This window comes from Bolinopsis microptera, chromosome 7 (genome assembly GCF_026151205.1).
Source record: "Bolinopsis microptera isolate Bmic1 chromosome 7, MBARI_Bmic_1.0, whole genome shotgun sequence".
Classification (NCBI taxonomy): Eukaryota; Metazoa; Ctenophora; class Tentaculata; order Lobata; family Bolinopsidae; genus Bolinopsis; species Bolinopsis microptera.
In genome coordinates this window covers 3,537,233-3,655,271 of record NC_087078.1, presented here as the reverse complement: position 1 = coordinate 3,655,271, position 118,039 = coordinate 3,537,233, and the positions used below count along the sequence as shown (strand labels likewise).

Sequence of the window (118,039 nt, the reverse complement as noted above, 5' to 3'; positions counted from 1 at the left end):
TAACAGGAAACTTAGCCCTCTTGATAAGCTAAACAAATTAAATTTTTATGGTAAAAGAGGGGGTGTTAAATCAATCATAATGGGTTTGTTAAAATCAAAAGTAGACTTTTGAGTCGTTCTGCTGTTAACCTTTCCGACTAGTTCATAGACATCAGGACTCATTGCTAATTACTGACCGGAAAACAAGGATGAGGATAATTAGGTTGGGTTTGAAAAATCCAAAAGTCGAATTTTCTGCTACTGCGACGACCATTAACATAATATATAATATGCACGTGTATAATTGTGTAACTATGAATATCAAACTGATGGGATTCACAGTGCACACAAAAACATTATAAGCTTCCCGCTTAAGCAAGATCGTGACTAAAACAGTAAAACAGTCCGCAATAGCGAATAGACAAAACTGAATTTAAACTATTTAGAACTAAAATTTGAAACTCCTTGTTATATTTTTATATATAGCTTGAAGTTGAGAATAATCACAATTTAAAATTGTCTCAATGTCGATTAAAATGCAACAAAACAATTAAAGGTAAGACGTTCATTACAATAGTTTATGAGTACTTAGTACAATTTGTAATGGGGTTCATGTTCTGAGTTGGGACCTTGAAGCTGTCCTGAGGGGTTTTCTGGAAATCACTGCAAGAATAGTACATCCAATTTGATCCGATTAACACCAGTGTTCAAGAAGTTGAAGCTACAACCCCTCATGTCAGATTACATACATTAGAATATCACATATGACTTGTACCATGGATATCAACGTGATCTGTTTTATTGCGATATAACATGGTTTATTACGGTTTTATTTGTTTAACTACAGTGATGATAAAGGTTTCAAAAATCAGTAAATCAAAAAAATGATCGAATTTGACTAGTTCTGCTCTCAAAACCACAATAAATTTCAGTTTAACCTACCATTTTACACTAAGTAAAACCTTGTACTTTTTATAAGCGTCTGATACTATTCAACTAAGGCTACTGTTAAATTGCTGAGGCGTTCGGACTACTGTAGAAAATGTGTGCAGTTATTTAACTCTGGCTAGTTTCGTCACGTACTTTCAACTTTAATATAAGATGAACAGAAAATAAAACAGAGAGAATTCTCTCTTTTAGTAATCCCTTTTGTATGTCTCCTATACAGACCCATAACGATCGTTACAAGGAGCTGCTCAGAGATAGCCCAACAACGTCGGGTACCATCACTAATCTAAAGTTCCTTTTATACCTCCACAGTTTCTAAAATAATTCCTTGGAGGTTTTCCCAGCTTGGATTGAACCAATCATGTTGCAGATAATGCCCAATTTATGATTAAGATGAAAATTCAGATTTAGTTTCGGGCGAAACAGACAAAATTCGGAGAATTGAGTCCGCAATAGCCAATCAACGATTAAAACGCGCACAGCAGTCGATGAGCCTTATAAAGTTCTCAGAATCTTTAATTGGTAGATTAGAGAGTAAGAATAGAAGACCACGTATATAATAGAGGGCATCACGTACAAAATCTGAGCCGTGACCGTAACAAGACAGCTTCAAGGAGCCGTCCTATCCAAGGGCAAGGATGAATGAATCTGCGTAATGTACAGACTTTTAATTTGGGAGAAATTGTTCGAGTATTCAGGGCTGAAACATGGACGGAGGCTTACCTACATTGGGGTAAATTCTTTTGCCAACTCAGCTCACGAGCCCATTATAAACTCAATCCTAGCATGTGCTGCAAGTGCAAGTTATGACGGTGACATCAACGAAAACTTCAGAAGTGAGTTTGGCGCAATAAAGTGACAGAATGTGGAAACTTTAGGCACCTGAAATTTTGATTTGTAATGGATTGTTAAGATTAAATAAAACAGTTATCGAGTTTCATAATGTTTGTTACAGGTTGAAATAAAAATTGAACGAGTAGCTTACCAAAAGCTAAAATCCCCCAAGTTCCCCTCACTGCGAGGCTGTTCGATTTTAATTTACAGGAGTGGACCCTACCAATTTGAACCTTGAGCGTGATCTGGGATCAAGTTGAACGTGATCAGGGTCTTCGTGCACTCAAAGAAGAGTTCTCGGAAACGCAATGCCCCTGAGGATAGCTACCTAATTGTGACTTAATTAGAAGCACATGTCCATGTCCACATCGCACCTGAGGTTTTGTAGTAACTACCTCCGCCCTCGACTTCGAGCTCCTTTTGTTTCAGCTGAGGTGGACTATTATTTTAAACAGCACTATAATAAACTTTTTATACCGTGACACTTGCACTCTCACCCGCCTGTGTACTAAATGCACTCCGATTTTGTTCCTTTGTGCTCTGGCCAACGAATTTTGATATGTTTTAGCTTTTTTTCGCCCCGTATATTTGTTTTGTAACTCGATAGTCGAGGTGGGATGGGTAACCCATCTTTACGATCTAGATACGAACTTTAGTTTTTAAACTAAGTTCTAGACATTCGCCATTCTGTAACTCACTCGACATCATTCTTCCTTTGCTATAAATTGATTTATATTCAGCTTTTTCTTTCCTTATTTTTGTACGATTTTCAGATTTACGAGAACACCTTTTCTGCAGAAAACCTCTACCCTCAGAATTCGACTGCCCAGTTCACCATGAAGCTAACGAGTGGAATACCACCAGTGACGTCTACTCTATTTTAGATATAATATAATACAAAAACTTACCCTGGCAGATATAGATTACTCATTAATTTCCACAAGAAGACTGTCGATTGAATTATCTTTTGTATTTCTATTAAAAGTTGTCTTTGCAGTGTCTTTCTAAGTTTTTAAACAACAACTCTTAAATTAGTTTAATGCGTTTCAGACGTACTCATAACGTGAAAAATAAGTTTAATAGTAATACTGTAATATTATTTAAAACAATATTTGGGAACATGCAAACAGGGAGAAGCAAAATCACTAATATTTCTTCTACATTTCACTGTATTTTGGCAGTATTTTATGTAATTTCTAAAGAGTTTTTATACAGATAAAAATGTATCTTATCTAGATAAACAGATAAGTACATTTATTAACAAATCGTCGGTTACGATTATTAGAGTGGATAGCCTATAATTTATATCGTGTTTTGTTATAATTTATTAGATTTAATTGATGATTTGATTAAACTTCGATGGGTTGTATAATCATTATGATAATGATTATGACTTATGTTAATTGACGAGTTTTGTTTGCTTTTAGGTTAGATATCATGGTCATGGTCGCATTCATTATTTTTTGAATGATTGAAATATCTGTTGTATAAAAAACAGATGTTGATTTAAGATATCGTACAATTAGTACATGCTTTACAAATACAATGAAGAGTACCGGTACTCGGTACTAGTACGTAGTCTCCAATTTAAGATATGTCGTGACCAGCGTGCTGGTGCAGACTGTTATTTAGCAAACAATGCCAAGTGAAATACTGCTAATCCTTTCATTATATTCTTTAAACAATTTCATGAAGAAATGCTTCCATGAATTGTCGTTATCTCTTTTTTTAAATATCGAAAGTAGTCGCGTAGAGAAAAATGCATACATTTTATTTTACATTGTCAGTATACTGGAGAATTTTCAAAATGTCAGTGCACAGTGGCAAGTACGTCTTTGCTAGTAGTAGTACGTACCTTTCCATTTACCGTACTATCGCGTACTTTAGACTGTACTTCTCAATTCTCATCATAGATGTTGATAGTAAACTTAGCAGTTTGCATAATCTTCAGATTATTTGAAGTTTATTTGAATTGTTTCAAAACTACTAGTACTACACATTAGTAAACATTTTTGATGTATTTATCTTACTAGAGACTTTTACTTCGTGTACCTTCTCAAAATGATATCACATTATCAGGGATAACTGATAAATATAATGACATATTGATGATCCTGCACAATATGCACATTCGATACATATTACTATTGCTATCCATAGCTCATTAAATTCTATAAAAATTTGATCCTTTTTTATTTGTTAATTTATCTGAAGAATTAAACGTCGACAGCTAATAGTAATTGTTGTAGAATGATATTTTCAGCCTAAAGTATCGAACGATTCTCCTGTTTGCGCACTGATTCTTCACTGATTCAACCTATTAGTATTACTATTAGTATTAAGGAACGTGAAATTATGTAAAATACAGTTTCTAACTTTAAAAGTGCCTGTATGCTGTAATATTAAGGGTATTTTGGTTTATTTTTGCTTAGTTATCATAAGTTCGTGATCATTAGTTTGTAGCCAAAATTCTTTTATTTGTCTTGCGCTTACTTCGATTTAACCTCCAAATGGCACAATCGTATCCAAGATTTGTTGAAATTTCCGTTCTTTTGCGAGTTGTGATATTTCCCATTCTCTTCAAAAGCATTGTCACATGTCCTTTGTGCATGCAGGCCATTGATATGCTTAAGTGATCATAATTATAGGATCTGCGAATGAGCTTAGTTTCGAGATTGTCATGTTTCATTAAAGGTTCATCACGCCCTAAAATAACCTACCCTCATATTTTAATATGTTGTTGTTAGTGACAAATAATTAAGATTAGTCAAAACCGGACCTTTCTAAATAGGGGAACTACGGGTCAAATGAACCTCTTTGACAAATGGTACACCAGTCATATCAAAGAGAGGGAAGGGCAGAATGATTTAATTTCTTATTTGATGATTGATAAAAATGATAACAATGCCTTGTAATGCCCGCTCAACATTCCAACGTAATCAAATTTTGTGATACTGCCACTCTCACTTTCATTTCATAATAATTAGGATGTGGATTACACTCACCACGTTCTTCTTGCCTCTCGTGTAGTCCTGTTTCGCTAAAATTTTTATCCTTCGTGTTTATGATGATTTTCTATTGCATTATTAGTCAATTTCATTAGTGTACTATTCACCATTTGTGAGGTACCTATTTCCTACCCCGATATATACAGAGGTCTAATAATTATAGATATAGCGGGATCTAATCATACTTGGTTAAAATAACACTACTCCTACAGCTATTATAAGGTGTCGTTTGTGTGTGTGTGTGCTCGTTTGTTTAGTGACATTTTTATTTAACATCCACAAGATAGTCTAGAGAAACGAATTTAACTATTTGTTTGTTTGCACTTATGATGTCATGTTTTAGGCTGAATTCAAGAAGTTACATGGACATATGTAGTAATAAGCAAGTGAGCCGAGTGGGTCGTTAATGACCCGAATTCTCTATTTTTAAAAAGTTAGAGTCACACAGTATTGACCATATATTTTTAACTTATGCTACAGTTTTTATTTTATCCTAACGTCTTTGTTTCAGAAGTTAAAGCCGAAAAACCGTGATGGGTCGTTTGCGATTCGGACGAGTGGGTCGTATGCGACCATAGCTGTATCTTTTAAAGAAAACGAGATACAGATTAGCTTTTTTGGATATCTCATTTTTGCTGTAAAGTGACCTAGTGTATTAAACGGCATCAAAATCGGCAAACTTTAAAACTTGTCGTCCCTAATGGGTTAAAATAACACTGCTCCTACAGCTATTATAAGGTGTCGTTTGTGTGTGTGTGTGCTCGTTTGTTTAGTGACATTTTTATTTAACATCCACAAGATAGTCTAGAGAAACGAATTTAACTATTTGTTTGTTTTAATTGATAATAAGATAATACAATGGTTAAATCATGCAATGGAGGCAATACATTAATATTATACAGACGTTCATATTTAGGACATTCTGGTGAGCTGTGTTGCTCAACTATTTTCCCTTCTCTCCATCGTTGATGTATCATTAAATCAATTATTCAAAATCAATGAAAATGTCTGATTGAAAATAATCCCAGCTGTGCACCATGTCGAGTGTTCTACTATTGGGAGATATCCTTGTTGACAGGAACTACATTGGAAAGTCGACCAATCTCACACCAGAAGCACCTGTACCGACTGTAAAGGTGGAAACAATAACGTCAACCCTAGGCGGTATTCCATGCCCCAGCCCCCTCCAATGCAAGCAAATCGATCCCAGCAATGTACCAGTCCCATGAAAATGAGAAAAAACGGTGTTACAATGCAAGGGTCCTGGAAGTAGAGAAAGGAAGCTTCACGCCGTTAGTTTTCTCAACGTCTGGTGGAATGGGTGGTGAAGCTGAAAGACTAGTAAAGAAGCTGGCTAGTAAGACTAAGATGGAATACCACACAGGGCAGAGGTACTCAGATGCTTTGGGATACATTAGGAAGCGCCTTCGTTTCGAAATCTTAAGAACGACGGTAATTTCTCTCCGGGGGGACAGAGGGGCGAGAAAGAACTTTGTCAATATAGACAGTTTAGATTTGAACTTGGAGCCGCAAGGCCAAGGGTGATTTTCAAAATATTGAATTTTTGAAGGGTTATTTTTATATAGGGTCATTGTGACATTATGTGTATACTGTCTGAAACAATTTATTTTTTTAAACCCTAGGCGGTATAGGAAATGTTGCCAGATCGCTGACGGACTTCTTCCAGAAAGTTCATTTCATTTCAAGTTTTCATGAGGCTGACGCGAAGATGGTCCAGGAACTATTCGGAGAAAAGGTTTGCTACACCAACTTCGAGCAAGAAGACCGCAGGATGGTCGTTATCAACAGAGTTATGGTTGGAAACCAGTTGATGTCAAGGTTCGATTATCCGTGCGACAGAAAGGAGTTGAGTGAGGAATATGAGAATGAGATTGTTAACCACATCAGAGTCAATCTACTGGATGAGTTGCAAGTTGTAATATTGTCTGATTACAATAGGGGGTTTCTTACTAGGGGCTTGTGTACCAGGGTAATACAAATGTGTAAGGAATCAGGGGTTACAGTTTTAGTTGATCCCATCTTACCTGATTGGACCAAGTTTGAAGGAGCAACTCTCATAAAGCCTAACCGGGAAGAAGCAAACAGATTCATCGAGTATGAGAAAATGAATTCTAATGAATTTGCCAAGACGACCTTGAAAAAACACGGATTTTCTTATATACTCAGCACATTAAAACAGTTGCTAGCGTCGAAACTGTTTTAACCCTGCCTTAGTCAGTTGAAAGTCTGATAGCATATGTTCCGTTTGATTTGACCAAACTAATGCCTTTCATTGCTTTATTAGACAAAGAGGGCATGGTCCTGTACTACAAAAACGAAGCCGAGGAAATATCTCAGATCAGGAGGGGGTGTGCTGAGAACCTGAAAATAGTGGATGTTAACGGGTGCGGTGATGCTTTAATCACGGCAACTGCAGTCTTCCTCCAGCAACATGGGTCACTCAAAAACCACAAACAGGACCTGGTAAACATATTGACACAAATTGGTAAAATAGCAGTGGGAACCTCCGGTTGCTACATCCTAAACTCTGTAGACTTTGAGAGGCTCCTCAAACCTCGGAGGGTTATATTTACAAACGGATGTTTTGACATGATCCATGTTGGTCACCTGAAGTTATTGAACTATTGTCGGGGATTAGGGGATCACCTTGTAATCGGAATAAACTCGGACAACAGTATCAAATTAAACAAAGGTGGAAGCAGACCGATAAACAATCTCGACTCTAGAATTAATTTCTTGAAAGAGCTGAACATAGCAGACGAGATTATACCATTTGAGATAAAACTCCAATTGAATTAATAAAAGCAATACGACCAGACGTTCTAGTAAAAGGAGGTGATTACACTATAGATGATATTGTGGGCAGAGAAATTTCTGGGAGTACAGTTCTTTTCCAACAGCACTCTCAACAGATTCTGTTGACTCGAAGACAACATCTTCGAAACAACTCCCTCGTTGTGGTAGCTGATAGACAGAAACACGAACAGAGGCATGTTGAAGATGATGTAGATAACGGTTACCACCAGTATTGTCAGTTTAGCGTGTAGCTTCAGGGACGTGATCACGTGATTGTTTTGAGTAACTGCCACTGATCTCCTGATCTGATAAGAGGAGATAACACAACTGCCACACACTGGGATTACCGGGATAAAGAGAAAGAGGGAGATAAGCTTGAAGTAGAGATCCATGTTAACCTCCTCGCCTACCCTCATGCTACAATACCCATAATTCTTGTTAAACGTGTAGTTTATATGAGGGTACCAAAGTGGAACTGAACAAATCCCAACCACCAAAACCAGCGCGTATCCTAGCGACAGGAGTGTCACAACACGTGGGGTTACCTCACACGTGGGTCTGAGGAGAGTGAGGGAGCGGGAAGTGGAGAGGACAGCCACCAGGAACATGGAAAGAAGTGTGGTGAGGTTGTTGAGGAAGGCCCAGGCGGAACAGAGGAAGGGGTAGTGGAATACCACATCTGATTTGTTGGTACAGTATGTTATCAGGACTAGCAATACCTGCAGGAAGAGAGGAAGAGTTAATTTAATCTATGAAACTGTAAGATTAAATTTATTTGTCGAATTTGTTGGGAATAGATTTGGAAACGGGAGAACTGAGATCCAGCTTGCCTGAAAACATGTCATCAGATCTACGGAGCTTATCACCCTGAATCAGTGGCGTAACGTTGTCTGTTGGCGCCCCCCTGCCGAAAAAAGCGCCCCCTTGTTGGCGCCCCCTCCCCTTTTGGTGCCCCTCCCTAAAATTGAACAAATTAGGTGATTTTAAAGAATACGCCGGAAAAATCTCTAAAAAAGTGTGTATCTAGAGCAAAACGCGCAGTTTTGCTAGTACTTTAGTTAAGTTTTCGAAATTGTCCCACATTCAAACGACGATTTGGCGCCCCCCTAAGACGGCGCCCCCCTGCACAGCGGGGTCAGCAGGGCCTTTCGTTACGCCACTGCCCTGAATATAACACTAGTGGTGGTAGCTGGGCGCTGGTTTAGGAAGAAGTGCAGCGAAAAAGCGTTGGCCAATCCCCCAAACAGCAGAATTCCGGACATGATTGCAGACAAAACACAATTGCTGAGAGATAGTGCTTTCGTTGATGACATCACGAGATTTTCCGGTGAACTCATGCGATTATCTTTCTCTTTTGCATACTGATAAAAGTATAGTTTTTATCAATTTGATGAAAACTGATAAAATTTAAAAGTAGAAACTCCAAAAATTGAACAGACCCCATGCGATCGCCTTACTAATAGTATATGGTGCGTCGCATTACAAATATTATAATATTTGAAATGCCACGCATTGCGTCAGGTCGGTAAGATTACTAGTACGACAACAATACAGTCAGTACTGAATGTTGATCAATGGAATCTACACTGATAATTACCGGGCAGCTGCATGTGATTGTTACAGTGACTACTGACTACAGATCATCAGCCGAACACCAACAACTCTATCACTATCAGACTGATAATCGCAGTGTCATGACTTAAGGTATCACGGATTTTGCAAGAAATTTACCTCCCAAACGTCACCCTTATAATATGATGGTGAGGTTGTTTTAGTTCTAACAAAAGTGGTGAAAATTTCGAGTTGCCCCAGCCCCAATGTTATAAAATGTGGAAATGGCAGTAATGAAGATGTAGGACAGATGTAGGATAGATGCCGTATAGAATATGTAGGATAGAAATTATGTGCATCTTTATTGGCATTCCCATAATATGGTCGGTAAAAAACTATCCAAACATAATAAATACATCATCAGAAACATTACTGTAAAATTAATAAGCATTCAAGTATAAAAACTGACAAAGATGGTCGTGATATTCTCGAAAGTTCTGTAACAGGTGTAAAAACGTTTGAAGTTTTATAAGTGGCTTTTAAATCGGTTAACTTCAGACTCAAGACTTGAAGTCATTTAGCAGCTGTGCTGTAGGAATCATCATGCGAGATGATGATTGATGCAGGTACCATTAGTTAATTGCGAGAATGTTCCTCATTCAAGTTTCAGAACTTAAACTTGAAGAAGAGTACGGCAGAAACAGGTGTTTATCATCGGTAACCATTTTCAAACTCACTGATAAATGGTATTTAGCTTATACCTGTCTTCTTAATAAGCATTAAGCATCAGTATTCGAAATACTCTCAAGATTGTAACGATTATACAATTAAATCACAGAAGAATCACTGACTGTTCTAAAAGGACTGATGGTGGGGGTATTCGGCACTTGAATTAAGACTGGAACAGCGAGAAACGATTACGGATGAGTTGTACAGGAGATAAAATACCCTCATAACTTGGAATGGAGTTTCGTGTATATTTGGAATTATGTTACCGTGAAATCGGAAATGATTAAAATCTTGTTAGGTAGTAAATAAATCTATTAACTATGCTCCTTTTCTGTTCAAACATCACATGTTAAAATAGAAATCTTGGTTGAATATGAGCAAAAATAAGTAAATTATTAATTATGTTTGGTCAGAGAGTCTTGGAGAGTTGGAGACGCTCCAATGCTCCTCTAGTAGTGATGTCTCTGAACTATAACTGTTATCCGTCTCGTATTGCACCACACTCTAATTTGCGTGATCCTAATCTTACACGACTCTAGTTAACATTCATTATGACCGATAACTTCTAACATCATATTAAGGACATAGTCCAATCTGAAGTGTACAATAATTCTGCCTCAATTCTCATATGTACGATCTTCATTGAAGTAGTCAGTAAAACAAGGACATGATACTATGTGTGGGGACTACGGACCCCATCAACGCTTCTTGAAGACGGAAGCGTTAGAAGACAAGGATAAGTTGATCAGGCTGCAGGGCCAGCTGCTTGTGCAGAAGGACAAAGAACTACAGTTGTTTAAGACGTCGGTTAAGGAGACAGTGCAAAGAACGGTGGAGTCAGGGATTAAGAGCTACAGTGCAGCTGTACAACAGAACAGTGCAAGTGGTACGGTCTGCAACAGTAACATCCTGAAGAAGGTGATGAAGAGTGTGGCTGCAGAGGAGGACAGGAGCAAGAAACTGATTGTGTTTGGGTTGAAAGAAGAAGAGGGAGAACAGCTTCCAGCGCTAGTAACCGCAGTTCTGGAGGAGATTTGGGAGAAACCTCACTTCGAAGCGACTAGAGTCGGCAGGAAGAGGCCAGGTAGTACGACTATCCGACCAGTAAAGATCACTGTCCCAAGCTCAACAGCGGTTCAACAGATTCTGATGAAAACAGGAAGACTGAGGCTAGTTGATACCCACAAAAATGTATGGATCTGTCCAGATAGATCTAGCGAAGAACGAGCAACGAGGAAACATCTGGTTACCGACCTGAAGAAGAAGAGGGCTGAACAGACTCATCTCGACCACTATATCCGGTACGGGAAAGTCTGTAGCCGTGATAAGAAACCACCATGAAGCAATTCATGTCTCTCGGACACTGATCAGTATTTGAATGAGTATTGTGTATCTTAATAGTTTTCGGACGTTATCTGTATTTGAGAGACAATTTTATAATTTATATACGAGCTATTTCTTGATTGTTTCACACATCATATTTCATAATTTGTTTCACACTTCATATTTCATAATTTGTTTCACACTTCATATTTCATAATTTTATTACTAGGTGGAGGTGACGTTATTGAGACTTTGGGCGGCCATAAACCTCGTGTTTTAAAAGTTGTTCTCTGTACTTGTTTCACTGACCCACGCTTTATAGCATTTATACATTTCGGCCCATTTTATATGTTTGTTAGATTTGCTGTACATTTGTATATTTGCTATTTTGTAAAAGTTTCAAATCAAATCATATGAGATGACGTGCTATAATCCAAATTGAAATAACGAGCTATTTAACGTTGCCAGCACCTGAAACTACTTTTGTTCATGTTTCATGCTACTCTGATCATTATCAACCATAATCATTTGGAAACCCCCTCCCCCTTCGGCTGATTGCGTAATATGTGAACGACCCTAATCCCAAACTTAACCCCTCAAGAACTAACCAGACTTATTTTCTAGTTACCAGACGGTAGGCTGACTTATTGTTAGTTATTGTTAGTTATTCAATTCTAAGATCATTAGCTTACACTACCCTATGGAAACAATAAGTTACACTAACACCGTCATGTCTTCCTAGAAATATTTCCTTTAACCTCATGAGCTGTTGTCCAAATTTCATGATTCGATGTCACTTAACAAATTAACCCCCAACTAACCTTATGAGCTGATTATTATTTTATTTCCTCATCTTTGCCTTTGTTCATCTTCACGTACAATTTCTTAAGTGGGGTAAGTCATCGTCATGCGAATGTTTGCAGTTTTCCAGATATTGATTGGGGTATCTCTAATTGGTCAAATTTATGTCTAGTGGTCAAGTTTTATATTTATAGTGGCCAAGTTTATGTCTATTGGTCAAGTTTATGTCTAGTGGTCAAGTTTTAGGGACATTTTTGGCTAACAATGTTACGTCAGCAGACGAGTGGGTAAAGAAATGCCAGTGAAAGTGGGTTCCTGAAAACCCATCGTATCGAGAATTACTCGGACCGAAAATACTCGGAAGTCGAATTTGTTTCAAAGTTTTTTCGGAAACTACATGTTTCATGCTACCCTGAATAATTATGAGCCTAATATATTTTGTTCGATTTTCTAAAGTTCGTACCTAGTAGTAGTACCTACCTCTCGATATACGATTTTTGGAAGTCCTGACACTACTTTTGATCATGTTTCATGCTACTCTGATAATTATCAACCATAATCATTTGGGAACCCCCTCCCCCTTCGGCTGATTGCGTAATATGTGAACGACCCTAATCCCAAACTTAACCCCTCAAGAACTAACCAGACTTATTTTCTAGTTACCAGATTTTTATTTATTCAATTCTAAGATCATTAGCTTACACTACTCTATGGAAACAATAGTGGATTTCTGGAAACCAATTTTTCCACGGTTCATGCTACCATGATCATTATGAGCCTAAAATATTTTGTTCGGTTTTCTGAAGTTCGTACCTATTAATAGTACCTACCTGATTGCGTAATATGTGAACAACCCTAATCCCGAACTTAACCCCTCAAGAACTTACCAGACTTATTTTCTAGTTACCAAACGGTAGGCTGACTCATGACTCATGAGTAGCATGTTCTTATTGTTATTTTACTCGATTCTAAGATCATTAGCCTACAACACCCTATGGAAACAATAAGTTACACTAACACCGTCTTGTCATCGTAGAAATATTTCCTTTACCCTCATGAGATGTTGTCCGTATTGAGTTCGCCATAAGGTTTGTTATAAAGTTATATTATAGATTAATTGATAATATATTTTTTTGAGAACAAAATAGTTGCGGGCAACAATTTCCTTGAGACAAATGAAAAGCCCGTGATAATCAAATGTTCACAAACAGAGCTAGACGCTGTTTACTAACTGCGGTCGCATACGACCCACTCGTCCGGGTCGCAAACGACCCATCACGGTTTTTCGGCTTTAACTTCTGAAACAAAGACGTTAGGATAAAATTAAAACTGTAGCATAAGTTAAAAACATATGATCAATACTGTGTGACTCTAACTTTTTAGAAATAAAGAATTTGGGTCATTAACGACCCACTCGGCTTACTTGCTTATTACTGCATATGTCCATGTAACTTCTTGAATTCAGACTAAAACATGACATCATAAGTGCAAACTCGCCTCTCAGCAAGTGATTATCATCATAAACTGCGAAAAATCGGTTAAATGGGTCATTAGCGACCCACTAGGACCACAAAATTGATAAATTAAATACAATGTTGTCAAACTTTTACAAATATTAGTTTAAAAACATGCTTTATCTTGGTCATTACTCCTGTACGTTGATTTAACTTCTTAAATCGACTAACTGGGTCATAAACGACCCACTCGGAAGTTGAACCACGTCATTAATTATCATGCTGTTCCACCATCAAGAAAGACACTCGTAGGTCTTAATTCCACACAAACCACGGTGGCTGACAACTAGCCCTCCTGAGATCCAGGGCCAACTGAAGGGCAGTCATCACTCATCAAAAAGCTGCGAGAATAACACGACTGCATATGCCTGGAGTTGCGTCCTGACTATGGTGCGTGAAAATCTGTACCGAAAGGACCGTGGCCGTGTCGCAAAAGAAAAGGAGATCGGCCCTCGTTCCTAACTTGCTAGGTAATAGCCATACTGTTGTTGTTGCTTATTAGGTTCTGTTACCTTTTTCGTCAATTTCGAATCTTGGTAAACGACCTGCTACAACTGCTTGAGACCCAGGGTCCCACGGTGATCAGATCATGTCACTCAAGAAAAATACCCTGAACGAAGTATACGAGATATCCTGTAACCTTGGGTAAATACTGAAAGAAGAGCGGTCAAATTGCATATTCTAATCCAACATGCCAATCTGTTTGACATTCCTAGAAAGTACGAGAATAACTAAACAACTGCTGCATTCAGATGGCTACATCTACAGCTCTGTGAAGAAGGACAAGGAAAAAGCACCCCCCCCCCCCATCTGGCTGGCGGTGCTGCAACCTGCAATCTCTCAGACAACTACTTCGTTTTGGGTAACAACCCCGCAACAACGAGGCAGCTTTCAAAACGAAACCAAGTATAACGTAATTGGCCGAGAGGGAGGGGGATTTCCAAATGATTACGCTAGTGTAATTTTAACATAATAGCTATGTGGTGCGGTGGGACGGGGGGTAAAAATTGTCCAATAAGTGATTACGTAATATTTGAACGGCCCCTAAGAAGTAAAGAAAGGAGGCTGCGAAATGAGTAGATGCAGCCATCTGAAATCTGAATCCAGCAGTTGTATAGTTCTTCTTGGACTTTTTAGGAATCGGGAAAAGATAGGCACGTTGTTTGTTGTCTCACGACATTACGGTCGTGTACTAACAGCTGATAAACTCACCTACCTATCAATCCAATTCTGCTCATTATTCGTCAGTGATTGGGTGACGTGATCTGCAGATCACCTTGAGACTCCAGATCTCAGGAGAGCTAGTGAGCTAGTGATCATCCACCCGTGGTTTGCGTGGAATTAAGACCTACAAGTGTCTTTCTTGATGGTGGAACAGCATGATACTGATAATTAATGACGTGGTTCAACTTCCGAGTGGGTCGTTATTGACCCAGTTGATCGATTTAAGAAGTTAAATCAACGTACAGGAGTAATGACCAAGATATAACATGTTTTTATACTAATATTAATTGTAAAAGTTTGACAACATTATATTTAATTAATCAATTTTGTGATCCTAGTGGGTCGCTAATGACCCATTTAACTGATTTTTCGCAGTTTATGATGATAATCACTTGCTGAGAGGCGAGTTTGCACTTATGATGTCATGTTTTAGGCTGAATTCAAGAAGTTACATGGACATATGTAGTAATAAGCAAGTGAGCCGAGTGGGTCGTTAATGACCCGAATTCTCTATTTTTAAAAAGTTAGAGTCACACAGTATTGACCATATGTTTTTAACTTATGCTACAGTTTTTATTTTATCCTAACGTCTTTGTTTCAGAAGTTAAAGCCGAAAAACCGTGATGGGTCGTTTGCGACCCGGACGAGTGGGTCGTATGCGACCATAGCTGTATCTTTTAAAGTAAACGAGATACAGATTAGCTTTTTTGGATATCTCATTTTTGCTGTAAAGTGACCTAGTGTATTAAACGGCATCAAAATCGGCAAACTAATGGGTTAAAATAACACTACTCCTACAGCTATTATAAGGTGTCGTTTGTGTGCGTGTGCTCGTTTGTTTAGTGACATTTTTATTTAACATCCACAGGATAGTCTAGAGAAACGAATTTAACTATTTGTTTGTTTTAATTGATAATAAGATAATACAATGGTTAAATCATGCAATGGAGGCAATACATTAATATTATACAGACGTTCATGTTAAGGACATTCTGGTGAGCTGTGTTGCTCAACTATTTTCCCTTTTCTCCATCGTTGATGTATCATTAAATCAATTATTCAAAATCAATGAAAATGTCTGATTGAAAATAATCCCAGCTGTGCACCATGTCGAGTGTTCTACTATTGGGAGATATCCTTGTTGACAGGAACTACATTGGAAAGTCGACCAATCTCACACCAGAAGCACCTGTACCGACTGTAAAGGTGGAAACAATAACGTCAACCCTAGGCGGTATAGGAAATGTTGCCAGATCGCTGACGGACTTCTTCCAGAAAGTACATTTTATTTCAAGTTTTCATGAGGCTGACGCGAAAATGGTCCAGGAACTATTTGGAGAAAAGGTTTGCTACACCAACTTCGAGCAAGAAGACCGCAGGATGGTCGTTATCAACAGAGTTATGGTTGGAAACCAGTTGATGTCAAGGTTCGATTATCCGTGCGACAGAAAGGAGTTGAGTGAGGAATATGAGAATGAGATTGTTAACCACATTAAAGTCAATTTACTGGATGAGTTGCAAGTTGTTATATTGTCTGATTACGATAGGGGGTTTCTTACTAGGGGCTTGTGTACCAGGGTAATACAAATGTGTAAGGAATCAGGGGTTACAGTTTTAGTTGATCCCATCTTACCTGATTGGACCAAGTTTGAAGGAGCAACTCTCATAAAGCCTAACCGGGAAGAAGCGAACAGATTCATCGAGTATGAGAAAATGAATTCTGATGAATTTGCCGAGACGACCTTGAAAAAACACGGATTTTCTTATATACTCAGCACATTAGACAAAGAGGGCATGGTCCTGTACTACAAAAACGAAGCCGAGGAAATATCTCAGATCAGGAGGGGGTGTGCAGAGAACCTGAAAATAGTGGATGTTAACGGGTGCGGTGATGCTTTAATCACGGCAACTGCAGTCTTCCTCCAACAACATGGGTCACTCAAAAACCACGAACAGGACCTGGTAAACATATTGACACAAGTTGGTAAAATAGCAGCGGGAACCTCCGGTTGCTACATCCTAAACTCTGTAGACTTTGAGAGGCTCCTCAAACCTCGGAGGGTTATATTTACAAACGGATGTTTTGACATTATCCATGTTGGTCACCTGAAGTTATTGAACTATTGTCGGGGATTAGGGGATCACCTCGTCATCGGAATAAACTCGGATAACAGTATCAAATTAAACAAAGGTGGAAGCAGACCGATAAACAATCTCGACTCTAGAATTAATTTCTTAAAAGAGCTGAACATAGCAGACGAGATTATACCATTTGAGGATAAAACTCCAATTGAATTAATAAAAGCAATACGACCAGACGTTCTAGTAAAAGGAGGTGATTACACTATAGATGATATTGTGGGCAGAGAAATATCTGGGAGTACAGTTCTTTTCCCTTTGGAGGTTGGAGTGAGTTCAACAGCCATCATCAAGAGGATAACCAGCATTTACCAAAACGATCTTCAAAATTAAAACTGTAAATACACTGTAAACGATGATTATCATACTGAACCATTATGAGTATAACTTTTTAACCATGTCTCATTCAGTGTCAGTCAATAACAAACTTTGCATTTTTCATAATTTGAATAAGTTCGCAAGTACTGATGTTATTTTCAATCAGCCACATTTCTTTGTTAACATGTTTGCTTTTATCACGTTTGTTATTTCAAGGGAAACATTTTAAAATAATGTATATTGTGCCTGCTCAAACTTGTCTATGCTCAAGCTTTGCAGGTGTGTCAATTCCAACAGAGGGGAAGTTGTCTTTAAAGTTTAATTATAATTGATAAGAAATTGACTGTAAAAATAAAACCTAAAGAGTTGAAGTAGTTTTGTGCTGTTAATACTTCTTTCATAAAAAATGCGTTTAGCTTTAACTTTAGTCAAATGATTTTATTTTATCGTCTATGAACAGATACTCCTCCTCAAAGCAGTTCTAAAATTATTCATAGTACAGAAATAAACCACCGGATTAACGGCTGCGTTGAGTCCAACACAAACAATATCCAACAGCACTCTCAACAGATTCTGTTGACTCGGAGACAACATCTTCGAAACAACTCCCTCGTTGTGGTAGCTGATAGACAGAAACACGAACAGAGGCATGTTGAAGATGATGTAGATAACGGTTACCACCAGTATTGTCAGTTTAGCATGTAGCTTCAGGGACGTGATCACGTGATTGTTTTGAGTAACTGCCACTGATCTCCTGATCTGATAAGAGGAGATAACACAACTGCCACACACTGGGATTACCGGGATGAAGAGAAAGAGGGAGATAAGCTTGAAGTAGAGATCCATGTTAACCTCCTCGCCTACCCTCATGCTACAATACCCATAATTCTTGTTAAACGTGTAGTTTATATGAGGGTACCAAAGTGGAACTGAACAAATCCCAACCACCAAAACCAGCGCGTATCCTAGCGACAGGAGTGTCACAACACGTGGGGTTACCTCACACGTGGGTCTGAGGAGAGTGAGGGAGCGGGAAGTGGAGAGGACTGCCACCAGGAACATGGAAAGAAGTGTGGTGAGGTTGTTGAGGAAGGCCCAGGTGGAACAGAGGAAGGGGTAGCGGAATACCACATCTGATTTGTTGGTACAGTATGTTATCAGGACTGGTAATACCTGCAGGAAGAGAGGAAGAGTTAATTTAATCTATGAAACTGTAAGATTAAATTTATTTGTCGAATTTGTTGGGAATAGATTTGGAAACGGGAGAACTGAGATCCAGCTTGCCTGAAAACATGTCATCAGATCTACGGAGCTTATCATCCTGAATATAACACTAGTGATGGTAGCTGGGCGCTGGTTTAGGAAGAAGTGCAGCGAAAAAGCGTTGGCCAATCCCCCAAACAGCAGAATTCCGGACATGATTGCAGACAAAACACAATTGCTGAGAGATAGTGCTGTCGTTGATGACATCACGAGATTTTCCGGTGAACTCATGCGATTATCTTTCTCTTTTGCATACTGATAAAAATATAGTTTTTATCAATTTAATGAAAACTGATAAAATTTAAAAGTAGAAACTCCAAAAATTGAACAGACCCCATGCGATCGCCTTACTTACACTTATAGTATATGGTGCGTCGCATTACAAATATTATAATATTTGAAATGCCACGCATTGCGTCAGGTCGGTAAGATTACTAGTACGACAACAATACAGTCAGTACTGAATGTTGATCAATAGAGTCTACACTAATATTACCGGGCAGCTGCATGTGATTGTTACAGTGACTACTGACTACAGATCATCAGCCGAACACCAACAACTCTATCAGTATCACTATCAAACTGATAATCGCAGTGTCATGACTTATGGTATCACGGATTTTGCAAGAAATTTACCTCCCAAACGTCACCCTTATAATATGAGGGTGAGGTTGTTTTAGTTCTAACAAAAGTGGTGAAAATTTCGAGTTGCCCCAGCCCCAATGTTGTCAAATGTGGAAATGGCAGTAATGAAGATGTAGGACAGATGTAGGATAGATGCCGTATAGATGTAGGATAGAAATTATGTGCATATTTTTGGCATTCCCATAATATGGTCGGTAAAAAACTATCCAAACATAATAAATACATCATCAGAAACATTACAGTAAAATTAATAAGCATTCAAGTATAAAAACTGACAAAGATGGTCGTGATATTCTCGAAAGTTCTGTAACAGGTGTAAAAACGTTTGAAGTTTTATAAGTGGCTTTTAAATCGGTTAACTTCAGACTCAAGACTTGAAGTCATTTAGCAGCTGTGCTGTAGGAATCATCATGCGAGATGGTGATTGATGCAGGTACCATTAGTTAATTGCAAGAATGTTCCTCATTCAAGTTTCAGAACTTAAACTTGAAGAAGAGTACGGCAGAAACAGGTGTTTATCATCAGTAACCATTTTCAGACTAACTGATAAATGGTATTTAGCTTATACCTGTCTTCTTAATAAGCATCAGTATTCGAAATACTCTCAAGATTGTAACGATTATACAATTACATCGCAGAAGAATCACTGACTGTTTTAAAAGGACTGATTGTGATGGTGTTCGGCACTAATTGAATTAAGACTTGAACAGCGAGAAACGATTACGGATGAGTTGTACAGGAGATAAAATACCCTCATAACTTGGAATGGAGTACCGTGTATATTTGGAATTATGTTACCGTGAAATCGGAAATGATTAAAATCTTGTTAGGTAGTAAATAAATCTACTAACTATGCTCCTTTTCTGTTCAAACTTTCAAACATCACATGTTAAAATAGAAATCTTCCAAATTTGTTGGTTGAATACGAGCACAGATAAGTAAATTATTAATTATGTTTGGTCAGGGAGCCTTGGAGACGCTCGAATGCTCCTCAAGCTCTAGTAGTGATGTCTCTGAACTATATCCGTCTCGTATTGCACCACACTCTAATTTGTGTTATCCTAATCTTACACGACTCTAGTCAACATTCATCATGACCGATAACTTCTAACATCATATTAAGGAAATAGTCCAATTTGAAGTGTACAATAATTCTGCCTCAATTCTCATATGAGATGACGTACTATGATCCAAGTTAAAATAACGAGCTAAGTAACGTTGCCAGCACATTGGGCAACGTGATGAGCTGACACACATACAATTGGGAACTTAACAGTCACGTGGTTGCCATAACCATGTCACGTGGTCACCATGGAGATAACACGTAATGGTTAATCACTGAACCACTGTAAACAATGATCCAATTAATCTGAGGTAACCAGGCTTCGCTCGAGGCTCCAATGCGTAACAAGGTCATTTCAAGTTGCTTGTTTATCTTAATAGTCAATCAGCTGGTTAGTAAGTGTAAGTTTATTTTCTCTTGTCAGTATAGTCAGTACCGACCATCAATCAAGTAGTATACGGTTATAAAGTTATAAGTATACTCTTCATTCACTCTTATCTGGTGCACAACTTTTTGTAGCAACCTATCATGCAATGCAAAAGCCTGAAAAGTTTTTGAAGATTAGTTTGACTTTTGCAAGATTTATGATAACCTTTATCTTGACTCATCAAAATTAATTTTCAGAAAGTTTCTCCGAAAAGGAAGAAAGTAACTACATGAACATTTACGTGTCTTTACAGCAGAGTAATTATAGTACATCAGGTAATAATTTGTCTTACAACACTTTAGTTTCAATATCAGTTAAATCAAATTCGTTCGACTTCAAAAGAGAGGCTCGAACTATCAAACGTTTACTCTACTGAGGGCTGAAATTGACTCGTTGCGGCGGTAAGACCGCTGGTGCTTTAAGTTTAAAATATCTTAAAATACACAGTATTTCAGCATTCCAGCATCACAATTATTTCATCTCTTGACCCTCCCTTACACAGGACCATGACAAGCAGTAGTAACGACAGCAGCAGTAGCAGTAGCTACGACTCCAGCTCCGAGGAAGAAATAATAGAGGAGACAGTAACCGTAGTACAGGCTAAACCCCGATACTCCTTCAGCAACTTTCAGCTATCTAACGAGTACGATGCAGACGTGACTGTTCAGACAGCAGAAGCAGAGGTAATTCAACCCCCGCCCCCCAGCAGTGAGTCAGAGGTTGAAGAGGTGGTTGTAGTTGAGGAGGTAGTTGTTGTTCCTGCTAAGGAATTTATCAGGACACCAGCCAAGAAACTGGATCCTAAACCTGCTCCTAAACGCAAGGTAACCAAACCAAAATTAAAACAAATGCCAGCCTGGAACAATAACTTCGCTGGAGTTGAAGACTTCGATGCGGAACAAGTGATAAGTGGAGGGTTCCAAAGCGCTCCGGTCCAAGAGGAAGAGAAATGCTTCGTAGCTTGTTCGGCTGATAACTGCAAGGAGAGTCACACAGCCTCCCCAGGAGAAGGAGATCTAGTTCTGTGTGGTCTGGAGGGACCTGGCAGTGAGAGCTCAGGAGATGGGAAGTGTCAGACCTGTGATTCCTGCATTTCTCCATGTGCCGCCAATCATCAGCCTCATCAACACGAGGACTTGTTCGGGGTGTCCTTTTGTCCTCAGCACTCTCAGAAGGATGGAACCACTTACGATGGAGATTTTGTTCCAGGAAAGGGAGAGCGGTGGGAGTATGATAATCGGAATAAGGATGATAATGTTTGGGGAATGCGGGATCCAACGAGGGCTGACTGGGACACCACTAATAGAGAGGACTTTGTTGAGAACGGTGTGAGCTTTGAGAGAGATCGCCCCAATTACAAGGACAAGAACACCAAAGATTCGGTGGTTCTAGGTGCAGAACATTATAAACCTCAAACTTCCTATGATTCCGAGTTTGTAGGTCAAGAGGGAGATCGGGACAAAACAGATTACAAGAAGAAAAACAACGTGGATCATCTTAAAGGAGCTTATGATGGGCCCATGGAACGAAGAAAATCTGATTATGGGTGCTGGGAAATTGTCAATGATCCCAGGGCAAGAGATGCGAATAAGTTTAAGGCAGAGAGAACAAAAGTTAAGTTGGGTGCTGATTCTGATGCTCCGCATCGTAAGTCTGAGTACGGTAACTTTGACCACAGAGCCCCTGACAGGGTAGGTAAATGGAAGAACGAATCTAATGTTGTATTGGGATGTGAAGATGATGGCATGAAACGACCCTGGCGTTACGGTGGACCAAATGACGATGACCAGGCTCGCAGAAACAGAGAAGAAGCAGAAAGAAACAAAGCTAGATCGAAAGGCAAAACAGTATTAGGAGGGGACCCAACTAAATACGGTACATCTTATGTAAAAGATTATCCCGAGAAAGAACTGCCAGCCAAAAAGAAATGCAGCTGCTCCAACTGCCCCGGGTGTCACGCGCAGAAAAAGCGAGTCTGTCCATCATGCCCTGACAAACTTAAAGCCGATCTTGAGAAGGACAAAGGCAACAAACATTACCACATGAGACAAGTACCCAGAGAACACAAAGCTAAAATCATGTCCTCAAAAGGGTGCGATGGCAAGAAGGTTGGACCCCACTATCACTTTGTCACGGGATCAGATCTCAGAGCTGGAAATGTCAAAGTCATGGCCGTCAACAGTGGTGATGAATCTGCAATGAGGGGAGGAATGGATGGTGGAATAAAATTTAAGGGAGGAGTTAAAGGAAGAATGAACGGAGGAATGAACACTCCTGCTCGCTTCGAGGTGGATGCAGGACAAAACAGAGATAGAGCCATGTCTACCAATTGGTCGTTCGTTGATGAGAATCCAGAAAATCGAGCCTATCAGAGGTCTCCTAGAGGAGATGCGGGGAAGAATGGAAACAGGGCTATGTCAACAAACTGGTCCCTTGTGAATAACAACTCAGAGGAGAAGGGATCTTCTGGGGAGGAATCAGGACAGAGTAAGAACTTTTCTACAAATTGGTCATTTGTTGGCGAAAGTCCAGCCGAGAGGGTCGGAAAACAAAGGTCATTCGGAAATAATGGTGGGCGCAATAGGAACATGTCTTCCAACTGGTCTTTCGGAGGTGAGCGTCCAAATGGAGCAGCTCGTCAACATTCTTCTGGAGAAGAGGCTGGGAAAAACAGAAATAGAGCTATGTCCGCAAACTGGTCCAAAATAGCTGATAGTCCAACTGACGTGAGCGGTCAGACGTCATTCGGGGATGATGCTTGGCGGAATAGAAGCAGATCAATGTCCACAAATTGGTCTTTTGGAGGAATTATGTCTAATGATGATGAGCTGCAGTTTAAACCTGATCATCGGCCTAAGAACATGAGATCTAGACATCACACTTCAAGTCAAGTTGTTTTCTAGATAAGGTATAGGGGCACTTCTCGATAGGAACTTTTCGTGTGACCTTTTGAACATGTTCAAAAGGTCGCACGAAAAGTTGCAATTGGTGTAAAAAATTGATTTAAGATTGCTGTGTTCTCATTTGAAAAAGAGGTTAGAGAATATTTTTAAATAAAAATATTTTGATAAATATAAAGAAATATTTCTAATTCTAGCAAGTTGACTGGGAGTTTGAGGCATACATTATTATCATGTGATATCGAAAGTCATTTTTTAATAAAGATTTATTATGTAAAAAGCCCTAGCTTTATTTTTAGTAATCGGATAATCAATGCCCTAAATAAATTATCAGTTTGGTAATAATTCTAAAATTTGTAAGTTGCTTGAAACTTAAATATGCGTAAATGCATTGTGTAGGATGTTAAAATACCCGCTCGAAAATGGCCAACTGTTGCATTCACTCATAAGGTTGATGAATTGATGAAAATTTCCTTTTCTAAAGAAAAAGTCTTGAACTACGAACATTACGTTTTGTCTAAAGTCACTTAGGGAATCGGGGAAGGGGCAAGGGCCCGCAAAGTCAAAATGGTGTAATGTTCGCTTATAGTTATACGTATGCGTGATTTTACAAAAATCGTTATATGACTCAAGGCACTATTTTGGTTATATATTTCTCTAATACGAGCATTCCTCAATCGAAAACATATGTATTTTGAAACTTTCATCGTTTGCTGATATTTTGTACAACATTTTGCATAAATTCATTGCTCCACTAACAATGTTAGTAACATTTTGAGAGCAAGTTTGCACTCCAATGAGTATCGAAATGAAATATTCATTTAATTGCTCAATGGCGTCCCTGATCAAATATATTGGTGTTTTGACCTTTACCGCATTTATAGCTCTCTTAAAGGATGGCTATTTTATTATTTATCGCTTTACTACTTAAAAATGAAAGCGACATAGCATTACGCAATTATTGCATAATGCAATATTTGATCGAAAAGCCTTTTGGATATCGGTCTGGATGCAATAAAGGCACTTAATCTGACGGTAACGCACTACTGAATATTCAAATTTTTCTCCTGTTAAATTCTGCTCTAAAATTACATTTTTAGAGAATATATATAAGATTTCTCGGCTTGAATCCCCACATAGTTGAAATTTACGTTTAGTGTTTCGCAAACTATGCACTGGATCGTTTACCTCTTATAAAGTTATAACACTAGCCAATGTTTGAAACCTCTCTCCCTTTCCACCTAGCCATTGTGTAAGATTACAATTAGCCTCTCGAACCCCCTCTCCCCTAGGCTGGTCCCGGTCTGAAGCTCTGAAGTTGTATCGTCATCGCCGAACGGCACCCCATTTCTACCAATATTACCTCACTTGACTGGAGATTTAGCAAATGGTTACTAACCGCCATTCCCGATTATGCTCACTTATAATATCAGCTCATGGTATAAACAGGTCAGGTGACTCGCTAACAGTCATTTGGTAATAGCCCCTAGTAGAAGTCACGTGATAATATTCACCGCCAGCACCTGGTTCCCTACCTGGAGATAGGAGGAGGGAACAGCCGTTTTACCTCTCATATTAATAACTCTTGTAACGATTAACATAGACGTGCGTAACGTCACCGCTCTGGATTGAAATTGGCACCTCTGCTGCCTTATCCCTTACGTAACATTCAACGGTTTCACGTGGTTTTTGAGGGGGTTATCCACGGTTCAATGGTTTTTAATTTGATCCCAACTCCACGTATCAGTAAAGAGTAATTAAACGATATATTTATAATTTAAGTTAGGGAGGGGTGTTTCTACCTCCACGACGTGAACTGGCTGTTATGTGAGCTTAGTCTGTTTACTATATCACCACACAGCAGCAACACCCTACACAACTCTTCAAAAGTTGCACAATACTGAACCACCACATTTGTAACTCCCTCCTAAACTAGCATCTCTCCTGGAGTATGTGTGCCAATGAGTTCCCGTCTTTAGTTGTGAATCGTGTGAACTGTTTGTGTTGCCGCGCCAGGTGTTTTCTAGAGTATTTAGTCGTTAACCGTGGTTATAGGTAACCAGTTGTGTGTAGGCTGTAGCGCTTTAGGATCTGTCACTCCCTGCTCAAAGTTAACTGTATGTATGTTTGTAAATATTAGAAGTAATTACCTGATGTTGGTGCTCTTAGTATCGCCGTAAAATACGTACTTTTCGGCGTAAAGTACGTAGTGCGTATTTATAACGGTTCATTTTCATCGTAACCATGGTTACGTATGTTTTCTCTGAAAACTAGATTGTCAGATTTACACAGAACTAAATTAAGTGAAACTTTATGAAAGATTCTTTGCAGAGCAAGCTCTTATTTTCAGATGCTTCCTTTTTACCCCGGGCAACTGTTTCTAACATTGAATTGTTGCGGACGTTTGTCCGTTAATAATTATAATTAACACTCTTAACAGCCGCTGCCATATGTCAAATGAGCTCCTGGATAATAAGTGCTAACATAATTTCAAATGCCAAATTGTTAATGAAAGTGACCAGTAGGTCTATAGGTCTATTATATAGGTCTATTATATAGGTCTATTATATAGGTTTTACATAAGGTCCTCTCCGATATTTGAATTGACATGTTCAGTTTTTATTGATAACTTTGACTGGAGACCCGTCCTTGGGATTAGACGGTAAATATCATACCGCAACATCTCCTTACCATACGTTTTCCTTTAGTATATATCAGAATTGTTGTGGCATTACATTTAGGTAGCAGTTCACCACAGATACAATATCAATATTTTAAAAGCTGCGTGGTCTTATGATTGGTGCTTGTTTCGGAGCTCATGTTTGTTCGTGAATTATTGTACATTATATAATATACATTAATCAGATATTTATTTAATTATTATACATTTGTCACATACCGTATGATGCTGTATAGTATTCTATTCGGATCTTTTACTTGGAGTAGACACCGAATAGTCACATACTGAGGACTATAATCTTTACCCATGAGGTTAACAATAACTGACCTCAGTAGTCAGTGTCCATGTTTGTTACACACACGTGAATAGTTAGAATACTGAGTAATAATAGAAAGAGGAATGTACAGGTACTAGATCATATTAAAATCACACCAGAGTTTAGAAGTGGTTCTTTGTTAAGTCTACACAGCTGTCCATAATATTATCAGTGATCCATCTTCATTTCAGGACGAATTATACGTTTTCTGATACACCACCTTAATATGAGGTGGTACCCATTATCTCCTGAAATCTGTGTTAACTCCTGTATTAATCTGTCTCCACAAAACACACAGTACTGTTGCCACAAACTCCTGTTAGTTGCAACAGTACAGGACCCTGGATCAGCGGAGAAGCGTCTCCCTCATGAGATCCCAGCAGCTGTGTATAGAACACATTGTGTGGTGTAATACTCTGTACTCAGTTTCCTCTCCTTCTCTTCCGCGTCCTGCATATAATATAACTCTCGTATAGATAATATAACTAGTATCTCTCTCTCTGTAGACTATATAAGCGAACCTTACATTTATTTCTGCAGACAGTAACTTGATCGGAGTTTTTATAATAGTGGTCTCGTAGATCTGTTAGTCGAGGTTATTATCAAGATCTAGATACAGTTCTCCATGAGGAAGGAGCTAGACTGTGCCTCTTTTTTACAATTCCATGGAAACATTTTATCGGATAACTTGCTACTCAAATCACACTCTCTGTTAAGTATAAGGTAGCTTTAATTGCTATTTTTAATTAAGGACAGCCGGGGTTTCTTATGGTTTCTTTTAATGAGCCACAACTACAAGACAGGTGCGTGCCGGGTCCCACACTTTCAGGGCGGCAGATGATCTTTGTTGTTCCTTTCTTTTAGTTATACTTCTTCCAAACTATTCACTGTTCTCAGAATCTTTTCGGTTTTTTATTTCATTAATAAAATTAAATTTAATGTTGAACGTTTAATTGCTACTCAATATTGCAGAATTTGGATTTAAAGTAGAATATCCGTGTATCGTCTAATAAATATTACGTAGTCATGATTTATGACTTATGAGTCATCCTACTCAGAACTGAAGTTTCGAAATTTGATTTTATTCTGTCTACTTTCTACTTTCTAGTAGACAAGATAAATAACTGTTCGGATTATGCTATTACAATTTCGTTCGATGTTTAAGTTTTCTTGTTCATCTAAGCTTGGAGTTATTTATAAATTAGTATCAAATTCGTTTTTAAATTTGTATAAACCTTCAAGGTTCAGGAGCGTAGGGCTGTAGGCTGAATTGTTGGATAAATAGACCAAATATCCGAACACTTACGGTGCTGACCCCAAACACTGCAGCAGCGCGAAACTTCTGTTTAGTTTCATGTTAGACATGATAACTCCATTTTGAAAGCCGAATGCAGTTCGTACAAATATAAACGAGGCCCAATATTTCATTATCGCAAGGCCAGGTTTTGGATATTAAGCTGTAATAGAATTATCAACATTTTAAAATATCCGCGCGTTCGATTTTTATTACACTGATATTTTTCATGCAGCATTTGAATGTTTTTATTATTTGTTGTACAAACTGAAGATCCTGTCAAAATAATTAAACATCGTTAATAGCAATGCCATTTCCTCAATCTTTCATACTTGATTTATTTTAATCACCGTATAATTTAAAATTAAAGTATTATATGGGCTTTTATAACCGCGACCGGCTATTCATTATCCAACCAGCTCCCGAAAACACCCACTGTAGTCCCCTAACTGACGCAGTAGAAGGGATAACTGGTTTAGCAAGCAACGTCCCCGCCCCTGAACAACTTCATTGTGAGGGTGACAACGGAAGTCTGCCCGACTCACAAGATAAACAAGACGACACCACCATTGTTGAAAAACAACTGCGATTTTTCTCGAGAGATACCTGCGACAAGATTCTTAACAGTGCCTCGTCTAAGAATCTCAACAAGTGGATAGACCTTTGTGGCCTAACCAGTCAGAAAACAAACGAGCGAAGTCAAACTGCAATTAAAGCGTTTTTTAACCTTGTGATTGACAACAAATACAGCACGTACCCGTCAGCACCTCTCATAACTAGTCTGGTCGAGAAAATGGCAGTTGATTCGCTAGATCGAGAACTCAAAAGGTTTGAAATAAACTTCAACCCGCAAACTCCTGTTGACAATAAAAAGAAACTGCTGCGTGACCACGTCAACACTATTGGGCGCGAAGCTAGAAAGGCAAATCCTCCAGATCTCATTAACTCTGAGACTGACTCTGAGTCAATATCTTCTGAACTCAGCAATGCCTCTAGCAGAAAGGGCTACAAAAGCTGTAACTCGAACAACAGCTCCAGTAACAGTGCACAGGGCAAGACGCAGAATACAGAAAAGAAAGTAAAGGTCAAAGTTAAGAAGACGAGGAAAGCAAGACAGATCTTAACCCCCGGAAAAATTAAGGTCCCTTGCAGCACTCACGAATCGATAGAAAACTCGATACGACTCCTTGAGCAGAACTTACTAGAATTCCAAGAAAAGCTAGCAAACCAAGATTCAGTCCTGTCCTCCTTAGCCAGTCAACTCAACTCCAGCGCCCCACTAACCAGCTCGAAATCTCTAGCCACGCTGGTCAACAAAAACAAAACAATATTTGATACCCTAAATATTCAGCAAAACTCTATTGACAATATCATGGACAGAATGATAGAAGGAGAAAAAGAACGGAAACGTATCCAAGACCAAGCTCACAGAGCAACGGCAGAAAAGGTTTTTCGATCCAAGACCCTTGAACTTGAAAAACAGATAGCTGATTCAGCCAAGGAGGTTAACTACTTAAAAAGCGAGCTCGCAAGAATGAAAAACAACGAGCCGAACCAATCCAATGAGATACGCATAATACAGGCTAGACACAGCGAAGAACTCAGCAAACTCAAATCCGATATCATGGGGATGAAGAGTGTACCCGGAAGTCATTCGAACGGGGTCAATTATCCCAACCAATATGATGGAGTCGACGAAAAATGTGCGATCCTAAGTCATTTGGAAAGTTTCAATAGACGCGCTATGAATAATTTAGGAGACAAGATTCTCCAAGGACAACGGAAAGGGTTTGAACTTATCAGCCGAGAGATTACAGCGTGTTTCAAAGATCTGCCTAAAATCAACACAGCAGGTCAAGAAGGTAACATCCAGTCTGCTAACAAACCTCGCGCTAATAGTTTTGAACCGAAACACCAAAACGATGCCGCCAACAAAACCCCCGAGGACCCCCTTACAAGACCAAACGACAAAAAACGCACGGCACCACACAAAGGAAAGAAAGAGAATATGCCGAGTCAAAAGGCTGAAGACCCAGTCACCTTTTTGCCCGAGGGAACCACTAAAAGCACGACAACTGCTGGTGCCAATAAACAAAGCAAAAATAACAGTGATGGCACCCCTGTTAACCGTGAAACGTACCGTCGTGACAACTTCAATCCTCAACATTGGCACACCCGGAAATGTGTAGTCATTCACGACGCACACTTCAATACCTTCGACGAATCAAGATTCACGAAACGTTTTGATGTCAAGAGGATAGAATATGATACTGCCGTATCAGCTAGCAGGGACCAAAACTTAGTCAAAAAAGTCTCAGAAATCAACCCTGAAGCCATTTATATCCATCTAGGGCAACTTGATGTTCTGATGAATACGCCAGGAAACACGATACTAGATGGTATGAAGAAAATCTTGGATGACCTAACAAAAGCAACCTCAGCAAAGATATGTGTTTCGCAGATTATTCCACTCCCCGGCTATCCACAAGGCAGCAGTACCATAAGACAGATAAACTCTGAACTAAGCGAATACGTCAAATCCAAGAATAATGCTAGCCTAGACATAAAAATATGCACGCAAAACAATGACAATCTCGGAGGATTCATCCAGCGCAGCGTAGGACCACATGGAGTCTTGTTGGGTCTCGATGAACGAGGGGCTCGGAAATTGTGGCTTCATCTCCGTGACGGACTATTTAGATCTCTCGACATTGAGCTCTCAAGAGGGACTAAAAACTCAATCAAACCTCAACAGAAGAAAAACCATAATGGATAGTCCCAAAACAACTGATGTCCTGATCAGATTGCCTTCCCACAACAGGGAGACATTGAAAATCCTTTCGTGGAACATACACGATGCTTCAAACGGGAAAGAAGGCAGGAAAATTGATGATACTGAATTTGCTGCCATTGTCACTTCTTGTCCCATTTTCTGTCTTCAGGAAACCAAGAGTAAAATATTTGTTCCAGACTACAAATGTTTTAATGCTAACAGACCAAACAGTCGCTCAGGAGGACTTTGCATTGGTGTCCACAGGTCTATTGCCAAGGATATCAAAGAAATAACATCCAATTGTAGTGACATCCAATCAGTAAGGATAAAACTAGGAAGTGAGAGTGCTGTCGATGAACTAGTTATCATCAACTTATACGACTCCCCTGAGCACTCTTCCTACAAGAAGAGATTGAAATCAAGCAAAAGTACATCCGATGACGATGCTTCAACTCTAGACAACTTACTTGACTTCACCATGAATAGTATTCAAAACGGTAGGAAGGTGATACTAGCAGGTGATTTCAATGCAAGGACCGCAACCTTGAACAACACCATCGAGGAAGATACTGAAGCATTATCTGCTGCAAACCCATTTAGCCAACGCAGCCACCCCTGTCTCAATGATCGTTCTAGCAAGGACCAGATGGTTAATCCTAGAGGAAAGTTACTCCTTGACTTTCTGGCCTGTGCAAATCTAACCATCCTAAACGGCAGCGTACTTGGCGATTCCTTAGGGGAATTCACATCGGTGAATTATGGCGGAGCTAGCGTTGTAGACTATGTTGCTGTAGGAGCTGACATAAAAGCGATCGTTAAGAGTTTTAGAGTCCTAGATTTGAACAAATTCTCCGATCACAAACCCTCTGTCACAACACTTAGCCTGAGACACAACATAACCCTTTCAGAAGAAATAAGGATAATGCTGAGCTCAAATTCTTGCTAGCTATGGGTGACCCTAGTATAAAGGAAAAGACGGAAACTCTAGCTACAAGTTCATGCAAAACCCCTCAAGACGTTCTTAACCTTAACAACCAAATTGTTGAGCTGTATCATCAGGTTGCTGAACAAGTGATGCCCCGAAAAAACGCCTCAAGTCGTCAGAAAGGGCCGAGACATAATAAATATGGTAGCACCAAAAAGAAGAGTCGAATGAAGCCAAAAATGGCATGGTTTGACAGTGAATGTATCCGTCTTAAGAGGACACTCAACATTCTAGCAAAAAAGTATGGAAGATCCCCATTGGACAAGCTCCTCAGGGACTCTTATTACGACACTCGGCGACAATATAGAAAGATGATCAGACATAAGCGATCAGAATTCTTTGAGAAGCTTTGCAAGGACATAGAAACAGGGAACAACATCTGCTGGAAATCCTTCAAAGCTCTTAAAAATACAAAATCGCCTGCAACCAGTCTTGATGCCTTCGATATGATCAACTTTTGCAAGTTCTTCAGTGAACTTTACGGCAAAAAGAACATCAAAGACTCTAAGATCGCAGAGCTACAGTCAAAGATGCAGAAAAACAACATTTGTGACGACCTGACCAAGCTTTTGGATCAAGATATAAAGATGGAAGAGCTGTGTGCTTGCATTAAGGCCACTAAAAAAGGAAAGGCAGTTTCCGAAGATCTAATTTCTAATGAATTCTTCAAAGCCTCAACACGATCCATGCTCAAAGCAGTCCTCAACCTCTTCAACCACTGCCTAAGCCTATCAATTTACCCATGGACTTCATCAGTAGTTACACCACTACACAAAAAAGGTGATATCTATGATCCAAACAACTACAGAGCCATCGCTGTAGCGAGCAATCTCGGAAAGCTCTTTGCAAGCATATTGCTGAAAAGATTGATATCATTCCGTGATCAATGTGATCCTGATACAGCCAACCAACTAGGTTTCTGTAAAGACGCACAGACAGCAGACCACATTTTCACACTTTCAACCTGCGTGGAAAAGTATGTCACCAAGAAACGCCAAAGGCTATACACATGCTTTGTCGATTATGCCAAAGCGTTTGATTCCATCTGTCGTGAGGCACTCCTATACAAGTTGTGGAAAATGGGTATTCAAGGGAGATTCTTTGAGTGCATTAAGTTCATGTACTCAAACTCCTCAGCCAAAGTGAAGCTACTAGACAAGCTGTCACAGAAGATCGACATATTATGTGGTACCGAGCAAGGACACCCCATGTCCCCTGAACTGTTTAAATGCTTTGTCCACCAGCTTTCACATGATCTCAACAACATCGAAGGAGTGAAAGTCCCTGTCCTAAATGATACAGATATAACTCATCTGCTATGGGCAGACGACCTTGTCCTTCTAGCCCTCAACAAACACAGTCTTCAACAAATGCTTGATGTCCTAAACAATTACTGCTCAGAATGGGGCCTGACAGTAAACATTGGAAAAACTTCAGTCCTTGTGTTTAACCCAACAGGAAGGCATCTGAAGGAAAGTCATGAGTTCAAACTGGGAGAACAACAGATCCCCTCCGGGAGAGAGTACTGTTACCTTGGCATTACATTTACTCTGAGCGGATCACTTAAGCTAACACAACAAAAGCTGAGGCAAAAAGCATTAAGAAGTTATTTCTCCTTGAAAAGCTACATTGATACCCGCCACATCAGGAAATCTATACTGTTCAAGCTATATGATACACTTATTGTACCTGTGGTGTCGTATGGTTGCCAAGTGTGGCTGCCAAGCACAGCTCTGTTCCGCAACTTCCCCACAAACACGAGTACCACACCAGAAACAGGAAACGTGTGTACACTCATTGCCAGGGACCCTCTAGAGAACTTTCATCTGTCTCTTTTGAAATGGACCTTAGGGGTGAGGAAGTCAACATCCAATGCTGCGATATGGGGTGACACAGGCAGGCATCCACTAGGCATCACGCTATCAAAGCAAGTGTTTAACTACAAAGAAAGACTTGAACAAATGGTTGTAGACGGTCGTGACTGCTTTGCTAGACACGCTTTCGAAGAGCAGGCGACCCTAAACCTGAGCTGGTTCTCCACTCTCGAGCAGATGCAAGAAACCATCGAGGCATCAGAGAGAAACCAAGGATTAAGACCAAGCCAGATTAGAAAGAGTTTACAAAAGTGGTTTATAAACTCATGGGAAACAGAAAGGACATCTAACAGAAAACTATCATTCTACAACTTAGTGAAGAGAAAGTTTGCTCAAGAGACGTATCTAGCCCTTGATCTTAAACCTAACTGCTCAAAGAAGATCGCGCAATTCAGAAGCAGCTCCCACCGCTTTAACGTTGAAACTGGTCGCTACGGCAAAAAGCGGTTTAACATAAAACATCGGGCCTGCAGACATTGCTGCTCAAGTGACGATGACTTGTTAGATCTTCTCTATGAGCTACCAGGGGCCTATCCAGTGATAGAAGATGAGCATCACATCCTCTACGAATGCCCCCTATATGAAGACCTACGCAAAAACCTGCATCAACGAACGAGGGACCTGTTAGTAATGAGAGAAGAACCGGGAGAAATCTTCGACGACTCAACAACTATTAGAGACATTGGACGGTTTTTAAATAAGGTCGATGAACGGAGGTTCCCGAAGAAAAATACTGAATGAATGTCGTGTTTTGTATATTTTGATAAGTGTGTGGACATTGTATGATACTTTCTTTGTCATTGTTGAGTGCTCTTGGCTGAGTTTTTTCTGCATACGACTGTGCTATCTGTGCTATATTATTTTACATGGCTATCTACTTTTACCACCTTGTTTGGTTATTTGTTACATTGGGGTAGTTTTGAATATTAAACCTTCTATTCCTATATTGGTCAGACACGGCATCTGCCGTTTGACCCAATTTTGTTTAATTCCTGTTTAATTCCTGTTTAATTCCTGTTTATTAAAATATTTTGGTATCCTCATTTTCCTAAGGTGTGGTAAGTGCTATGACAGAGATTCAGACACCAGTTATTTGAAGCTTATCTGATTAAGGTGATCTTATATATATATATATTATATATATATATATAATATATATTATAACTGTTTCAATATTCAACTCCTTTGCTTGAACTATGATATCGAACCACTTTACTAATTACTTACTCGACTATAATTTAATTAATTACGATTTTTCTTATAAAGACAGTTTTTGTAACCGGTGGTTCAGTACTTATAGTAGGTCAGATGTAACGCTGCTGATATAATGATAAATGATCAATACTCATAGGATATATGTAAAGTTCATTTGTCATAATATAACAGCATCTTTATGTTTTATAATTGTTCGTTAAGTCATAAGTGCCTTAACCGTGCGTCAACTTTGCGTCAACCTTCCATCAACTGATAACTTAGTCGCCAATATCTGCTAGCTTTACGTAACACATACCTTTTATTTTGTATAGATGCACCATTCGACAGTGATAGTTAACTTAAAATACCTTTTTATCCTCAAAATTTATATACATATTGTATATTTGTATATTAAGACGCAGTGAAACTACCGGACTATATATGATATAGATGACTCAAGAAATTGGACCTCTCGACAGTGCATGATAGGTAACTTAAATCGTTCAGTTCCATTCGAACACTCAGCAACATCTTCAAAGCTAGTGCTGCTTAGCATCTGCTTCGAGAAAAAAGACTCCTAAGTTTATTTCCAGTCCATGTAAGGGATACATTATTGTTTTGAAAGATGCAAGATTATAATCACGTTCATACTTGGGTTTGAGTCGATTTTTAAATGTAATTTAAGATTAAGGGGAGAATTCCGGGGCATGAAGTGCTATAATAGCAGACTGTTCTGGAGCTGCAAGCCATTACACAAGGAGACCCTGCGTCACGATGCTCACGTGTCTCTGATATCTATGTATTTAAATCATAACAATTGATTGTGACACAGTGCATTGTCAGTATCACAGTGTACACCCAGTATAATGTCACTCTTTTGTTGCTCGCACAATTGAACAAAACCCTGCAGTATTACTGTTTTGTTGGAGAAGAAGGAAATACTCTTCTCACTTTCTTTATCCTGACTATGTACTGTTCTTGAAACGCCCTGTAGTGATCTGATTTTTGCACAATCAATTGCACCATCTGATCATTGAACACGTGTAGTCTTACGAGCATATTGTGTTAAGTCGTGGTATGATAATGTACACACACACACACACACACACACACACACACACACACACACACACACACACACACACACACACACACACACACACACACACACACACACACACACACACACACACACACACACACACACACACACACACACACACACACACACACACACACACACACACACACACACACACACACACACACACACACACACATACCCACACACACACATACTCAAACAGAACGTTTCTTCTTTGTTATAGCTCTATTGTAGAACTCTTTTGTTCGTACCTCCTTACCTCATGTATATACCGGTCGTACTGTTGTGTAATGATGTACTATTTCTTGAATGCTCCCCGGTTCTTGGAGAATCTGACCACTCAATTTGGTATAAACATATAGCTGCCAATTATTTGATGAAATTGATAAGGCTTTTATAATTTATTCGTCTGCTCACGAATAATGTTTTATGTGGGATTAGCAGTTTGTTGTTTTTGGACATCTATTTTAAGCTTATTATCTTCTAATTGTATACTTTTCAAGATTAAATTTCAAAGCGAAAACGATTTCCAAGCCAAAACATTTCATTCAATTATCTATCTACTTTCAAGTTTTTTTTTTCTGAGCTGAAAGTGATACAAACTTCACCAACTATTCCATATATAGACACTCTCTGATTTTCTAAGGTCGAACTCGTCATTGTACAATGAAATGTACTCAGCAAAAGTTCAATAAGCTTTTTAATAGAGATCCAACCAGTAAGTACCCGTTCTGGAAAAAATCAATGGGCCAAATGGACAGGGTTTTGAATCTTGATGGAAGGTTGCTCTGAAATTTTTACACAGATTTTGGGGCATCGTAACACATCATGACTTGAGTAGTTTCAAGTCGTAAAGCCAAATCTGAGGCGTGTTATTTTTAATAGTCACTTGGGTGCTTTCTTTGGGACACCCTGTATATGAACAATGTACACATAGGATTATATGATCAATGCACTGAGTACTCATAGGATAGCTGATATTATATTTATACGATGGACTCTGGAAAACAACTTAATACTTTAATATACATATTGATATCCTTTCACAGTTAGCTTTTATAGGTGTTTCATTTTACGAGTACGATCCGACACAATGATTATTGTATGGCCTTTTTAATTCGAATTTTTGAGATTTCTAATCGACAATAAGAAAATATTTCACACAGAGCTGTGCATTTTATATTTTAATAGTTATACTTTTTACAGTCATCCTTATCGTTCTTAAAGTGTCTTTCAATTTTATTTATTTGTCACGTCAACGACGCAGGATTAAACGTCGACGGCGCATGTCTCAAATCTAAACCAAGCATATTACTTTAAATTTCGTTTATAAGCCACTCACGAGGTCCCACAATTTACAAGTTTAAGTAATAATGGCGAGAAAAGATATTAAATCAGATGGTAGCATCCAAACCGCCACGATTCGCCAAAATCTCCTCCCTGCAGACCAAAAATCTTGCTAATCTTATAATCCAATCAGTATTCAGTATTCAGTATAATATTACGAGAGATAATAGCTACAAACCCAACGTGACCAGCTTTAATGTACCAGATATTGTCATGATCCTTTTATCCTGGTATAATCACGTGACGTCGGACCTCACCCCGTGATAGTGATATGAGCATATCTCAGCCTATTTAACTGCGATAGGTGCTTGTAGGAGTAAGCTGAACCAACCCGAATCTTTATTATTTAATCTCGAATTTATGATAGCAGCTGACAAAACTTCCGAGTTCTGAGGGGCAAGAATTACTTGCTCAAAAAATAGATGTTTGCGTACCTTTATTGTTATGAATGGTACCAGTTTTTTGACTTTTTGGTAAAGGGATATCTTTGGAAAAAAGGCTGAGTCATAAAGCGAATTATAGGTTTCAGTGGTCAGGAATGGAGTGGAGTTCAGCGTTTTTATACGGTACTAATAGCAATTAAAATATTTAGTTCTATCATTATATGCATATTTCGAGCACTATAAACAGGAATTAAACATGAATTAAACATGAAATATACACATCTTTGTGTTGAATGCATTAATAATATCTTAATAATTCACCCTATTCTACCATCATCCATACAGTTGACCTTTAACACAAAAGAGAGTAGAAGGTACCAAGCTAAGGAATGACGGAGCTTTCATTTATTAAGCTAACTTTGCTGTTGAGTAATAATGACACACTTGCCTTGATGAATATTTGATATTGTCTCTACTTCTGCCGTAGCTATTACTTTTTTTTTTTCTTTGTCTGTCCTTCCAAAAGGACTAAGTTCGGTAGTTCCAGATTAGCCGTTTCGATATTACACTGATTTGCATAATGGTGGACGGTGGATCTACAACCAATACTAGAGTGAGTAGTAAGTCACTCAGTAAGGCAGTACCAAATAGTATCACGTGACTAAATCCATTGGATTTCATCCAATATCATACCTGCTCCATTAAATCCTATTCAATAAAAGTCCGGTCACTGAAGAACTGCAGCATCCATTTCGCCAGAAATTGTATTTTCTATAGATATTCTAGAAAGTGGAGTCGTGTTCCTACTATACTAGTACTATGGTGTAGTGGAAGTTGGAACGATTTAGAATTGGTTGTTGAGATCTCTGATAATGAAAATAGACAGCCCCACCCGGTATTTCTACTCGAAACACTTGGAACATTGAACATACCTTGCTAAACGTATGTTAGACTGTACAATCGATTAAAATTTAAAGAGGTCCAGTTATGATTGGATTGATTTTTATATGTATTTTGATCGGCTGACCTAACCAAAAATGTCTAAAAACCACCAATTCTAAATTGGTACACTAGAGTACTAATAGTTTTTATACGCCCGACCGTTTCTACTGGTGAATCTTTACATCATGGACCTCTCCGCTACAGGCCGAATGACGACTACAGCATTGTTCGGAGAGGTCCGAAGAAAGACCCAACTTAGGTCACAACTCACGTAATCCAAGCACATAATATATTTGCAGTATAAATAAAGCAGGTTATTCATTAATATCCGTTCCAGGGCGGCCTTGCTTCAATTTTATGGAACCTTTATAAGCTCTTCACAACCCAGCTTTCCTATCCCTGACTTAAAGAATGCAGGTGATGAACTTCGTGTTAACAATCGGTTAGAACAATAATACCCTCCAATTATAATCTTATTAACAAATTACAATGGATACTCCACAATGACTTACTCCAGCAACAGGATGTTGCCACATGTTGTTGCCACCCCGTGTCACCACACCTATCCACCCTGCATTTCTCTGCAGATATTTCACGTCATGACGTCATTTTATTGCCGTTTAATCGTGATGTCACCACTAAATACCACGGTCCTAACCCCACACGATATCGTCAACTTGTGTATTAAGCAATCTGGCAGGTAGTTTATTGAGTGTCTTCAAGCTTTGTTCTTACCCCACCTAGGTCTGAACAGCGTCATTGTTAAATTTAACAAGTTCTATCTCCATTGTTCTGAAGAAAAAAGCTGTTTTAAAAAGGAACAAAATCATCCTAGTACTCGGTCTCTCTCATTAAACAGTTAAAATATACATTATTTCACGTGTTCATTAGATTTGGTCCAGCTGGCGAAAATTTTTAGCAGAAAGCCGCTCAGGTGGATTTGAAATTCAGAGACACGATGTTGTCGGCATATATTATCCGTTGTCACATGTAACAATGCGTGTTGTCACATGTAACAATGCGTTCTGACCATGTTTTTATATTGCTTAGATCTGTTCTTGGTTGTACGTTCTATGTGGTCATCACGTTACTTAATTACTTGCTAGGCTTGTGATCTTTCCATTAATCGATATCATAATAATCTCTTCGTTAACTACACAACTATTTTGTTCCTTTCGTCATCATCATTGTATGGTATTTTCCCCCAGTGATCAATGACCTGACCGAGAAGAAGGGTAGTGGCATTTGCAACGTTTTGTAAATAACGACATAACCCAACACTGATTCTACTTTTTGTTTTACCCAAATTGGTTCGCTTCGTAATATATAATAATACGTTTAGTAATTTTACCGTCTTAGTCAGCACTACAATAACTCTTGATTAACCAATTAATTAGCAGTAATTAGCTGATTAGAAAGTTTGCAGCTCAAGCTCCAAAAACAGCACCGTTCCTTCCGGATGCTGTCATTGGCAACTTCAAATTTTAGGAATTTTGTCAGCTTTGGTTCAAATAGGGTGCCATGACATGATTTAACAAACTTGATGTCGTCATAACACCTTAATTATAAAATTATAATATCAGCACCGCATCTCATTACAAATAGTCATTCCCGTGCTTCAACTAATATTCCTCTTGGATAGACAGATCCCTCGATAGTGTAATATCTTTTTGTTTCGTGGTCTAATTACAACATTTAAATACCGTTTGACACTGCTGTCCCATTGCTCCCACAGTGCATGATTGTCACCGCAATATTTAATACTTCAAAGCCTCTGAATACGCTTGTGCAATAATTCAAATTGTGGAGGAGACGAGAGAATTGTGGTGCTTGTGGTAATTGTTGCTTTCTTTCTTCTTTTAATGTGATCCCAACTCCACGTGGATCTGAGAGCTCATTTCAATGTGCTGACCCACCCTAATTTCCTCTGTTTTATACAACACTCCTCCTCCTCCTCCTCTCTCTCACTACAATTGTGAACTAACCCCGTTACTTCCTGCCTCCAGTATGCGATACAATGGTCTGAGTGTCGTGTTAACTCTTTTGTTATCTGTGATAAAAGGAGGAGAAGGTCGTGTGGTAGAGCCACAGTCACCAGACCGTACGGGGTTCCAGGTGTTGAGGCTGCAGGCAAGTGACAGTGACCTGGTGGACACAGCACTGCGACTAGCTGACGAATATGAGGTTAGTCGGTTCTCTTGGTAGAGTCCAAAAGTTTAAAATGTGTTAGTCAGCAGTTATGAAGGCAGTCCTATAAAGCCATAAGTATATTCTCCTTAATCCTTACGTTCTTCAGCGTATCTTAAATCAATTTGTTTGCTAAGTATAACAGTGATTTCCGCAGTTAAACGAATGGGCCGAATTAAACCGTCCTGATGGCTATGTGGACGTGATGGTGAATCTAGAGAAGAAGGAGAGGTTCACCAGAGCAATAGAAGATGCGGGCATCGTGTCCAGCGTCATGATAGAGGATGTGGAGGAGAGAATTAAACGTCATGTGACCATGAAGAAGAGGAGTGCAAATGGTTTGTTACTCTTTTTAGCCTCCTTTGGTGTACACCGTACATTTATTTATTCAGATAGAAAACGTTTCAACTCAAAACATTTTCAACCCAAGCATCATATAAGTTTAGAATTGGGTCAAAATTGGACTGTAGTAGAATAAGACAGGTTTTTAACGTTTTTGGGCTGCTACAGCCTACGGCGCTAGAATTCTCCATGAAAGCGTCAATTTATCAGATTTTCCACAGATAATTACGACTATGATAGCTTTAACGTTTTCGAAGACATAGAGAAAGAACTGAAGAAAATCAACAACACATATAGTGACATTGCCAGACTCGATATAATCGGTAAGTTTTACTATTATTTAGTGTTTTTAAATCGTTTCGTATTAGTGTTTCGTAAAAGTTCTACGAACACCATATTCTGAGCATCAAAATTTTAAATTTGTAATGCATCTACATGCCAAGTAACTGGTTATATGTAGTTACAAATATCTACAGGTGAAACATTTGAGAAGCGCAACATGTACGTATTGCGAGTAAGTAAAGACATCGGACCAGCTCCAACCAAACCAATAATCCTTATTGACGCAGGCATCCATGCTAGAGAGTGGGTCTCCATCTCCACCATCATGTACATCATCAACCAGGTCAGCTTTTAATATGGTATCTAGATTTGTATTATTCAACCAGGTTCGCTTTTAACTTTTTAATATGGTATCTAGATTTTAATGATTCAACCTCTCAAGTATGTCAATGGTGACAGTTTAAATGATTATTTCGTTATTAAGACTGATAGTAATACTTCTTATTCCGAACATACCTTTCTGTCTGATCCAAATGAGATACTTTTGTTTGATAAATCATCTCACAGGTCGTCAGGAACCCCAGTGATGACCTTTACATCAAGGCATTCCTTGACTCTTATGAGTTCGTTTTCATGCCCGTTCTCAATCCAGATGGTAAGTCTTTCTACACCGGTGACTGGTTGATATTCCGATTAGTATTATGTTTATAAAATAGTAAAATGTAAGAAAGGTTAGGTTTAGCTTTAAAACTAAAGTACAGTACACTTCACTCTAATCAACTACCCATATTTTAACGTCCACACTCCTAAGGGTACGCGTACACACAGGTAGATAGACTGTGGAGGAAGAACAGAGTCTATAACGATAAATCCTCGTGTAGAGGGGTAGATCTGAACAGAAACTGGGACTACAAGTGGGGAGGTAAGTGTAGAGGGGTAGATCTTAACAGGAACTGGGACTACAAGTGGGGAGGTAAGTGTTGGGGTAGATGTGAACAGGAACTGGGACTACAAGTGGGGAGGTAAGTGTTGGGGGTAGATGTGAACAGTGTTGGGGGTAGATGTGAACAGGAACTGGGACTACAAGTGGGGAGGTAAGTGTAGAGGGGTAGATCTTAACAGGAACTGGGACTACAAGTGGGGAGGTAAGTGTAGAGGGGTAGATCTTAACAGAAACTGGGACTACAAGTGGGGAGGTAAGTGTAGAGGGGTAGATCTTAACAGGAACTGGGACTACAAGTGGGGAGGTAAGTGTTGGGGGTAGATGTGAACAGGAACTGGGACTACAAGTGGGGAGGTAAGTGTTGGGGGTAGATCTTAACAGGAACTTGGACTACAAGTGGGGAGGTAAGTGTAGAGGGGTAGATCTTAACAGGAACTGGGACTACAAGTGGGGAGGTAAGTGTTGGGGGTAGATGTGAACAGGAACTGGGACTACAAGTGGGGAGGTAAGTGTTGGGGGTAGATCTTAACAGGAACTGGGACTACAAGTGGGGAGGTAAGTGTAGAGGGGTAGATCTTAACAGGAACTGGGACTACAAGTGGGGAGGTAAGTGTTGGGGGTAGATGTGAACAGGAACTGGGACTACAAGTGGGGAGGTAAGTGTAGAGGGGTAGATCTTAACAGGAACTGGGACTACAAGTGGGGAGGTAAGTGTTGGGGGTAGATGTGAACAGGAACTGGGACTACAAGTGGGGAGGTAAGTGTTGGGGGTAGATGTGAACAGGAACTGGGACTACAAGTGGGGAGGTAAGTGTTGGGGGTAGATGTGAACAGGAACTGGGACTACAAGTGGGGAGGTAAGTGTTGGGGGTAGATGTGAACAGGAACTGGGACTACAAGTGGGGAGGTAAGTGTTGGGGGTAGATGTGAACAGGAACTGGGACTACAAGTGGGGAGGTAAGTGTTGGGGGTAGATGTGAACAGGAACTGGGACTACAAGTGGGGAGGTAAGTGTTGGGGGTAGATGTGAACAGGAACTGGGACTACAAGTGGGGAGGTAAGTGTTGGGGGTAGATGTGAACAGGAACTGGGACTACAAGTGGGGAGGTAAGTGTTGGGGGTAGATGTGAACAGGAACTGGGACTACAAGTGGGGAGGTAAGTGTTGGGGGTAGATGTGAACAGGAACTGGGACTACAAGTGGGGAGGTAAGTGTTGGGGGTAGATGTGAACAGGAACTGGGACTACAAGTGGGGAGGTAAGTGTTGGGGGTAGATGTGAACAGGAACTGGGACTACAAGTGGGGAGGTAAGTGTTGGGGGTAGATGTGAACAGGAACTGGGACTACAAGTGGGGAGGTAAGTGTTGTGACTTTTGGGGTAGATCTTAACAGAAACTGGGACTACAAGTGGGGAGGTAAGTGTTGGGGGTAGATCTTAACAGGAACTGGGACTACAAGTGGGGAGGTAAGTGTTGGGGGTAGATGTGAACAGGAACTGGGACTACAAGTGGGGAGGTAAGTGTAGAGGGGTAGATCTTAACAGGAACTGGGACTACAAATGGGGAGGTAAGTGTTGGGGGTAGATGTGAAAAGGAACTGGGACTACAAGTGGGGAGGTAAGTGTTGGGGGTAGATCTTAACAGGAACTGGGACTACAAGTGGGGAGGTAAGTGTTGGGGGTAGATCTTAACAGGAACTGGGACTACAAGTGGGGAGGTAAGTGTTGGGGTCGGGAGGTTCAAAGATTGGGCCTTGGGGTCATATGACTCTGTCCGAAAAATAATGTCTTATACATGTGTTATACTATACCTCTTTCATAAATGATATTCGATTTGAATTGAAAGAATGCGATACGATTCATTGATGATATTTTAGTCACTTCTTCGTTGAGGTACACTCTAATAACTTAATAACATTACTTTATTTATAGGTCTAGGAACTAGTGGACGTCCCTGTCAAATAGATTACCGAGGTCCCGCAGCGTTTAGCGAGTTAGAAACCAAAGCCGTACAGAAGTGGGTAGAAGCATATAAATCAAAAATCCTACTCTACATTAATTTCCACGCTTACGGTCAGTTGTGGATGACTCCATATGGTTACAGCACGGATACGCCCAGCAATGAGGTGGAGATGGTAAGGATATTGAAGTTTAAACTTCTCTTCGATAAATTTTTAGTAATGCGTCGCGTATACGCGGATTAAACGGATTAAACGGATTAAACGATTCAAAAGTCAAATTACATGGTTATGTCTGACCTATGATTATGCCATTAGATATCGGTATTGCCATCGTTTTATTCATTTCAAACAATGTCCAACATAGATGGCATAATTTCACACCACTACGGCAATACTACGATCTGATCAAATATTGACCATTTGGCTAAACGCGGGTCTAACTAACAACAGTTACTGTGTAATAAACAAATCAATGGCTTGTGAGAAATTTCCCTACATCACTTTTAATTAGACGGTGTGCACAAAGGTACATTGTTTCAATGGGTAATTCTTTCAAAGGAGCAAATGACCAGAAAGTTACTTTCTCAGCCAGGCAGTTTTTTCATTGCCCAATGCCCACTGAAACACCTTTTCTTATGTTAGATTATGAATCCAGTAGAAATTGTATTTTATAAACTTTATAAACTTTATAGTTTATTTTACATACAAAAACCAAAATTCAAAACTACTCAAACTTAAATTTGAAGCTGAAGAAAAAAATCTGTCGTATATAAGCTGTAGTTCAACCTTATAATAACGTAACTCTATTTATTTCAGCTTAAATACAGCAAGATTGCTGTCAAAGCTATTAAGAAGTCACGGGGTACTGAATATAGATATGGTCCTGTCTACACGACAATCTGTAAGTATTGCAAAGCCGAAACTTCCTCATCCTTTATAATCTCACTACCATAAAGGTTATGAATATTTAAAAACATACGCCCAAATTTTCAAATGAAAAAAAATTAAGAACCAGAGATTCGATAAAGTAGCACGTGTTTCAGACGTGTTTAACATTTTATTCTTCAATCAGATCCAGCAAGCAGTATCAGTGTAGACTGGGTCCGAGGAGCAGAAGATGTCCCCCTCGCTTACACTGTCGAACTTCCAGATAAAGGGTTTGTTCTTAGCGACACTTCATGTTAAAATCAGGTGTCTTATTTATAAAACAGTGTTGAACTTTATGAACAAGCTCGAAGGAAGCGATTTGCTTCTGCTGGCTTGCGTTTTAATATTCATTTAATTTGGTATCCGTAAACTGATCTAAACTTCATCCTTAGAGATCACGGTTTTCTCACGCCACCATCAGAGATACCACTGATCGGCAAGGAAACATGGGAAGGGATCAGGGCGCTCCTGATAACACTTGCTGATGACAAGGGTTTACTGAAGACAGCGGAGATTATCATTGTTTAGATGATGATCAGATCCTTGTTTTGCTGTCGATGTGATACTGGCCTCGGAAGCAAATACATCAGTTCTTACAGCGGACTTCCTTAGTGCTTTAGAACTTAGCTTAGCTTGTAAGGTCTTCCTTTAAAATATTATAGCAGTGGTAGTTTTAGCTCGGTTCCATACAGAATCGCTGATTCTTTTGAATGTGTACTTTATCCTATAGATGTTCCTGATAATTTCACTTATAATTGTAGGTTATACTCAGATTTAGATTTAGAAGGGTATTAATCATGACTAAACTCTCTATATCAAAGCTTCTTTAGGATGTAAATAGCTGTAAATGTAGAACTGGAAATTACCAATTTAGTTTTAACTAATTACCTAAATAATTTGACATAAGGACTGAACCCTGATTGATTCAGTGTTCGTGAAAAGTTTTAAAACTCATTTTATTCGTTTAAAAATTATCGTGACAAGAAGCTTTTAGAATTAAATGTTTGGCCATATTCGGCTTCTCGGAAATCAGCCACTAAGTGGTTACTTAATTTATTCTGTTTTATTTGTGATTTCTGTTGATTTGATTAAACAATTCTTTTATCTTCTTTTGGCGACCCTGTGTTTTTTTGTAGTTTGTAATGAATGCCCCTAAAGCATAACAAAATTGCTTTATTTCAAAATTCAAATCTGCCAGCAATTTCTTAATTTTAATAAAACTGTTGATCTTAAAGATCTTACAATAACTATCGTGCATAAAGACAATTAAAATTAAAAGGGCGTACAAATTCATTAACAAGGAAATCATATCGATTATACGAAAAAAGTTTATAGTCCGTGGTTTTGGTGTGGTCCGTTCAACTTCAACTACGTTCTGAAAATCATCTGGAAATACAAATAAAATTCGAAATAAATGTCCACACAAAACGATCATCCGCCAAAAACTTAATTAATTATATTTATTGACCTGATAGCGGCAAAGTCGCGTTTTCTTCTTGTTGGTAGTTTCGATAAAAGTACCAATTCCTCATTTGCCTGGGAATCTAAGGCTAAAGTTTAAAAAAGAAGATTTAAGATATAGTGGGGTAGGCTAGCGCCGTCCAGTTAGTTCTTCATATTATATATTCATCCCGCTGTGAGCAGAGTGCTAAGTGGTGTTAATGTTAATGATTTAAAGGGTTCCCAGTGGTTAAGTTAGAAGTAATCCTCTTTTTGAAAAATATGCAACTTCGTTTGTGGTTATACTTATAGCTTTATTGAATTATTTGCAGTTCATGGTATTTCAAATGAAGGTTTTAAAAATGTAATTCGTCCTCACTGAATCCGGTGATCCGTATTCAGAAATTTTCAAAAAGCAGTAATACGATCGAGTGCTTTCGTTCATATCAAATACTTTAATAGTTTAATAGCGGTTAAAATTCGGAGTCATCATTTATACTTTTATCTTTTTATATAATTGTGCATGAAAAAAAAATATGAAATTTAGCTAATTTTAAAATAAATGATCTTTATCATATACATGCACCAAAATATTTCACATGGAGGTCTAGAAGTGCTAAAAATACATACATGAGCTACATGACACATGAAGACATGAAGAGGTCTCCTCCTATCCATAGTTTGGTTTCCAATCCAGTAAGAAATTGGGAGACCGTGTCTCTGGCATTCTGACAACATGTCCGTACCACCTTAGTCTAGCCGAACCGATAAAAGTTTCAATAGACTTAATTCCAGCACGCATGATAACTTTTTCATTGGACACATGGAAGAACCACTTTATCTTCAAGATTCTTCTCAGGGAGGTCAGATGAAAGACCTCAAACCGTTTCATCTGCTTCTTTATTGAGTTCCAGACTTCAGCTCCATATAACAGAATAGTAATAACAGCAGCCTTGTAGCTTTGTAGATACGGATCTTGGCGGGCGTTCTTATAGTTCGGCTGTTCCATATCTTCCAAAGCTGATGGAACGCACCATTAGCACGCTGGATCCTGATGTCAAGATCTCGGTCAATGGTACCATCCCCACTGATGTTGGCTATAAGATAAACAAAGTTACTGACCTGTTCTACAGGTTCTCCCTCCACTGTTTATAGCTTTATACTGTCTCTTTCGGTGTAAGGCCGCTGGGACGCACACTTGCTGATCGCCATGCATTGTGTCTTTTTAGCGTTGATCTTTAACACTTTAACACAGCATAAGAGGTGTAATAAGCGATAAGATCAGTGGACTTTTGCAGCCCTTCTTCAGTATTGTTCATCACTGCCAGATCATGATCAGCGTAGTCACTATCCATGATAACTTTTTAATCTGCACTCTTCAGTTCCTTTTGCAGTACAGCACCATGACTGATTGCCTTGTGAACCTCGGCCAAAAAGATTCCAAAGTTCAGACAAAAATTAAATACAGGAGGGCCCTGGATATCACCTTGTCCAGTGCCTGAATTAACAGAGAACCAATCAGAAATTTCACCATTAACCCTGACAGCACTCATGGTTCCGTTGAAAAATACCTGAAAGATTCTAACAAATTTCTCAGGAAGTCCTTATGTGTCTCATGCTTGACCAAATAAACTTTCTTCTGATGGAATCAAACGCTGCCTTAAAATCAATGAAATTAACATAAAGAGATAAAGTGTAATGTTAAACTCAATACAGTTATGAATAATGGTGCGGATGAATAAATCTAAGCTAATAACAAATTAAATACCAAATATGATGGGCTAACATATAATAACATATAACCTGTAATACTATTTTGTATATATTTAATTTCGTTTTCCAAAAAAAAATATGATGGGCTACTTTGGCTCGTGTAGCGATCGAATGAATTTCTTTCAGCATTTAAACGCACGTGCGCCGCGCAGTGTATCCATGACAACTCGCGTGCCTTCAGGCCTAGGCCCAAAATTTTACACATCGTTATTTGATCTTTGTATTCTACTTACTATTTCGATAGATATTGCCAAAATCTATAAAAGGGATTGACCTAAGAAGAATTTCAAAATGGTGGCAAAAGCTGCCACAAAGTCCATAACAGTGTTTAAAAAGGTTCAGCCGAGTAATGACATCCAACGTATTGGATTGTTTAGCGAGGTGGGGTACATAACTATCGGAGATCCCTATAAGTCAATCAGGGACCGACCTTTCAATGATAAGGCAGGAAAAGGCAAACAGATGATGTCCTGCTGCACCAAATCCAAGACTGGTCTGTGTGATGGGTATTTCCATTCTAATTTTGGGAGAATTTTTGAAAGAGAGGGATACTCGGATCAAAGTAGACTTGCACGGATTGAGCGAATCAATGAGGCTAAGAAGAATACTGACAGCAAGCCGTTTTTACCCAGCAACGCTACAAAGAAACCGTCGGGACTTGGTAGCCATTATGGAACTTTTAATGGCAAGGTTCCTTATTTTAAGGGGACTGCTCGGCCTAAAGAACGCTACAAGTCTCCAGGTAAAGTTTCAGAATATGGATGTTCAGTCCAGTTTTGCTTGCTATTCATTGTGCAGCAAGGCTTCAAAATAACAGTTTTATGTTTGTCTGTTTAGCTAGCAGTTTTCTTAGTTTTCGTGGATGCCCATTAAACTATTAAAGACTCATATTTGCTATTTTAATTTAGCCATACTGTGTCTCATTATTCAAATCCTGAACAGCCTTCACAATACGGTTTTCTTCAGGTAAGAATTTCCTAACGAACCCTACCAAGAAGGGATCGGGTTACGGATACAACTCTCTCACCATCGGAAACGATCTCCAGTACAGTGGGGAGTCCATCAGCCTCGGTGATGAGATTAGGAACCATGAACGCAAGGTAAGTTCCCTTAAAAGCTTAAATTAGACCAAATAATATTTGTCCAAATAATAGGTTCATAAGTTATCAGTTCATATTACTAGATTACTGATCTTCAGCGAGAAATCAAATTTTCCAGAGGCATGAATAAACGTTTTATGATTATCAAATGAGCTCTTATCATCCAAGTCATCACATATTAACAGGAACACAATAAGAAGATGATCTCGAAACCGTTCAAGCTGAAACTCCACAACAACTCCTTATTCGACCCCAACATATTCAAGTCCAACCAACCTCTTCCCCCCGCCCAAAGGAGATCCCCCACTCCTCCACCTAAACGAGCCAACCCACCCTTCAAGCAGAGTTCCCCCGCCAAAGATATCGGGAACTGCAAAGCAGGCACCTTCACCCCCTACCCACAACACCCAGTTGACGGGTACGATCTGAGAGGACAGAAACCACCCGGTCCTAAATATGGTATGTTCAGTCCGAGCGCGGGAAACAAGTCCCGACCAACTGGTTCCATCATCAATATGAAGGTCACCAAGACGATGAACGTCACCAACTTTAGGTCTATTAAGTGTTGAATAATCACAGAGTTGGACTCTAGATTATACTAATTGATTTATTTTGCTAATTAAACTTAACCCAGTTCTATTCGATGAAATTGTTTGTGTCTTTGTAATCACTATTAGTTTTGATCTCTTCAAATACACATTCAAACAACCGCAAATGACTTTGTGATCTTATTTTAAACTAAACTGGAAACTTTAATTTCATAGCCACGTTCTGGGCGAGGCACCTGGTGCAATTTTAAACTTTGAAATCGATTAAACTAAGTAAAAGCCCCTCGCAGTGGTGCCTAAAATACGCAGTAATTCTTACAGTACAGTGTCAGACTGAGGCCCCCAATCCAAACAACAGATCTGTCCCACGTGACTAACCACAGTTATTTGACCGTCAAATTTATTTCTGAAAGCTCATATGAGATTAATGGTTACAGGCCGATTGAAAAACGAAAGGTTCTCAACCGGTGGAACAGTGGATAAGGCCTTCAAATTGCAGCTATGCTCACGTGATGAAAATTACATCATATTAAAAATTGATGAAAACAGAGAGTGGTACTGTTGTGTTCTGAACGTTTCTAATTCTAGAGCCTTCAAGGAATATCAGGATCACTAAATCTTCTGAATTTGATAGGGGCTGTACAGTTTGCACTGTTTAACTTTAATTCTCGTTTAAGTCACGTGGTCTGCTGTAACTCTCTTTTCCTCTTCTCATTGGTTGCCTAGCAACAAACTCTCTCCCCGGATTGGATGGCTCAAAGTAGTCCCGGGATTGATTGGATGCGCGTGGATGGTGCGATAAACAGAAAACATAGTTCAGTCTTCTAAACAGTTTACAGCAGAATCTGCAGGCCAACCCTCTGCTGGAGAAATTTGTTGATACAATTTCACATGTTGTGTTTGTACTTTGTAGTGGTTTCGTTATTATTTTGCGGAGATTTGAGACAGTTATAGCTTTATAGTTCCACTTGAGACAGCAGGACTGGATCTGATGTTGGACCAGGTTCTAGTTTCTGACTCAGACGAGGAGATTGATTCGATTGATCAGTTGTCCCCAGACTCTGCCTCTATCACCTCTGAGAGCCCTTCTTCTGCTACCCTACTTGATTCCATATTACTTGAAACTACTGCGATCAGTGCAGTGAGTGTGAGTACAGAGCTCCAAGATGAGGACAAGGACTCTCCTGAACCAGTGTCCTCTGTGTCTTCCAGTTCGTCCCGTGGTTCGAAAGACTTCATCGTAATCTCTCATCATCCCAAACCACCTTCAGTCGTCATACAATGTGAGTTTCCAGCGAAAAAAAAAATAGAACATTGGACAATGCGTAACGGCATGACCTATCCTTCTTTTGTTACGTCAAGAAATGAGGTAACTTTCGCAACAAATTATAAATTTATCACACCTGAGTGAATGCTATTTCACTTTCAGACGGGACCCCCCGAGAAACGTGCAGCTGTATGGATCCCACAACACCAGAGTCTACCACCACCACTTCCACCTCTTCTTCGTACATGGTTAGTTATGTTAAACTTTGTGCCTTCTTACACATGTAAATGGTTCCATTCCATGATGTTTATTCGTACTGAGAGATTGGTCTGCCGTGATATAATAGACAGTCGGTACAGACGTTTCATTAGTGCACTGTATTTGCTAATTAGTTGACCACTTCGCTCTTTTTTCTCATAATTATAGAATAATTTTTGGAAGGTGGAGTTTTGTGTAGTAGTTTATGTTTAGATTACTACTTTTTTCATGAGCTCAAAATATTTTTTTAGTGTATTTATAATTACATTATCTGATCTCTAAACCGCTTGGAAGTTTTACATTTTACTAAAACCGACCCGATATTTGCCCAACCCTCCTAGTCTATAGTGGTCTCCGTTAACTTCGTTCGTCTAAATTTCTCTGGTGCACTTTTATTACATTTTAAAGGTTCACTGGTAGATTTTTAGTATACTACTAGTAAAAACACAAGACAAATGTCTGTGACGTCACAAATTGAAAGTGACGCACGATCAATGAGGGATGCGTGACCTCACAGATTCCAGAGCCACTTTTGGGATCAAGGCTAACGACCCTCTTATAAAGTTGTAGAGAATAATTAGACTATGATCCCAGAGCTCCGCTCGTGTTACCTAACATGATCTCTCATTGGTTCAACAGAGGGACAGCGCTCTCTGATTGGTTTTTAGGACCAGCTGGAGAGGGCATGGTGATCCAGATGGGGGCTCTCTGATTGGCTGTTGAGAGTCACGGGACACAATGGATGCCCTGTGATTGGTGGGTGTGACCAGAGCATTAATCTGGACTCAGCCACACTGCTGTAGTTGCACTATATAACGATTACTGCTGCCTGATGGCTTGTTACTTGCCAGTAGCTTTAAAGTGTTCTAGTTTACATGTAGATGGCTCTCAGCCACACCTTTTTGTTTGTCTAAATCTTTCTATGGTACCTCCGCAGTCATTTTAAACTTACAGTTACAGCTGCTGTACATGGGCTACATCACCGGGGGGGCAGGGGGGGCAGCTGCCCCCCCTGGGATTTGGGGGACAAGTTTACAAAAACATGTATGTATAGTAAAGTGTAGTACTAATGTGTAGTTAAAAGAGATTGTGAAGTATGTACTGTCAATAAATTCGGACTACTTACATTAATTTGCTTTTTCTTTTAGTTGCTGCTAACGTAAATTCGTGTCCCTCAAGTACTGGAAAATGCGTCAAAATTGTCTAATTTCCTTAAAAATTTTCCGGGGGGCTTCGCCCCCCTATCCCCCCGACAAGGGGCTCCGCCCCTTGACCCCACTGGGAGCTGCGCCCCCAGACTCCTGCTATTGGGGGGGCTTCGCCCCCCTACCCCCCCACCAGGGGCTCCGCCTCTGGACCCAGCAGGGGGCTTCGCCCCCTTGCCCCCCCTGGGTTGAAGACGTGATGTAGCCCCTGCTGTAGGCTTTCCTTCAAATTCTGTCCCAAGGACAAACACTTTTTATATCAAATGCTTCATTGATTTTCCATTTCATACAGTCTCATTGGGTCACCACTCTGGTGGCGTAACCACTCCGGTGGGGTCACCACTTTGGTGGTCATGTAATCACTCTGGTGGTGTAACCACTCTGGTGGGGTCACCACTTTGGTGGTCATCATGCAACCACTCTGGTGGTGTGCCTTATTTGGTGGTGTAACTACTTTGTTAGGGTAACTGTATGTGATTGTGTAGATATTCATATAGGTCCTGTGTGTACCGGCGTTACATGTGTTATACTTATACCTATTCAATATAATCGTGTTATGCGTATCAAAGTAGTTTTTTCAAATATCGTTTGTTTTGTTGTTATTTTGTTATTTTGCTATTATATTATATTATGTTGATACTTGTTTTGATTTATTATTATTTGTTTTTTTGTTGTATCTTTGCATTAGTAATATAATTTTGGTGTTCAGTATAAATGTTCTAAAATGTTTAGTTAATTTTGTTTTCGTAACTATATTTATTCAGGACGTTACAGAAGGTATTAATTTAATGTAGTTGGAGCAGTCCTAACTCTCCTCACGTCCGAAAATGGCGTTTCTCTTGTATCAAATATAAACAAAAGTTAAAATAAAGTTGTATGATGTTGACAGTTTATTTGTGGTTCTTTATTTAGGACGGTGTTCGGTTCCGCCCTCGTGCCCACTGTCCATTTGAAAGCTTTAAAGTTAGCATCATGAGATCCGTCCTCGTGTCCACCTTTCAGGAAAGTACCGCCCTTGTGTCTTCCGTCCTTGCGTCCTCCGCCCTTGTGTCCTCCGCCCTTGTGTCCTCCGCCCTTGTGTCTTCCGCCCTTGTGTCCGGTTCCCAGGGTGGTGTGCCTTATTTGGTGGTGTAACCACTCTGGTGGTGGTGTAACCACTCTGGTGGTGGTGTAACCACTCTGGTGGTGGTGTAACCACTCTGGTGGTGGTGTAACCACTCTGGTGGTGGTGTAACCACTCTGGTGGTGGTGTAACCACTCTGGTGGTGGTGTAACCACTCTGGTGGTGGTGTAACCACTCTGGTGGTGGTGTAACCACTCTGGTGGTGGTGTAACCACTCTGGTGGTGGTGTAACCACTCTGGTGGTGGTGTAACCACTCTGGTGGTGGTGTAACCACTCTGGTGGTGGTGTAACCACTCTGGTGGTGGTGTAACCACTCTGGTGGTGGTGTAACCACTCTGGTGGTGGTGTAACCACTCTGGTGGTGGTGTAACCACTCTGGTGGTGGTGTAACCACTCTGGTGGTGGTGTAACCACTCTGGTGGTGGTGTAACCACTCTGGTGGTGGTGTAACCACTCTGGTGGTGGTGTAACCACTCTGGTGGTGGTGTAACCACTCTGGTGGTGGTGTAACCACTCTGGTGGTGGTGTAACCACTCTGGTGGTGGTGTAACCACTCTGGTGGCGGTGTAACCGCTCTGGCGGTGTAACCGCTCTGGCGGTGTAACCGCTCTGGCGGTGTAACCACTCTGGCGGTGTAACCACTCTGGCGGTGTAACCACTCTGGCGGTGTAACCACTCTGGCGGTGTAACCACTCTGGCGGTGTAACCACTCTGGCGGTGTAACCACTCTGGCGGTGTAACCACTCTGGCGGTGTAACCACTCTGGCGGTGTAACCACTCTGGCGGTGTAACCACTCTGGCGGTGTAACCACTCTGGCGGTGTAACCACTCTGGCGGTGTAACCACTCTGGCGGTGTAACCAGTCTGGCGGTGTAACCACTCTGGCGGTGTAACCACTCTGGCGGTGTAACCACTCTGGCGGTGTAACCACTCTGGCGGTGTAACCACTCTGGCGGTGTAACCACTCTGGCGGTGTAACCACTCTGGCGGTGTAACCACTCTGGCGGTGTAACCACTCTGGCGGTGTAACCACTCTGGCGGTGTAACCACTCTGGCGGTGTAACCACTCTGGCGGTGTAACCACTCTGGCGGTGTAACCACTCTGGCGGTGTAACCACTCTGGCGGTGTAACCACTCTGGCGGTGTAACCATTCTGGTGGTGTAACCACTTTGGTGGTTTAACAACTCTGGTGGTGTATATTATAATTTGGTGGCTTTCAGCTTAGTAATTACTAATTTAGTCGCGTTTTCTACCGTCAAGAGCTTAAACCGGTCCTTAGCAGTTAGTAGTTAACAGGTGTGTAGTAGTATAGTAGAGTAATAAAAATTAAAGTACGCGTACGCGTGTTTTGAAGCAGAAGCTAATAACTTGTGTTCACAATTATACGAGCGTGTTAAATTACCCACAGCCGATCTTCGAGATTCTTCTATAAGGGCCCCCGATAGTTTAAACCAACTCGAATCGATGTATCTTCGGACGCTGATTCCGAATCACCTCTCATGACATAGGGTTAAAATGCTCCCCTAGCGAATTGTTGGCGAAAATTGTCTTGATCACTTGATATGACCGTATAAGGAAGTTGGTCTAATTTCTCGTTTATAGGGTAAGGGTTTCAGTTTATGCTTTTGTTAGGGATTGGGTTAGGGTCAGGGTTTATATCCGATTGGAGGGTTAGGGGTACGAATAGTCGTTCAGGGCCAGCTAGAGAACATGTTGAAAAAGTCATGTGCCAGTCGAGTATAGAGTGATTCATCATTATCCACAATTGTAAGCATTACTCACAGAACGTTGGAGTTTTATACCGACTGTTAATGTTATTCCGAAAACTTCTTAATTCTTATATACGCCTTTCTTTACCTTGTGTTGCATCGTTCCGCTGTTCGTTACGGTTTATAATTCGTCTTTGTCGGTCGAATTAAAGTTGTCTACCTTGTTAGATCGATACTAATACGCGTTAGTTTACTTTTAAAGGGATTATTCGAGTGGAAGAGAGAATCGTCAAATTGTATACGGTATTGATTATTTGTCTTTCAACCGACCTTTCAACCGACCGATGAAGACACACGTACAGTGCGCCATCAGCTTTCATAATAATACAATATGTAATAAAATATAATACAAATTGGTGTCAGAAGTTTCTTGATAACTGGATGACTTGGTGTAAGGGTTGTGTGTAACTGGGTGACTTGGTGTTAGGGTGGTGTGTAACCGGTTGACTTGGTGTAAGGGTTGTGTGTAACTGGTTGACTTGGTGTTAGGGTGGTGTGTAACCGGTTGACTTGGTGTAAGGGTTGTGTGTAACTGGGTGACTTGGTGTAAGGGTTGTGTGTAACTGGGTGACTTGGTGTAAGGGTTTTGTGTAACTGGGTGACTTGGTGTTAGGGTTGTGTGTAACTGGGTGACTTGGTGTTACGACTTAGGGTTGTTTGATGCGACAAGGTTCTAAGATTTATTTGGTGACAGAAAAACGTGGAACATGCTCTTATCTTAAAGTCACAACTGCTTGGTAATTGAGTCTGAACGATAATGATGATTGAAATGTATAAGCAAGTTTTTTTTGTTTGTCTATAGGTCCCGACCCTCACCTCGTATTGTAAAATACTGAGTGTGAATACAGTTGGTACCTGCAAGGGTAATTATGGGTATTCATTAAGCATTAAGAGTTAGAAGAAATTGTTTATAACAATAGTGGAATGTGGATGTTGGCTTCGTCCACCAATAACTCATCGATTATTGTTGTGGAGTTTCATCCGAACTGTCAGGTCGAATAACTCGTACGCTTACATTCAGTCCTCTGTACTTGGAACAATGGAAAATATTTATCTATGGGAACAATAATTATAACCATATGAACGGCGAAATTTAACTACACCTAGACAATTAACAATCATACCAATCAGTTGCTGATTGGTCTGACAAGTATTAATCAATCATAAATCAACTAGAATTGCAGACAATAAGGCCCCTCGGTTATCATATCCAGTACAGCTATCTGAAGATGGCGTCTGTCACTCGGCATGGACACTGTTGATTGTTGACTGTGATTAAAGAATTAATGATGTCTAACTTCCGGTCCCCCACCAACGTTCAATGAGATCAATCCAACTATAACAGGGCGTGTCGATCTATAGTTCAATGAAACTTGTCTCAACATACAACTATGATCGCTCTACTTACAATTCGGAATAAAGCTCAACAGGAAAATTTTAGTCACCCTTTGTCACATAAGTTAATGTTGTCTGTAATTGTTAGAGTTATAAACGATATTGTTTTAAGGAATGTTGGTGTTGCTTTTGTGAGATTGGGCTGGTTAGAAAGAATGCTTTGTAGTTAGCAGCTAATTAACAGTTAACAGCAATATTGCGACATGGTTTATACAGGAAACTGATTGATATGGTTGCGTGCAGGTCACTTGGTAACTGGGTGAATTGATTTGTGAGTTGCATGGTTACCATGGTTATCATAGTAACAATTGTTACCATAGTTACTGCATGGTTACCATGCAACTAATACTTGACTGGAGCGTGAATTGGTGCCATACTTGGTCGTTCATCTTGAGTAAAGCAATAAGTTGACGCTAAGATAAAGTGATGTTTGAGTTTTTAACGAAATGAAGGTTGGTAACTTGGTTACCTATATGCGTGTAACTAATAGAGACTTTGTCAACTAGTAACCAAGTGGTAGCCCAGAAACTCGTTACCTAAACAACCTGTACTTACCCGAGTATTGAGTAACCTAGTAACCTACTAGTAACCTACTAGTAACCCTAGTAATCTAAATTGGTAACCTGTTGGTAACCCTAGTAACCTATTAGTAACCTATTAGTAACATTTTAGTAATCTATTAGTAACCTATTAGTAAACTATTATTAACCCGACAATGTCAGCTACCAACATCAGCACCGGAGCTTGGAACTACAGGTGTTGTGAGGCGGCGTTGTCAGCCGCCTGCTATTCATAGTTCTCAGTCACGTGACACTGAGTTCACGAGTATTGCGTTACACTGCAACTGGTATGGGCCTCATACTAATTAATATTAATCCACTTCATTTGCATAAGAGCTGGAACTGGTCATTATATAGAAATAAGTCGTGTGGAGTTTCTGATGAGGTTGTGTATCGTTTTTAATTTGTTCCATAATGTATTACTTTATTGCTACTGCACTGGTAATTGGTATCCCTGGAGCGCTGCACTGCCCTGCGTTGCCCAATGCCCATGAGTTTTTGTTTGTAAATTGCGAAAAGTGTTACCACTCTGCAGTAGTACTACTCTTGTCTGCGAGGAGTAGCCGTTTGTTAAGCCGGTCGTTTAACCTCATCCAACTCAAACCTTTAAGTCAAGAGGTAGTGCAAATGGTACCATTTACATATCTTTCATCTTGGACATTTTTCAGTATGTAATTAGATTGTAAAATAATTTGGAACTGGGTTCGGAGTCTTGAAATCATTTCCAACCTTTTCCAAACCTTGGCCTGTGGCCTGGCCCAATCGAACATTGATGCGGTAACCACATTTGTTCAAGATACACATTTTCACGGTTTAAGCTAAATAAAGAACCCGCAGTTTCAGGGACAATACCACCACATTGACAGCTGTAAACCAATCAATCTAAGTAGTGCCAAACCACACAGACTACACGCGTGCCATGTACTACACAGTACACTCTACACATAGTGTCCTGTACTACATTTTCCTTGCCCCCCTGTACTACATTTCCCTTGCTCCCATATTGTGGCACTTAGTGAGGGGCTTTTGTTCGCAGTCAGGAATCTCCCCTTGTTGTCAATATAGCTTAGAAGCTATTAGCTACTGCGTATTGCTTAATACTGATACTATAGCACTATAATATAGGTATATCTTTCAAACAACTAGTTCGATTATATCAGCGTCGATAGTCTTGCCCTTTTTCTGATTCCCCATTCATGTTTCATAGCACCGGTCGGAACGCTGTGCTTGTTGGGAACAGACAATTAATCTCCCAGGGTGCTGAAAGAATCTTATGTGGAGCCCATTGTCCTTTTCACTAGCTATAACGCGAACGGCAATTTCAAGACACTAACCATCATACAGTTGCAGTTGCTAGTTATATACCCCGGGCCGTTAACAACTATTGTGAGCCGGGAGTTGTTTCACACGACTTCCAATTCTCCTGAACTCTGACATGGGCGTCAATGCCTATTTACTTGTTCATAATATTACATTTGTAGTTGCATATGCTCATGGATTACCATCATTTGTTGCTATTTTCAGTTTCCGTGGTTGTCTTCTTACGTTGTGTACTCGTTGTCGTACGTGTTATTTGTTGATATATATGTCTAAGGTGTCCCAGGACTTAGGGGGATTCAAAGTCACATCATATACGATGTAAATGTAATGGTACTTTTCTGTATTTTATTTGAACGGACATTAATTAGACGCTAGAGGCCCTTAGTGTTCCTTTTAATGTCCGGTCACAATTCACATTTGTGCGGATGTCCTAAGTAGATGGCCCCTTGAGCGTTCATTCTGATGTCCGTTCAGGATTATGTCCGTTCACGGAATAAACGGTCAAATAACTTCCAATAAAGTATATGATGTGACTTTGAACGTATCTGTTCTTTTTGTAGTCTTTTGCAATTTTCTACTTATGCTCTCAATACCAAAGGTCGAGGAACAAAAACCACATTTTGCAACAGAAAAAACAAGTCCCCCGATAAACTCTCTCAACATTATACCGTCAGTCATAGTCTGTAGTTTGGGCAGTGGCGATACGTGACGCACCTCCCACCTATGTGCCGCCCCTGCTAAATTGCTGCCCCGTACAGCTTTTTTGTACCCTAATTTTTGTTTTCGTGTCGACAGAATGTTCGAGTGGACGGGATTATAGTTATAAACAAATCAGATACCCGGAGTTTTTGATCACCATTGAAAAAGTATTTTAAAATTCTGGTTTCGATTGAGATGTCAATAGTAGGTGCTGATCTCAGAACACATTGCCACAACGTTTGGAAAACTTGATTGTTGGGAAATTCATTTAATACTATAATAGCTTTTCGGCCCTAATTTAATGATTCTTGCGGCCCTACTTTGGCCAGTCAAGAAGTCTCTCCGGCCTTAAGTATGGCCAGAGGAGCCGAATTTCCGAAGAGGCACCATAGTCCATAAACTATTGTTTGTGGCCAGTTTGGTCAAAGCAAAACATAAAATATTAAAATATATCATCACAGGCCATCAAACCTCCTCAAAGAAGTCTTTGATGTTTTAATTCCTCTCACATTGCGAATCCTGACATTGCCTTAATTCTAGGTCATACCTTACTCATAACAATAGCTACAATTCTGTCGAAGTTCTGTCGATATTCTGTAGAAGCTATAATTCAGACTCCGCTTATAGTCAGTCCTATAGACACTCGCCACGTGCCATTTTCTTCTCAGCCGCATTAGATAACAAGCTCAATATATCTGTTTGTGATGCCACGTTTCATCAGAGCAGCACAATAAAGCAATATAAAGTTAAACCACTTCTCCCTGAAGTTCAGACAAAGACCTCCCCACATAGGAACAGATAACTGGTAATCAAAAGGGTTATTACAGCTACCCTGGTAATGTTTCAGCAAACAATGCCAGGGTAGCTACCCTGGTAAAACCAGGGTCATATTGTTAGATTTATCTTTTTGTTGTATCTTTTTTCGAGGGAATCAAGCAGGTTCAATTTTGTCCGACAGCGATTGTTGTCCTAATCAGCTGTGACCGAAAAAACGACTTTTGTCTGAATTTGAAATCTGATCCTAATATAACAAACGTCGAATTGGAAATATGATCTGGATTGTTACTTGCTAAATGCTACTTTTCTATAACACAGGATTGCAAAGGATCTAAGAGTAAGTTAATATTCCTGATCAGTTCCTAGTTGTGTGTGATTATACAGGTGTTACGCGGTCAATATAAAATACGCCGTACTCTATAAAACGGAGTACGAGTTACGGGGGGCGCCATAAAGTGGCCTCTCGTGTCTCTCCATATAGTGTCCGATTGTGCTTACAATGGTGCCTGAGATCGGCTTAGCACAAACTTGTATCGTCGTAGCGATCAATTGTTTCAATCGGATTCCATTAAGATTACATGAGTATAGTTGAACAGCATGATATACTTGGATTTCAGGGTATTATAATAGCAGAGCTATTTCCGGTCCGGCAGCCATACCCCAGACCGGTCAGTTTCTACTTAATACTCCCTCCTCTCTCCTTTTCATCTCTCTCGGTCCCTCGGTCCCCTCCTCCCTCAAATATACCGTACCTACTCAAATACCTATGACTATAAAACAGACTACGAGGGTCGAGGCGCCACGATAGCCTCGGTAATCCTGTGTAATCCTGTGTAATCCTGTGTAATCCTGTGTAATCCTGTGTAATCCTGTGTAATCCTGTGTAATCCTGTGTAATCCTGTGTAATCCTGTGTGATCCTGTGTAATCCTGTCTAGTCCTGTGTAACCCTGTGTAAACTGTAATCCTGTGTAATCCTGTGTAATCCTGTGTAATCCTGTGTAATCCTGTGTAATCCTGTGTAATCCTGTGTAATCCTGTGTAATCCTATGTAATCCTGTGTAATCCTGTGTAATCCTATGTAATCCTGTGTAATCCTGTGTAATCCTGTGTAATCCTGTGTAATCCAGGCAGTCTTTCACTTTGATTCTACCTAGACGGCTGACGTGACGTAACGTTTAACACGATTGAAAACATTGTATGTGATTCTCTCGCATTCACCTGCTTTCAAGGCACACACAAGAAAACAATCTCTTGTGTTATTATAAGAGCCTCACACGTGTTAAGTCATATTCATTGCCAAATAGTTGATAAAATATTAATCACATAATCACATAGTAGCAGAAGCTGTAATTCAGACTCCGCTTTCCGCTTATAGTCAGTCCTAGACACTCGCCACGTGCCATTTTCTTCTCAGCCGCATTAGATGACAAGCTAAATATATCTGCATATATGAATTTATTCTATACAAGCTTCTGCATTGTGGCCTGTGGGGTTAGTTTTCTCGGAATCTCGAGCCGCTTCAGCCGGGCAGACGGCACAAAGTTTCTGATCTTTATAATTTTAGACATGGACATTGGACAATGCTTCATGGCGGATGTAACTTTAATTAACTAAGAGGTTCATATTTTTGATGTTGTGCACATTTTGTGTTGATAGTGCTTATTTTACGCTTACAATCATATACTGCGCTCAGGATGCAAAGTTGGCCGTTTTCAAGTCTGGAATGGCTGATGTTATGTTAACAACCTTGTAACCTTGTAACCTTGTAACCTTGTAACCTTGCAACCTTGTTAGGCGGAGGTCTGTATGAGAGGTAATTATGGAAAGTTGCAACCGGCCCAGTTCAACCAGCAATCCTTCCACAGACTTCAGGTAATTGTCTCTTTTGTATTACTACTTTCCAAAAGTGGATTAATACTTGTTCACATATTACAAGTGACAAATAACAGTTCTTTGGGATACAAATTGTATCTCAATTGTATTACAATTGAGATAGAAAAGGGTTCGGAAACCTTTAACGTATCATAATGTAAAGGAGCTCTCGGGTTAGACGCTGACTTATGCTCTTATGCAACCGCGAATCAACTTCAAGTAAAAAAACTATACAAATATCCTGGCTTTAGAACACACAATCACATAACGCCGTCACGCACAGGGATTATATTTGCTAAGTGCTAATTAGTTTTAATATTTACCTTTCATTCTAGATATATCTGATCAGTATAGGAAATATGAAATGGAATTGGGACGTATATTATATAACTACTAGATAAATAAAACTAATTAGGTACTATGACAGTTGAAATTTGCGTTCTATTTATACATAGTTCCTCAGTCCGAACGTTTAATGAATATAGCATGAATAAGGGGCGTCGAGTTAAGCCTGGCAAGCGAAAAAAGGTGGAGTTGATATCGTGTCATGAAGTTCATCAAAGTATACGACTATAATACATGGCTCATATCAAACAGTGCACTCGCTACGACAAAATTTACCGACTAATGTAATTACCGTCAAGACAAATTCTGGAACTGGTCCAGAATAATGGAAGTAATGGAAGAGTCTAAGTAATACAAGCAGTGTGCTGGATCTTTGCCACCGCCTGCAATTCAATTCATACGTAGATCAAGTATATTTGTACGTATATATATATGTTATAGTTCTTACGTTAAGTCATAGGTCACGTGACATTTTTGACCAATGCGCGTCGTAGTAGTTAGTCACGTTATATATGCGTCATCAAAACACGTGACAGTGCGCGGATGAAATTCTCATGGTTGATATTAAAAGAAACCAAATCTGAAATCTAGTTGAGCCAAATTAGCGGGACGGGATTGTAGAAATTAAGTGCCGGGGTTATTTATAAAGCGGGAAAAAACTAACAGTGGGAGCCGGGATTATCAGAATTGATTATTCTATCCCGGCTGATTATTCTATCCCGGAGGTGTTTATATGTATAGTTATAGATGCCTGATTTTTTTCTCTTTAATAATGCTCAAATTTCCCACCATTAACTGAGTTTATTACAAGAGACAATTTGACGAGCCTTGAAGGCTTTGAAGGCTTTGTTCAAATGCTTAGCGGTAAAACTTAACTTAGTCAACATGGAACCAATAGTAACTGATGTACTAAGGACTATTATATGTATATAAACAATAATATCACAATGATAATGTATATACATATATATATATATATATATATACCTTACGAGACATGACTTAAATGATTTGGGAACGAAAATATGGAAATTTTTCCGAAAACCGCCACATTTCGTACCCCAAATTAAATTTAATTTGGGGTACGAAATGTGGTATTTATCAAATACCATGATTAATCATGGTATTTGGGGATTTTTTAAAAACTCCTTATAATATAATCCTTATTTTAGCATTTGTTATCTTTCACTACTCCCGAAATGTCACCGCCGTGACCAACATAGTAGTGACAGAGCTTGCTTATTTTTAATGGAACGTGCCCAAAATCATTTTTAAAGCAATTTATCATCGAATATACTAGTGTTCATCAATTGTTTGATGAACCATATTTATAACTTACTATATTGATAAGTTGAGAGTGAATCGATAAAGTCATATTTAAGGAAAATACATGAAAAATAATTTGGGGAAAATAATGATGGTGACCTAAATTTTAGTCCGAAAATATGGTGTATTTTCGAAAAACCACTGACTTTCGTACCATTTAAATATGTCTCGTAAGGTATATACATTATTATTATTATATGGTAATATTTTTATATATTGTGTAATAATATACAATATATATAACCCTACACAGTTATTTATATATATATATAAAATATATATATATATTTTATATATATATATATCTTATATATATATATATCTTATATATATATATCTTAAAGCAATAATATATTATTGCTTTAAGAAAGAAAGAAAACGACTCACTGAGTCGTAACAACATGAGAGTATGTTTAATTCGTATTCTATTGTTGATATTCTACTGCGGGGGGGGGGGGGGGGACAATGGATATTTTTTTGTGAAACTTGATTTCGAGATAGCAGTTGACCAACAAACTAGGACCAGTGACCGAACTTTTGAGGGGGTCCCGGACCCTAACCGCCAAACGGTGCTCGCGGGGCAGCCACGCCCATATTTGGTCCAAATTAGGCCCAATTTAGCCAAATACCCTGAACATGCCCAAAACCCAGATTTTAGGTGCTCTACTTGTAGCTAGTGGTCTCTTGAACTCGTATATGAAATTTCATCAAGATTGGACAAAAAATGACTGAGTTATGGGCCAAAAACCATATGCCCATATTTGGGCATACGCACCAAATTTGGTAGATTTCGTCCCATAAATTGGACAAATATCAATATTTTTGAATGAAACTTACTTTATAAGAAAGGTAAGCCTAAACTACATATTCTCTGTAAGTTATAGCTTTATATCTGTTTAAATGTGGATACTAAGGCGAAAAATCCACAAAAAATGTACTAAATTGCCCGTATCTTGGTTCGCGATATTCGCGGAATTGATCTCATTAAAATTGTAACAACTCAATCAGTTTTCAAAATTTTTGCATGAAATTTTCGGAATCGACTCGAAATCGCATTTCCACCTTATTTTGAGAACAGATTTGTGAATTAGGCCTCCAAAAAAATTTGGCGGCCAAATTCTGAATTTTTCCGGGAAAATTTTGGAATTTGGCCGCCAAATTTTTTTGGAGGCCTAAATAAAAAATCTGTTCTCAAAATAAGGTGGAAATGCGATTTCGAGTCGATTCCGAAAATTTCATGCAAAAAGTTTGAAAACTGATTGAGTTGTTACAATTTTAATGAGATCAATTCCGCGAATATCGCGAACCAAGATACGGGCAATTTAGTACATTTTTTGTGGTTTTTTCGCCTTAGTATCCACATTTAAACAGATATAAAGCTATAACTTACAGAGAATATGTAGTTTAGGCTTACCTTTCTTATAAAGTAAGTTTCATTCAAAAATATTGATATTTGTCCAATTTATGGGACGAAATCTACCAAATTTGGTGCGTATGCCCAAATATGGGCATATGGTTTTTGGCCCATAACTCAGTCATTTTTTGTCCAATCTTGATGAAATTTCATATACGAGTTCAAGAGACCACTAGCTACAAGTAGAGCACCTAAAATCTGGGTTTTGGGCATGTTCAGGGTATTTGGCTAAATTGGGCCTAATTTGGACCAAATATGGGCGTGGCTGCCCCGCGGGCACCGTTTGGTGGTTAGGGTCTGGGACCCCCTCAAAAGTTCGGTCACTGGTCCTAGTTTGTTGGTCAACTGCTATCTCGAAATCAAGTTTCACAAAAAAATATCCATTGTCCCCCCCCCCCCCCCTTAAAGGTAAACTTATGTCGTTACGACTCAGTTCTTTTTGTTTGTTGCCGATAGCTCAAGGACAGATTGTTTGTCGATAGACTAATAATTAGGGGATTTCGCTAGATCTCGTACACCGGGTATAGGACACGAGGGCAGAGGACACAATAGTGCCTTAGGGTGGTGGACACAAGAGCGGGGGACCCATAGGATTCTTCTTCTTAGTAGGGGGCTCATAGGATTACACGGGTTTTCAAACAACGGTATGTGATTGTGAGGACATACATGCATCCATGTAACTACACCAAGTTACGAGTTTGTTGCTGGTTCTTTATTTATAAGTATAACGGTGTTTGGTTCCGCCCCCGCGTTCACTGTCCATGTTAAAATGTATATCACCGGAAAGTAACCGCCCTCGTGTCCTCCGTTCTTGTGTCCGGTTCCCCGTACACCATTTTGCCCTCAGAGAACTTTAAATCTCAAGTTTTTTGCACTATCGTAAATAATCAGCAGAATTCTTCTATACCATTATTTTCATAGTGTTAAAATATATGTTTCATTTTTCATTTGAAAGTTGTTCACAAAAATGAAAAATGCATAACATAAGTCTCTGATAATCGAGCCGTTTTTCATGCTGACGATTTTTTAGTTCCAATCATGCCGAGGTCGGCTCCGATCAGAAGGATTCGGTCCTTCTTGGCCATGATCTGATATTTTTTACTCTAATATGCTCCACACCTGGTCTGCCGGTGGTTGTCCAGGTGCGATTAATATAGATGTATAAAGATTATTTTATAAAGAACTATAATATTAGGAGCGGGTTTTTAGTTACGGGCTTTCAGCAATACTCGTATTATAGTAACGGCAGGTCAAGGGGTCTTGATTCGGCGAAATATTGATCGTTTTTAAAAGACTTTTGAGAACCAAATTCACATTATATCATGCATCAAGTTTTTCAATATCGCGTGGGAGACAAATCTTTTATCAGTGTAATTAAATTTCATTTAAAAGAATTAATAAATAAAATGCCGTGAGCTTTAGTTTTATGATTTGCTTCATTATAATTAAAGTATAAATTTTAAACCAAATTACTGAACTCTTAACATAGCGTTCTCATCAGGGTTCGCTAGGCCCAGTGGGACCAGCAATGAATGGTCAGGTATACTTTGGAGACCCCTACCAGTACAAACAGTACCTAGAACTGAGACATGCAGTGAGTCCCTTCCCTGGCCTCGCCCCACGACTCATTGCTCCTCAGGTTTGTTCAATTTAAACTGGCTTTAGGTATTTGAAGCACCATGCAATTGATTACCATTGATCATGTATAGATAACGTTGGTTATTTATAATTACAGCTTTATAGAGTTGCATTATATAATTGCAAAGTTTTAAGCAATTCAGCATCTCTCAGTCAGACTTAATAATCAGAGCCTCTTTAAGACACTTGTCTTCCAGCCGTCAGCATACTGCAACAAATAAATCTTGTCAACTTATAGTTTATGTTGATGCATTCACCTGAATTAGTGAAATATTGGCCTTCAACAGAGTTTACAGTCCAATGCTTGCTTAAAGCACTCAGAACAAATGACTTCTTAGCAAGTATGTCAGCAATGCGAGCAAGCTTTGTCTATACTCATCTTGTTAACTTATCGTTGTACTGTGCAGCCAATCAATGCACCATTACAGACTTTACTGCAAAATGATCACCATGACATCATACCACTAACTATATAGAAGATCACATCAGATGCCGTGTTCACGCACAATCACATTTAGTCGAATTATCATGTCGTCAATATAGTGACGCCACCCACGATCATACACATCCATGTAACTACACCATTGTGGGAAGATATTGTTAGCAGCCATGTGTGGAGATTGTGCCATAGGCAGGGAGGGTATGACGTTAGGGAGCGGTAATAGTTAGGTATGTCACATAAACCTGACACGTAGCAGTAAAACCGTTCTATGAGGTTATCCCTGTGGGGAACCGCAAAATTGAACCGAAAAATTGACCGAACTGCTCGTCAGATGACAAAGATCTTCCCTCGGAAATCCAATAAAGATTACTAGGTTAATACGCCAGTAATCAGTGTCGAAAAAAGATTGCTTGAGCCTGGGGAGCGACAAAAAATTAATCGCACATACTTTTTTGATTTGCTGAATTGCAGTGATTAAAATTCAAAAGAAAAATTTTCAAATTTTGCGCTGCGTCCTTCATCTGCGTGATGATTTCGGGTGAAATCGAATACCCGCTACTACTCGGATACCCGCTACTACTCGGATACCCGCTACTACTCGGATACCCGCTACTACTCGGATACCCGCTACTACTCGGATACCCGCTACTACTCGGATACCCGATACTACTCGGATACCCGATACTACTCGGATACCCGCTACTACTCGGATACCCGCTACTACTCGGATACCCGCTACTACTCGAATACCCGCTACTACTCGGATACCCGCTACTACTCGGATACCGCTACTACTCGGATACCCGCTACTACTCGGATACCCGCTACTACTCGGATACCCGCTACTACTCGGATACCCGCTACTACTCGGATACCCGCTACTACTCGGATACCCGCTACTACTCGGATACCCGCTACTACTCGGATACCCGCTACTACTCGGATACCCGCTACTACTCGGATACCCGCTACTACTCGGATACCCGCTACTACTCGGATACCCGATACTACTCGGATACCCGCTACTACTCGGATACCCGATACTACTCGGATACCCGCTACTACTCGGATACCCGCTACTACTCGGATACTGAACTATTAGTAGTAAACCACATACACATTACACAATCCACATATCAGTAGTCAATGACTAGACAGGGTTATTGAAAATTACAAAGAATAAAATGGCGTCTGGACTTGGGACCAGCTCATAGTGGAACCAGCTATAGCATATATAGTTTTATAGAACTATGACATGAGGTCGTTAGCTCACCCTTACACTATACATAATAGTCCAGTCATTTATAGAGAAACGCAGAAACTTTAGAACGCGAACGATCAGGTCGTTGGTTCATCGGGCTCCACAGGGCACAGGGCAAGCTCCACAAAATAAAACTAACATAATAGAGCGATGAGATCCTTCAGTCACTTTTCATTGACGTCATCACAGTTCAACTATCAGTTTCACCACTGGTCAACTATATGGTGGCTCTATTTCCCCCATTAATTTCTGTTCATTTTATGAGTATGATAGTGCAGTGATAACCATTTGTCAACTTGTCAACCCTAATTAACCCTAATGGAAACTGTACTCATTTGCTGAAACTATAAAACAACGTACAGTTCACCCCGCACTGAGACAGGCAAGTTTTCTGATGATGCGGCGTTTTTCCTCTATGCTCTAGTTTACACAATAATGTTGTGAGCCACTCAGCGCGCTGTAGTCCCCATGAGGGCGCTGCCACAGCTGCACTTAGGGCTTAGCCTTAGAGTGTACATTACACCTGTGTTATTCGTTAATGTTCTTTGCAGGCTCCTTCCTACGATGTGTACAGTGCCGCCAGACCAGACAGGCTGATCTTACCTGGTAACCCTGGTAATCCTGGTAACCCTGGTAACAGGCTGACCTTACCCAGCAGTCTTCATCCCGGAATGGGTGCCAATACTTGTGTCCCCAATCTTAATGGGTAAGAAATGCTGTAATTAATCGTAAGATGCCATGTGGTCCGGTCATTGTTTTTTGATAATTATACTGGCTCAAATTTCAATTGTATTTGTTACAAACTGTTATTTCTGGATTAGATTAAGATGAAATTGAGAGCACTAATTAGTGAACAGTAGTATAATTGCATTTATTTGCAACAAACTTTGGTTAAGTTTTTGTCTTGTGATTTGAACTCTTTCGCTTACTGGGATTTCTTGTGCTAGGTACAAAGCAACCTCCCTCCCCGGATGCAGTATTATACCCGGCTGTGGCCCAATAACGATGGCAAACTGTGGCCCGTTCACCAGCTGTGGCCAGGTCGTCACCGGCTCTCCTGTCTACACCACCGGGCCGGTGATGACGAGTGCTCCTGTAGCGACACCCGCTTCTCTCACCATGGCAACACCTGCCCCTGTGACCACGTGTAGTAGTGACCATGATGAGCTGAACCGTGTTGGACAGGTGTTATCACCTACACTCCTCAACAGTGCTCTCAATCTCACCCCTCCTACTTCCAATCCTACCTCGGTAAGATATTAGTGAAGCTTTTTATAGTTAATTTCAATAACCAGGAATTATCTTTATAACAAAAACACAGCAAAATCCCGATTTAAGGACTTTTCCCGTCTTGCAAAAGTGTTTTACTTCGCTTCGGAGTGATGTAGACGTGTGACTTGTCAGCTGTGGATCCATGTTTGAGTAATAAGTACATTAGTTTCAACGATCCAACACAATTCATTAGTCCAATTGCTATCAATTAAATGAAAAACATTAGCTTGTGTTTCAAATATGATCATCATAATATAGTTTTTTGTGATTGGCAGCTAAAAATAAAATGATCGAAGTGAAATAAGATAGTTAAAAATCTTAAACTGTTGAGTTTTGAGGTCCGTCTGGCGTTTATCATTAATGATTGATGGTTCCCTAAATTTTTCAAAAGTCAAGCAGCCTGATACGGGACTCGAACCCGTGACCCTCAGATTAAAAGTCTGATGCTCTACCGACTGAGCTAACCAGGCTTGTGCCGTGATCGAAAATATGACATATTTTATCTTTACAGCATAATTGCTACATAATGCTATAATGTGCTCGCCAAGAATATTCAATATGCCACACAACACGTACGCATAACACGTACAGTTTCCAGAACTTTTAAATGAAAAACTGTAAGCTGATCATGGTGAATTGCCTTGATCAAATTATTTCATTTGTATGCTATTATGTTACTAAGTATCGGTGAGAACATTATACTGATGATAGAATTAAGAACAGGGTGGGCCTGCAATGACGTCTCGTCAAAGACTGTCGTCTGTACTCGGTGCCCCAAGGTGTTGGTGTGCTCACCACTAATTTCATCACCTCATTTTTCCCGATCTATCGCTGAAAATAATGAAATATTTGATTTTAACAATTTGACATCGGCCATCGTGCAATCCGTGTACCTACGAAGGCAAGTTTGTGGCCGATCCACATTCATATGCTTACTCTAATGATGGTTTAGCTTGCGGTTATCCTATAGAGAAAACTGAAAAGAATTTTAGGCCACCTTTCCTGTTAGAATCTGAATAAAATGAGCAATTATACTTGACATTATTCAGGTACTAACGCGGATAGTTTTTATAATGCTTAAATCAACCACGGCAATCATTTTAACTCACTCTGTGTTACTGTAATACCATTCATCTTCAAATATTGAATTTTACTGTAAAAAAATGTATCACAGATTTAGAAATTATAATTGCTCTATTCGATTTTATTATTGCAACGTGATTCATATTAAATATTAATCATATTTCAGGTCCTAAAACAGGAAACTGAACCTGAGCTGCTTCTTCCAGAGATTCCAGACTTTACAGACGACATATTCTCGACAGGAGTGATGACAACTATGATGGACCCCGAGACACCACCTTGTAACCTTGACAACGCGATGGAGCTAGACATTTCGTCAGAATTCGAACTTTTTCTGGGCTCCAAACTTAATGATCACAGTCTAGATGATTTACTAGATCAGACACTTGAAGAGTCTTTAGATTCGGAGATTAGAACCAAAGTGGAAAGTCTAGAGGATCAGAAACCGATCCTACCCACCCCAAACACGACCCCCGTTAAAGAAGTACAATATACCCAGGATTCATTAGCCTTGCCTTCAATATCCAGTAGCCAGGATATCCCACTCTCTATCCAAACCATCCAGAATGTCTCTACTCCAATTCAAATATCAAACCTACAGGAGTCTCTATCCAGAAATCCAATATCGATAATTCAGGATAATTCAAGCAGATTTCCTATCCAAACCATTCAGCCGGCCTCGTTATCTCATATGCCAAATATTCCAATGCAGAACCCACAGACGGCTTCTACAAGGCTTTCCCACTTCGACTTTTCTAATGATGCTGCCAGTTCCTTGATGGAAATGAAGGCTCGGTTCGAGCAGGCAACCTACCTAAGGGGCACACCTGGTACATCTGGGGGGTTGAAACTGACAGAACCAACTCCGTGCTTAGACACCAAAGAGATCTCCGGGAGGGGCATTGTGAGGTCGGGGAAACGGACGAGAAAGGTTAATAAGCAGCCTAGTTCGAACAAAAAACAGACCAAAGGAATGCCTGATTTAGGGTCTGATAATCATCTGTTAGAGAAGGTATGTTCTGAAGCCAAATCTATTTTTTGCTCAGCATGTTTTTTCTCAACTTTGCTCTCGGTCCTATGGCTATACTATCGATAGTATTGATTTTGATAAATACACGGTTGACTCATCAAGACTCTGATCGTGTGGTTGTCATAAACTCTAATGAATATATTAACCACTCAGGTGATGCTGGACACATTCCTTAATAACGAGCATAAAGCAGCAGACCAGTTCTTTGATGAGACAAGTAAGTTTACAAGGTTTTACACTGCCTCCCTAGTGGGCCACACTAAGTTGCAAGTGCTCCTCATCAGCTAGCCGTCTTACGTGATACGTCTGCTTCTTTGTTTACGTCCCCTATAACGACTGTTTTATGTATTTGTTTTACCTCTGTGATGTCTAATTGTAGACTGTAGCGATATTATAACTAATATTAGTCTATCATAAATCATGATGATCTAACAAAACTGCAGCTTTTCATCGTCCTTTTTTTGGTGTACGCAAAGTCCAGTAAAATATTCTAACGGAACACCTCTCCAGTGTTTCTGGGCGGTGTAAACAGCGGAGTTGGTGGAGGGATAGCTGGAGGTCCAGTTCTGATACCGAAACAGAGCTGTGTTCGTAACATGGGCAGAGATTACCAGCACCTCGTGAACTGCAACAGAAAGGTAACAGACTAACATCTTCACCAGTCTAATCTTTTAACACATGTCTAGCGTCTACGGGTTATACGCCAACTGGCAACTAATGCTTTTTAACACTGCTGTTGTTCTGATTTTAGGAGTTTCAACCTCACAATTCCCTCTATTTCCTCCAACTTTGATAAAACTCAGGATCTGACCGCAATTTTTTCTCAGGACTGGGGAAGTTCGGATGTGAGCGTGCGGATCTTACCAAGCGGTTTTGCCGGAGATAAACCTTTCTCAGATCCAGGACCTCCACTTACTGACTCTTCGCTGCCCTCGTCAGGGTTAACGGATCAGGTGGATTTTGAGAAAGAGTTCCTGTTCTGAAAGTGTCTATGATCTGTACCCCACAATACTGGTGATCTTGTTACTTTGCTACCTCAGATGAAGCCCTTTTGGCCCGGGTATTCTGACGTTAAGTGGACTATTTTAGCCAGGGTAGCTCAACTCCTGAAATAAAGTGGACCGTTTGTAAATGTTTAATGTCAATGACATGTTTTCAGAAGAGACTAAGATTATTTAATGAATTGCGGCTGTTACAAGTATGATATTGCACATGGTTCAGACAGAGAATGAGGCTGAATGGCCGGCTGCCAGACCACTTAAGGACATATCTAAAAATATAATATGCGTCATTAAGTTATTAAAATTTCAGCTTGAGGCCTCGTGAGAAATTGGATAGCTCAGAAATTTAAGAACCAATTAATAGTAATACGAATTGTACACGACTAAAAACCACCAGAGAAGTAAAAACCTTTAGAACTTGATAAATCGAAAAGGTTATTGAAAAGTGTATAATTTATGATTTTCAATTCAAGTCACATATACAATTTAAACGAAAACGTTAACAAAAAATACTGGCAATGAAGGGATTGATCTTCAAAAGGGTAGTACAGTCTAAGGAAGCGTATTGTTTTTAAAGTTGACATGTGTCATATTGGCATTTCAGGAATTTTGCAGATCATTGTTCGTCAATTAGCTGGCGTCAATAATATTTCGAGCACATCTATTTGTGTAAGTCAGCATGTTAACTGGTGCTAAGGGGATTAATAATCAAGAGGGCACGGTTTATCATAATGGATTATGGAAGTCTATTGTTCTTAAAGTTGATATCTCTGTTGGTATCTCATTGTCAATTAAACAGTGTTTGTTCATCAGCTGGCGTGGAGTACGTCTTGAGCACATTTATTTGTGTTAGACTACTGTCTCTAGATTCCTGAAGTCTCCTTTGATCTGCACTCTGCTGTTATTCGACAATGATAGAAACAATAGCGGTGCCAATAAATCTACCTGATCTGTTAATGCTCACTCAGAGAAATTTTGAAACAAAGGGAGACAACGAAGCTACTATATTTTAAAGTTTATTAATAGGAGGCTCAGAGAATTTTCGTTGAACTATTCTACTATTCGAGCGAGGGGCTTCATAGTTTCTAATTCGACCAATTTAAATACATGGATACCATCATCAATCTCGGTGGGACACTGCATCAGCCTGTCACTTGATTACGTCATTCCTGTGACGTCATTCCTGTGACGTCAGCTACAGTCTCACGATATTGGTCCCACTAGTTTAATTTGAACAATCAATAGGTATTTGAAACAGTGGATTTCTGTTAATTTGGATTAAGTAAGAGAGGTCGGATGATTTATTTTTGAATTCAACATCGCTTATGGCTGGTTAAACCTAAGATTGAGCTCCATTTTCTTCTGGCTAAAACTAAAATTGATGTGCTAGACGCCATGATCACGTGACCAAAAATGAAGCAACTCTGGCTAAATATTATAATTACATACTAGGTTGCTCACAATTTGAGTTCCACTTCGATGAACGCGATACTGCGAAAATGAATCAGACCATAATTTAGTCCTGATTATGATCAAATGTAGCCTTTTAGTATCAAATTTTAGCATTTTGATATCAAAATTTTGCCTTTGATATCAAAATTGAGCCCTGTGACGTCATGGTTGTAACAGCAGGATTTAAACGAACAGCCGTCTTGTGAGATATACGGAGGTTACATTAGTTGTTTAAAGTGTAGTTTTAGTTTGTATGATATGTATGCAGCGAAATTTTTTTAATTTGTCGATGTTTAATTGAATTTTTCGGAGGTTATACAGATCCATTACCGTAAATGGCTTTTAAAGTTTTAATTTAATGATGATTAATTTCCAGAGTTAGTGTTAATGATACCAATATCGTTGTATTTTAGATGTTTGTTTAATGTTTTGTTCTACGCGAATCGTGTTGAGTTGTGGTTTAATTATTATTTATATTCCTCTTCTTAAGGGTCTAAACAGTGTAAACTGTAAAAAAGCTACATATTGGAGAGTATTTAATTTTGAAATTGGGTGACAATATTTGATTTTTGTGATATAACTTTAAATAAATCGCAAATCTTTTTTAAAATTTTAAAACAGGAAAGAAACTCGTTTTACTTATTTAATCTTTATTCATTTCTTTTACAATCCAAAGCGAAAGAACAGATCCTGCGTAGATATAGTTCAAATTGAAGTCGAACCAAAAAACATTTATTTTACCCGTTTTAGATAAATTAGAACATGTACTTAGTAAAGCTAACTGCTAATCGCAGAGCTGGCAAGCACGACCATGCACATTTATAGCCCCCTCACCAATTTTTACTTTTTCTGTTAAGAGTAAGACTCATCAAAAATCGTTTAGCAGGTTTATTTTTAGTTCAAAATATGCAAATTCATTATTAAAGATGGCAGGAATTAAAAATAACCAATGAGAAAAGCTAGCGACCGATTTTATTCTCGGTATCATTTTGCATATAACATATAAGAACGGCCGTAATTTGAATTAATATCATTTCTTTTTGTTTGAAAAAGGAGACACTTGTCGCCGTATTCCATTCTTATCTACCCAATCTTGGATTTTGGTAAAAAATACCGAACTACTTAAAGCTTTTTTCTAATGAGTAATTAGGAAAAAACAGAACAATATCAGTACTCATCTACAACCCTGTTAAGCCATTACTGGCAATCAGTGATCCATTAGTCCGTCTCTGCTAAATTTATCTGATGTAGTGCTTGCAAAATCGTTCCTATAGGAGAGAAGTGATTGGTCTACACTACAGTAACTCGTGAAGTGTGTACCCACTACCCAGATGTGTGTTTTTGTGAGTTAATTTTATTTTATGTAAGAGTAAATTCTATATAAATGCCAAAGTTTGAGTTGTAAAATTATGTGTATTTCATGAGGCCCAGCTGGTACAGTGGTACACGGTAAAGGTAAAATATGTCCTACTCCTCTGGCGTTTTCCTGATATCCATTATCCAATAGCAACTGATCATAACCTTTTAAGACACTGGAGCTGGCAAAGTTGACCCGCGAGAGATCATTGACATTGTGCAGGAATCTGATGCCACTACTTTACTAACAACAAGCACGGAACAAGGTATTTAGTCTTCCTGGAGCAGTAAAAGTAGTAAAAAGATTAAAGAACCGCTGTTATAATACCGACATTTTATTTTTCTTATAGCTGCGTTGGTTCTTCCGTTAATATTAACTGGGTCTGGTAGACGTTAATGTTTGTGAGGTATTGTTTCAACGATCAATCTGCTGTTTGGTTGTTGAGTCATGTAAATCTGTTTCAGGCTAACAGTAGCCGTCTTTATATTAAAACTAAAGTGGCTGTTGTTGCCAGTTCTTGTAGCTATAAGTTTGCGGTTGCCCCAACTAACTCGTTTTTAAATTTTTTAACTTTTCGAAATTCTTAATAATTTTGCCGAAAAAATCCCAATTTTACCCGTCACCAAAACGGTTTACCTTGTTCGTAAAAATGACGCCTTACTCTGCACTTGACACTTGTTCCATATAATACAAATGTAATATAGATATACAGCATGGTAACGCCTAACTGGTACTGAGAGTATTGATCTTCAACAGAGCATAGTTTATGGGAGTTTATTGTTCTTAAAGTTGATAATCATGTTGGCCGCTAAAAGGGGTTGCAACGCGTGTCAATCTCATTGTCCATCTGCAGCTGCAATGTGAAGTATGTTACATTCTAAGCACACTTATTTGTGTAAGACTACTGTCCCTCAATTCCCAAGTCCCCTTCGATCTGCAATCATTCAACAAAGGCGAAAGAAATGTAGAAACAATGGTGGGTGCCAATAAATCTACTGTTTGTGTTCACTCACGCCCTTACCAAGCCCTCAACACGCCCTTAAGAGTATCAATCAACTTCTCGAACAAAGGATCAGGAAGAGGGCACGGTTTAATGTGGAGGTCTATTGTTCTTAAAGTTTGTATCTCTGTTGGTATCTCACTGTCAATTAAACAGTGTTTATCAGCTGGCGTACGATTTAAGCACATTTATTTGTGTAAGACTGCTGTCTCTAGATTCCGATAGAAACAATAGCGCCAGCGGTAGAAACAATAGTGGGACGTGGGTGCCAATAAATAAATGAACCACTAAGTATCGATTATTTTTCTCAAACAAAGGATCAGGACAACAAAGTTATTAATATTATATTTTGAAACTATCATGCGAGCGACGGTGCATTATATAAAAGCAAATTTCCTCGAATCCAAGTTAAGCTAAAAAACTTAACTAATTTAAGCCGGAAGTTCTCAGATAAGAAACCGACATCGAAATTAATCGCTGATCAAAAAATAAAAGGTAATAAAAATGCTTTATAATTTTTGTTTGGAATTTTATTTTCAGCACAAAAATTGTCACTTTTTAAGGCGTTTTCCCCGCATAATGTTGTTATCTTAAAAGATAATGCTTAACCCTTAACCTCAACTACGTCCTTTAAATATTTCAGTGAATAAAATGAACATGAAATTAGGCCTACAAAATCGAGCAGTTACAATTGCCACATTAATCATTAATTAATAAAATATAAAATTGGGAGTACTGGAGTAGGTATGTGAATGTCCGCATTAAAATTTTAGGAGTAGGACTAGCGCTGCGAAATGTAGGGTTTATATTGTATTAAATTGTATACAATTAATCCTGGACCAGGCAAAAGTCCTGCTCACATTGGGACGTTCGCTAAGTTTCTCGATGTAATTCGACTTATATGACCCTAAATAACACAATTGACTCGGGTACACTTTTTCACCAGTGGGGCATTTCTCGGAATCACGCCCTTTTTGACCGCACCCATATCGCGACCCCCACTATAAATTATCTCGGCTTCTGATTGAGATACAGACCTCAGCCATGAACCAAAATGTGCCTAAGATGCATGTTTATATTAGTGCTATGAAGATACTTAAGGCCTAAGAGACTTGGTTTTTGAGAAATCGCAAAAAATCCGAATTTACTATACTAGCAGTCTCGAGAGTAACAATTATCACACTTATTTCAAGATATCTCCGCTTCTGATTGAAGCTAAGCGCTCATCTTGGACATTAAAATGGTCAGAATCATCATATTGAGTGGGGTAAAGCATGGTTTTAAAGTCTTCAGACTTCAGGTTGTTGAGTTATTAGGTCAGATCCCATTTTTATGCTCTCGCGAGTAGCGAGTCTCGAGAGTAACAATTATCACACTTATTTCAAGATATCTCAGCTTCTGATTGGAGCTAAGCGTTCATCTTGGGCATTGAAATGGTCAGAATCATCACATTGAGTGAGGTAAAGCATGTTTTTGAAGTCTTGACACTTAAGGTTATTGAGTTATTAGATCAGTTCCCATTTTTACGCTCTCGCGAGTAGCGATTGATGCACTTATTTCAAGATATCTCAGCTTCTGATTGGAGTTTAACGCTCATCTTTGGCATTGAAATGGTCAGAATCATCACATTGAGTGGGGTAGAGCATGGTTTCAAAGTCTTCAGACTTCAGGTTGTTGAATTATTAGTTCAGATCCCATTTTTACGCTCTCGCGAGTAGCGATTGATGCACTTATTTCAAAATATATCAGCTTCTGATTGGAGCTAAGCGTTCATCTTGTTCATTGAAATGGTCAGAATCATCATATTGAGTTGGGTAGAGCGTGGTTTCAAAGTCTTCAGACTTCAGGTTGTTGAATTATTAGGTTAAATCCCATTTTTACGCTCTCGCAAGTAGTGATTGATGCACTTATTTCAAGATATCGCAGCTTCTGATTGAAGCTAAGTGCTTATCATGGGCATTGAAATGGTCAGTATGATCATATTAAGTGGGGTGAAGCATGTTCCTAGTGCTAGAGGTTTTAGTGACATTTTACTGATATTTCTTGGCAAACAACTTATTCCTGGCGATTAGTTACAGTTCATTTAATAAATATTTTCACCATTGCAGTGACCATTCTTACGAGAGCATAAAAATAGGGTTTAACCTAATAATTTTATAACCTGAAGTCTAAAGACTTTAAAACCATGCTCGATGCAACTTAATTTGATAATTTTTACTATTTTAATGCCCATGATGAACGCTTATCTCCACAGCTCCACTCAGAAGTTGAGATATCTTGAAATAAGTGCATCAATCGCTATTTGCGAGAGCGGATAAATGGGATCTGACCTAATAACTCAACAACCTGAAGTCTCAAGACTTTGAAACCATGCTCTACCCAACTCAATATGATGATTCTGACCATTTCAACACCAAAGATGAGCGTTAAACTCCAATCAGAAGCTGAGATATCTTGAAATAAGTGCATCAATCGCTACTTGCGAGAGCGTAAAAATGGGATCTGACCTAATAACTCAACAACCTGAAGTCTAGAGACTTCAAAACCATGCTCTACCTCACGCAATGTGATGATTCTGACCATTTCAATGCCCAAGATGAACGCTTAGCTCCAATCAGAAGCTGAGATATCTTGAAATAAGTGCATCAATCGCTACTCGCGAGAGCATAAAAATGGGATCTGAACTAATAACTCAACAACCTGAAGTCTGAAGACTTTAAAACCATGCTCTACCCCACTTAATATATGATGATTCTGACCATTTCAATGCCCAAGATGAGCGTTAAACTCCAATCAGAAGCTGAGATATCTTGAAATAAGTGCATCAATCCCTACTCGCGAGAGCATAAAAATGGGATCTGACCTAATAACTCAACAACCTGAAGTCTGAAGACCTTAAAACCATGCTCTACCCCACTCAAGATGATGATTCTGACCATTTTAATGCCCAAGATGAGCACTTAGCTCCAATCAGAAGCTGAGATATTTTGAAATAAGTGCATCAATCGCTTATACTCGCGAGAGCATAAAAATGGGATCTGACCTAATAACTCAACAACCTGAAGTCTGAAGACCTTAAAACCATGCTCTACCCCACTCAATATGATGATTCTGACCATTTTAATGCCCAAGATGAGCGCTTAGCTCCAATCAGAAGCGGAGATATCTTGAAATAAGTGTGATAATTGTTACTCTCGAGACTGCTAGTATAGTAAATTCGGATTTTTGCGATTTCTCAAAAACTAAGTCTCTTAGGCCTTAAGTATCTTCATAGCACTAATATAAACATGCATCTTAGGCACATTTTGGTTCATAGCTGAGGTCTGTATCTCAATCAGAAGCCGAGATAATTTATAGTGGGGGCCGCGATATGGGTGCGGTCAAAAAGGGCGTGATTCCGAGAAATGCCCCACTGGTGAAAAAGTGTACCCGAGTCAATTGTGTTATTTAGGGTCATATAAGTCGAATTACATCGAGAAACTTAGCGAACGTCCCAATGTGAGCAGGACTTTTGCCTGGTCCAGGATTAAATGTTATGGAGAACGCCGCGCCAAATGGAGTGTTCAACCCCCGCTAAGTGGTTTGCATTTTTATTGTCTCAAAACCGAATTAAATTTTCAAAGCAGGACTAATATTCCGTACGACGGTCATACCGCTATAAATAGTAATATTAATAATCTATTTTAGAAATAGGTGAAAAGTCCGTGTAGCCAGTGACAGTATAACTATAAGCGCCAAGAGGCAACAGTTGGAGGCAACTTTTGGTACAAAATTTGTCAAAATCAGAGACAATAAATTCTGTGTCAACTCATGGCGCTTATTTATATTACACAGAGTTATACTATAGCTTGTGTGGGTGTGGGGTGGGCGGGCGCGCGTGAAATTTATAAATTACTTAATTAAGAAAAAGGTTATACTTATATAGAGTTTTGGCACTGGTTTTTTTAGTGCCGAAAAAACTGTGACGGAGCTAAATGATTAAGGTTTTTATGAAATGGAGATTAGGAAGATGGTTTTAATTGATGGTTAAGCGTGTATCACTTATACTAATTGTCATTATAATAGCGGCGGGTTCTATCTGAAATATATACAAGGTCTAATTCGATCACAAAGAGACAAAGCTTTGCTCCTCGGTAGTGAGGGAGCGGATTTTCCTTCATGCCACTTGCTACTGTCCGGTGAACGGTGCTTTATAGGAAGTTCAATGGGAGCACAACATTCCGTTCCGATATTACGTTAATAATGTTTAGGTGTGTTCTCTCCATCCTCACTGGTATTGGTAATGTTTCATAATTTTGTTTAAGGTATGTTCTTTGTCACATGAAATTTAACAAAGTAACAAACGTATCTAAATTTCTTGATGCAGGTTTTTGACTGAGTGGGTTTATACTTTTGCACCCTTTCAGCTGATAATATGATTTCTTAGATCTTGTATTACTGGACGGTGCTCAGCTTGTCACTCCACCATATTTGTTTGTGAACACTTAAGCCTGGGTCCCCAGGTGAATTTTGTAAGGCCGAGCGTAAGTTTTTAACATTGTACTATTATATAGTGTGGGAGCATCACGTCTCTCGACAGACAAAGTAAAACAAGGCAAATAAATGGTGATAACTAAGTGAAAATAATCGATTTGTCGGCACTCATTGGCCTTTTACTAAGACTTCTTAACATATTATCAAACCTAACTTATTAATAAGTTATAAGACGGGTTTACTTAATAGTTACCTATATTGTTACTACAATATGATTTCAAGCAACACTCAATAAACTTTACTTGAAGACCTCAGGCTACTTTGTTACAAACAGAGATTTGGACAAAAAATATCTAACACCGCCCAATAAAATAAATATCTTACTTACAATTCAGAGAATTCTGTTACTCTTAGTATATTGTGTGTTTAGTGCGAGCGTTTAGTGCGAGCTACATTTTAATCGGCTGTATGTTCAGTAGTTGTGACGGATATTTTTTGATGCGATAAAAACTGACTACCATTGGTACCAAAGAATACCATTATTTTTCTCCCTGTGACCACGGGTTTTCTAGTAATAAATAAAATTGTATTGAGTAGTATGTCATTTCAATATTTTCATTATATCAGTTGTAAATATTTTAAACCCATTATAAAAACTAAAAAGCGGTTACATTCCGCACATTTTGCCTTAGTACTATCTATCGACAGTCCGTCAACTCAAGTTAGCTGATATGTTAAAACTAAAACCACTAAATTTGAAGCCGCAATGTGTCAATCTCATCTCTTGTTATAGTCGTAAAAGAAGCTCCTCATCAAAGCTCAGCCAGCGAAAAAATTCCGCAGAAACTTTGAAGTTTTAACCTCAGACTTCCAAAGAGAAATTAGACGTTTTCTAGCTAGACTCTGCGGGTTGATTAAGTCGTTAGCTGCAGTAATAGTGTAATACCCAATCTTCAAAATGAGCTAACGCCTCTCTAGAAACGCCCAACCCCAACTGGTCTAGTTGGAGACATTATTTCTGAGAATTTATCTTACGAATATGTCGGAAATGCGAATATTCCAAGGCATTTGTGCCATAATTAACCTTTGTCCAACCTCTGATTGCTTTGAAAATAGGTAGAAAAGCAGTTTATAACTCCCAGGACTAGGAAGAATTGGACTCATGATCTGCATTCTGCATCTTATACTAAATCTATGGCACAGTTACCCAATATCTAGATATCAATAACTCGATTTTTCAGTAATTCTCCGTATTTCCGTTTTATCCGACCGGACCGTACTTTTCCCCCGGATCACTTCAAGGCTACCTCACTACATTTTAAATGTTTAGAGTCTCCATTAAAGTTTTACTATCCGTTTCGAAATGTCAGTAGTTTAACCATGTGGCATGTTACTCGTATATTGTCTTCGTTTCTATAAACAGTAAACATTTGATTTAGGTTCTGAAGATATTTAGGAAGAGAGACAGACAGATCTGCGATCTAAAACTGCCAGCAGTTCTCAACCATGGGAGAAGAAAAGACGGAGGAGCACACTAAAAAAGATGAGGAGAACACTAAAAAAGATGAGGAGAACAATAAAAAAGATGAGGAGAACACTAAAAAAGATAAGGAGAACACTAAAGCTCTAGCTAAGACAGCTGTCACGGTAAGTACCCCTTAAATAGTTATTACACAAGGTTTGATAATATCCCAGCTTTTTTTTCAACAAGTTCCCACTCCTAAAGCTCTAGCTAAGACAGCTGTCACGGTAAGTACCCCTTTAATAGTTATTACACAAGGTTTGATAATATCCCAGCTTTTTTTTCAACAAGTTCCCACTCCTGCCCACCCATCAGATGCCGTATATCTGTAGTTTTTCCACAATATATATGGCAAAGTTAAACCTCCGTTTTGGCAAAGTGAGGAGTTCAAGTTTTAAACAAAAAGCTACCAACAGTACGAGAGTATGTTGCTCAACCAATGGAGAACGTCAGCGGGATTTCCAAGTGATGAAAAACCAAACTAGGAAAATAGAGCACGTACAGTTAATAGTTAATACACCTAATCCTCGTTAAAGCTAGGTTGACTCCAAGCCTGGCACACCTTATACCTTACCTTTCTCTCTACCCCCCCCCCCCCCTCTCTAGTCTCTACCCCCTCTCTCTCTCTCTCTCTCTCTCTCTCTCTCTCTCTCTCTCTCTCTCTCTCTCTCTCTCTCTCTCTCTCTCTCTCTCTGACTCTCTCTGACTCTCTGATCTCTCTCTCTCTCTCTCCTCTCTCTCTCTCTCTCTCTCTCGCTGCCAATGAAGTAAAAACATGGTGAAGTTTAGTGAGCGGGTACTGTTAAGGTTAGGGTTGGTTTTATATCGAGGCCGTGTATACTCCATATTTTCACGCCTCTCGGGAGAGCCTATCCGTTATTTCTCCTCAGCTACAGGCTTTGATGTTGGGTTTTTGTGAAGGCAACCTAATTCGCTAATTGGATAATTAGTTGTTGCCAATGTTGTTGACACTTTTGTAAGAGCATCTGACCTATTTCAGGATTTGTAAGACTTTGTGTACTTTCTTCCCGCCGTATGATAAGTGATGTATGATTACAGATCTGTCAGTTACGTTTTGTGTTTGCAGTTTTTAACTTTTTTTGAGAAGTTCACTGATATTTAGATGAAGTAATTTTAGTAATAATTGTTTGTGTTCTTTGTGCGTAACGAAGATAAGTGAGCTCCAATCGTTCTAGAAGCAAATCTGATGAACCAAGGAGTTTACTCGGATTTATTTTAGTATTTTCTGTCTCATAAAACTACTATTGAGTTTGACGCTTTTAAATTTAGTTGACGCACCAGTATATAAGTCTTTAAGATTTATATCTTTTAGCATAGTTCTAATTCTTTTGACCTTTCAGCATCTATCGCGAAAGACTGCGGAGAAATTTGTCAAATCAGCCGCAATAAACCTGCCAGCTTTCACTTAGTTTTAGGCACAAATTCATTAAGTATACTTTAGCCAAAAGCTAAACCCACCATCTTTTAATGGCCTTGAAGCGTTTTTACAGTTTGGTAATTCTATTTTTTTACTGCATTTAAATGTCTAGCGTTTTTAACCTTAAGTTAAGATTAATGACTATGAATAGAGTTATGATTACTGGCGAGCCTCTTCGACTTATCAGCTGGTCAAAAGTATGTATATCCGTTTCCCAAAACTACTTTTGGCACTTGCATATTAAATCCACACTATTGTTTTCCAAAACACGGACGTGCCAACATATATTTTAAAAGATTGCCATGCATTCCATCATTCGATCTGATCAGTATATTTTATCTCATATATATATGGGTAAACTATCTTATTTGGTGGTGTTGAACACTTTCACTCCTGAGTCTAATCCCAGATAATATATAATCTAACTTTAGAGCGCTGTATACTGTATAGCATGAATGTCTTCGCCACAAGCGGCATATGTTCTGAAAGAGAACGGACAACAAAAGAATAAAACACTATCACAGCAACTTGACAGTTTTCACTTTGTTTTTGGTAAAAATTGTATGTTCAAGATAAAATCTAGACCCCTGTTATATTGCTTCAGAGTTTTCAGAATTTCGGAAGATAGTTTTGTGCCTAGACTCACCAGTATCAGCCAGAGTTCGAACATTCTTTCACTCTTTGTTCCCTATTCCTTAGATGTAGAAGCTGGAAGTTCTGTTACTTATTTCTAGCTATTTTAGTTTTAAGCAAAATCGCTACTGCGGCATTTTAAAAGCTAGCATTATTCATAATACAGGATTAAGAAAAGGTTTAAGATTAAGTTTAAGAATTAAGGATTAGGTGCAAGGTTACATTTCAGCTTCCAGATTACAGGTTCAAAGCTGGTGAAATGTAGATACTTGCAGGGTATAATGTCGTGGTCCCGCCAGTTTGGACCCTCCAGCTAACATTTCAGGGCTTGTACCAGGTTATCTGTCGTCAGACAAGCTCTACCAAACGTCTATTGTCTTGTAGTAATATGAAATGTTTTAACTTCAGAGTGCATATTTTCTTGGTGCTTATACTCCAATTCCATAACCGTCAAATCCATGCTTGTTATAGTTTTGATCCTAAACATAGAATATGATTTTGTTATTAACATGATTAAGACATTGAACTTTTATATCAATCTTTGACCCGTTTCTTTAATGTCGTGTCTCACTTAATACGACAAAATCATTCATTTTTACAATCGGCACAGATTACCTTACCGGCTAACTCACACGGCTCAATCAATACCTGGTTAAAACAATACACAATTATAATTATGAACGCTTTTTTGTTCACCAGAAATTTTCAATAGTCAGACCCATTTTAGGAAAGCACCGATGGAGTAAAATGGTAATCAAATATTTTAACCAATTTTATTATTAGTGCTAATTGATGTTCTAATTAGTATATCTTATTTTAGTCTCCAATGTGATCGTAAGATACAAATTACAAATAATTTCAGCAATATTAGGCTAAAACAGCCGGAACTCCATTATGTTCTCCCATCATATTACCATTTCAATCAATTAGATGTTGAATGATGAGACTTTACTCACGTTTCTTTTTTACATACATTCATTTTCAGTTATGATCATTGGTCCCTTACACTTATGTAGCATCAAGGTAACATTTTAATAAACGTTTTGTTGAAACTTTGCTCATGTCTCATTTGTTGTTTCTGTAATTAATTTCTCCGAAAGAGGTCTTTCAATATATAAAAGACCTCTACTCATGACTTTAGTCAGAGTTCTTTTTTCAGCCACAGTCAAGGTTCCTAAGACCTAAACTAGTTTTGGTAAGGGTTCTTATTCTGCCCAGTCAAGGTTCTTAGCATAGCTTAAGTTGGGATTCTTTCGTTTGCTTCAGTCAGGATTCTTGTTAAAAGTTCAGTCAAGTTTCTTTCGTTTGCTTCCATTAGGGTTCTTATAGGTATAGTTTTAGTCAGGGTTCTTATTCTTACTTCAATTAGGTCTTTTTTAAGTTTTAGTCAGGGTTCTTATCTAAGGTTTAGCTTGTTTTTATTTTTCGATTCAGTCACGATTCTTATACTAACTTCAGTTATTATTCTTCATTTAGTTTCTCAATTTGTAGAGCTAGCCGCCTACACTTATTACATCGTAGCTAGCCGATGAAATTTACGTCCTTGAATTATATATCCAATAAAAATGGCTGCGTAACGATTCTGTTCTGTTTATTTTTATTGGAAATGAGCTGTGACGTCATAACTCAAAAACAATTATTACGTCTACATTACATCAATTTAAAATACTTTCTTCACTTGATTATATCGCCTTTTTAGGTCATACAAGTTTCAGATGACAACAGTATCCCGATATAACATCCTACTTTTAGCCATTGTTTCGTGTAACCACTAACCATCATCCTGAAAAAATGTGCTTCCTGAAGTCTCTGCGGTTTCCCAAGCTTCCCAAGCTTCCCAAGCTTCCCAAGCTACCCAAGCTACCCAAGCTACCAAAGCTACCCGAGCTACCCAAAACAGCAAACCCAAAGGTGATTATAGGTGATTAAACTTACGTAACAACAATTACTACTCCAACTTATACAGCGGTCAATTTTAACCATAATTGCCCTGTCTACGTCAAAATGAGCACACGCTGAACATAAACCAGGATAATATAATATAGTATATAATATAGTATATATCATAGTAATAGTATATATTATAGTAATAGTATATAATATAGTTTATATTATAGTAGATATAGTAGGATATGTCTACCTTGCTCGTTGTCAGGTAATAGACTACCCTCCGCAATATCATATATGAGGTATAGAACCGAGGGTTGTGTACAGTATAAGCGCGTACAGGGATCAGTCAGGACTTAATATCGGTAATTGGATAGCACAGACAAAGACAGGCAATCTCGTGACCGTTTACCACTAATTAGCCCTGGTCTACAGTGTAGCTAGAGGGAGTTAGTGTCTTCACGTGGGTTGCTATTAGAGACAGCCTGCTAACGACTCAGTACAGCCTTGCTTTCCGTATCACTGCAGCCTGGCATACAGCTCAACCGCCGCTATTATAACTTTATAATAAATGTAAATCAGCATTATTTTGATGCTGTCGTGTTGATGTCAGGGTGCTTGTTCCAGAGGACTGACAGTGAAGAGCATCACCTAACCTCGCCCCAACCTCATCAAACACAGGTTAGACAAATATCACTTAACCTCGCCCAACCTTACCAAACATATGTTAGACAAATATCACTTAACCTCACCCAACCTTACCAAACATATGTTAGACAAATATCACTTAACCTCGCCCCAACCTCATCAAACACATGTTAGACAAATATCACTTAACCTCGCCCAACCTTACCAAACATATGTTAGACAAATATCACTTAACCTCGCCCAACCTTACCAAACATATGTTAGACAAATATCACTTAACCTCACCCAACCTTACCAAACATATGTTAGACAAATATCACTTAACCTCACCCAACCTTACCAAACATATGTTAGACAAATATCACTTAACCTCACCCAACCTTACCAAACATATGTTAGAAGAGCTGATCGATTGACCTCATTTCAACCTCATAAAAGATGAGCTATACCTCACATCCCTCAACCTCGCCAAACACAGCTTTTAGAAGAGCATCACCAGCTGCCAGGTGTCTGGAAATCGCTATTTCACTAATTCACTATTTCGATATTTCACTATTTAACCTCATTACTTCCCGATTTCTTTGTACTCACTGAAACGTTACCACGTTGATATATCGTGAGAGTCGTAGAGTCCTGTCGAGATCATGAAAATGAACTTTCTGATGGTCATGGGCCAGGCTCTCCGAATCTCAATGATGGAAAATGTGAACCATGTGTTTTTTGAAGACATGTAAGAAGTTTTGTAGTTAAATTTCGCGATTTTATTGTTTTGCCTCAGTCCAGCCATCTCAACACACATTTCACAAAATCGGGAGATCGATTTAAGTGGCAAGATACAACGTAAATCCTTCTTGTATACTCATTTACACTCAGAATGGAATTAGTCGTTGTACCTACATCGCATATATCTGTAAATAACTTCTGTATTTTCTGAATTATCTTTATGCACTATGTTGGTAAAATATTCGGTTTGAGTGAATTTTGTCATTACTGGGTGAAATAGTGCGCATAACAGAACGTCTAGGACAGCCTAGTATTACTGATGGTATACAGTATAGTAACTAGTATACTATATTCGTATCACGTCACTAACCAATATTGAATATCATCAGGCACTGTCCAGTATCTTCCAATCATGCATGTTTCCTTGAAATTTCGAATCATCAATTATAGTTACATAATACATTGATTATCCTCTCCATTGTTTATCCATTTGAATCCAATTTCCATCAAGCTGCCGATTTAACCAGACACAGTAAATCGCAATATGACACGAAATTGTTCAAATTCCTCGAACTTTACCTCACGGCCACAGATATGACTACTTTTGCTGTATTTTGGACACGTTTGTGGCAGTGGATGAGGGGAAGAAAAACTGTTAATTGCTTTATGTTTTAGTTCCGTTTCTTACTTTCTTATAAGAATCTTGATATTAGTCTAGATCCAAAAGGATTTGTAAAGTATTAGGATTGCTGATTTATGCAGAAAGCTTATCTGATTTCTCAGAATTAAGGTTCGTTAATTGAATTTAATTCCGTCAGTTATTAAGTTTATCGGTTGTGCTTTAAAATTGTTTGTGGATATGAGGATGGGGGGGGGGGGGGGGGGTGGGGTCACAACACCAACCCCCTCCTCTCCAGAGGATAGGATACCGAGTATTTAATCAGTCTAAAAACTATTTAGTTATTCTCATTAATTATATTCCTCACTATATACCGTCATTTTCGCGAACTTCCACAAAATAACGACGATTTCGAAAGCTTAAAAACACCCATTTAAAGAACACCCGCTTAAAAAACACCCTAAAAAACACTTATTTATTCTTTATCTTTTAAACACTTGGAAGCTTACATGGTTGCTATATTTGTGAATTTAACTGTGAATTTATCTGTTGAAACCATACTTTGTGACACATCACTCTGACACCGCACAATCTAACTACTCGACAATGACTGCAAAGAGTGTGTCTTCTACGTGTGAACTGTGAAAATGACAGGGACACTAACTGGAACAAATATTCCGCTATTTCGGTTAACACAGCTTTATGGGGTGTAAGGAACGTTATATTAATCACAATGTGCCATGTGTTTAATTAGTGGGTATAGTGACAGTGCTTCATTCCCAGGATACAGTGTCAAGCTTGTGTCACATATCACAGTGACAAGTGTGTATGCACCAACCCACACTTGCCACGTCACAGTAACGTGACAAGTGTCACAGTAACGTGACATGTGTCACAGTGACATATATATGTGACAAGTGTGACATGTATGTGACAAGTGTGACATGTATGTGACAAGTGTGACATGTATGTGACAAATGTGACATGTATGTGACAAGTGTGAAAGATCTACCCCGACCACCTGTGACAGGTCAACATGCAGAGTCTCACATACTTTATTAACATCAAGCTGATCAACTCGATCTATATTCTATAACACACACACACACACATGACACACGTTCTCATGTTCAAATATATATATTCGATATAAGCTTGATTGAGTGACTCTGTTTCGCACGCATGCCTGGTCTAGAGTACTACACGTATTTGATATGAGCGTTAACAAAGCTGTTAAGATCATGAGCCCTACTTCACCTATTGTTTTAACAGCTTAACTTTAACTCGTTATCGTTCGATGCAGAAAACGTGCATTGAGTTCAATCGTTTTGCAGACGACTGTTTCGAATCGTGGAAAAAAGTAAGTACGAGTAAGGAAGGTCACACTTCCGTTCTGCAACCGTTTTTCTGATGCTTGACACTTTCTGGTAACCAGTGGTGTAGTATTTTTGCAACTTTTAATGTTCCCAATATCCTCGATTAATCTGTTAATAACGTACAATTACTCGCCTTCAGCAGTCAAACCTGAGCCGATCACCTGGTGAAGTCATGCTGCTACTACCGGGTATAATAGGCCCATTACGCATCACTACTGTTGTGCAGAACTATACTACTAATTATACTACTACATATACTATAATGAAGCAGCTATAAGAAGCTAATTAGTCTTAATAACTACTACTAGTAGCTCTTACTCTTACATCGCTTACTTCTGTTAGACTAAGAATCAGCTAATGTCTTGATTTATTGTGAATAATGAGTATTCGAATTGAATGACAATGGAATTGGAAACAATAAAAGTTGGCGGATGACATTTTTTTTCGTGAAATTGTTTACCCGCCAATTTTTATTGTTTTCGTGGGAAACTAGTACAGCTCATTAGTGCTAGAATTTAAATATGAATAGAGATTAAACATTCATATTCTCCATGCACGAACCTGAGAGTCAGACATTTTTCTGACACACTTAAAACACAAGGAAATATTTTGCAAATATTTCTAGCATGATTCGCAGACTGACCTGTACGTGTTCACATATTTCTCCTGACACAAATTGCGTTTTAAGCGGAACTGGACCCAAGGTTCTATTTTTGAAAATTGCTAAAGCCTAAAAAATGTATGTAATAAAGTACTTATATGTAAGGTGGTGTTCAACATAGAAATCGATCTGAAATCAGTGAAAAGATTAGCCTGGTTGTTCATCTTAAATCGTCATCCTTAGTTTTGACTTTGACATGCAATAAGCGCTTCTATAGAAAACTTGACCATGCTTTTCATTTGCAGGGGCCGCAAAATCAAGGAAATATCTAAATTTGAACGATCGAATTGTGTTGCATGTAAGTGTGCGGTCTTGAGAGCATAGTGCATCGTAGTGAATACCAGCCGCCAGTAATATACAAGCCACAAACACTATCACGTTTCTTTAGAACAGATTTTAAGAAGAAGCGATTCAAATGCGTCCACTTTTAGTTTTATATGATTTTAAGATGTTGATGGAAAAGTAACAGTATAGTAGCTACTGCTAGTCTCTCTTAGGTTGAGCCGTTGAGGTTAGATAAGCAGAGCGATTTAAAAAGCAACTGTTTATATTACTTGAGCTGATGTTATACTACGCACACATCAAAACCGTTTGCGATTTACTTCGATTTTTTCGGTAATTGTTTTGCGTATCGGTTGTGATAGCAGAAAGTAACGATGATGTGCTGGATTAACGTGTCGACGTTAATGATGCTATTTTAGGACAAGTAAGCTTGTAAGTCGAAGTACTTTTTTTGCTATTCATGAGCTTTTAAAACCACAATGGAATCAGCCAGGTCGTACAGGATATATAATATATATCTATTATAATCCACGTACCAGATATTTTGATCCACATACAAAACGTGCGGAAATCTTTTGTCTATCACAGAATCCCGGCAGGAATAGTTATTATTAAGTTATTATAGGCAGGTTGATAGTATCCCCGCATTAGGTTAAACGACGCATCATCAGGACATCTCCACTCAGAAGTAGACACAACTCTTGGAAGTCGTGCTAGTTTCCGTGACCCACCGGTTTTGCTAATGAAGCCCACGTGACACTTCTAATTGGTCGTGCGATCAACTGTCCTGCCCGCGTGATTTTATTCCAACTTATCGATAAGGCATAAGAGGATCAGTTTAAACTTATCCCGATTGTTGCTCGCTCTGGTAGCACAGTAAAATTTGTGAGACGCGTCTAATTACTTTTGCGAGCTACTTGAATTGCGTGCGGAGTACTGTTATTTAATGACGGTACCTGACAGTACTATGACGGTACCTACGGAGGAGTCTGTTGACTTTACCAATACCTACGAAGGGTCTGTTCCGGATACTGAGCACCAGTTCTCTGTGCAAGATACAGACCACCAATTTTCTGAAGCAGAAGAGGATCCGGAGGTAGGTTTCTCAGGAGAGAAATTCATGTAACAATAAAATAAAAGCGAGCTTCTTAATTTGTTAATTAGTGGCCAGCAACTTGGAATTCCCGGTAAAATTGGTGATCGTCATAGATAATCTACCTCGGTAACCACAGCTATTAGGTCGGCGAGTCAGTTCTTTTTCACAGCGTCTAGAACCAATTTGCTAACCATAGTTCTGTCCGTCTATTCTTTATACGAGGTGCAAACCCGATTTCAATCATGGCATCTCGGTCTCCAGCACATTAACAGTGCGATATTGCACCCCAGTTATTTACACCCGGACAGCCCTGCCAAGTTCTGCAGCTGCATGCTTGCAGAGTGGGTGCTAGAAACAGTCCCCCTATTTGGAAGCCTCACAAAGTACCTGATATGTAGCTCCTGTTAAACGCTAGTAATACTACCGGATTATCATGTTTTATTCAGGAGGGTAGCTGAGTTGGTGGCGACGTTATCTCGTCTACATAGCCTATTCTCTAGTAGGTTTACAAATACTCTACAGGATACTTGTCAGGCTGGATTTGCAATCCTGAAATATAGAAGGCGCTCTTTATTCTGTAATGAGTAATTAGTAAACTTATGTATTGTTAGGTACACATTAGTACTACACAAGTTTATGTTCAGTTCCCCTGTTTGCTGGGACCCGGAGTAAGGCTGAACCATCATACTGTCTTCTCCAGGAGCTATGATTACCCATCATCAAGTTATTAATTGCACCTCGTGTATTATTTAGACGTTAATTTCCGGTCGTAAATCAATATCCCAATTTTCTGTAATTATACACACATTTTCATTGCTCTACACCGGCCAAAGTAGTCGACGTTTCTGTTTTGATTGCCGATCAACCGGGGTTTGTTGCCTTGGCAACCGGGGCTTGTTGTCTTGGCAACCGGGGGTTGTTGTCTTGGCAACCGGGGGTTGTTGTCTTGGCAACCGGGGGTTGTTGTCTTGGTAACCAGGGGTTGTTGTCTTGGTAACTGCTGGGGTAATTGTTGTCTTGGTAACCAGGGGTTGTTGTCTTGGTAACTGCAGGGGTTGTTGTCTTGGTAACCGGGGGTTGTTGTCTTGGTAACTGCTGGGGTTGTTACCTATGTGATCAAACTTTATCTAAATAAAGGACTAACATTATAATTATTAATATAACAACTAGAATTAATATGATAATAAAGTATTATCGAAGTTTTCTCATCAGTTCATTGCATCACTTGATCACTTGGAGACTCAGATTTACATGTTTTCCGTAAGTGTAAATACAGCTGTTACTGTTAAGGACCCAATGTGATTAAACTTAAACTTTATATATTCTAACAAAGGTGTACGTAAACTCAGGATTAATCGATTGATATAGATTAGTATGGGTAATGATGATAATTATTGCGTCTTGTGTTCTTATTTACCCCTGCTTTTATTACAATGTACGTGTTTATAATGACGGACGCGGGACGATTCAATTTCTTTGCCAACGATGAAAGAATGAGTTTGATAACGCTAATTTTGCTCATTATTTGCTCATTAGTCAAAGAACAGCGTTTTCAAAGATAAAATGGACCCCAATATTCCCTTGGCATATCCTCCTATATACTAATCATAGGGCTTCCTCAATTTGTAAGGGTTTTCCTATCTATCCTGTGTGAAAGCTGTACATTTGACAACAAAGTTGTACTTGTTGTTTTGATACCTTCTGCTTTATGAAATGAAATTGGTCTCAACCTGTCCATTTGTGTACACGTATAACTTGATCAGTTGATCATATTACATAATCGATCAACTGTGATCAATCTGATCATTCCTATAAATGTAGATCTATAACATGTCTCCCACAATGAATACACTGAAAAATACGGACTACGAACAGTGATGCACGCCGCCGCCGGACGCCGCCGCGCCGGCACATTTTCACACGCCGCCACGCCGATACCTCTCAAGTCGGCGTGGCGTGAAAGGATATAGAAAGAGTATGGAGCCAGTCGGGGTTGATTTTGAACTCTAGGAGATCCAAATTAACAAATTGTCCAACGACAATGTTAAGAATTTGATTTTTCTTAAATATAATTGTAAAAACCACCAAATATAATTGTAAAAACCACACTTATTACATCATTATTTCATGCACGCACGTACGCCACAATTTTTGTGGGCCTGGAAATTCAAACCTAAATTTTTACAAAATTATGTTCCACGCCGCCGAACGCCGCCACGCCGGGCCATTTTGGGCACGCCGCCGCCGGTTGGCGAAAAATGAACCGGCGTGCATCACTGACTACGAAGCTGTCTCCACTTAAGAGTTAAGATCACCTTAATCGTACTCTCTTTAAAATGATAATATCCTGGGAGCTCGGAATGTTCATCTCTAATATATCACTACTTTATATTCATTGCCTCGACATATCATTCATTTTATTATTCAATATACTCCTTCACTTTATTGTTCTGTGGTATTATCCTCATGGTTATTCTGTCTTTAACAAGTCAATACGGCTGCAGTAACAGTACCACCATCATAATATATCTGTTCAACAGTATTATATATTCTCAGTTGTGGTTCTGTTCTTCCGTCTTAAAAATATCATCTCATTGGTTAAGTTGAGCCTCTCTCAAAGTAGACCTGGGTTACAATGTAAAGCTAGTGTCACGTCTCCAGTCAGGGTATATAAACCTCCTCGTAATATTATAATGACCCTGTAACAATAAGCTATAAACACTAGGAGTCAGGACGCGTAATTACAGGATGTTAGGATGAGTGTACTTTTAGTGATGGTTGGGATAAGTGGTATAGAGGGAATATGGTCCTACTGAAGAGTAGTAGAATTGGTGCATTATGTAGATTGTAGACTGAGTGTTTGTAAGTTTGTAGATAATGGTGTGTATTGGGTATTATAGAGTATTATAGAGTATATTAGCTGTTAAGCTATTATTAGTATTACACTTGGCGGTGGTGTTTGATAGTACACTTGGCGGTGGTGTTTGCTAGTACACTTGGCGGTGGTGTTTGCTAGTACACTTGGCGGTGGTGTTTGCTAGTAGAATTGGCGGTGGTGCTTGCTAGTACATTTGGCGGTGGTGTTTGCTAGTACACTTGGCGGTGGTGCTTGCTAGTACACTTGGCGGTGGTGTTTGCTAGTACACTTGGCGGTGGTGTTTGCTAGTACACTTGGCGATGGTGCTTGCTAGTACACTTGGCGGTGGTGCTTGCTAGTACACTTGGCGGTGGTGTTTGCTAGTACACTTGGCGGTGGTGCTTGATAGTACACTTGGCGGTGGTGTTTGCTAGTACACTTGGCAGTAGTGTTTGCTAGTACACTTGGCGATGGTGCTTGCTAGTACACTTGGCGGTAGTGTTTACTAGTACACTTGGCGGTGGTGTTTGCTAGTACACTTGGCGGTGGTGTTTGCTAGTACACTTGGCGCGGTGTTTGCTAGTACACTAATAGTCTTATTATAGTCAACTCCCTCATCATAGTATAAGTAATGAATATAGGATTTGTACACCAGGCATGTGTTCCTCATCGTGTACATATTTATCATGAAGACAAGTCACAAAGATTGAGTCTGGTTATTGAGGCCGTTATTCCAGCCTTAAGACAGGACTTCTGTTAATGAGGCAATTACCGCATTAAAGACTGGAACTTTTTACTGACGCCTCTCAATCTAGATCTGAGCTTCAAGAGTCTCTCCAACGAGCTGTCATTTGACTGATTTGACTGTCTTGTCTCTCAGAGACTCTCTGACTGCTTAAGTTTGTCACATATTATCCTATTACGGCTGGGTAGTGAGCTGCAGCGAGGCAGTGAGTTGCCGACTTTATATCGGCTGGACGTGGTTGAGTTGCAGACTTAAACCACGGAGTTCCACCTCTCTAGAGAGAGAGAGATCCGCCCATCTTCAGGTCATTAATAGCTTAATAGCTTAATAGCTCTGATGATCTGGTGCTTGCTAATGAGTGCTCCAGTCAGGCATCTGTAAGGAGGCAGGGAGCTCTGTGAATATGATTTGTGGGAGACGTACACCCGCCACCATATACAAATATACCGCTAATTTTATCCCTTCTTTTTGAGTTGTCGCGCGGTCTCATCTCTCTCTTGTCTGGGTGTTTTGTATTCCTGTTACTTTGATGCTGTATGCCTTATCGGTTATCTTTCACACGGTTCGATCTGTCCACGCTTAAAATTACAGGCGTTTAGAACTATGTATGCTTTCGTTCATCAGACAAAACATTTTTGCCCCCAGTTAGACTCATTTTATCACTAATTTATGTTCTAATTGGTATCTGGAGAGGAACAAACGATTTCAGCAATAAGCTAAATACCGTAGCACTTCAATAAAATTTGATTCAATAGGAAATTACGAAAATCATTAAATTTTGAAAACTTGGACCGGTCAAATTTTTGCACAGCTATAAAGCCATACACAGTATCAATTATGCACGTTTCGGTAGGTTTGAGGTTTCGTGCATATAATGCTAAATTATAAAGGTGTTAATAACAACAGGTTTATAGTGAGCATTTACCAGAGGGTCTATCGAATTTGCAGCAAACTTGGCAGATTCAACCGCATACTTGACAAACCTTACCGCAAATCAGGCATTTTACAGACATTTCTCTCTGCCTTGATGGGCAGCAGACTTTCCCCGCAAATTAGGAAGACCCCGCAAAAATCTACAAAAACATTCGATTCTAGTTCTACTCGCAATATCGCCTAGGAGTATGTGACCGAATCAAGTCAAAATACTAAAATAGAGTCTGTTAAGCTGCGAGGTAACGTTTGCCGAATAAAAACGTAAGCTGTGTCGAGTGAGCAAAGTATGCTGCTATTCGACAGATCCTCAATCCTGATATACTCTGTATCTTACTCGAGTCTGTCTGTTCGGTTAGCCAGTCAATTCGCTGCAAATCCATCGACTTAAATGAATCCATTCCAGCCTAAATAATATCAAGTATCAAATTTCTATGAAATGAAATGAAATTGCACCGAAAATCAAATAATTAGAGACCCAATATAGGTTAGAATATTCAGGAAATATGCGCATGCTATACATGAGGGGCCACCTCAAAACTTTAAAAATAGCAAAAATCTGGAATCCATCTATAAATAAGATTAAAAGAGATGGTAACAACACAAAAATTAGATTTGATGAACAAAATTCGTTATCCTATCCGTCGTAAATGTGGGTAAATCACAAAACAACAATTACAGGTTTACTAGTGCCTAATCGCCAGGCCTCTGAAATTCAAGGTAATTAAACATATAACAATGCGCTATCCGGACAATTAATCCAATAACCGCCCATACGTCATCTAGCTAGTCGCTGCGTCACAAAATTAAGACCTCCCTGGAATGCAACTTCTTGCGTCTAAGTATTTCGCGTAATCACATAATCAGTTTTGTGTGGATTACGGCAGTCATTTGTGACTTTGGTATTTCTGTGTCGTTGAGAGAGAGAGAGGGTGACCTGACCTTTGATCTTCCCCTGGAAGGAGTTGTTTTTCTCTGCAGTCTGCAAGAATATCCGGCTTGACGAAGGGGTTCGGTAGTGGGTTGGTTTCTTGAAGAAATGCCTTTCAAGATGACGCTCGGCAGAGAAGGCAAGCCGGTCGGTATATATCTTGAGCTCTTTAATTTCTTACAATGTATTTAAAGTTCTGGTCAGTATTTGGCAGATGTACGTCGTACATGTCGTTGTTAAGTTAACTTATTGAAAAGATCACTGTTCTTACAATTACAGCCATGCAACTCGAGCAACCTGCATGAGTACTATATATTTCGAATTTAGAACTTTGATTTTATGTGAAGAAAGGATATAGATTTGAGGCTGAGATATGAAATAAGAGCGAGTAAGGAGTAATATCGGGGTTGTATCGTAATATCTAAACCTTCATAGATTAGCCTGTAGCAGGTCACATATCTTTGTCGATTGGAAGTTTCTTTATGCCTCACTGGATTGTTTAAACTAAATCTTATAAATTATAAAACTTGTTATTCAAAACTGTCTCCAAATATCATGATATTGATATCAAAGGACAATGTTTAAATCTTCAACGCATAAATTGGAGTACGATCTTAAACTTTATTTTGTTAAAAATAATAACATAATAGAATATGTTAATTTTAATTACTCTGTACAAATCTTAAGGCTCGGCCCGGCTCCCGGTAAGTACCAGTAATTGTACCCCTGCTCGCACCGCCAATAGGGTAGGTCACCAAGTAACCAGTAATATTATCCTGAAGTGATGGCAGCTGGCTGAGCATTGTCACGTGGTACAAATCCCCTACTTAGTACCCGGGTATACTGTCACATCCAGCGGGGATATGCTGTGGATTATGTGAATAATGTTGCGAATATATTAGATCGTGATCTGTGAATATGTTGTACAGTAAACGTTTATTCGGTCTGCGAATTGTGTAAAACACTTCTCAAACATTTTATTACATTATGTTGTTATCTAGTCTTGCTGCTAAATAGATAAGCCGACAGTGCAGCAGCTCATCGTGACGTGGCTTAAACGCTAATACTACGCACACTGACTACAACACTACAGATAACAGAGACCCCTAGGCTCGGTGGCCCCAATTTAATTGGGCCCCTCCTTCCACATAAGTCCACCGTAGCCCTCCTTGAAGCGTAAGTTTACCTTTCTACATGACTGAATCGACGGAACGCCCGTTTTGTTTCTCAACTGCAACCTGTTTGGAATTGGTCGATAAACTCATTGTATCTCAACTCGACCGTGAATTGCTGCTCTTTGGAGCGACTGAAGATGACCTTCAGTTATGCAAGCAATCCAAGCAGAAAATGCTACGTGCACACATTCTTGACAGTCATAAGTGTACCTCTACATTAACCGAAACTACTGACAAACTTATCTCTCTAACTCAAATTTTTTCGAGATCGTCCACTGATGCGATGACCGGCCTCCAGAACACCGTTAGTGAAGCACAGTCCCTTGTCCAGTCTCTACGTGACCATTCTGCTCACCCTCCTACTCAACCTACAACCACCCTCCCCGAAATACCTGCACCACCAATACCGGTCCAGACTGTGGAACAGCCCTTCTCCAAGCTCGAAACTGGTGACCAGCTGCAGAGGTTTGACTTTAAGAGATTGGACTCTGAATTAACCTATGATAAAGTTTTCTCGAATAGAAAGGTTGCATATTTTGGCGATGCTCCTTACAAGTATTTAGGAGGGTACCACAGGGCAAAGCAATTAGACCCTGAGACGTACCTTGCTGAAATACTTGTAGCAGTTGATGATGTGTGCAAGACCAACAACATCAACTATAAGGATTTCAATAGCTGCATGATCACCAAATATGAATCACACGTCTCGTGTATACCTCCTCATTCCGATGATGAATCGTGTATAGTACCCGACAGCACTATACTTACCATTTCCCTGGGGGGTAAAAGGGATTTAGTTTTTCGTAGACGTCCTCCAGGCGAGTATCGCGATGAAACCGTGACAGTTCAACACGGCGACTGTTACACTATGACGCGAAAATCGCAGGACCTTTTTGACCATGCTGTTCCTCCGCAAACTCAGGCGGATTTTGAAGGTCCTCGAATCAGCTTAACCTTTAGACAGTTGGCCTCGGCACATTCCAGAAAATCTAGCAGCCATCAGCTGCGACCTCTACCCCATCATAAAGTGAACCAGACCAAACGAGTGCTGATACTGTCTGACAGCAAAAACTGTAATTTTGACTGTTCTCAATTTCGTTCACCTGTCATAGCGTTCCGGGAAAACTTATTTTTCCTCCGCGACTTAAAGGAACACCGGGAATCGATTCAACAAGCCGACATTGTACTCATAAGTGCTGGCATAAACGATATCCAGAAAAACAGAGCGAGTGCCGTCCTGCTGCATAATCACATCAGAAGTTTCATAGAACAGTTCCCGCGCACTATGTTCTTATTCGATGCAGTCAGTCCACTATCGATACATGCTGACCGATTCAACACCCACAACGACATTATCCAGTACCTTAATGAACTCATGTTTAAGTGCTCCCTTCACCATGACAACTTCAGACTCTTCGACAACTCAAGTTTTAGTCTCGCTCACCTCGCTCGTGACGGTCTACATCTTAACTATATTGGACAGAGTGTATTATCAGATTGCTGGGTAAACTGTGTGCTCATTGGACTGGGGTTCAGGCGTGGACCCCTACCTCTACGTGAGCACTTTAAACGTATGATATCTTATCCAATCCCTGGCCACTTTGGCACCTGAGCACGACGTATTTTATATCTTAATGTCAAATTATCATGACAAAAATATCGAATCCTGAACAACTTTCCAGACTCGCGCTGAGTCGCAAACAATTTCACTAATCAAACAAACGTAACTTATTTGAACAAACTCTTACCATATTTTTTAAATTTTCCGTCATTTCAAATCAAAATTAGAAACTTAAATCAAATTCAAACTCAAGCACAAAGCACATAATACAACCAACTACTTAAACGAACTTTTCCCTTATCCAGATTCCCTACCTTCTCACCTTATCTATCACACCTTATCAGCAAAACGCGAAATAAACCCTGCTTGATAAATGATAATAGTCCACGTCCCTACATCATAACAATCATTTCATATTATCTAATTCCTAACCTCATGCCGTACTCAGACAACGACGACGCAATATTTACACGATATCTACACAGATATTTACACAGTACTCATTATACATACATCACACATTACTGTACATTTGACTCTGTACATTTGACTGATCTGTACATTTGACTCTGTACATTTGACTCTGAACATTCGACACATACATTACTGTACATATGGAAATTAGGCTCATGCACGGTGAGCTGCTGCCATCAAGTAATAGAAGAGAAGTTAAAGGTCAATCATAAAGGTAAAGGTGAAGTTTACTTAATTACTGTAGATAAGTCACGGTACTTTCTACACACAGGACTGAAAGTCTTCGTTAGAAGTATCTGACTAGGTCACGTTATTATTATCATATTTTGTATTAATAGTAAGTCTATACTCTCTTAAATATATCATAATATAACTATAATACTCACGAATATAATACATTATCTCATAGTTCTATGAACGAATCTCAGCGTTGCAACAAATGTAATACACGTATTCCTAAAGCACGTTCGTTCCTAATTTGCAGTCACTGCGACAAAATAAAACATATGAAATGCATGAAGTTATCTAAGTCTGAGGCAAAAATAATTGTAGATTCTGGCTCTGCCTGGATATGTTATGACTGTATTTCCAGCGCCTTACCAGTAAATGCATGCCCCTCGGCAAAGCCACCGAGACAAGGGCCCGTCATAGGTCCTAAATTTAAAGTTCAATGCACATGCTGTAATGGCTGGATTTACTCCCCCGCCAACCTGAAAACCTGCCACTGGTGCGAATCTAAAGTACATACCAAATGTCACTCCGACTTATTAGGATGCAGAAATTGCTGTGAAAATATGATCCCGGGATACTATGTACATTGCTATCAGCTATACTCATTACATACACATACTCACACCGGCGTAATCCACAATCCCTACGATCGCTATCAGTTGATTAACGAAATAGGAAATACAATTGACCAAGATCAGGAACTCGAATATTGGAATGAGATTTCTGATATTTTAGTTAGCTGCAATTACATGGAGCCGACAAATGTAAGTTCGTCAGGACCATGTGATCTTAAGATATTTACCTTAAACATACGGGGACTTCTTAAAAACGTAGACAAATTAAGAGAAGATATATTCACGTACTCGAAGTATGATGTCCTTTGTTTTAACGAGACAAATCTCTTGCAGGATAAGCTTCCTAATGGTATTAATGACCTAGTGCTTGAGGGATTTTATGAACCACTGTTACGAGATCCAATACGTAGTTCTGGTCGTGGTGGGGGTTTAGCAATTTATATCAATACGCGCGTATGCGAGTCTGAAAATATTGAAAAATTCTTTCCCCAAAACTTTGATGTGACAGACAAGAGTGGTGAATTCATGTTGGTAAAACTCCATAACTGCAAAGGCTTTAACAAAACAAAGATAATCGTCAATATATATCGGTCACCTGCATCAAAAAATCCTGATAATTTTAACAAACTCATTGACTCCCTATTACACGGCATGGAAAGGCACTCGAGAAAACATACTATATTAGTCGGTGATTTCAATGTAGATCTTACACATTATGATACTGACAAACATTGTCAAAATTTGATTGAAACTATGACAAAATACGGTTTCTTTCAGCTAGTCTCACGTCCCACACGTATCACTGATCACAGTGCCACTCTTATAGATCATGTTTACAGCAATAACGTACAACACACACACAGCTGCAATGTTCTTACTGTTGACCTGTCTGATCATCTAGCCACTCTTGTTACTATCTCACTTGGGCAATACAGCCACATTGCAGGGAGTAGAAACAAACGACACAGAGTCGACCATGGAATGAATATTGAAAAACGTATGTTTAACGAGTCGAACAACCTTAAATTTATAGAATTAATTGGATCCGAAATGTGGGAGGAAGTCACACGTGAAAATTGTGCTGATGAACAATATAACAAATTTATTGAAATATACGGTCAGCATTATGATGAGGCATACCCAGTGAAAACCAATCATGTGCGCCGCAAATTTGAAAGGCAGGACCCCAAACCTTTTATGCTACCCTGGCTTGAAATTGCATGTGCTCGTAAAAACAAATTATTCCATGCCAAAATAGTGGACCCAACGGAGGAAAACTACAAGGCTTACAAAAAGCATAAGGCATTCTGCGACAAGCACGTCAATAAGGCAAAAGACAAATACTACAAAACACAATTTGATAAGTATAAAGATTGTTCAAAGAAACAATGGCAGCTGATCAACACTCTACTTGGCAGAAAATCTAAATCTCATAACAAAATTAAACTCCAAAACGCCGACGGAAATATCATAAATAGTGACAGTGATGTAGCTGAGCACTTTAACTCTTACTTCTCCAACATTGCCACAAAAATCAAAGATGCGATCAGCGCGCGTACTGTATTCGATCCAGGGGGTTTTAAACATTACCTTAGCAGCCCAGCTTCGCAGTCTATGTTCGTAAGACCAACTACCGAAAGTGAAGTTGAACAAATTATTAGCAAGCTTAAGAATAAATCCACTCAAGACACTAAAATTGAACCCCTAAAAATTGTAAAAGACTGCCCCTCCTTCTGTAAAGTCTTGTCCATAATCATTAACACATCATTTAGTCAAGGTATCTTCCCATCATCTCTCAAAATAGCTAAAGTTATACCAATTCACAAAGGAGGCAGCAAATCCGACGCCACTAACTATCGACCCATATCTTTGCTGTGCACCTTTTCCAAATTGTATGAAAAACTTATGCATAATAGAGTAATGGACTTCCTTGACAAGAAAGGCTCGCTCTTTGAAGGGCAATATGGCTTCCGGCCAGGCCGATCCTGTGAGCATGCTCTTTTGGATGCTCAACACACGATTCTGAATTCCCTTGCCAAAAAGGAAGTTGCTCTATTACTCCTAGTCGACTTTAGTAAAGCTTTTGACGTTTTGTCTCATGATGTATTGATTGACAAACTCCAGCACTATGGAATCCGTGGGCAAGCTTTGCAATGGTTTAAATCCTACCTGAGCACACGTCAGCAATATGTATGTTTGAATGGTATTAAATCAGCTCTTAAACCTATTACATACGGAGTTCCACAGGGCAGTATTATGGGACCTTTGTTATTCCTAATCTACATCAATGATATGCCAAATATCAACAGTATGATAAAGTTTATACTCTACGCTGATGATGCAAACATCATAATAAAAGGAAAAAATGCAAACGATGTTATACAAAAATTCAACCAATTCTCCCACGAGTTTGTACGCTGGGTTGACTGTAATGGACTTGCACTTAATCTAAAAAAGACCTGCTATATGCTTTTCGGTGTTAGAAATACTGATAATACTCCAAATATTCATATTGCAGACACACAATTAGAACGTAAAAGGGAAGCACGGTTCCTTGGCGTTATAATGGATGATAAACTAACATGGTCTAAGCATATAGCAGCTGTTAGATCAAAAATGATGCGGTATGTAGGAATTATGTATAAAATAAAACGTCACCTATCGATTCAAATAAGGCTACAGATATATCAAAGTTTTGTTCAATCGCATTTAAACTTCTGTTCAATTGTATGGGGGTTTGCAGCAAAAAATCACATTGAATCACTCTTCTCACGACAAAAACAGGGTATCAGGGCAGTAATGCCAGGTCACATTAATTACTTTTACAAAGACGGTCGACTGCCAGAACACACAAAACAATTTTTCAATAACAATGGTATACTCACGGTGCACAGTGTTATTGTAAAAAACACACTAATTCTCATGCACCGAATCAAACATTTCCGCAGCTCAGTCCCTCAACAAATCTGTATGACTATCCCAGAAAATGCACCCACTGCAAACTCAGATCACGTGACTGCAGCATCCTGGTTAGCCGAGTACAACACCACACATTTCAGATCTTCGATGTTCTTCAAAGGACCTTTACTCTCAATTTATGCTGTAAATGCAAATGTAAGCACCCTACCCACACTTTTTTCCATAAACCTTTTTAAATCGGCTACAAAACGCATGCTCTTGAACCTGCAGAGTGAAAATGACGATGACACGTGGCCCAGTTTCTTATTACATAATATTCCAGGTCTAAGAAGGTCACAACGTGTCTGAAAGTTACTGGACACAACGGTCATTATATCAGTTTAGTGAATTAGTTAATTAGTTAATTAGTAAATCAGTTATTAGTCATATGGTTATTATTAAGTACTATATATTATATGATATTACAAAAATAAACTATGAATATATATCTGCACACAAAAAAACCAGAACAAACTGATCACAGACTAGCGGCAACTAATATTAATGGATAAGCCACACATCCTAAATTCCAGGTCCATATTTACACTGCCACATTCCCCACTATCACTATTTTCCTATCAGCACAAACCGTAATTAATTAATTTCAACAATCACACACACTACATATCCAAACTAATGACATGGCATAGCAATATCTACGATATCCTAAATCAGTCCCTAACAAACTTAGCGCGAGTCTGAAAGGCTGTTGGAAGCACAGAGTGCTCCATATTTTGTTTTAAATCACTAAACCTTTTTTTTCATTCTCATTTTCTTTTTTTAATAAATTTATTAACTGCGTGCAAATTTGTGTTTCAGATTTGATCTATTTATGATATATATTTATGATTATGTAATAAAGTTATTAATATTATATTCGTAAACATTGGCTGGCTTACAAACCAGTCCCCAAACAAACAAACAAACGATGTCTGGTCAGAGTGGTCACTGCTGCTACTCCAGCAAATTATCAGCCGTTAGTCAACTTTTGCATGTTCGCCGTGTGCCGATATATCTGGTAACGCAGCGGTGGCCTGTGATGGTGACTTTTGGTTACCTGCCCAGCCTTTAGCGTTATAAGCCCCTAACCAGCCAATGATATCGTGGCGATTAACCACCTACCACCTATTTACTCGTTAGCATCGGAAGTCGTTGAATTTGTTTTTATGTTTTTGTCCGCGAGAAAAGCTCAGGTGGCCCGATCAGTAAATGACTTTTTGTTAAACCAAGCTGAAGTCGTCGTGAAATCTGTGATATTCAAAATAAAAAGCGCTCTCAGGTCACACAACTTGTACTCTATTTGATCTGTTGTGGTTTTAATAGCTTAATATTTTATAGCTTAATAAGACACTGCCACCTGTAGATACTTGCTTCCAAACAAATACTATACGATTTAGACTGATGTTCCACTTTGCCAGTACTCTCCGTCGTCTTCTCGTTCCAGCTGTTTTCTTTCTTTCGGAAATGTCTCTACTTTCAATTTTAAGTAGACATGGCGACACGCAATTCCAGCTAAATATTATCCTAATTACATATGTGGTTGTGGTGGAATGGAGGACGTGTGATGTGCTCACTGCTCACATACCTCACGAGAAATGCTCATAACTCCACGCCATACACCAAACAATGCTCATAATTGGGACACAATTGAGCTCCCAACAAAGTGCACCAACATGAAACAAATCAATATCCTCTTGTTTTTTAATATAATCCGTGTATAACCTTTCCGTTAGCTGCACGTTAACCTCCGTTTATAGTTGTGTTTAACCTCGTTCCGCACTGCCCTCTCTCCTCACACCCTCCTCATGACAGCATCATGTGATAGCAACAAGCCTTGGCAACGCATTTACTCTGCAGCATCTACGGTGCGGGCTTATTTTAAACTTTACAAACCATTTCTTACCACGTTTATTCGAGCTAACTTCTGGAAAATGACCTGTCTGCAGGATTTTTAAAGATTACGTGATGAATATGATAACGCGTTATCATATTCATGCAGTGATACTGGAATCCTTTTTGATCAGTTACCATGTTGATATCAATTACACGATTTTTAACTATGGTTAAATCATGACGTTACCGGTTATAAGTAATCAGTTTGATCACAATGCTGGCAAGCATTACCGTCGCCCTTATATTCACAATACTATTTACCCCCTATACTAGTATATCCCCTTTATTGTTTTCCAGGCATTAAGACTCATCGAAAGTAGTTCAGCAGGTACCTATATTTAAGTTCAAAACATTCTAATTCAATGTTAAAGATGACAGGAATAAGAAATAGTTATGTGGAGGTTTTTAAGAAATTTGCGCAAAATACGCGCCAGCATGTTATACGAAATTAGGTAAAAAACCCAAAATCGCCATATTCAGGTGCCTTAAAAACCATGTTAAAATTGAGTAAGAGATCTGAAACTTTGCAGGGCGTCTAGACCTTGTCCAAATCGACTGTAAAAAAAATTTCATGTTTCAGGAGTATCGGGAAGTGGGTTTTCTGGAACCCCTGTTTTACAACAGATTGTCGTGAAGTATAGTATAGACGCTTTTGCAGTCAATTTGCAGTCAATTGTAGCCTACATTTAAGTGTCCGTAGATTCAAAAGTATAAAAGATACAGTCATTTCGAACCACAGGTTTTGAAGATAATTGTTTATACTTTAGTTTACATTATATCAAAAAATAATTTATCTTCATCATCATCACTTGATGACGTCATCAAATTAAGTGTTTTTAAAACTTGATTTTTGACAAAGTAACAACTTTTCAAATCGATTTTAAACCATTAAGGAGTAATTTTATTCAAAATCTGAGGACATTTTCATCTTAGATAATTGTTCAAGCATTCTGAAAATCTACCGGAAAAGTTTCTTACTTTGCTCCTTCATAAAGATATTCGCTATTGAAGTAAGTGCTTTTTTGAAGAATAATTTTATAAAAACACAAAAGTTGTGAATTAGTATTCTCTGGTGTTGGGCCATCCCTTGGGTTGTGGAGCTCAATTTTGCTTCCTAAAGGTCTAAATTGTGTTATAGGCTAGTTTTAAAGTTGAAATTCAAAAAGTTGCACACGTGGGGACACGCCCAATTTGATAGAAAATTGCTAAAATTACTGAAAATTGCTGTTTTCACCATTTTTATCAACTTTGGAGTCCCGTTGTGATCCAAGTTCTATATGAAATCTTCTGAAACTTTGCATGCTTATTAAACTATATATAAAATACTGCTATGCAAAAATTTACGGTGATTCAATATTGTATCCGCACGCAACGTCCGCTCAAAGTTTGCACGTGCGAAAGGTGAGAATTTTGCTCATTCGTGATTTCGAATAAATTCTGCTTTCCCACGATATTTAAATGGCATTATATATGAATTTAATGCCAACTTGAATGAGTAAAAAGTGCCATATTCAGTCAGGTAAAATTTCGAAATCGATGAAATTACCTCCTAATTATTAATATAAATATTAATGAAGTTATGAGTTTACATTTCGGCTTTGTAAATTATCCTGACATTATAATCAAAAAGAGATGATATTTGACCAAAACCCATAATCATGGGTAGAGTGTACCGCTGCCAGTGTCTCTCTTTTCCAAACAAAAGGAAATGATATTAATTTGAATAACCGTCCGAAAATGCAAATTGATACCGAGAATGAAATCGGTCGCTCGCTTTTTCCAATCAATAAGCTTTATATTATAATTCGTAAGCCGTGATCGAATGGAAAAAGCGAGCGACCGATTTCATTCTCGGTATCAATTTGCATTTTCGGACGGTTATTCAAATTAATATCATTTCCTTTTGTTTGGAAAAGAGAGACACTGGCAGCGGTACACTCTACCCATGATTATGGGTTTTGGTCAAATATCATATCTATAATGTGACAAGCTACTTTAGTGGAATATGTCTTGATATTGAACCCTTGTCTCGTAACCATGGTAATATTTGTTATCTGGCCCATTACCATGGTAATATTTGTTATCTGGCCCATTACCATAGTGATGTTTTCAGGCATGGTTGGCGATGGGAGCGGACAACTCGACTTTTCAGCTAGAGAAAGGTGAGGCGTACTTGAACTACTACTGTCTCACCATCCGAGAGACGAACACTATCCGTGTAATTCACGCAAACAAGGACGTCAAAAACATCATCCGCAAGGTACAGTGTTGTCCTAACCTTTCTTTCGACACCGCATAAAGTGTTGTCAAACCCATCATTTGATATGCGTCAGGCACAATTGGTGTGTACATGAAAATATAGTGTGGCCGAAAGCAGCGAGTTTAAATCTACATTTAAGCGAATTTTTACAGCTTCCTTCTTCTAAATACCCGTTCTGTCTTAGTACAGCCGTGACTAAGGACCTGTTGTCTCACACCATAAAGTTCTCACACTTTAATTCCCTTTAATGTTCTGACAGGTGATAAAATGCAACTGGCCGCCTGGAATAACTCATGAAGTGAGTTTTTAATGTGAAAATTGTACGCTTCAAGTTTCTACTTTTTATTAATGTGTTATAGCAGATTATAAGTAATACAGTTGGCAAATTCATCTGTTCATTAATTCTCCGATAATTATAATTATTCAAACTTCATATCAGTTTGATCCTCACAATAAGAATTACCTTTAAGAATGGTTAGGTAGGGTTGACAGGAGTTGATTTTACTCGTGCTTCTTTCTTCAGCTGGATGAAGGAGGATACTGGGAGTTGAAGTTAAAAGGGACGCCCTTCTGGAATTCATTTAACAGCGAATATGCTCTTAGAGTTCACCGATTAATATGTCTTATGATACAGGTACTCACTTTTCCAAATTGAATATTATGTCAATTTCAGTATCTTAAGTTTCTTACTGACTATGTAAACGTATAAGTATTCTTGTAGCACTATATAGATATTTTCTAGAAAACCAAATTTTAACAAAATCTTCTACAGGAACTATACGCGGGAGGATGGGAAATTATCATATCATCAGATCTATCCCGGGTAAGGGACCTCAGTACTTTCTTTCTAAAAAGACCAGCTATACCCATCAAGGACGCCGCTAACGTTCACATCTTCACTGTGACACTCAGCGGTGAGAACCTAATGTACCTGACCAATATCCCCAAATCAACGAAACACGAACTGATTAAAATACTCAACGAAAACTGGGGCAAGGGAGTTAAAAAGGTAACCGTGCGGTTCTGAGAGATTTGTATTTATTTTGCTGGTGTTAATTAATTGACTGTTTAAAGTTTATATCAGATTAATCTCCCATTTGAATGGTAACAGAAACATAAATTTCCAGCCTCAACGATCTTTGACAGAGATTATGAGCTGATTGAAATATCCACCCTGCAGGAAACATATTGTAAGTCTGGGATAGTGGTAGCGCTTGGTGGTAAACCTTGGCTGGACATCAAGAGCATGTCAGCAGCCGCCAGATCTCTTCTTCACAAGATGGTTAATTACCTGGGAATGGTCGGATGGGAACTTATCACCACTGCCAGAGTTAAAAACGCCAGAGACACCCTCTTTTTCATGAAGACTCGAACTGCTCCTGCTATAAACGACCTCGTTAGGAGCTTTTTCAGGTTGGAACTAGTTTACTTTGATAAGGGAGTAGTAAACTAACCTAGTACGTTTAACTTTTATAATAGTTTTTCCGCTGTGAAATTCCAATTATCCTATTCTAGTTTTCCATATTTCGTGCTGTCTTACGGTCAAATTTTGACGTGAACATTTCCTGTAGTTTAAGTATAAACGGGAAGGATAAGTTACGAGTCCTGCATTCCTCCATACCCTCAATAATCGACGACTTGAGAAAGATAATCACAGATTGGGAGGGGGAAATCATTTCCGAGGTAGGAAGCAGCTGTTCATACTACTTAAGTACGCTTGTAAAATGTGTTTTTAAATGTAACTGCTAGTGCTACTGCTTGTTACTCGACATGAATGGTACTGATGTTTAATATTGCAGAACTTGTACGTGTGTGAGCACTGAATGTGAGCTAGGCTGTTGTTGTGGTGGATCCATAGCGACTGGAAATTTCCAGAAAATCCTCTGATAGTAGTCATATTGATATCCGATGTTCTTACTTGCTTTGACAATACAGGTTTACAATGGCTGTCGATTCGTACCCGATAGTAGTACCATTGTTTTTAATCATGAGTACTTACAACCACACCTTTCTTAGTCGATAAAGAACGGAAGTCACGAGTTTGAGATAAAAGGGAATCCGTTTTGGTGTGAGAGTACTGAGGCGATCCAAACGCGATTCCTGATGATTAAGATTTTGGAGAACCTTCTAGAAAAAGGGTTTAGGGTACAAACAGCCATTAATCCCTCTTCAAGACTCATCAATAAAAGTCTAATGATATTTAGGTGAGTTATTTTGATCTTTTCAAAGTTTTAAGTATACTGTGTAATGTAGTTTGGTAGTTGCGGTGACGAAGTGAGAGTCTCCACTCAGTGTTTCAAAACAATTAGTTGTCGACGTTTCGGCAACACGCCTTTGTCATAGACAGGACGTTATAATAACTTACATAGCTCAATAAATGTAAAAGATTTGTAGTGTTGTAATTAGTTTTAAAATGATTGAATTCAAGAACAAGTAACTATGTACAAGTGACGATTAATTGTGCAAAGCTTTTTTTCGAATTACAAACTCTTTACAGGAAAGGTATACCTACACATTTGCAAGTTATTTGTATAAGTTTCGACGAAAACGACAGAATACGAATCATGAACGCCCCCGAAGATTTCAACAATTGTGTCAGATCGGTCATTATGGTGAGTTCAAAGTTGAAATTTTAAAATTAAATTCCGACCGTTTCTTTCATTCTCAATTTTCTGCTCGATTAATTTGTGCATTGGAGAAATACAGGGATGAATACAAATAGTCTATTCATGTAATGAATATTGCCAGAATTTTACGGATACGTCACCTAGATTCTTAACTTGACTAACCTCACTAAACCCGTTTTAGGAGCGATATGGTCAGCGAGGTATCATTAAGGAGTCCACATTCAGACGTGCTTTTGATTTCAAGATTAGAGGTCAGCCATGGAGTGGGAACAATGCTAACGATGGAATAGAGGCCCGAAGTATGCTCTGTCATCTTCTCCAAAAGGTAAAGATAAGACTTAAAGCCTTTACCGGGTATTTACTGGCTCCTGAGACCACAGAGAGAGGATTGCTGTGACTTAAAAAAGGTCTCGGATACCAATTCAACTGACAAAACCGTAAGTTTTGTCCAATTTATGTCCAAATAATGGAAATATTAATCAACGTGTTGCAGGTGAATATGAAGGGCTGGCGAGTAGTGTTATCTACTGATGCAACTAGCTGTGCAGTGAAGACAGACGACAGAAAGGACCATCCTCAGGCAAGTTGTCACATTTTGAAATGGTTAGACTGTACTTTTTCGACCCCCTCCTAAACAATCTCAACACTTTTCGTTTATCATCTTGCGTTTTACAACTACAAGATCAGTTGTATTATAATTAAATCATTTTACTAAACGATTATCCGAATAAGTGGAAGAGTTAGAATTTTACTCCTTCAGTTCTCACTGCAATCATCTGGATTAAACTTAATTTTTGAGATAATTCTTAAAGTATTCTCGTTACTACAACGATGTTAAACTTTTATGACTGTGATAATTAGGGGTACTTTGATATTATCCTACCATGATTATGTTAGACTAAAGGTGACTAAAGATCGGGTTAGAACTTCAGTTTGAAGGCTGGATCTAATCTATATCATCGTGATAGTGATTATCAAGTGCACTATAGATATTAGATAAGTATTATGTAATGCCAGATTTATTGTGCCGACAAAATTGTTCGGCGTAAATCTGTTCCGCGCACTGAATTGTACTCCTTTCTTTTGATAGATTTTATTTGTCTGTTCGTCTAGATAATGCTTAGATTGCGAATCAGTCGGCTAGGCTATCAAAATGTTACGGTCTAGAATTGAAGCTTGGGCTGCACCCACAATTATCCTCATCGATCATAAGTATATGGTCCCAGGAAGTCTTATGCTTATTAATAGATATTACTTGTCTAATCGTCTAAATAGAGCTTTAATTGCAGATCAGTCTGCAAAAGTATAACAGTCTAGAATTGAATCTTGAGTTGTATCTTCGTCCTTCACAAAGAGGGTATCGTGCTTAAAATCATCAACATTGTCTAGAAAATTAAACAGAATTATCAATGGTAGGTTTTATGTCCACTATTCCACTGAATACTAACGTCTTTCTTTTCAGGATGTTCAAAGTTGGTACCTTATGAAAACAGACATCGTGAACAGAGCGGTGGCAAAATGGAAAAACCCTGGCATCTCTAGGACAGCATCCTGAAAACACAGCTACGATCAGCTTAGCAGCCTGAAGAACTAAAATTCAACGTGTTACTTTAGGTCTAACTCTCATTCGATGCCATGACCATTTCTATTTGTTAACTCGCTTATCATTTCGGTTATGGAGATACCAATTTCGTGCCGCTGAATTTAAAGTGAAGAACGGAACGAAAGCTGTGTGTGTGGTATGGAACTTAACTGATCTGCTCATCTTAACCAAAATATTTGGGTAGCTGAATATTCGGATACCCGAGATCCCATTTGCTGTAGGAAGGAAATCATATTGCACATAACTTGTACAGTAAATATAATGGAGCTTTTGATCACAAATGACGGTTAATCGGTTGGGGAATGAACAAACGTATAAATTTGTGTTGATAACTTTTAATTTATATTCTTATAATTGAAATCGAAGTTTTCTTACATTTTTGAAAAAAGAACGGACAACAAACAACAATACACAATACAACTACTGCAGTCACGTTCATTAATATTTGATTTCAAGCATTTTATTGATATTTGGCACATGACAGAAGAAACGAAATGAAATTTAAAATGCAAAATTATGTGGAGTGAAATTTTACCTAACTCATAACTGCATGGGCCTTTTTGACCCAACGCGCACTTTTAGCCCAACGCGCACTACTTCGTAGCACTTGCCTTGCGGGCCAGAAAGAGGAAAGCGGCGCGCCCCCAAGAAAACCTTACCGGCTGGCGGGCTTTGCTCTATCCAAAGCCCTTGCGCTTGCAATGGCGCGCGCCCGCCTCACAGCGGTAAAAAGGGCTCTAGCCACCAACCCACCCAACAAGCGCGCCCGAAGTGGCCTGGCGCAAAGCACATGGTTAGGTGAAGGCGGGCTCGCTACAGGAGTGCTTTTTTAACAGCCGGTTGGAGACATTCCATTGTCCAAGCTGCACGTGACACAATTCAGCCAATAAGACATAAAAGGACAAAATCCGCAAAATTAAAGTTGTAACTTTTATTTGGGCTGAAATAAGATTTTTTGAAATAGCTCTCTATATAGCTCAAAACCTACGCTGTCCCAAATTTTGCTCCTGTAAAATGAAATAAATTTTGTTAGTTAGCTCCCTTTTTTATAAAGAAATAACTTTAGTTTCACGAGAGTACGAAGATTCTGTTGAAAACCGAAAGTAGATATTTATTTTATTTACGGAGATAGACCCTAACCGGTAAAGTTTCCTGAGGCTACTTCGAAAAATATAGATGAGTGACATCACATCTGTGAATGGGCCTTCGCGTACCAAGTTGAAGTGACACGCTTCTTTCCTTTGCCGCCTTCAGTGGGCGCGCGCACTACTGTTGTAGCGCAATGCGTTACTCTAAATCGGCGAGATGCGCTACTGTGCCGCACCGAGCTGAGATGAATTGACATCGTCAATTAAGCACTACTAGACTGCTGACTGCACAACGACTTTCGATCATAAGCGCTGTATCGTGGTTTTCGCCACAATATACTAGTGAAACGACAGTCCTGGTAGGTTATAAACCTACAAAACTACAATAGGGGTCACAACGTGATGCAATCAGTAATCATAATCATCAATCATGGTAAGATCAGCGAGAACAAAGAATGAATAACGAATAATGAAGTGAACATTATATTCAATATTACATAAAATGTCATTTTCTCTGTTCAAGACTAATTTCACTTTTTGCATATCCGTGAGAAAATCGGAATGATTAATCACTCCATTTACACTTAACCGTTATTTTTAATTTCAACTCGTTCTTTAGCTAGCCTAGCCCTGAACGAATATTCAAAACCTTAACCCTCTAATTAGGCCGTGCGCCATCGATCATAAGACGCGCGCGCTGACCATTGAATGGTTTTTAGCTCGTATTTCGGCCAGCACATTATTTCGGAAACAATCAAAAAGTTATAATACTTCCCATACAACAATTTTATTAAAATTTGGTCAGCTTACGTAATATAAACACTTATGTTTTACTGAACCTAAATTAGTTTGAGTAATTTCGATGGTAAGATGTAAGAATTTGAGTTATCAACGAATTTAAAGTTATTTTGTCATTTTTAGACCTCTGATCAAGGCCTCTAATCAAAGCCAATCTTGTAAATTTATAACCTACCAGGACGCGCGCCGAGATGGACTCGTCGACGGTCTTGTATATAATATACGGAACAAATATTTTACGAGTATCACCCGTTAAGGCCAATCTCTCCCAACTAATTTAGTGTTCCGTACACAGGAGGTGCTAAGTGCAAAGAAACTGCTGCTCACAGTGAGCAGCAGTGAGCAGCAGTGAGCAGCAGTTAGTAGCAGTGAGCAGCAGTGAGCATCAGTGAGCAGCAGTGAGCAGCAGTGAGCAGCATTGAGCAGCAGTTTCTTTGCACTTAGCCCCTCCTGTGCGTAGTTAAGCATAATTGGAAGGTTCTGACAAATTTTCAGAATGATTCATATTCAAGAATTGAACCGAAGATATGACAAAATAATACGACAAAAATTAACGAATTTTATCAAAATACGCGACTTTTACAGCTAATTTTGCTCCAAAAGCCGCGCACCATCAAATATGGCACCTAGGCGAAACTCAATGATCATTCCATAATATAAAATTATGACAAATTTGGTACTGTGAAAATTCTTACAGTCTCCAGAAAACAATCGTACAAAAATTTTGAAAATCCGAGCAAGTTTATTTTTATCTTGCACCCCACAAGATCAGAGGACCAAACTCCAAAGTGCAAAGAAACTGCTGCTAACTGTTACCTGAGGACCCCAGGCTATTATGTTCATTAACATAATATATAGATTTGGTGGAATGACAGGCTGAGCGCGGCCCAGTAAGCTAACTGCTGCTAACTTCTACTAATTGCTGCTAACTGCTGTTAGAGGACGCAATAGTAAAACAAATTTAGTAAAACAAATTTAAATTTTGGTATTTATTAATAACAATCAAAACATATCATATCATAAAAATAAAGCCGCGCGTTGGTTGACTGCCTCAGTATGGTGAATAATTTAAGCTTGAAGGTGCCCTGCGCAGTGCGCATTTACGGAACATTATGCGGCGATCACATGATCACGAGGACCTGTGAGCGCCAAATTTAATTTAAACTTTCTAGAAATCGTACATCACTACGAGTTACTCATGCTTTTGAATTATAGGAGTGCGGATTGTCAGGTATTTCATTCATTCATACTTAATCGGTTTAAAGCTGTATATTTAGAGCTCACTATTGTTTGAACTATGAAAGCAGAACGTAAATAATGGACAATATACCGACGACAATACCAAGGACCCGAGTGCCGCATTGACTTTTCCGGATCCGTTTTTACCGAAGGCTTATCCACCAGTTACTCATGCTGCATGTATAGTCTGATAATATTTTGTTTTATCTCTAGCAAGCATTCTGTAAGTTGGAGTGTCGTATTTATTATAGAAGAGCCAGCCAACCTCCGCATTACAATCTTTTGTATGCCAGGTTCGTTTATAAAATCTAATCATATAATAAGATTGATCCAATAGTCTAAGATGAACGGTATATCTTAGCTCATCGTTATTAAAATCCTAATGGATGAATTAATCAAGTAATGTTCCCTTCCAACACAACTAAACAACAAACAAATGCTTGCTCCAAATGAACCAAATGTTCTGACATGCTTGTTCGCTGCTGTGCTTCAGTAAATCAAGGTTGAAATCTCCATGAAGCGTCATATGTTTACGGGTGTACTGTGTCTCGTATTTTTGAAAATTTCTAGAAACGCTTCAGGTCTCCTAAGCTAGCGGGAGAACGGTAAACATTGCCAATTATTTTCGTTCTGTTGTATGCTTTGCATTGGTTTTAAATTTTGTATGTTGTAAGCACTTTAGTTTGTGAAGCGTTTACTCCTCCCCCTCAGCAAGACAGCTAGATTATAGATTAATGATAATAATTGTCAAATGTCGTTATATATTATATAACAGTTATAAATGTTCAATAGTTGTGGAGCGACTTCAAGAGTAGTGGTCCACAGGGGTCCGAAAAAGCCGTACAGGCACTTGGGTCCTTATCCTTGTCACTAATCTCAATTGGATTCGGTTTACACAAAGCATGAACATTTAGACGTACACATTGACACGATATTTATTAGAAAGCAAAAAGTATAAAATAATACGTGCGTGCGCGGCTTGAGCCGCGCCGCATAAGAACGGATGCGTGCAGGGGCTGGAGTACGCTTGTATGTAAATTAATGAAATGTTGCATTGTAAATATTTAGAATTGACGATATATTTTGATCTAAAAGTAAATTTTTACAAAGCTGGCTTTGGATTTAGGTAAGATTATAATTTATTTTTTTTAAAAACCACGGATAATTTTAAATTTATTTCTATTTGTCGTATAATCATAAACAATTTAATCATGTTTTTAAGAATGCGCGGCTTTGGCGGCCAGTTATTGACTTATACATTAAATTGAATTTTAAATAGAAATGTGAATATATTAAAATTTAAAACTTTCAAAACGGAGGCTTATAAATATTATTATATTATGATTGTAAAATAAAGGATAAAATTTTAAATTTGTTTCACTAAAATTTGTTTCACTTGTCCTACGTTGTATGACCCGCCGCGCACGAGTGCGCGGCTCCCCCTGTATCGTCGAAACTCTACAGTAGTGAAGCGACAGTGGGGGTCACCACGTGATACAAGCTTTGCACTGATGGAGCTTGATAAATTGGAAATATTCGCCACTAGTATTAGTTGATTCAGGGTTTGGAGTGAAAATATTAATTTTTATCATAATCGACTACACGTTTGTGTACATAAATAGCTAGCCCCCCACCTTTTCCAGATGGGCGAATTGGATCCTGTATAAATGGTTCATGAAATCCATTTAAGGTAACGTCGTTTATTCCGTTCGGTTAAAACACAATATATCATACTTATCATAAGTCTCAATATCATCACGTAGTTGATCTATATTCTTAATAAGGGATCTTATGTTCATAGAAAATATTTTAAGTTGAGAGCAGGTAGATTTTTTCACGTTACGTTTTTGTTTGTACTGACAACTAGTTAGGAAAGATGAAATATTGCTCCAAGTTGAATTTTGATGCTCTTCGTTGGTCATGGCGTCGCCAATAAGATTAAATCGACTATTCTAATCGTACTGATTAAATATGTCATTATTAATTTTA

The 118,039-nt window shown here is 39.0% G+C and overlaps 8 protein-coding genes and 1 non-coding gene across 21 annotated transcripts; 7 read left to right on the top strand and 2 right to left on the bottom strand.

Moving 5' to 3' along the window:
* Positions 1-5,806: 5,806 nt before the first annotated feature.
* On the top strand, positions 5,807-7,589 carry LOC134818159 (bifunctional protein HldE-like). The gene is made up of 3 exons (XM_063827593.1): positions 5,807-5,933; positions 6,413-6,705; positions 7,005-7,589. Exons 1-3 carry the CDS (start codon positions 5,807-5,809, stop codon positions 7,587-7,589), a joined length of 1,005 nt encoding a protein of 334 aa, XP_063683663.1.
* Positions 7,590-15,835: 8,246 nt separating this feature from the next.
* Positions 15,836-17,200, top strand: LOC134818158 (bifunctional protein HldE-like). Its single transcript, XM_063827592.1, has one exon. It carries the CDS (start codon positions 15,836-15,838, stop codon positions 17,198-17,200), a length of 1,365 nt encoding a protein of 454 aa, XP_063683662.1.
* Positions 17,201-17,635: 435 nt separating this feature from the next.
* LOC134818157 (allatostatin-A receptor-like) lies at positions 17,636-18,604 on the bottom strand. Its single transcript, XM_063827591.1, has 2 exons — positions 18,494-18,604; positions 17,636-18,358 (listed from the first exon to the last, which is right to left on the bottom strand). The coding sequence occupies exons 1-2, from the start codon at positions 18,602-18,604 to the stop codon at positions 17,636-17,638; spliced, it is 834 nt and encodes a 277-aa protein (XP_063683661.1).
* Positions 18,605-20,780: 2,176 nt separating this feature from the next.
* On the top strand, positions 20,781-23,758 carry LOC134819045 (uncharacterized). Its single transcript, XM_063828808.1, has 2 exons — positions 20,781-20,858; positions 21,086-23,758. The coding sequence occupies exon 2, from the start codon at positions 21,090-21,092 to the stop codon at positions 23,484-23,486; it is 2,397 nt and encodes a 798-aa protein (XP_063684878.1). The 5' UTR covers positions 20,781-20,858; positions 21,086-21,089; the 3' UTR covers positions 23,487-23,758.
* A 16,590-nt stretch (positions 23,759-40,348) lies between these two features.
* On the top strand, positions 40,349-46,134 carry LOC134818212 (carboxypeptidase B-like). Its single transcript, XM_063827658.1, has 10 exons — positions 40,349-40,560; positions 40,721-40,901; positions 41,127-41,228; positions 41,382-41,530; positions 41,755-41,842; positions 41,999-42,109; positions 44,061-44,263; positions 44,906-44,990; positions 45,162-45,246; positions 45,409-46,134. Exons 1-10 carry the CDS (start codon positions 40,384-40,386, stop codon positions 45,542-45,544), a joined length of 1,317 nt encoding a protein of 438 aa, XP_063683728.1. The 5' UTR covers positions 40,349-40,383; the 3' UTR covers positions 45,545-46,134.
* Positions 46,135-48,414: 2,280 nt separating this feature from the next.
* Positions 48,415-50,005, top strand: LOC134818314 (cilia-and flagella-associated protein 96-like). The gene is made up of 3 exons (XM_063827827.1): positions 48,415-48,971; positions 49,196-49,329; positions 49,515-50,005. The coding sequence occupies exons 1-3, from the start codon at positions 48,521-48,523 to the stop codon at positions 49,896-49,898; spliced, it is 969 nt and encodes a 322-aa protein (XP_063683897.1). The 5' UTR covers positions 48,415-48,520; the 3' UTR covers positions 49,899-50,005.
* A 12,047-nt stretch (positions 50,006-62,052) lies between these two features.
* Positions 62,053-74,632, top strand: LOC134818561 (uncharacterized). Its single transcript, XM_063828176.1, has 8 exons — positions 62,053-62,126; positions 66,713-66,850; positions 69,104-69,258; positions 69,500-69,803; positions 71,074-71,919; positions 72,091-72,154; positions 72,448-72,575; positions 72,765-74,632. Exons 1-8 carry the CDS (start codon positions 62,061-62,063, stop codon positions 72,918-72,920), a joined length of 1,857 nt encoding a protein of 618 aa, XP_063684246.1. The 5' UTR covers positions 62,053-62,060; the 3' UTR covers positions 72,921-74,632.
* Trnak-uuu (transfer RNA lysine (anticodon UUU)) lies at positions 70,222-70,294 on the bottom strand. Its single transcript has one exon. It is a non-coding gene; the product is annotated as a tRNA-Lys (tRNA).
* An 8,014-nt stretch (positions 74,633-82,646) lies between the features above and the next one.
* LOC134817972 (uncharacterized) lies at positions 82,647-113,285 on the top strand. Of its 13 annotated transcripts, none has more exons than XM_063827374.1 (14): positions 98,532-98,744; positions 107,016-107,174; positions 107,369-107,445; positions 108,549-108,695; positions 108,955-108,993; positions 109,219-109,329; positions 109,468-109,704; positions 109,876-110,108; positions 110,267-110,378; positions 110,712-110,899; positions 111,193-111,307; positions 111,504-111,647; positions 111,816-111,902; positions 112,785-113,285. In XM_063827374.1, the coding sequence occupies exons 4-14, from the start codon at positions 108,561-108,563 to the stop codon at positions 112,875-112,877; spliced, it is 1,494 nt and encodes a 497-aa protein (XP_063683444.1). In that variant the 5' UTR covers positions 98,532-98,744; positions 107,016-107,174; positions 107,369-107,445; positions 108,549-108,560; the 3' UTR covers positions 112,878-113,285. The 13 variants fall into 13 exon arrangements, with proteins under 13 accessions (XP_063683437.1, XP_063683439.1, XP_063683440.1 ...); XM_063827375.1 differs by lacking the exon at positions 98,532-98,744 and adding an exon at positions 106,733-106,763; XM_063827376.1 differs by lacking the exon at positions 107,016-107,174.
* The last annotated feature ends 4,754 nt before the right edge of the window (positions 113,286-118,039 follow it).

Excerpts from the sequence above, each read along its gene's own strand:
- LOC134818314 (XM_063827827.1), top strand. The coding sequence starts at position 48,521 with ATGGTGGCAAAAGCTGCCACAAAGTCCATAACAGTGTTTAAAAAGGTT. Across the intron at positions 48,972-49,195 it reads AGAACGCTACAAGTCTCCAG|GTAAGAATTTCCTAACGAAC; the intron begins GTAAAGTTTCAG and ends GGTTTTCTTCAG. Across the intron at positions 49,330-49,514 it reads TTAGGAACCATGAACGCAAG|GAACACAATAAGAAGATGAT; the intron begins GTAAGTTCCCTT and ends ACATATTAACAG.
- LOC134818212 (XM_063827658.1), top strand. The coding sequence starts at position 40,384 with ATGCGATACAATGGTCTGAGTGTCGTGTTAACTCTTTTGTTATCTGTG. Across the intron at positions 44,264-44,905 it reads CCAGCAATGAGGTGGAGATG|CTTAAATACAGCAAGATTGC; the intron begins GTAAGGATATTG and ends TATTTATTTCAG. Across the intron at positions 44,991-45,161 it reads TCCTGTCTACACGACAATCT|ATCCAGCAAGCAGTATCAGT; the intron begins GTAAGTATTGCA and ends TTCTTCAATCAG.
- LOC134818561 (XM_063828176.1), top strand. The coding sequence starts at position 62,061 with ATGAGAGGTAATTATGGAAAGTTGCAACCGGCCCAGTTCAACCAGCAA. Across the intron at positions 72,155-72,447 it reads CCAGTTCTTTGATGAGACAA|TGTTTCTGGGCGGTGTAAAC; the intron begins GTAAGTTTACAA and ends ACACCTCTCCAG. Across the intron at positions 72,576-72,764 it reads TCGTGAACTGCAACAGAAAG|GACTGGGGAAGTTCGGATGT; the intron begins GTAACAGACTAA and ends ATTTTTTCTCAG.
- LOC134818157 (XM_063827591.1), bottom strand. The coding sequence starts at position 18,604 with ATGTCCGGAATTCTGCTGTTTGGGGGATTGGCCAACGCTTTTTCGCTG. Across the intron at positions 18,359-18,493 it reads TATTCAGGATGATAAGCTCC|GTATTACCAGTCCTGATAAC; the intron begins GTAGATCTGATG and ends CTCTTCCTGCAG.
- LOC134817972 (XM_063827368.1), top strand. The coding sequence starts at position 91,956 with ATGACGGTACCTGACAGTACTATGACGGTACCTACGGAGGAGTCTGTT. Across the intron at positions 110,379-110,711 it reads AGGGGGAAATCATTTCCGAG|TCGATAAAGAACGGAAGTCA; the intron begins GTAGGAAGCAGC and ends CACCTTTCTTAG. Across the intron at positions 110,900-111,192 it reads AAAAGTCTAATGATATTTAG|GAAAGGTATACCTACACATT; the intron begins GTGAGTTATTTT and ends AACTCTTTACAG.
- LOC134819045 (XM_063828808.1), top strand. The coding sequence starts at position 21,090 with ATGACAAGCAGTAGTAACGACAGCAGCAGTAGCAGTAGCTACGACTCC.
- LOC134818159 (XM_063827593.1), top strand. The coding sequence starts at position 5,807 with ATGTCGAGTGTTCTACTATTGGGAGATATCCTTGTTGACAGGAACTAC. Across the intron at positions 5,934-6,412 it reads AATAACGTCAACCCTAGGCG|GCGGTATAGGAAATGTTGCC; the intron begins GTATTCCATGCC and ends TTTAAACCCTAG. Across the intron at positions 6,706-7,004 it reads TACTGGATGAGTTGCAAGTT|TCAGTTGAAAGTCTGATAGC; the intron begins GTAATATTGTCT and ends ACCCTGCCTTAG.
- LOC134818158 (XM_063827592.1), top strand. The coding sequence starts at position 15,836 with ATGTCGAGTGTTCTACTATTGGGAGATATCCTTGTTGACAGGAACTAC.